The sequence below is a fragment of the Protobothrops mucrosquamatus genome, unplaced genomic scaffold, assembly GCF_001527695.2.
Source record: "Protobothrops mucrosquamatus isolate PMUCROS unplaced genomic scaffold, P.Mucros_1.0 scaffold492, whole genome shotgun sequence".
Lineage (NCBI taxonomy): Eukaryota > Metazoa > Chordata > Lepidosauria > Squamata > Viperidae > Protobothrops > Protobothrops mucrosquamatus.
In genome coordinates, this window is record NW_015386810.1 from 424544 (window position 1) to 568722 (window position 144179).

At 42.4% G+C, this 144179-nt stretch overlaps 2 protein-coding genes across 2 annotated transcripts; one reads left to right on the forward strand and one right to left on the reverse strand.

Moving 5' to 3' along the window:
- The first annotated feature begins 10650 nt into the window (after positions 1 to 10650).
- Positions 10651 to 90017, forward strand: ITGA5 (integrin subunit alpha 5). Its single transcript, XM_015816765.1, has 30 exons — positions 10651 to 10842; positions 33488 to 33621; positions 43410 to 43510; positions 49990 to 50113; positions 52245 to 52306; positions 52451 to 52496; positions 54722 to 54847; positions 56756 to 56800; positions 57582 to 57625; positions 60241 to 60297; positions 62517 to 62569; positions 62969 to 63177; positions 66716 to 66907; positions 68907 to 68952; positions 69544 to 69651; positions 71885 to 71940; positions 73691 to 73845; positions 74635 to 74772; positions 75466 to 75533; positions 77661 to 77811; positions 79077 to 79169; positions 79722 to 79801; positions 79964 to 80044; positions 83361 to 83466; positions 84354 to 84506; positions 85184 to 85261; positions 86281 to 86394; positions 86833 to 86934; positions 87875 to 87997; positions 89909 to 90017. The coding sequence occupies exons 1-30, from the start codon at positions 10697 to 10699 to the stop codon at positions 89990 to 89992; spliced, it is 3075 nt and encodes a 1024-aa protein (XP_015672251.1). The 5' UTR covers positions 10651 to 10696; the 3' UTR covers positions 89993 to 90017.
- A 3504-nt stretch (positions 90018 to 93521) lies between these two features.
- On the reverse strand, positions 93522 to 110183 carry KRT8 (keratin 8). Its single transcript, XM_015816766.1, has 9 exons — positions 109838 to 110183; positions 105057 to 105265; positions 102628 to 102688; positions 102437 to 102532; positions 101259 to 101423; positions 99289 to 99414; positions 97947 to 98167; positions 96999 to 97054; positions 93522 to 94599 (listed from the first exon to the last, which is right to left on the reverse strand). The coding sequence occupies exons 1-9, from the start codon at positions 110156 to 110158 to the stop codon at positions 94409 to 94411; spliced, it is 1446 nt and encodes a 481-aa protein (XP_015672252.1). The 5' UTR covers positions 110159 to 110183; the 3' UTR covers positions 93522 to 94408.
- Positions 110184 to 144179: the final 33996 nt, after the last annotated feature.

Sequence of the window (144179 nt, forward strand, 5' to 3'; positions counted from 1 at the left end):
TTCCTTTTGAATTCCTTCTCACCAAGTTTCTCATTTTTTTAAAGAAGATCCCTCTTTTGGTGTTAATTTCTATTTATATACCTGCCTGCATAACAATTGAATTTTGTATCATTATGGCAAAAAAATATTGTAGGTCAATGACATATGTGTCATACAAGATCTGGGACTTCACTGATGCTTAAGCTTTTGAGAGACCATCCCTTTTTTTGTTGTTGTTCATTGCTCAACTGGAACATACTTGTAAGGCCCAATTCTTAAGAAATTAAGAAACTTACAAATTTTCTCCCTTTGTTCTACATTATCCAATATGTAAAGTCATCCATTACTACAGCGCTTCCTCCATCAACGCCCTCTCTGGTCTATGTGGTTTCATTTCATTGCAAGGGAACCTGGTTTATTTTCTATGGGTCTGGTTTGTCCCTACCAACTCCAAATTCTTAATGCTGCCGTTTCATCCATACCTTCTAACACTTCAACTCTGTCACTTGTAAACTAGACAGGTGGTATTTCAGACCAAAATAGAATGATAAGAGCTGGAAGGGCTCATGATCTAGTCAATCCACCCCATTCAGTGCAGAATCCACTAAAACTTCTCTAATGGATGACATCTGGCTGCTGTTTGGAGACCTCCACCAAAAGAGATCTCACAACTTCATCTGACTGGCTGACAACATGTACAGTCAGGAAGTTCCTCCTGAGATCTACCCTGAGCCTCCTTCCTTATACTTTTAACCCATTAATGTTGATCCTGTCCTCTGGAGTGATGGAGAATAACTCCATCCTATCTTCTACACTGTTTGCTACATTTCTTCTGTGTGGTACTTGAAGTCTGTTATGATAGTTCCACTCAGTTGTCTCTTCTGTAAAGTAATAACCAGATCCTTAAACTGTTCTTATAGTGCTTGATTTCTAAACCCTTACTATTCTGATACCCCAGAATAGTATTGTTATAATTTATCAGTATCTTTTCTGAATTGTAGTGCCTGCGCCTGGGCATATATTTCAGAGTGGAGGGCTTATGTCCCATGATCTTGACTCTGTGTTTCAGTTAATGCACCCAGGATAGTATTTGCCTTTTTAGCAACTGTATCACATTGTTGGCCACATCAGCCATAAGCGGTCGTAAGCACTCCACTCTGAAATATAATTTGTGCAGGGGCATAAATTATGGTCAGATCCTATAAGTCTTGGATTTCAGCTTTCTATCCAGTAACGTGCATTTTTTCTTCCAGTACTACATATTCCCCATATAATTGGTGCCATTGCAGGCTAGGACCGCTGACTTCTGATATATCACAATAAAGTGCTGCCCTATTATTGAATCGGTCAGGCAAGTCATCATAGAATACAGTACAGATAATTGAACAAACTTTGTTGCATTACATTCTTCATTAAATTATCTTTCCATTGATATATAATTTTATGGTACTAAAAAAATGGTGTTATTAGCCATCAAACCTCAAAAATACACTTTTCCCAAAAGGTTTCCACAATTTTGGCCACTACTGTACAATTGAATATATCCAGACCCGGATTGTTGGGGCAATATGCAAATAGCAATAGCACTTAGACTTATATACCGCTTCACAGTGATGCTTATACTGCAAACTGCCCAGAGTGTGCTGTAAAGTGCTATGGGGCAGTACATAAGACTAAATGCTATTACTATATCAGGCCAATTTCAGTCAATGTGATTATCATATGATTCAGGGAATCACACAAAACTTGGAAAATAATTCAATTCAGTAAAGCACGGCTAAGTTATCCGTGGGTAAATATTCTGTGTAAAGACACTCCTTGCCCTTCTCAGCCCCTCCAGGTCAGTTGCCTTGGCTTCAAAAATATAAATCTGTTCTGGGGAAAGCAAGAATTGCATTGCACTGAGCACACACCCATGACATCAGTTCAGCAAGAAAAAAAAAAGCGGTCTGCACAATAATTTCGACAGCTCTCCCTGCCCCACACACTTACTGCCGTGCCTTGATTATATTTAGTCTCTAGCTGGGTCACAAAGGCATTTTGTATGATAACTTGAAGGGTTGGGGTAACGGGTGAGCACAACACAAATCAAGCTGTACACGTTGAAATTTCTCTTGCCTCAGACCCAAGGCATTTCGGTGACGTCAGTTCAGGCAGCTCATCTGTACCTCATCAGATGAAAAGGCAACCAAGCAACGTGTAAACGTGCACGAACAGTATTTATAAAAAGCTGATGGCTTTAAAATAATGTATTTGAGGCCCCTCCCTTATAAGAAAAAAGCCCATCTATATTTCTCCAAAGATCGAAATGCGGTATCGGATTCAAGCATCTGTTTGGAAGTGTTGCTGCATGCGGTTTATTTAACACTTTTGTTTGCAGGAGGCCCAAACAACAATGAAAATGAAGTTAAACAGCTCTGAGCCCCAAGTAGCCGGTGGGGTTCTTCTGCCTAAGCATCACTTTGCAGCAGCATTGTGCCATGCGACCCCTAGTGGTGAACAATGGAATGGCGACTACATTATAACTTTTTAGCCTGGAATGGAAGAGAGACTGGAGAAAAAGGAGGGACCGATATGAATCACACATGATAGCTGAATGGAATGAATGAAGGTCACCCAAAGGGAAAGCGATATCCAGAGCTGAATATTATTAAAAGATCCACCAAAGAATAGCATGAAAAATTAAGCCACGGGTGTGTAGCTGCAGAGGAGATGGTGTGCTCCTTTCTATTGTATGTCAGCACAAAGAAATCATGCCCTCATATGTGAATCTGTGCTGTGCGTAAGTGTGCAAGAAGGTAAATATGGCATGTTTAAATTTGCAAAACCTGACGAAGAGATGCTTTTGTATCAGGAGCATTCTAAAATTTATATATAAAGACATAACATGGGCAAAATGCTTCTTGGATAGAGTAAGGCAGCTTTATTTTCTGTAAGAGCACATACATCTTAGAAAGAAGCATAATTTTTTTTCCCATCATGGGGCATGGTGAATAAAGGAGAGGGCAAGATGGCACACAAACAGTTGCACCAATGTGTAACTCGGTGGGTACATACCAAACAATGCTCAGTCACTTGAAATATATAGGCATCAACCTTTTCACACTGTTTCCATGTCAAACATATATTAGTCATTGCATCTGTTTGGGACTGTCCCTCCATCCATCTCTACAAGATCTCAGCCCAGGTAATGTACATGTTCTTATGCCGAAATTAAGGGAAGTCAGCCATATCAAACCCATCTCTCTGATTTCAGTGGATCTCTCTATCAGACTAAGCCGCTTTTGGATTGAGGCCAGAAAAGTTGTAGTTGGAATTGCACTCTCTTGAATACATCTGGAAATGAGTTTTATTCAGCCACATGGCAAAATGTTCTAGCCCAGCGGTTCTCAACCTATGGGTCGCGACCCCATTTTGGGTCGATCAACCATTTCACGGGGGTCGCCAAGCAAGGCTGTCCGCCATTTTTTCCCCTTTTCCGGCGGGTGCCTTACCTCCCTTGAGCTGGGCCAGCTGGTGGTCGGCCTGCTCCATCTCTGCCGCTTGCCAGCTATGCCTCGGCCGGCGCAGGGGGCGGAACCACGCATGCGCGGCCCTCCCGTGCAGGGAAAGTCCTTGACTTACGACCGGTTGGGTAGTCCTCGACTTATGACAAGTTTAGTCCTCGACTTACGACCAGTTTAGTCCTCGACTTACGACCGGTTTAGTCCTCAACTTACGACCAGTTGGGGGTCGCAGCATTAAAAAGGTTGAGAACCACTGTTCTAGCCCAACTCAAATGGTTCCTTCTGCCTGGCCAACATGGTCTAGAGCCCATCAAACTCTAGATGGTCCTCATTTGGGTTCTTTGACAGGCAGAATTCTGACAGGGGGGGACCTTGATGGTCTTTAGGTTCTCAGGCAAGATCCTTTCTGCACAGCCCTAATGCCAAATGCATTCTGAGAAACACTTGCTGAAATTCTGATAAGAGGACCGTTTGAATTTGGAAACGAGAATAAGATCCTCTGTCAACTGGCAGAGGAAAGGATGCATGTTTCCAGTATTATAGCACAAATACTTTTGCAATCAAAAGCGGTTGTGAGAGGGTTTTTTCCCCTCACTACTTGACAAATCCCAAAGTACTTAAATACACTCCAGGGGTACATAAATCTAATCCAAATTAACAACGCCACCAAAACGGGAGTCAGAATAGGGCTTGTCCACCATGATGGTTGAGAGGGAAGCAGGACTTTTTTGTCTCCATCCAAATTCTCTTTCTCAAACTGGAGTCCTCCAACTGAACATGTCATTCCCTATTAGCAAACAGTTGGGGGAAGATGGAGCTTGTAGTCTTACGTATCTGAAAATCTCAGATGAGGAAATATGCTATGAAATAGTCTAATTTTGAAAGTAAATAATGAGTTTGAGAAACCAGGGAAGACTTTTAATATCCTTAGGTCTATTCCACATAGAGCAGGCTATTTTTAGTTCGACAGTCACAAATTATATTGTTGGATACTGATTTTTGCAAACATATAAAATACACAAGTCCTGTTATACAATCTCTCCAGAACAGATCTCTTTAGCAAAACAGTACCCTGCAGCAGGATGATCAGGAATCTGCTTATCAATTAAACATTCTCACATTTTGTCAAGTGCCAGGGACGTTGATAGCACAGCATCAATAAGTAATAATAAGTTAAGTGAAATAATTTCTTCTAAATGTCAACAACAAACTGGCTCACTCAAACGAGCTGCCAGAATGTTTTTCGGAGATGTAAGGGGAAGGAAGTATTCCAGCAGCAGAGATGGGGTACAGACTTGGAAGCAAAATTTCTGGAATGGAAATAGGAAGCATAATGACCATCTTCACAAAGCAATGTTTCTCAACCTGAGCGACTTTAAGATGTGCGGACTTCAACACCCAGAGTTCCCCAGCCAGCACATGCCACACATCGTAGAGTTACCCAGGTCAAGAAACATTGTTTTAAAGAAATGTGGGGTTCAGCTCCCTTGTCTTTAGCTTACCGTCTGGTTTGCTGTAATTTTTATTGTCTCTGCAGCCCAGATTAATCTGTGTCTTCATGTGGATGGAGAACAGACCAACATAATTTCTTTTAAGTTACACAGCAGCCAGAAATTCATCTGATAAAAAATCACCTCTCCACTTGAATTTCTGCCTATCATTCTACCACTGAGTCGCTGGAATCTTGAGAGGAAGAAGACAATTAAGCTGACAGCCCAATTTTTGAGGCTGGAGCCTGAAGAGGAACGTCTGGGACAGGTTTGTGAGGTGCCTGAAAGGAACTTCAAAATTTGGGGCCTACTCTCAGAAGAACGACTAAGCGGAGCTATGACATCCATGAGGCAAGGAACCAGACTTCTCTTACCTCAGCTTTTTAACCTGCAACACAAAGAGAGGAACTCTTGAACCCCTCGCAGGCGGTTTCTGTGATAACATTCTAGCAACACCGCCTGGATACTTGAAAGGAATTATTTCAGTATTATAATTCAGAAAGACTCTAGGGGGGAACTTGCATTCCTTCCTCTCTATTTTCATAAGCACCAGCCTATGAAAAAGCTGCACAAAGGAGGCTGCAGGGTTGTGCCCTGGCTTGAGGGAACTGATCATCATCCAAAGACAATCAACTTTTTCTCAGGAGGGTTTGCATCAGGCTCAGATCCAGGATGGGACATGACAGCTTTCTCTGGGCCCAGGAATTCATAAGCAGTGGAACTGGTCTGTCCCCAATTTAATTCTCACCTCCACAGGCCACCAGCTATTTATTATTAACACACAATGTTTTCCACAGCTAAACAAATGTTTTGCAACATCGGCTGAACCCGTTCCTTTCCATGAGCTCAGCTGAGTCAGAGAAGAAACTTGGTCTGCTTTCAGCCTAAGCACCCCACCCAGGGGCCCAATTAGAAAGGGTGGGCAAGCAAACAAAGCCACGACTGCCTGTGGGGAAGCTGAGCCCCAAATCCCACCCGCCTGCTATTAACAGCAACTGGATAGCTGGGGTTTTTTTTTTAATCCCAAGAAAGGGCTGTTCTTGACCTAAGGACTGACAGCTCTCAACACTCTCTTTTCCCTTCTGCTAACACTAACAACGGTTTGGAAAAAATTAAACCACCCAGAGTTGCTATGGTTCCTAAAAAAAATAAAAATAAAACAAAGAGCTGCACCAAATTGTTCCCTGTCTCCAGGGGGAGTCTATGATTTAGCTGCTTCTTCCCATTTTACAGATGGGGGAAGTGAGGCTCAGACAAAGGAGCCGTGATGGACATGAACGCAAGACTCTTTTAAACCTGATTTAAAAGGTCTACACCAAAGCACCAACAATAAACAGCCATTTCCCCCCTAGTTCTTAGATCTCCCTGCCTGTCACTTTGCAAATCTTTGACTCATGCGCATTAGAGGGTATCCCAATGATATGACTGCCTCTGTATGGAGAGCTGCACATGTCAAAATTCCCTCCCTGCACAAGTCCACACTGTAGGCAGTGGGTGGAGCATTATGATGCAGGTATGAGCATCATAATGGGCTGGAATTATTACAGCCTGGTCCCACTGCTCACCTGCTGTTTAAGCAACCATTTCAGATAATCTCCACTCTAAGGATGAGGAGCAGCAGAAGCAGAAGCAGAAGGGACAACACAAACTCCTAAGACAAGTTTATTTGATCCAGGATGGCTGAAGGTGCGTTCGGTGAAGAGTAATTCCACAGGTATGAATAAGCCATTAGAAGCCAGACAAAACACTCCTTTTGATTCCTCTTCACCATTTCAAGTACGTCTGCATCTCTCGCTGCAAGTCATCAGAACATGGGGGAGATGTGTAGGGTCATCAGCACATCTCATCACCCGAATCCTCTCGCATCCATCCTGAACTTTTGATCCGTGCCTGGTTTCTCCCAATCGGCCCATTTTCAAAGACAGTGTGAGTTTTCCAAACAGGATCTTGGGGCCCCTTCTAGCTTTCCCAGCCTACTCGCTGTCTTCAATCTTTTGCAGCAAACGTGGGGCTAAATTCTTGTGACACCTTAACCATGAACGATTTATTTCGGTATAAACTTTCATCGTGGGCCAGTGGCCCATTCTTTGTCAGGATGGAACATTATCCAGAATTGGCAAACACACACACACACACACACACACACACACACACACACACACACACACGAAGAAAACCAGTGTTAAACCATGGGGTCTGGGACAGCACTTAGCACAACTGACCTTCTTTTCTATTAACAGCTGCAGAATTAATAGAGAGGCTTTTGTTTATGCAGCAATGAAGTAGGTCTCTCTAGATTTCCCCAGTGCTGCTGCTTTCCATATGATCCCACCCACCCGCCCCCTTTAAACTAATCATTATTATAAATGCAGCCACACACATGGGCAATGTTCACAGTTGCATAAAACCCAGGCTGGAGCCAAATTTTGAAATCTGCAACAATGATCCCCGTTACAGAAAAAGTACTGTCAGCAAACATTACTTAATTAACGAATTGGAATGGATGAGCGGGAGAGAGGTTCACCTACTATTGTGTGAATTGCTTTTTATGTTGGTAAATAATGCCACGGCCTTCTCCATCCTGACTTTTCCAAATACGTTGGGCATACAATTCTCAGAATGCCATTGTCCTTGAAAAGGTCCAAATAGACAGTACGGTTCAGTGGGCGGAGACAAGCAGCAGATGCGCAGAACCTCAGTAGTGTTATCTAGAAAGAAGGGATGGTTTATGAAATTCACAACCTACAACAGCTCCACCCATAACCAAATCACTACTCTCACCCATAGCTTTCTAAAAAAAACAATTGCCACAAACCAGGATGGCCCTAAACTAACCCTCCCCCTCAAAAACCTCTAATCTTCAGCAGCCATGGTGATGTATGAGGTCTTATGACCATCTCAGAAGTACAGAGAAGGAATTAGATGGCAGGGGTGGGGCGGGGGGGGGAAGGCTTAATGAAATCCATAAGCCTCATCCTTGACTGATAGATCAAGTTGCACATCCTGTTGTAAGTAGCTAAGAGTATAATGTTAAATGTAAGATCCTTCCTTTCTGTTTTTTTTCTTCCTTTCTTCCTTTCTTTTTCTTCCTTTCTTTCTTTCTCTTTCTTTCCTTTTCCTTCCCTTCCTTCTTTTTCTCTCTTTCCTTCTTATTTTTTAATTAATTTTCTTTCTTTTTTTTCTATAAGCTTCCCATTGTGAGTTGAGCAGCTTTATAGGGTTTCTTAAATAAACGAAGCACTGCTCTGTCTCCATTTTTTTTCTTCCTCGTGATACCTTTTGCTGAAATAAAAATCCAGCTCCTCGTGGTAAGTAATAGCCCATGAGCCCTGTCATCACCCACCTGCCCTTTTCGGTACACCGAGATGCTCAGCTTGTGCCCTTCCAGATGTTGATCAAATGCAACTCCTACCATGTGTCACTATTGCTCTGTTGTCTACAGCTGTTGGAAGTCATAGTTCATCAACTTCTCAAGATTCCCTGCCCAACAAGGAGATTTGAAGGGGAGGTTGTACACAGGTGACCAGTTCAACCTTCTTAAATTTCATAGTGGTGTGAGGTTCTCCTACAACGGATAAGCAAAGTTGTTAAAGCAGAGGCGGGCAACCCATGGCCACCGGGCTGCATGTAGCTCATTGAGTAACTTTTCCGTACTCTTCGGTCCTAACTGGAGTGCAAAATTAGCGCAAATGCTAAAACTGGCTGAACTCTGCTTTTAGAAAGTTTTCCCCCCCCCCAACTCCAGGGAAATAAGAGAAAATCCTTGCTTTGTTCCTATGCAACCCCACCCTGCCATTTTGCATCATTACCCCACCCACTGTAGTCTTTGTTTTCACATCCACCCCTAAAGAAGTGAAGTATAGCCTCCAGCCATCAAAAGGTTAACTGAAGGACTAGCCAGGCATATTCACAAATCAGCTTGCTATTAATTGGACAAAACCATAGAATGGAAGCTACGGGGACCTTGAGAATGTGCAAGATGTTTTCTCCCTTTCACTTGTTTGGGATTGTCAGACTCCAGTATCTCAGGGATGTAGGTGTTATTTCTTACCAGCAAAAATTGCTGAGCAGGGGATTAGACTAGAAGACCTCCAAGGCCCCTTCCAACTCTGCTAGTCTGTTATTTGAGTCAGAAGAAGACAAATTGTAACCTCTAATACAGAGGTCCCCAACCCCTGGTCTGTGGACCAGTACTGGGCCACGGCATGCCAGCAACCGGTCTGCACAAACAAGCAAAGCCCCATCCATGGGATGCAGGCAGCACACAAACCCACCCACACACACTCCGGTCCGCAGAAAAACTTTTCTTCACGGAACTGGTCCCTGGTGCCCAAAAGGTTGGGGACCTCTGCTCTAAATATTATAGGTCTTGTTGGATCTGGGAGATCCAGGCTGACTACAGATTATCACCGGATAATCTTGGGCCAGTCACTTTCCCTGCTTAATCCACACAACAGGGTTATTATGGCAATAACTTGAGAAGAGGCCTCCAGCAGGCTGCTTTAAGCTTTTAAGAAAATGGAAACCATACAAACGTAATGAATTAACAAAGCTTCCATCAACATGGTCTGCAATTCAGAGTGATGATCGCTTATGCCTAAGCATTTTCAAGAACTCAATCTATTGTGCTTTTTTTTTTTACTTCTGAAATCATCTGAACATCATGATTGGAGGGTTGGCCATGCAATATCTTTGCAACTGACTCATATTTATGACGGTTGCAGTGTCGGGGTGTGTGTGTGTGTGTGTGTGTGTCACGTAATCCCCTTTTGCAACCTTCTGACAAGCAAAGCCATACTAACTTAACACCCGCAGCGATTCACTTAACAACTGTGGCGAGAAAAATCGTAAAATGGAACAAAACTCACAACCAATCTCTCACTTAGCAACAGAAATTTTGGGCTCCGTTGTGGTCATAAGTCGAGGACTACCTGTACGGGCAATTCCAGAACCTCACCCATGAACCCCACCCATTTGGATTTCTGGTCCCTGGATCCTTTTCAATAGTCCCCTTTGTGGTAGGGTGGAGGGAAGGAGGGAAGAGAGTCCCACACCCAACTGGGTACATTATTTTTTTTCCTCCTTCTTCGGCTGAGCATAATTTCGGTGTGTTTTTTTTTTTATATGGTAACGCGGGGCAACCAATCACAACCAACCCTTCGCCTTTGGCACCGCGCGCTCGATTCCCTTGCAGGAAGGAAAACCCCAACGTGACATCATCCGCAGCGTACAGCCCGAAGAACAAGAAGTTCAACGCAAGTCTCAGACAGAGCGGTTAACATTTTGGGAAAATTCGCCGCTTTGGCTTTCAACACCCCCTCCCCACAAACACACACACACACACACACACACACACAATCTCCTCCTCTCTTCCCCCTCCTCCCCCTCCCATCCATATCGAAATATTCATCACAGCTCTTCCTGGCTCTTCTCCAAAATTCCCAGCGCTGGCAGTTTAATGAGATCCATCCTGCCCCCCCCCTCCCGCTCCCCGCGCGCGTACCGTCGAGGGGGGAGGGCGAGAAACTCCTCCTTTTGTGAGTCACTCGCGGGGAAGAGGCGAGAAAGGCAGGGAGTCTCCGCGGCACTCACGTTCCGAGCGGCTTGGAGAAAAGATCGGAGCCAAAACGCTCTTGGCGACCCCGGCTAACTTGACGACGGTTTGGGACCCCGTGGCCTTGCGTGCATCCGGACCCCCGTCTCTTCCCCCCGGGCCTAGCCATGCTTTGTCGGGCTCTGCTCTTCCTTTCCAGCGGGCTCTGCGCTTGGGGTTTCAACCTGGACTCCAAGGCGCCGACGGTTTTGGTCGGCCCCCCGGGCAGCTTTTTTGGCTTCTCCGTGGACTTTTACCTCCCGGAAGAACAGAGGTGGGTCCGATTTTTAAGGCGGCGCGACCCGGAGCGCACCGGGGGGTGGAGGGGGGGGGGAGCATTGCGCCCTTCTGAGAGAAAAGGGGAGCCCAGCTGGGTCATATCAACCCCACCGCGTCAGCTTTCCTACACACACACACACAAAGACACACACACAGAGAGAGAGAGTAATTGGGGGATCCTGAGTGGAAAGTTTAGTGTGGTCGTACTTGGGGAGTGGGCGGGGGTTGCATTACGGCGGCAGGCACGGTGCAAGATGTTGGACCCTTCGGGAACACTTGGGACAATTTAGCCCGGGGAAATAGAATTGCCTTGGCTTGGCTTGAATTGGCTGCGAGAGCCGCGTTTCTCCCTTTCCAAATCACGCCCCCTTCTCCACTTGGCCTGGCCTGGCGCCCGCTCCCTCTCGCTAGCCCCACTAAGTGATTGCAGACCCACCGTCCGCGCCTGTTGAGCGCGCTTCCTCCAACTCGCTCCCGTTAGTGGGGTCTCCACCCCGCACGCTTCCCCCCCCCCACACACACACCCCTTGGCTTGAGCGGCGGCCGCTTTTTCCACGGGAGGGGGGACGCGCGCCGCGGTCCAACTTTCCCGCAGGGGGGAACCTGGCGGATTTTCCGTGCGCGTTTCCCCCCCCCTTTCCCTCTCTACTCGTCCTCGCCCCCAACAGGCTCGGAACCAAGCATTTCCTGTAATCGGAGCTCAGCCCCGCCGCTCTTGTTTCCAGGGGTGGGGTGGGGGGTGTGGAAGAGAAAGAAGGGGGATCGGGTTTGGGCGGGGAGAGCCGGACTGGGGGGAGAGAACCCGCCCCCCTTTGTGGGGGCCGGTCTATAAAAAAAAAGTTGCTATTTAGCCTCGAAGGGAGTGGTAAAAGAAAGGGGGGGGCTCTGACCTCAGCTCCACCAGGTGTGTGTTTGGTCAAAGGGTTTTGGCAAATAGCCAGCCGGAAGCTCCCCCCTCCTCACGTACAGCATCAGGGAGGGGGGGGAATCCGGCAAGGGAACTGCTGCAGATCAGATTTGGGGGGGGGGGGCAATCCTATTCCAGGTTCTCCTTCCTCTCCTTGGGATGTGTTGAACAAGAAGCCTCATCCTGAACGGAACAGCCAACTTGTCTCTTCTCTTTGTATAAGCCAACAAAGCTGAAGGGGTCTGGCAGAAATCCACGGGGGCCCTCCTTCCTCTTTAAGCTAAGATGCCAGTGGTAGGTTGAGGATTGGCTGTGGGCTCCCCATCTCCTTTTTTGGGGTGGCCTGCAAGAAAGAAAGGATGCTGGTGAAAGTCTACCAGGTCCTGAATGGCTAGTTCTGCCTTGGCACGTGGTTTTTACACACTTATGAAAGTCAGCTGGTATCTGCCAGCAAAGGGACAGTGTGTGTGTGTATTACACCCAGATCTCGCATTTCCAGATTGAAAAGCTGATACTGGGCAAATGGGTTGGGTGGTTGATAAGTGCGCTATACACACACACACACACACACACACACACACACACACACGATTATCACAGAGAAGAGATTAAGTAGATTTAATAGAACTTCTTCAGGATTAACTCTCCAAGAGACTTGTGCATAATTGCTAGCTGGTGAGTCTCTTAATTTATTAGGGCCTTATTATACACATAAAAGGGCTGAAAACTTCTGGAGGTGCAGGCTCAGCACTTATATTAATCAGCAGACTGGCAGCCTTGTTCCTCTGCTCTGCTGACAAAGAGACATATTGCAAAGTGTGGCTGAAAGATTTTTTTTAAAAAACGCTCTCAACATTCTAGAATGGTGTGGGGGGGGGGGGAAGAATGGGTTTTGTGAAGAAAAGAATTAAGTTTTGAGCATTGTTTTTAAAGCCGTAACTAATCTGCAGTGATGATCTTCAGGTCACACCCTACTAATACAATCATTATGCCTATAGTTTAAAATGAGCCAGCAAAATTTGGAAACCAGACAGTGAGGTTAAGATGAGCTGGGAAAACCAGTCACAAATCCTCACCTCAGACTTTACTGTACAGAATGAAGTGGCGGGAGGGAAAGCACAGATGTTCATCTACTGCAAAATGGGGTGTTAGCTGGGAATGATAACAATTGTGGTCCAGGAGATCTAGATCCAGGCTGATTCCTTCTGCTCATTATGGTTTGCCCAGTGCTGAGGGTTTCTCCACCTTGAGGGAGTCCCTGTCCTGAACAACCCCTTTTGGTCAGTGGGCAGACATTCCTACATGTAATAGTAGCATTGTCTCAAGCACAGTAGGTTGAATAGGTCTGATCTACCACTGTGCTCTGAATGATTCTAGGGGCTGTTGCTCAAGAAGAAAGATCAAGGGGGGAGGGGAAGCAGATTCCTACAGGATCTTGACATTGGTGCTGTATATATGCAGTCTCCTCCACCTCCTGATTTACTCTTTGGGGAGATGGGAGTGGCTGGTGTCTTTCTTCGTGTGTCCTGAGAAAGAAAGAAAGAAAGAAAGAAAGAAAGAAAGAAAGAAAGAAAGAAAGAAAGAAAGAAAGAAAGAAAGAAAGAAAGAAAGAAAGAAAGGGAAGAAGGAAGGAAGGAAGGAAGGAAAGAAAGAAAGAAAGAAAGAAAGAAAGAAAGAAAGAAAGAAAGAAAGAAAGAAAGAAAGAAAGAAAGAAAGAAAGAAAGAAAGAAAGAGAAAGAAACCTATATCGGGGGGGGGGAATCCATCTGTGTTCATCACTTCCTTGGCTAACTCCAGTCGTCTCAAAGATGTTGCTATGAATGGCAGCAACGCATCCCTGCCAGATTCTTGTATGTGCCTAAGGGACAGATGTCCAATTTTGTCTGAAATATTTCTTTTGTGCCTTTCCCAAGGCTCCTTTTTGCCACAAGAAAAGTTCCCATTGAGTCATGTTTGCAACGAGCTTCAAAGAAGCCAACGGCTTCCTTGCTGGCTGCACTCCCTTCTCTCCTTGGCTGATCAGAAAGAACCTGGTCATCCTGGGCAAGCGGTCCTTTTTTGGTATTATGTTCTGGACCTGGTCCAGTCCTTGATGCCATCCCCCAGGCCTTATCCTTTCTCCCAAGAGCTCAAGCTACAGTTCCTTTCCCAGGCTGGGCCAGGTTGTGTAGTTAGTTCCTCAGAGCTTCTCGCTAGAGTCCTCTGGTTGAAAGAAGTCAGTTGCAGTATGTGATGCTCCAACCAGCACTAAGCCTGTAACTCTACGGCCTGTTGCAGGCACTTCCAGAGCATTAGCAAGATATTTTGAGGTCAATGCCCTGAGGTCTGATGGGAAGATTTTTCTATGGGAGCTTTGCCAGCAAAACTGGCCCAGATGCAATACAACTTCCTAGCTGGAAACATTTGCACAGGACGCAGACCAAGACATGGATCATCACCAATGTTTGGCGCCTGTGTGTGTGTGCACTCACACACTGCAGAGTCACACCCATGCATGGGTGTGTAGCAAATGATCTGGGCAGAGAAACATACTCCAACGAGTCTCTGTGGATAGCGTATTTTCCACATACAAGGGATTTGGCTAGGATTATTTGTTGCTTTGAAGCCAATTGTGGTGCTGGTATTTCCACCCCTCAGCTGAAGTTATTGTCAATTGTTGTATAAGTGATTTGTTCTGATCAGACCGGTAAACAAGAGAGTGAAGTGTTAATTGTTCCTCCACTGTTGGATGCATCTGCCCAGCCAACACTGCATTTTTTTCCCTGTGGAGAAACAGTCTTTCCAAAGCTGAAGTTCTCCTGAAGGACAATTATTGAAGGACAATTCTTATGAATTCCCAACCAGATTAGAATATTGACAGAGAAGACTGCAAATATGTACAGTCAATATCTGCCTCTCGGTTTGAACTGCAGAACAGTTGTGTGATGGTTGATCAGGATAAGATGAAGTTCTCTGTAATTTAATAGACCTGCTTACCCCACCCTCCCCAGACTCCTGAAGTTCTCTACTTTGATATTGGGTCAACTTTTTCTTACTTCAAGCTTGTCTTTTGACTTCTCCAACAGCTCCATATAATTGTCTAGAAGTGGTTTGCCATTCTTTTCTTCCGAAATGTTTCTTTAGTCCGAATTGTAGCATGGGATTCCCTGTAGTCCTCCTTCAAATAAAAACCAGGTCTGAATCTGCTTAGCTTCCAAACCCAAGCAAGATTTGCCAGCTACTCCCAACACTTGAACCTTCCGGGCTTTTCTTATGATGCTGATTTTGGAATCTCTGCCCTCTGCGCTTAGCCAAGCCTTTTTGCTGCCTCTTTTTCATTAATCAGAGATTCAGAAGGGTTTTGTTGATCTGATGGCATGCGTCTCCCTTACCCCACCCGTTCAGCGTGCAGGAGCCCAAGTTGTCTGCCTTGCTCAGTTCAGCCTTCTCCGATTGACAATTACTCATTCAGATCAAAAGCCGTGGTCTTTATTTCTCCCAACCTGAGATTCAAAAGACTGAACTTGGGTTTTTTTAAGGGAAGGGCCCCGTCTGTGAGCCTCCCTTCAACAATGGTTATTATGCCGAACAACTTATCTGTGCCAAATACGTATGTCCTTGTCCCCCCAAGCAGGCCCATCATTGCAAAATGTAACAGGCAGTAGCTCTTGCAAATGTGACATTTTTATGGGTTGCAGAGGAAAGCTTCTTCCAGGCCAGGAAGCAACATTATTTGCCTTTTTATTGCAGGAAGGGCCAGGAGGTGGGTTTGCTATAAGCTGCCCTGGCGGGAACTTCCTGCCAAGCTCCTGAGACTAGATTCTTAGGCATTAAGTGTCTGTTTTATGGTTCCTATGCCTGGTGAACCACACTGCCTCTTTTTTTGGTCTCTAGAGAAGGCAATGCAAATGCATTTTTTAAAAAATAACCACAAGTATTGCAATTCCTCAAACTCTTTTTCTCATTCTTAAGCGCCTGTGTGTGTGTGTGTGTGTGTGTGTGTGTGTGTGTGTGTGTGTGTGTGTGTACATACGTGCATACGGGTGTACGTGTGCATCTTGATGGACAGGCATGTAAATATGCATCTATGGACAGGCAGATCCAATTTATTGCTTCCTTTCCTTTCCATCTCTGGCCTATTTGAACAGTTAAACGTAGCTGAATGTGGTAGCTATTTTAGCACTAAGTACAATCAGATTCATTGTAAAATTGGAATGGTCTCTTAAGCCTTCTTGGAGGGGGAGAGGAAAGGGGAGAAATTGTATGAGGCAAAAAGAAAAGAAAAAAAAGAATGTCTTCCACAATCAAACTGCAAACTGCAGCCAAATGAACAGAAGCGGTGGTTAGGTCTACTAGCGTAGTGGACTGGAACTAGCAACACCACTGCTGTGGGTTGTGAAGGGAACCCTAGAGCAGGGGGGTCTTCAAACTTGGCCCTTTTATGACTTGTGGACTTCAACTCCCAGAATTCCTCAGCCAGCGTGGCTGAGGAATAAAAAGGCCAAGTTTGAAGACCCCTGCCCTAGAGGGTTTCAAACAAGAAGGGTAGGAAGTTAGCCTTCCTCCATGCCTACCACCTTGTTTTGCTTATGGAAAAGAGACACCTACAGTCCAATCTTATTTTGTCTGTGCCCCTGGCTGAAGATTGCTGGTGTCCCACTGCAAATAGCCAGTCATTTTGAGGAGGAATGAGGTAGGAGAGGAGCGAATGCTCCCTCAGTCCAAGCTTGACATAGCTGCCCTGTCCTCGGCTCAGTATTGCTAATTTTTTTGCTGTTATTATTAGTGAAATAGCAGTGATCTATTCTCAGCAGCCCAGCTGATCACCCCTAGCCCAGACAATAGGAAGCTGCATGAACTGGTAACCTTCCAGGAATAGCAAGAGGAATGCCTGAGCAGCATATTCCAGAATATAGACATGTCCCCCTTTAGTATTAGAGGGTGTGTTGGTACTTCCAATCTACTCCTACCATGTCTGGATTGTAGAAATCCAAGAGATCCCTGGTTGATCTGTCTCTTTGCTGGCACTTAATGGATCCTGGGTTTTTGTAATACCTATTTTAACTCTGCTACAAATCCTTTTCTTGCCCAGTAAGCAGTTTGCCATTACTCTAAAATGTCAGATCCTGTATTTAATTCTATTGTTGTTCTGGTCCTTTGACCATGGTCCGTATCTTTTTCCTAGGATTGCAAGAGAGTGACTGGCCCAAGGTCACTGTGCTGATTTTGTGCCTAGAACTCAGGCGGGACTAGAACTCGGGTTTCCCCACCCCAATTCCAGTGCCTTTAACCATTCCACCAAACTGGCTTCTACAACTGCTACTCCTTCATGCTTGTTGAATACTAGTGGTTTGTTTCCTATTAAGTGACATATTTCTATCTCGGAGAGCTTACCCAAAAAATGAACAAGATGATGGTGTAGAGAGAATCATGTGGATATTTACTGGAAGTGCATTTCTGTTGCCCAGCTTATCCTCCTTGGCACATATTCCTGATGTTGGAATTAGCCTTGTTAGATGCACTGGCATGTCTGTATGAATAAATCCTGCATTGTGAATGTTTAGAATGGAAATTTGGGGGGGGGGGGTTCACATCTTCTGTAAAACTGCTGAAGATCTGGCAGGCTTGCTCTTAAAGCTCAGGTCATTGGGTGGTGGGTAATTATGAGAGAGACCCAAATAAAACTCTCCCTGTTTAATAGAGGTATACCTCGAGAACGAGATGTTAGAACAAACGAAGGTGATCATGCTTGTAAGAGTCCAAAGGCATCTGGTTAACCAGCATTTAAAAGAACAAAACAATGGGCCAATTGGAACTTCGATCAACTTCGATCTGACCCAGTGGAGTTGTTTTGAAGATGTAATCAGCGTGTAATTAAGTACTCCAAAAATACTCTGAATGTAGTTAAGCCTCCTTTTCTTTGCTCAGAGACACGTTGCGTGAGATAACAGTATAATAGTGATAAGGCTAGGACTGCTTCAAGAACGATGGCTCTTGCATACAGCTGTTTTCTATTCCCTGATCATCATTGTGTTTTGCTTTTCTGTGGATTGCCTTTGCAAAGGTAAAAACGCCTCTGTTTCCCTCCCCGGTTACATATAATTGCTAGCTCTGAGATGGGATGGTGGTAATGATTAGGTTTGTATGGGAAGGATGGAATGGATGGGTTCAAATTATAGGAACTACCTCGTAGATGGAATCAAGAGCTGTTAATTAACTCATTGTACAGAAGAGGAGATGATAGCCAGGAGAGAAAGCAGTGTATCACATAGGGACATGTATTGGCAAGTACCCTATCATGGCATGGCATGTTATATGTTTTACTATAAACTCAGAAGTTACACTTGGTTTAAGCATTCTAAATCCGATTTAAAACTCTTGAATTGTTTTGAAGGTAATAACTAGTTGACTGGTTTAAGGGAAATGAGAAACTAGGGTGAAATATCTATGACCTAGGCGGATTGCGTGGGTCACTGATAGGAAGAGTAAAGGAGTAATTTGAATTCTGTCTTAATTATATGATAGTTTGAACCAGGCCACAGAGTCAATATCTGTGTTCAGAATTGGGTGTATAAGCCATCTACATTCATTGTGAATTAGGAATTGATGCATGTGTGTCTGATTGCCATTGCACATATATATTCATAAAGGCATATCAGTTCCTGGTTCTTAACTGGATAGTACTCTGGCTTCCAGTTCTGGCCAGTGGGACTCTTTGGATGTGTGGTTTGCTGCTTGAGTTCTCTCAAACCCATTCCCCATCCTACTCATGGGGGTTGAGTGGGAGGTAGAAACCAGATACAGAATGTGAGTAGAGAGGTTCAAGGTGACTATAGAGATTGGCAGGGTGAGAGGGGAGAACTAAACAAAGGATTAAAAGGAAAGCTCTTATGTTGGTTTAGAGCGGCATCCATCCCTGCCATGGAAAGCGTGAATGATGTGGTAGGGCAAGTCCTTACATTGATTCCAGGGTAGAATTGGAAGGAGGACAGGGACCATCTGCTGCTGGTTTTGTCTTTGCTGATCCACTGGGGTGTGTTCCTCCTATGCTCCACTGGCATGACCCCAAATGGTATCAGGCCAGAGTTGGCTTTGTGCCCTCTTTCCCTCTACCCCCCTCCTCTGTGTGGTTTTATCAAAGACAGGCTGAAGAGCATAGACCCATCCCAGCATAGAAATCCTATCTGTGGAAGGACAAGACCAAGAAGCATATAAACTGAGGAGAATAAGCTAGCTATATAGGACCTCATTGGCCCTAAATACTTTCCATTTGCATTTGCTACTTTAAAAAAAAAACCATCATTAACTTTTGCTAAGAGCAACCTCATTTGAGAGTGCTTTGACTCATTTTCCTTTCATATTAAGTGGCCACTTCAAAGCAAAGAAGGAGAGGGATGCCACCGGAGAAATGGCAGCATTTGGGGCATGCACTTTTCCTGGAATGACGTATGCTGGGCCTTTATCTAGCCTGTCCTGCGAGATAACTCTCATCAACAGGGCCAATGGCAATTCTGGCTGGGGATGGTGGGCGTTGTGGTTGTTCACATCTTCAAGGAAGTGGCTGAGAAGCAAGCAGGCTGGGAAAACTAGAGCAATGGGTACAGAGGGAATGGGCTTCTCACATCTCCCAAGAGACCTCTTAGCTGTGACTGATCTGTCTATGTAGGAGGTCAGGAAAGGACTTCTCCCTGACCTCTGCTCCTCTACTGGCCTCTCCTGACTTCAGCCTCTGACCTCTATCACCTTTCTTGCCTTCTTCATGTCAGATGTCTGAATAGGCTGGCTTCATCCTTAAGAGGCAGCTATGCCCAAACTAACCCAAACAGATTCCATTGGACATGGTTGCGCCCTCTGGGCTTGCTTGCTCTCTTGAGCTCTTTGCCTTTCCTCCATGCCCAAACAGAGGCTTTGTCTAGCAAGCTCAGTTTCAGTTGTTCAATATCACCACAACTTGGCTTCCCAAAGATCCCTCCCCCAAGCATGGGAGTATGGACTTGGAGTACCACAAAGCTGCCAACATCTCTCAGTGAAAAATGTCAGTATAAGGCCACACCATCAGTAGTCTACAACGTTTTGCGGCGTAGTCCTTGTTCCCTAGGTATCCATTCTCTCCTAAAATATAGCTTCCCTTTTGCCTCCTCACATAGCCTGCCCTGTGTCCATCTAACCTCCTCTGGAGTGCACCTCCCCTGATATTTCAAGTTGGGTTTGGGTGAGCACAGGGGGAAGAAATGTCCCCTTTGTCTACCAGTAGGCTTTATCTGCTATTGGGAGAACAGCCCTGGATATCGTGTCTGCAACTTGCATTCTAAACACATCCAATCACAGAGTTAAATTGGGTTTAGTTATTACTTCCTTTTCAAGATCCAGGACATGATGGACACAGTTGCACACTGTGTCAAACTATGATCCCTAATAACTTCTGTGGGAAAACAAGATTTAAAAAATGGCAAAAATAATAATAATATAGTTTGGGGACTAGCGCTGCTGCACATTATGAAAGGGTAGCTGAGGGACTGACCTGGAAACAGGACGCTCATGGACAGCCCTGGGTCTCCTGTAACACATGCTGCTTTCCGGTCTACCCAGCTGCTTTGTCTTTTTAATTCCTTTTTTTAGGCTGAGGGAGCTGAATTTCTTTTTAGCAGCTGGGAAAAGCAGATGCTTATTGAATTTATTTCTTATAGTTCAGTTCAATGCTACCTTTTTTTTCTCTGTCAGGGAAATCAAGTAGAATATATGTAGGTTTAAAAATCAGAATAATCCCCAAATATTGGGAGGTTTAAAAAAAAAAAAAAAAAGTACCCAGGAAAACTAAATGCAGGAAAATATTTTTTTTTTCCCTCTCAATACTCCCTGCTCAACTATACGTATAGTTGTTATGAATCGGGGTCTGCCTTTTACCTCAATAGAAAAAGCTTTGAAAGCGAAGATTGTACACCAAGTGTGTTTGCCATTTTCAAAAGACTGCTCTGTTCTGCTAGAATGAAAAGATACCTAGCCTTTCCTCCTCCAGGAGGAACATGTCTCTGTATGGGTGTGCAATCTGGAATGGGTGAGTAAGCTGGGAATGATGGGTGTTGAAGTCTTCACTATATCTGGAGACACAGGATTGGGAAAAGATGTAGTAGCTTCGCAGCTGTCTCCCTCCCTCTTTTGAAAACCGGTGGTGACCAGCGGGTGGTAACAAGGGCTGAGAAAATGGAGAAGAAAACTGATAGCATCTAAATGACTCTGGCCTGGTTTGTTGAGAATTAGCTGTGGTAGGAAGCCGATATTCAAATATTTTCCCTACTAAAGCTATTCCCAACGTCTGAGTGCTAAAGGTTATGTTAAAATAAGAGGCCAGGCTATATGCATATTTAGGGAAGCTCATTTGGCCATTTCACTAAGAATAATCAGTCAATTTATGATGTATATTTATACATTAGTAATTGCTCCCAATGAACTTATTGTGTCTCATGTTTTTGGAGGCAACTTGCATCTTCCTATTCATGAAGTGCATTCAGAGAGCAGCAGCTAGAATGAATTTCCTTTATATTGGATCAGACCACTGGTGCATCTTAATGTATGGAACCTACCTGAGAGTAAACAACTTGGTAGCCTCTGGAAGTTTTGCATTTCGTGGACACCACGTGGAAGTGCTAGATATTGACCCTGGGGCTTCTGTAGACTAGTGCAGGGGTAGGCAACCTTGGCTCTTTTATGACTCGTGGACTTCAACTCCCAGAATTCCTGAACCAGCCATGCTAGTGGTTAAGGCACCAGGCTAGAAACCAGGAGATTGTGATTTCTAATCCCACCTTAGCCACGCAAGCCAGCTGGGTGATCTTGGCCTGTCACTCTCTCTCCACCCAACTTCCTTGTAGTAATTGTTTTGTGGGGAAAATAGGAGAAAGAAGGAATACAGGTAGTTCTTGACTAGTGACCACAGATGAGCCCAAAATTGCTGTCACTAAATGTGACAGTTTTCTTGCCACAGTTGTTAAGTGAATCACTGCAGTTGTGAAGTTAGCAGCACAGTTTTAAAGTAAACCTGGCTTTCCATTGACTTTACTTGCCAGAAGGGGATCGCATGACCCAAGGACACTTGCAACCGTCATAAATATGAGTCAGTTGCCAAGCGTCCAGATTTTGATCACAAGATCCTGGGGATGCTGCAACAGTCCTAAGTGTGAAAAACGGTCACTTTTTTCAGTACCACTGTAACTTTGGTTATTAAATGAAAGGCGAGGACTACCTGTATTAGATGTGTTCATATGCCTTGAGCTGTTTATAAAAAAATAATAAAGGCGGGATGATAAAAAAAATTTAAAAGCAGCCCCTCTTGTCACTGAGCTGCAGCCTTCCGTATTCCTTTATAGCTCTGAAAACAAGCTGTGTTCCCTTTCCCAGGAAAACATTTAGCTCTCTTTACATGCCATTATTATCTTCAAAGGCCTTGCAGGAGACCGGTGGCCTTTCCAACAGGTTGCAGATTAACCAGTGCTGCTTAGTTCGAGCTATTGATTCACCCACCTGAGAACAGCAGTCCTCTTCAAGAGAATGGCCATGGCCCCAGGGCCTGCACAACCCCACTGTCAGATTTATTTGGCCTCCTGGCATGTGACCAAGGGGGGCCCAGATTGTGGCAGGCCGTGATGAGGAGGAAGCCTTTGGCCGTCTAAGTAGAAGCCAGTCTGCTTATCAGCTTGTTTTCCTGGTTGGCGAGCCCCTCTTACATCTGAAGGAATTGGACCCAGAATTTATAGGGAACTAGCAGACCCAATAAAGGAGAATATTTGTAGCTCAGGGTTAAAATGACAGGTCCTTGGTGCTCTCTGAGCTTGCTTGTTTTCTTGCAGACATTTCATTACCCTAACTAGGTAACATCAACCCCTTACTAGGTAACATCAACCTCTAACTCCCCTAACTAGGTAACATCAGCACTGATGATGTTACCTAGTTAGGGTAATGAAACGTCTGCAAGAAAACAAGCAAGCTCAGAGAGCACCAAGGACCCCCTGCCAGGCTGCCTTTAAAATGGAAACTTGTTATAAACAAAGCATTTAACGAAGTGTTTTGCCTCCCAACGTACGTGGAGATAGCTAGACCTGTTGCTGATGGGAATGAAAAGTCAGTGGGATACTTTTTTTGATGACTGGGTTGGAAGGAAGTATCTGGGGCTGAGCAAACCCACCTGTACAAAGCAACACCTGTCCTTTGAGACGGCAGCTCCCGACTGGGCAGTTCATCTGAGCATAAGTCCTTCATGACTCACTCACCTGTGATCAGTGGTGCATCTCAGTCTTGCATGCCACACTTAATGACTTTACTCCCCCTTGTTTTTGGATGGCTGTGAGTATCTTTCCCCATTCCTTGCTCCCCCATCCTCAGACGGCCTTTGCAGAGTTAGCTGCTGCTGCTGCTGCATTCCTGATAGGTGAGAACAAAGGTGTTTCTTTTTAAGTCCTAGCTGGTTTTTTGCAGTACATTCACCGTGGCACATTTTTAAATTCCTGTATATCACAGCACCATTGTGTCCACAGGGGAAAAAATGGGAGTTCTTATTTTTTTTAATATTTGAAATATTTGTAGCCTGGCCATTAGGCTAAAGGATCTTGTTGGGGGTTGGGGGGTGTCACAACAATCACAATTGGGTTACAAAGCAAAGTAGAACACCAGGCAAAATGTGTAATAATTTAAAGGTAAATCAGGGCTTTTTGACAGAGAAGTGCTTTTGAAGGAGAAGGGAGGGTTTGAGCATTGCATGGGCATTGACCCTAGGTGCTCCAGCAGATGAAATGTATCTTTCTCTAGGTCTGGGTTGCAGCTGCAAACATAATCCAGAAAAAGACAGCTGCTTTACACACACTCTTTGAAGTATCCTATTAATCCAAAGCATTGTCCAGCCTTAATAATAATTGTAATGACCCTGATTGAGAAACTTTAGGAAACAGAAAATTGTCCCTATGGGTGGAAGTATCCTAAAATTAATCCTCCCCCCCTAAATCTCATCTGTGGAGCCCTAAGTGAGAATAAATTCCATAATGAAATCAGCAAGGAGTCCCTGCAGATTTTACTCTGCTAGTTGGTGCCGACTTTAGCGGCCAGTGCTCATCTCCATTTCAAGGCCATAGAGCAAGTGCTATCCAAAGACATTTCCACGGTCATGTGGCCAGCATGATGTCACGGAGCACTGTTACCTTCCCACCAAAGTGGTACCTATTTATCTACTTTCATTAGCGTGCTTTCAAATTTCTAGGTTGGCAACAGCTGGGGCAAGGACAGGAGCTCACCCTGTTGCATGGTGCTTGGGTCTCAAACCTGGGCTGCTGGCTATCCAGCTGACAAGCCCACCACACTGCCCAATGAAATCAGTGGCGGGTCAAAAGTGCCCCTGATACCTCCAAGAGAAGTTAGATACAAAGAGTGAGAATGAAGACACTTCCCCCACACCTGACAAGACCTAGATCAGGGGTAGGCAACCTTGGCTCTTTTATGACTTGTGGACTTCAACTCCCAGAATTCCTGAGCCAGCCAGGACCTAGATAAACAGAAAACATTTCCCCAAATCCTTTGCAAAATAAAGGTATATGTTGCTGAAAGTGTAATAGCAACCACTTTGGGGTTGCTTGTCAGAAATCATACAATAGTGAAGAACAGTTGCTCCTTGCTGATGCCCCATGGGCACATGCTGGCTTTTCTCTTGAATATGGTTTCCATCCACTCGTACCCACCCATTGTGGCCATGTGGTTTCCATTCATGTCTTAACAAGGATGGAAGTCTTTAACAAGAATTGATTTAACTAGTCTATTAAACATAAGTTAACCTATCACAAATCATGTACCGTATATTCGCCTTGGTTGGAAGCAGTGCCCTGTGTATGGATGATACCAGTAAACAAGAGAAATGAATATAACAGGGTGTAAAGTTGTTACCTCTTGCTATACACAGGCAAATGTAATGAGCAAAAGTAGAAAGATGGGTATCCTGTGTTTTTATGAGACCACTATAATATGGGAATGGGTTTATGGATGTGGAATGAACTTCTTGAAAGTAGAAAGCTGAAACCCCAAAGCTTGGGTTTGATTTGGCATCGCTATCCCAGAAAATAAATTCATTGCTTTCCCACATCTTTCAAAAGTCCGGATAGGATACAGCATGTAAGATGATTGTGTGTCGGTTTCTGGAAGCAATTTTTCACAGTGAGTTAGATCATGAGATGATGGCTTATTCACTCAGAACACTGGCTCTGAAAGTATTGGAGTTTGGTTTTATTACCGCTTTCTTTGGTCTCCTAATTACTGTGCATCGCTCACATGTTCCCATTTGAGACCAGGACACAGCCACTGTTTTTGTACCATTTCCTCCTAAATAAGATTCCTTTTACTGAGCTAGAACTGAATTGAGTGGCTTCCTCAGGAAGCAGGATTCTCAGCTAACCTCTCCAAAACATCGCCAGCATTGTAGTCCCAAAATTTCATGGAGATGCCAGTTTGGAGAAGGTTGATCATGTGAGCATAGCTTTGGGCCAAAAGAGGTCCCAAGAAAAGTGGAAGATTATATAGCAAGTATATATAGCTAGATGGTCACTTCTGGATGACTAGCAACCACAATTAGCTGCTTTGGGAAGACTGAGAAGTGGGGGGGGGGGGCAAAGGGATGGTGGTGAGCACAAGGGAGTGTGCAGGATCAAGTTGATTAAAGAAGATAAAGAGTGGATTAAAGAAAGAGGATTCTGTAGTTTGGTGGGGGAAACAGTGGCAAATGCTTCCATATTGTTACTAAGATAACTATATAGATGTGTCATGTGAAATCCCAAAGGGTCAAGCTTGATTTAAGTAGATATTACTTTTCTAGTGTCATTTTTGGGCTCTTCAATACAATTCCAGTACCTTTCTTCCCTCAGAATGGAAACGGCAGTATTAATTCTTTGCCATTGTGATTTTCAACAGTCACTTGGGTAAGCTCCAGAGGGAGCAGAGCTCATTCTTCCTAGAGTCATATGAAGTGGTGCACTTTTATTTGCCTCATACATTTCTGTTGTGCCTCAGTGCCAAAGAATACAGGGGGGTGGATAGAATTCCTCTTCACTCTTCTTTGTCCTCCGCAACACCTCTATATGATTAGTTATTGTTTCCTATTTTGCTTTGTCAATATTCTTCCCCCCCCTCATATCTTAATAATAAGAAATCAGCTTAAGACAGAAGCCTTTGTTGTACAACAGATATTTTGCTGTGATTTGCAGCTGTTACTTAATGTTCAACTTTGGCTGTAAAAGCAAAATAATCTTATGTTTAACATCAACATTTTAAATCATAGTTAATGCTGATATAATACCTCTTTAAATCTTTAATGGTATAAGTCATGTAAAGATTAAAGTGGCATATAATCGCTAGTCAACACTTTTAAATACCAGTGTATCAAAGAAATGTAACGTATTATGTAGGTCTTATAACAATATAATAATAATACTTTTTTTAAGAGTAACTGAACATAGAGATGATGATGATTGTTCAAATACCAGCCAGACGTTTTATTGGCTAAATGGGAACCTGAACCAGGATTCCTCTATTTCAAACGGGGCTCTCTAACCACTAGCCCACACTGGCATGAACTTTTATACTGAAATGCTGAGCCTGACAGTCTTTTGTTTTGAAGGCAAAAGCAGAAGGAGACAGCAGAGGATGAGATGGTTAGATAGTGTCATTGATGCAGTGGGGAGGAAGGGGGTGCTGGCATGCTATGGTCCTTGAGGTTGTGAAGGGTTGGACATGACTTAGCAACTGAACTATAACTCAGGATTATACAGGACTAGGCACCTTAGCTAAAAATGTTGCTACTGCCTATTTCTTCAACAAAATATAGCTTGGCTGGTTACATTCAGGATTCTGAGAAATGTGTCCACAGAGTTAATTTTGTTTTATGCGTTGAACATTTCCCCAGTTCATCTGACAGTTTTTCTGATCACAGAAGCCTTTCCTCTTTGAAAGTAGAAGCAGAGTACATCTCTCCCAGGGGCAGGTCAAAGGGCTGAGTCTTGTGTGGGCAGTGGACGGGATTAAGTTTTTCTCTATTTGAACTCCAAAGAGCTCAAAGGGAGGCCACATGTCTGAAGTGCCCCAAAGTAATAAAATGAATCTATAAACCAAGTATTATCTATGTTATGATAAAATATAAATCGCATAGAAGTTCATTGGCGTACCAACCTAATCCTTCTCTTTGAAACCCATCCTAGGCTAATATCTTCTGTTATTTCTAGAATATTGTATGTTCATATTTTTTGCAGTAGAATTCAACAGTGAAAGTACTGTATAGCCAAAGAATGCCTCTCCATACGATATAGGAAGCAGGGGACAAATTATTGGACCCCAGTACGAAACAAACATAAAAGCAACATGGATCATATTTGTGGGAACGTTCTCTGTTCTTGCCAACTTGAGATTATATTCTACATAATCATCATGGTTTTGCATATAGTCTCATGTTTTGCCTGGGATGTAAAGGATCAGCAAACCAATCCTCTTAAGGCAGCCTTAAGGTTGTGTACAGCTTGTACATCTTCCTGTTATGATCAGGAAGGCAACTTTTCTGTTGACAAGATACATAGGAAACAGCGGTCTTTTTGCAATAGAGGAACTGAACCTTCAGAAACCTTCTGAATCTTTCTCTTTTTAAAAAAAAAAGTCTTTCATAGTGTCTGGAAAAAGAGAGAGCCAGCCCACACAGAGGCTGCTATGTTGTGTTAACTTATATGTTACTATGCAGCAGCAGTAGGCAACCTGGGCCACCTGCCCCACAACCCATTGATCATGTGATGGGCAAGCTGCACCGGGATGAAGGAGTATGACCTAAGACCAAAATCATCTGTGGCTGGGGGAGGTATCAAAGGGATGAAAGGATCACCGTGCCAACATGATGCAATATCCTCTGCCTTTTTCATGCACCATTGGCCATGCACCGCAGGAAAGGGGTAGAGTTTGTGCCATAGCACTGCTTTTAGCATTTTAACGAAACCTGGGGTCTCTTATCAATGCCACTGTGTAAAGTTTCCTTTTTCCTCTCAGAAAATAATCCTGTATCATTACATTCTTGTGGAGCGAGGGAATGAAAATGCTGCCATTTTGTCCTGTTTTGCTTGGAGGTAAAAAGAGGTCCTGCTTAGATCTGTGCAAGTGTTTCACGACCCCAAACAAAGATGCTTAGCATCTGGGCCACTCAAGTAGTATTTGTCTGTTCTTTCTTCCACAAAATCAGTGTTTTCCGGAACACTGCAATCCTGGGAAAAGTTGCAGTTGATTGCAAGTAGGGGCTGTGCAAGCCTCCTTGGGTGTCCTAAAGCAGGGGTCCCCAACCTCTGGTCCATGGACCAGTACCGGGCTGCAGCCTGCCAGCAACTGGTCCACACAAACAAGGAAAGCCCCATCCACAAGATGCAGACAGCACAGAAAACCACGCCCCCTTCGGTCCACGGAAAAACCTCTCTCCACATAACCGGTCCCTGGTGTCCAAAAGGTTGGGGACCTCTGTCCTAAAGGACTTTATGGTCTTCAAAGTATTGCAGAGCTCTTGTAGACAGCTCCTCCTGGACTACTCCCTGATCTCTATTTTATAAGCTCTTCTTGTGTGGAAGATTGTTCGTGTCTGCAGTTGCTGGCAAGGGTCTCAGTTGCCAATGCTGCCCCCAGAAGTGACTGTCAGGAGCATGGAGCTACAGACCTTCCCCCTTAGTTCAGATTATGCAGGACAGGCAACCTGGTGCTTTCCCTAGAGGTAGCCATGTTTGGTTGAAATTCCTGCTCATTTGCCATTCTGTTTCTCCTATCTAAGGAGTTGTAGTTTGAAAGACCTGCAAGTAGCCACTTTGTTTCAAAAGCGCTTAGTTACTGATTTTCACCAAACTTGAGTCTTATAATGGGGACATTGGGAATTGCAGTGTATGCAACATCTGGAGACCAGACTGAGAAAAATGGTAGATATTTCCTGATGCTCTTTAAGACCCCGGCTAGATTATAGCAGAAGCCTATCCTTTAATTGAGTGTCCTGCTTTCCCACAGCTTCTAAGCAGATGTCTGTGGGAAGCCTTCAGGTGCTGCCCTTTTCAGCTATTATTAACCTTAGCCCAGAAATAGGTACTGAGAGGCATGGTTTCTAGCCATCCTTTTGCAACAAGCTGTTCACAAAATAAAAGTGAGCTATTAATGCTACAGGTGAGCAAGAAATCCAATTCCCAAAGGGGAAGAGCAATCAGTATGATCTCTCCACTCCATCAAAGGTGATATGAAAAGTAATAACCATCTCCAGCTTGCTGCCCTCCAGCTGTGTTGGGATTAGAAGTCTTGAAAAGTAAGAGTGCTAGTTGGGAATCCAGAATATCGTTCCTCTGTCTTAAGGGCCATCCCGCTGGGGAAGAGCGGTGTAAATGTTATAATCCAGAAGAGTAAAATCTCCTGGAATCCAGCTGCTGCAGGAACTTACCTATATTTGGTTCTCATGTGATAATATCAATAACCTCTTCCCTTGCATCAAGCTTACTGAGATGCATGGCTGACTTTCTGTTGTGTGCATACAGTTTTCTCTGCTCTACTGTGTGGTGGATGTTTACCTTCTGTCGCACCAGAGTAGTTTATATGAAGGAAGACCTTTGTTCCTCAGTGCTGGTGTTACCTCTTGACCCTCAGCTGTTCTGTGTAGTGTGCACCTGCATGCCCAAAGAGGGGAGAGTGGATGAATTCTGATGTCTCTACTGCCTGTCTTGGTGCCAAGAAGATTAGCTGGGGCAGGAGGGGCTCAGCAAACAGAGAGTAGATAAAGACCTCAGACATGACAGGTTGTAATGTTTACTTACAGGAAGGTTAATAGAGAATCTGGTTGATGCATTGGATAAGGGGGGGTGGAATCAAGCCTGCCTTTGGATCCCATTCTCAATGCTCTGAAGTATAACCAAACTCCTAAATGCTGAATTAGGAGTAGACATTGAATTTAAATCTTAACTCCTACTTTGATAATCTGCAAGAGCTCAGACTAGTGATATCTTATCTAGAAGAGCATGCTTCATTATCTCACTTCCCCTCCCGGATCTTGTACTTTAATTATTAATATAGATTGCAAGTCCAAACATGATCTTCCATATTACTGTAATCCTTTATTAAGAAAGGTTTTTTTAAAAGTGATTTACAGTAGCGCACAGCCTTTAGCGGCATTCTAATTCATTATTCATTAATAACAAATAAAAAGTAATTTTGCATTCTGTGGGAAAGAATTCCTTTGTTGTTGTCTTACCCTTAGCACTGTTGGGAGAGGTGGCACTCCTGCTACACTCCGGATTGTGATAAATGAGAGATTCTCCACCCAGGCTCAATCCAGATCAGAGATACTGATTGTGCTATTCAATGGCAGAAGGTCTTGGCTCCTGAGATCTGGTTCAGTCTGGTGGTTCTGCCTAAGAGTCAAACTCCATAGCACTTCTCCAGGTGTTAATGTTTGCAATGCCAATTACAGAAGACATCAAACTCCATTTAGGAATCCTGCAGAACGTTTGCATCCAAGTCCCTTTGTTCACATTTTGTGTATCCTGCTACATTGATTTTGAGCTGGAGAGAGTGTACTACAGGGAGATACATGGCAATGGTTGGAAACTAATCAGGGAGAGAAGCAACCTAGAACTAAGGAGAATTTTCCTGACAGTGAGAACAAGGAATCAGTCAAACGACTTCCCTCCAGAACTTGTGAATGCTCCAATACTGGAAGTTTTTAAGAAGAGGTTGGGCAGCCATTCGTCTGAAATGCTCTAGGGCTTCCTGCCTGAGCAGGGGGTTGGACTAGAAGACCTCCAAGGTCCCTTCCAACTCTGTTACTCTGAGGTTTGACTTGCCCTGTAGGTAAAGCTATGCTTGATATCATTGATACATGTTGCTCTAGGCTGCGAAACTAATTTTGTAGAGGGGAATTTGCTCCTCTTTTTCGGTTTCCGCTTTTCATCCCAGTTTCTCTTCATCCTAGATTTATAATTCTTCAGGTTCTCAGAGGTATGAGGTTTTCTGTCAAAGTTTGAAGACAGGCTGGGAATCTTTGCACATTTCTCCCAATTACGCCTGCCTTGGCTAGTATTCGGCCGCCGGCTCCCCCGCAGAGATTGAAATGGGAGACGGTTTGGAGCTCCCATAGATCCGCTTTAGCATCAAATGCATCTGGCAGGTTTACAGGAAGGAGCCTGCCGAGGCAGAGATTCTCCTTACTATTCTGCCTGTCCTCTCTGCTTTCCTACTGTGGGACTTCCTCGGCCACTATGCAGTATTTTAAGCTCTTTCCCAGGCCTTGTGGGCCCCAAGAGGGGTGGATTCGCTGCTTGCTTGCAGCTGCTGAACCATACACCTGACTGCCTGCACAAGGATCCTTTGTCCTGCACCAGGGAATTTTACGGAGGGGGAGGATGTGAGTAGGGGGTGGAGAGGGTAGTTTGAAGGGAAATAGGGAGGTAGTCAAGAATTGGGGAGCCAAGAAGGAGGAGAAGCCTGGAGTAAATGTGCCTCCATTTTACACAACCTGTTCCTCACATACAATCCAAAGATACTAACCAATCTGCAGGTATTCTAAAAGAAAGGGACCTATCTGTCAGTTCTCACCTAGGGGAAGGTGCATTGCAAGAGGTAAGAGGGAGGGCAAAGAGTCTCCCTGGGGAGGTCTAAGCTGATAACACTGCATGGATTTAATAGTCACGAGGCCTCTTGAGGCGTCTTGTTTGCAAACCAGAGCAGAGATCATAACACCATCACACAAAAACAATTCCTTGGCAGAAGGTCTGGTGCTTAGAATGGCTTCAGTTCAATTTAGATGCACCTAGGAGCAGTGCTTTTTTTTTGTAAAAAAAAAAAAAAAAGGTGCCGGAACTCACACATGTTATACAACCCGCCTTGCCTACCCTATAAGGTTCCATCCAAAAAAGGTGCTGGAACTCCCGTTCTGGGCGTTCTATGACAAAAAAAGCCCTGCTTAGGAGTTACAATTAAACTGGAAGGTAAGTCACTTTAGCCCATAATCCAGTCTGCTTCCCCCCCGCCCCGTCCCTATTTGAAAGGGATTGGGGTTAGGAGTCAGTAAAGTATTGAGAGAAAGGACTCCATCTGGTCTGCCTTGAATTGCCCCTTGAAGAATGTGATCTATGCCACTGGTTCCCAGTTTGTTGCCTCATTAGATGATGTCCAGAATTCCTATCTTGACTTCCTCAAGGATGACCCATTAAGCGCTATCTTTCTTTTTGCTTATTCCTCAGATTTTTTTATCCCTTATTGGGAAAAAAGGGGGGGAGATCATTAAATGAGGGATATTGGTCAGATCATACAAGGGGGAGACTGGCTATCAAATTGCCAAGGGATGGGAAATGCAGTGCTGCTTGTGTCATGGTTCCGACAGATGAAACTCTTCAAAGAACTTCGAGGCATTGCTTACCTTAAAGAATCTTTATTCAAGTTGCATGGCATCGGCTAGTATGAAGCCAAAATCTGAATTCCCCTCCCCTGAGCACATAGTATCAAAGCACAATTCCCTCCTCCAATTAACAGTCATAAATCACATTCTCCAATTAGTTTGAATTGCAGGCTTTCCCTCCTGATTTCTAACCCGCCAATTCTTATCATCTCTTATTTCAAGCTCTGAATTCACACACTAGTACAATATTGTTATGTCTAACTAACTCCCACCACATTCCGCCTCCTCCCACAGCATCATCTAATTCTAAGAGTAAAGCATAAGAAAGAAAAAAAGCTGCATCTTCATATGTTGTTAAAGCAAGAACATCCAATGTTAGCAGCATTGACAGCTTGCTTTCATTCCTCTGCATTGTTCAGCAGATGCTCAGGCCAGATCCTGACCAAGCTGTTGTAGGCGGCAACTTGTCCTAATCTAATTTTCTGTTCCAAGGCTCAAGCTTCTGTAAAAAAAACCCGTTCATTCCAGTTCAAAATTACTATACATTCTTAATTCAAAGTGAACTTGACCCATTTTTGTTCCTAGCTGCTTCTGATTTTGCAAAGCTTTGGAAAAATGTTACGCATTAATCAGAGTACTAAACCAGGCATTACTTTTCTACCTTTAAACTCAGATTTGTTATCAGGTGGATTAGAAACATTTTCTGCATATTTAAGTGAAAACCATAATAAGGCCTAAACAAAAGTTTGTTATACTGGGGTAGTGAGGAATAGCTCTCTGAAAGACAAGGGTCCTGATCACAGACTAAATTTCTTTTCTCAGTTTCTATTGTCTTTTGTGGCCAACCAAATCCTACGGTTTTAAAAATATCACTCTCAAAGATGCATATTTATTTTTATTTACTTATTTCAGTTATTGTCACTTTTTCGCTAATAATGACTTTGGGGGGAGGGAGGGAGGAAATGCAGCCAAAAGAAAGCTATTGAGACACAAAAGGATATGACATTTTTAGCCTCTCACCTTTTACTTTAAATAGGAAGGGATTTAAAGGGATATAGGTGAGTTGTCTGAAAACACTGTTTTATTCTCCAGGAGAGGTGTGCACCAAAAGACAGCTTCTATTATTCTCTCCATGTTGCTCAGCATCTACAGTCTACAGCTACCAGTTCCCCCCGGTACTCTGCACTGGCATGTATAGAAGACTTAACATTGTCGGTTTCAGATGAGTTTGTTGGTAACAAGCTTGTAAGAAAAAGCAGCTGGAGAAGAGTTTTGCTTTGCTTTTACTATAGTGAATTTCTGGATTGGTCTCCTGTACTCACTCCTGTCTCTTTTTTCTTTCAGTGGCAGCATCCTTGTTGGGGCACCCAAGGCTGAAACAGGCCAGCCAGAAATTACGCAAGGAGGTGCGGTTTTCTATTGTCCCTGGCATCTTGGCAACAACAGCTGCACAACCATTGAATTTGATAGCAGCAAAGGTAAGCTGGGTCGATCTCGGGGGGAAGGCTAGCTACCTGCCTGTTCTTCCTTCTAAGTTTGCAGCTGAATATCCTAGACCCTGATGTAATTCACACTCCACCCAGACTCATTTTCTTCCTTTTGCTGTCTTAGATCTTATTTATCTGTGTGGTTTTCCTACATCAACAGATTTTGCTGAACTATAAATTCAGGCATCCTGAGCCAATAGTGAGGGATGCCAGGAATTGTAGTTTAGCAAGCCCCTGTCTTATCTTCAGAGCACTTTTGTGTATTTCTAGGGGGAATAGCCTTGTAAAGCTTGGCCATATTGGTTGGTTGAGAAAACCAAGCAAATGTTTGGAAATCTGTCATTTCTAGCCAGCTTTTACTGCTACTCTCTCTAATCTGGAGTGAAGCCCCTAGCAGGTCTGCCAGCAACGTAGACTTACAATATAATTGGATACCGATGTTGACTGCCAAGCCTATTAATGCTGGCACTCGGCATTCATTGTCATTTATAAGCTGTAGGCCCTATTTCTCTATCACTGATTATCTGAGTAAAGTTTTTGTTCCGTTTGATATTGCAAGCATTAATTGTTCTAACATTGGCCTAGGACTCCCCCTCCTAGGCATTTCTGGCTGGGGGAAAGTGTGCAAGGAGTTTGGTCCAGTGAAATTTTGGGTGTTCAGCTATAATTGATTGCCACATCAGAGTCTGCCAGATTTGCTAAGTAAGTATTAGATGAAAATCCACAAAGGTGTCAGCCTGTCCCAACCTGATGCCCCTTCTGAATAGAATAGAACAGAACAGAATAGAATAACAGAGTTGGAAGGGACCTTAGAGGTCTTCTAGTCCAATCCCCTGCTCAGGCAGGAAACTTATACCATTTCAGACAAATGGTTGTCCAATCTCTTTTTTAAAACTTCCAGTGTCAGAGCACCCACAACTTCTGGAGGCAAGTTGTTCCACTGGTTAATTGTTCTGTCAGGAAATTTCTTCGTAGCTCTAGCTTGCTTCTCTCCTTGTTTAGTTTCCATCCGTTGCTTCTCCAAAGCCCTCAGGTACTTTGGAGAATAGCTTGACTCCCTCTTCTTTGTGGCAGCCCCTGAGATATTGGAACACTGCTATCATGTCCCCCCTCGTCCTTCTCTTCGTTAAACTAGACATACCCAATTCCAGCAGCCTTTCCTTAAATGTTTTAGCCTCCAGTCCCCTAATCATTTTTGTTGCTCTTCTCTGTACTCTTTCTAGAGTCTCGACATCTTTTTTACATCGTGGTGACCAAAACTGGATGCAGTATTCCAAGTGTGGCCTTACCAAGGCATTGTAAAGTGGTATTAACACTTGCCGTGATCTTGATTCTATCCCTCTGTTAATGCAGCCTAGGACTGTGTTGGCTTTTTTAACAGCTGCAACACACTGCTGGCTCATTTGAATGCAACTCCCAGCACATCCCCAGCTACAATTCTAGCGCAGTACATTTGGAAGGCAACAAGCCGGTGGTGGCTGCTCTCAATTCTTTTTTCTGTCTCAACTGATTGAACTATCACTTGCAAACAGGAAGTTCAGAGTGCTACAACTCTTCTTGCCTATCTGTGGTTGCTTAGCAGCAAAGGACTGCCCTTTTCCTTCCTAGGGAGCTTAATGTAATAAAGCAACAATAGCTACTAATTGGTCCTACTAAGTTCAGAAGGAAATGAGTATTATTGAGTATTATTGAATGTCAGGATCCTGATTTTTTGCCCTAACTGACTTTACTAAGCAGGAGATAAATGGGGTAGAACTGTCAAGGAGGGGGATCAGATTCATATTTTTACATAAGGATTCCGCCTTATTGTTCAAAACCAAGAAGTAAGAAGAGAGAGTTTTATGCTCCTTGTTTGTGCTGATGCTAAAAACATAAGAAGATACAAATAGTCCTCGACTTATGACTGTTAGTTTAACAATGATTCAAAGTTATGACTGTCACATACCCCCTTATAATCATGTGATTGCAATTTAGGCATTGGCAACTGGCTCCCATTTACAACCGTTGCAACATCTTGTGGTCATGTGTTTGCGATTTGTAACTTTTCTTACCAGCTTCTGACAACCAAAGTCAATTGGGGAAGCTGGATTCACTTAACAACCATGTGATTCGTTTAATGATCACAGCAATTCACTTAACAGCAATAATAAAAATGGTTGTAAAATCTGCTCCAATCATGCGATGACTCACTTTATGGCCATATTGAGTTACAATGGAAACTCTGAGCCCAAATGTGGTCATAAGTTGAGGATTATCTGTATTACCCTACCATTTGGCCCAGATGCTGTCATCCTTCAAAGATTTCTTTGGGATGGGAAGAAATTATTTTAGGGGCCTGAAATTTGAATATTTCTGTTATAAGGGACTGACCTAAATCTGATTTATAGGCTTAGGTTTATAGATGCGTAGATTGGTCGATAGAATAATTTTATAAATTTATAGATGTATAGACTGGTTTATAGACTTAATCTATAAACCTATAGATTTATAGTCTGAAATCTATAAATCAATAGATTAATATCCTGCCTTTCCTTCAGGAGTTCAAGGTGGCATGCCTTATCATTTCTCCTCACACGTTCCTCACAATAAGAACTCTCTGAGGTAGGTTGGGCTGAGAGAATGACTGGTCCAAAGCCCAGGAAGCTTCTGTGGCTCAGGATAGACCTGAACCTGGGCCTTCCTAATGCTGGCCCAATACCTTGATCTCGACACCATTTTGCCTCTCAAATGCAGCATTTCTCAACCTCAGCCACTTTTAACACGCACGAACTTCAACTCCCAGAATTCATGCTGGATTCTGCAGAATTCTTTCGGGTTAAAGTCTACGCCTCTTAAAGTTGTTGAGATTGAGAAAACCTTTTCTAACGGATGTCAGGTCAATTTTAGGACCAAGGATAGCACACACCTACAATCTCTGGAAAGGCAGATTAGTGCAGTGTAATATTGAGCCTGAAAAGGCTGATATTCGTAAAAGTTCTTCTTGTCTGCCAATAGAATAGAATAGAGCTGGAAGGGACCTTGGAGGTCTTCTAGTCCAGCCCCCCATTTAAGCAGGAGAACCTATACCGTCTCAGACAGGTGATTGTTCAGCCTCTTCTTAAAAATCTCCAGTGATGGGGCACCCATGATTTCTGGGGGTAAGCTGTTCCACTGGTTGATTGTCCTCACTGTCAGGAAGTTTCTCCTTAAATCCAGGTTGCTTCTCTTCTTGATTAGTTTCCAACCATTGTTTCTCATCCTTCCCTCTGGTGCTTTGGTGAACAACCTGGCCCCCTCTGCCTTGTGGCAGCCCCTCAGATACTGAAACACTGCTATCATGTCTCCCCTATTTCTTCTTTTCTTTAGGCTAGCCAAACCCAAGTCCCGCAGCCGTTCTTCGTATGTTTTAGCCTCCAGGCCTTTGATCATCTTAGTTGCTCTTCTCTGAATTTTTTCTAAACCCTCAACATCTTTTTTGTGATATGGTGACCAAATTTGGCTGCAGTATTCCAGGTGTGGTCTTACTAGGGCTTTGTAAAGCGGTACTAGTACTTCGTGCGATCTTGATTCTGTGCCTCTGTTTATACAACCCAGGATTGTATTAGCTTTTTTGGTTGCTGCTGCACACTGCTGGCTCATAGTCAAGTGATTGTCCACTAGGACTCCAAGGTCCCTCTCACAGTTACTGTTTTTAAGCTGGGTCACGCCCAATCTGTATTTGAGCCTTTTGTTTTTCCTGCCTAAGTGTAGGACTTTGCTTTTCTCCACATTGAAACTCATTTTGTTGGATAGGGCCCATTGTTCGAGTTTGTCGAGATCTTTTTGGATCCTGAGTTTGACTTCTGGGGTATTGGCTATTCCTGTCAGTTTGGTGTCATCTGCAAATTTGATGAGTTCCCCTTCAATTCCCTCATCTAAGTCATTTATGAAGATGTTGAAGAATACTGGGCCTAAGATGGAATCTTGTGGTACCCCACTGCTTACTTCTCTCCGTGTAGTGCTGTTGAGGACTACTCGTTGAGTGAGGTTTGTCAGCCAGCTACAGATCCATCTGGTGGTGATGTTGTCTATTCCACCTTTTTCTAGCTTGTCAATTAGTAGGTTGTAGTCTACTTTGTCAAATGTCAAATAGGTGAGGCTGCTTTATTTGCGCCAAATCCCATTTTGCTTGTTGTTGCCGACTGGCATAGACTTCAAGATGTTATAGCTCTGTCTCAGGAAGCCAAAGACCGAACTGGGAGTCCAAATAGTTGCCCTGCAGAATCACGGCCCCTTCCCATAGTTGAGATAATTAGGCTCATCCTTTTCTTTCAGGCCCACCTTAAAGGGGTGTTGTAAGGATGAAATGGGAAAGGGGAGGATCAGTGTGCCACTCTGAACTCAGGTTAAACATAGAACATACATAAGTTACAGGGCTGGGCAGTGCTTTGGATTTGAAGGCACAACATTTGGTGCAGATGTGAGCTGCTGGCGACTCCTTAAAATAACAGTGTCTTCACCAAATCCCACTGCAGCTGTGGAAAGCAGCCACCTGATCCCTGGAAAAGATGCAGCTGCTTTGCAGAGTTGTGGAGGGATGCTAGCTGAGCGCTCCAGCGCACTCCAAACAATCATTTTCTTTTTGAATCCCAAATGCTGCATAGCGCTAGGAATAAAATAAGTGCTGAGATCGTGCTCTGCCAGTGGCCTGTTTTTAATTTACACATGCTGAGACTTGCATATTGTAGCCACTGATGTATTCTGTGTAGCAGAAGAATTCTAGATGCCTCAAGCATGCACATGTGCGTGTGCGCTCACACACAGAGACACACACACACTTGTGCACACTTGAAAGGTCTGGACCTTTGGCTGCCTGAACTGGCCCTGGATTTCTCTGCCTTGGCATTGTAGCCTTAATGTGGACAGTCCCTGATGGAAATGGGCCAGAAATAGAGAGATCAGATTTCAGCCAGACAGCAGAACCAGATCGCTGCCTTGGGAAGCAAATGTAATCTGATCTTGGGGAACTGGGCTGCTGGTAATATCTAGGCACCCCTCTATGTTGGAAGCAATCCTCCATTTTTATTATATCAACTACTGTTCACAGTGTTGGAAGCAGGCCTTTTATTTATGTAGACTGATGTAACTGTGGCAGAATCACCAAGTGTGAGGGAAGAAAAAAAAATAGAAGCTGAATAATTGGATTCTGGAATGGGTAGATATCAGTACAATAAGGCTGGCTTAAAAAAACGAAGTTTAAGGAATTTCCCGCCATGGTGTTTGCCCTCTTGAAGAGCATTTCCTTGAAACTGGGAAGATTCTGACTTCATTAGCCTTATGGAAAGCCTTAAAAAAACTTTCCTTTTCCTCCATCTGCCATGGGCAGGATGTTAGGTGAGCAGGACCTGCATGGTTTGAATAATAAACATTATCTTTAGTGGGCTCTGGCACATTGTATACTGTATATTTGTTTGCTGGTTTCTTTGCAGACTGTAAAGTACTGTTAACTGGCCATATTGATTGTTTAAATAAATAAAATCTTGAGAATGAATGAGCATTCTAAACCACCTCTATCAATTGAGCCTTCCATAACTAATTAATAATAGAAAACCTGACCTGATCGTATAAACATACACATTTATTAAACAAACCAACCAAATAGGCTGCAAGGAAAGCTGGAAAATTTGTTAGGTGGAGGAAAAAGGTCTAATTAGTGTTGAATTTAATATTTGCTGGATCTTTTTTGGTGTCCCCACAGAGCAAACATGTGATGTCAGCCGAGCCTGGCTTGACAAATTACACAAAAACTCCCAACAGTCCAATAAGGCCATGGAATAATGGCCTAACATAAATGCTCTTAGCATAGAGGTTTTGATCTCATTTTTCATGATGACAGTTTTTGCATTTTTCTCCTCCTTTCTGCTGCAAAAGTTTGGTAGGATACATGCTAATTTTCTATTCTGTCAACTCTAAATAAGTCTGGTGAACTGACTTGATTGCGAGAGATCCTGAAGGGGATTGTATATAAATAGCAAATCAAGAAACAAGCTGCATCAGATTGGCCCAGAACAGATAATCCTCAACTTCAATTTATGACCCCAGTTGGACCAGAATTTACATTGCTAACCAAGGCATTGTTTAAACTGAATCATGCCCAATTTAGACTTTTTTGCCATGGTTGTTAAACAAATCAGTGCATTTGTTAAGTGAATCCAGCTTCCCCCGTTAACTTTGCTTGTTGGAAATTATCTGGGAAGATGTGAAAAGACGATCACATGACCACAGGATGCTGTAACCACCGTAGACGTGAGCCAGTTGTCAAACATCTGAATTTTGATCACATGGCCGTGGAGATGCTGCAATGGCCCAAAGAAGAGAACAAGTCATAAATAACTTTTTTCAGTGCCATTGTCATATCAACTGTCACTACCTCTAAGCATTTTGAGAAAGCAGGAATTGTAAACCTCTTCCAACACCTTGCTCACTCTCTCTCTTTTATGGATTCTTCAGAGATTTTTTACTTTTAGGGAATTCATTCCCTGTTGAATGTGCACAAGACGTGTTTGTCGTGCTTGGGCTGTAGAATTCCAGCTGACCACTAAAGATCAGTAAAGAATAGTTTTCTATGACTCTTTACTATCATCTAACAGCCACCCAGATTTTTGCAGGCCAGAAATGAGCTTGACTGTCAGATAACCCTCATATATGTATGTCACAAGCAGCTACAATACATGCTAGAACATGGGCAGGTTTTGTGCATCTGTGGGTCACACAACTTTGCTTTTATTGTTGCTTTTTTATCACTGAGGATCACAGGGGGACAGGTCCAGTAGTTCCATGATTCCTCAAGGGTGGGAATGGATAATTTGATCCTTTGGAGATATGTTTTAAGTGGTGAAATGACTGCCTTAATAGAAATTTAAGAGACGTATTTTGTCCCTTAGAACTATATAAAAAAGTAGCTTGCAGAGACTAAGCTCTCTGCAAAAGTGAAATTCTCCCCCAAGCTTTCAAAAAGGGCCACAAATCTTAGGTGTTTTGGATCAAGATGCTCTAGAGCAAGGATATCTAATCTTTTGGCTTGACTGGGCCATGTTGATTGAAGTCTTGGGTGTTTGGGGCTGCACATAAAATATATAGTTAATGTATATAAATCACACAATAATATTAAACATTTATGATCTTGTGAGTCCATGGGCCGCATGTTGGACACGACTGCGGTAAAGAGTACTACAGGTAGTCCTTGATTTACAACAGTTCATTTAGTGACTGTTCAAAGTTATAACGGCACTGAAAAAAGTGCCTTATGACCGTTTTTTTCACACTTACGACCGTTGCAGCATCCCCATGGTCATGTGATTCAGGTGCTTGGTAAATAACTCAGGTTTATGACAGTTGCAGTGTCCCTGTGTCACGTGATCACCTTTTACAACCTCCTGACAAGCAAAGTCAATGGGGAAGCCAATTTCCCTTTACAATCATGTTACTAACTTAACAACCTCAGTGATTCACTTCACAGCTGTGGCAAGAAAGGTCGTAAAATGGGACAAAATTCACTTAACAACTGAGTCACTTATCAACAGAAATTTTGAGCTCAATTGTGATCATAAGTCGAGGACTACCTGTATAAATAAGCTTGCTACCGTAGGAAGGCCACATGTCCTTGCAAGACACAGATTAACCACCTCTGTGGAAAGACAGGCCTTAAATCGCATCGGGCAGGGGTAGGCAACCTTGGCTCTTTTATGACTCGTGGACTTCAACTCCCAGAATTCCTGAGCCAGGAATTCTGGGAGTTGAAGTCCACGAGTCATAAAAGAGCCAAGGTTGCCTATCCCTGCCATAGGGCATTGGTCTGGTTGCCTATTGTTGCCTCTCGTGGATCCTGGCAAAGCTTCGGTTTAGATACGTGAAGGTCCAGAGCAAAGTAACCAGTTTCATTCTCCGCTGATGGGTCTCTTCCTTTTTACCTATCCATAACCCCAAGCCGCTTTGATTTCCATTGACTATAATGCTGCCAATTTTATATCAATCAAGAACATTGTGGAAAACTAAAATGGCAGCTGCTGGCTTTTTAAAGGGGGGGGCACTGGGCAAGTGTTGGGGTGGGGTCCTGGCAGCTGTCCAGAGATGCAGGATGTGAATGCTAGATTAGATCATAGCGCACCCTCCACTCTCCTGTACAGTGTAGGGAAAGAATTAATCTTTTCATGCAGGACTCTTGAAAAGGTTTCAAGGGGCCTTGGGGTGCTTTGGATCACAAGTTGGAGAATTACAGCAATGGTAGTGTAGTTTCATCTGTCAGAACCATGACATGTAGATTGTTCAAGATGTTCAGAAAGATTGTGGTGGTGGGCTTCAGGGCGGGCATGCCGAGGGCTGTCTGCATTTTTAAGGAGCAAGAACTTCCTCTGCCATTCTTTGCCCTCTTTTGAGTCCTCCCTTCTGTGCCAAAAGGGAAACAATGGGAAATTTGGGTGGGGGGACGGGAGAGATGCAAAACAATATTGTATTATGACATTTCTCTCTCTCTCTCTCTGTCTCTCTCTCTCTCTCTCTCTCTCTCTCTCTGAATAAACAGTGAAGGAATTTCTGGAGTCCTGTTCTGAGCAGCTTGTGGGATTTTTGAAATCATAAACAATGAAAGAGTTTTGCTTGGTTTTCTTTTCCTTTTTTTTTTTTAACTTTTCAGGCCCTGGTGTCAATGGAATAAAGCAGGAGGGTGGAAGTGGAGAGAATTATATAGAATCAAGCACAATTTTTGGCAGGGGAGGAAGAGAAGTGGAAAGGCCTTTCCAGACCAGAAATAACTGCTAACCCTTTCGATTGCTTGCACCTGGCCTGCAGCAATTCACTGAGTTCACTCCCTAATGGGATTTTGGGGGGGGGGGGGGAGAGGAAAAAGACAACATGGTGTCTTATTCCAAGACCCCAGAATGCATTGCTCTATTCTTCTGGATTGTTGCCTTGGTACTGAGCAGTGGGAATACTAGTGAACCTCTTTGATTCAGAGCCGGAGGGATGCCTTTTCAGATCTGGATTGAAACCAACGACACCAATTATCAGGAAAATTGAGGTCATTGCTTAAAATCTCTAGGCCAAGGTTTTTGGGATTTCTGACAACTGGGGTACCTCTTTGACACCCCCCCACCCCCCACCCCCCGCCATTCTAAATTAAAAATGGATGAGTTCATTCAGAAAAAATGTACTTTTAGAAAGTGCTTATTAATACCGTAGAACTCCTGCTTGAGTTGCTGATCAGGACATATAATATTTAGTCTTTGGAAGAATCATTAAATTATGCAGGGAGACAACAGGAAACCTCTGGGTATTTTTGCACTGTTCAGCACAGAACGGTTTAGTGTACCCAGATGTGGCAGAGTTTCTCAAAAGCTAAGGAAGCAAAGCCAAATCTGTAACTCAGGCAGAAGTCTATCATAAGGAGACTAGGGTGGAGGCTGGTTGCTTTGGTAAGGATTATTTTATTGATTCTTTTTGAAGCCAGCAATTTTCTTGGGATGGAAGGTGCTAGATTGCAATATCTGTACAATCTCAGGCCTGAGATATCATATATTGAACAAAAGCTACAGCAGAAACTGCAGCTCAAATGTTTTCCAACTCTGTGCTGTGGGAACTTAGCTAATTTGGTTTATTTATTAACCTTCGCCAAGGAAAACATAGTGCGGCATTTAAACCCTAACAACTTTTTCTTGTCTTGGGACTAAAGCCTGTTGATTCACCACGGATTAAAAATTGTGCCCCAAATGCTAAAATAGTTAAAAGTCCATATATTTAGGCCACGTTTGTCTTTTGTGTTACAGGATCCCGTTTGGATGAACTCAATGGGACGCTGGAGCAGATGGAATTTAAATCTCTTCAATGGTTTGGAGCCACGGTGCGATCACACGGCAAATCCATCTTGGTAAGTATTGGCTGTCATAATGGATAATTGAGCAGGAGGTGCCGTGCAAATGACTGGAGCTCAGTCACAGGCATTTTGCTTGCTTCCTTCGGTGATGGTGATGCTTTGGATGGTAGATGTGGGAGCACAAGAATCTCTGATCCCAGGAGAGATGCTTCAGGATGGTTGAAGTTGCCACAACCACATTGTTGGCTGTTGTGCAATCAGCTGAAATCTGGGAGTGATGAAATCCCAAAAATAAAGTATTTTCTTCCTGTGTCTTGAGAAACAAAAACCACAGTACCACTGCACTGATTCTGGAGACATTTGCCCTTCTCACCCACTGTGTGGAAATAGTAGTCCTTTCATCCACAGACTCATAGCAATTGTACATGCCCTTATCTTAGAGTAAGGCTCCTCGACCAAAGCTGGACTTAACTTCTTAGTAAACAAACACAAGACACTGCTAACTCCACTGTCTCTCCTGATCACCTTACCGTTTAATTCATGTTCACATTAGAAGGCCAGGCGTCTTACTTTCAGTCATTGTTATTTATGCTACAATTGCAACCCAAGGTCTCTGGTCACATCATATTACCAAAATTTTGTGAAAGACATTTTTAAGGATGACTGCAGAGCAGCTTTTTCCTATCTGTTGTCCTCGTTGTACCAGAAGTGCAGCTCCCATAAATCCAGCCAGTTCTGCTGTTCCAGCTGGGTGATGGGAGCTGTTGCCAAACGTTGATGGGTAGGCACCAAATTAGGCAGTCAGTACAGATTATTCTTATGCTGGGTTGCAAACAACTTTTTTTAAAGGCATGATAGCAATAGCACTTAGACTTCTATACTGCTTCATAGTGCTTTGCAGCCCTCTCTAAGCGATTTACAGACTCAGCCTATTGCCCCCAACAATCTGGGTCCTCCTTCTACTGACCTCGGAAGGATGGAAGGTTGAGTCAACCTTGACCCGGTCAGGATCGAACTCCTGGCAGTGGGCAGTGAGTTAGTCTGCAGTATTGCATTCTAACCATTGCACCACCACAGCTCTTATGATAGCAATAGCACTTAGACTCATATACTTCTTTGTAGTACTTTACAGCCCTCCCTAAGCGGTTTACAGAGTCGGCCTATTGCCCCCAACAATCTGGGTCCTCATTTTACCGACCTCAGAAGGATGGAAGGCTGAGTCAAGCTTGATCAGTAAAGGAAAATTGAAACTCTGGCTTAGCCAACTCCTAGGCTAGTTTTTCTATTGATAAGCATGCTACAGATAGTCCTCAACTTACAGCAGTTGTTTTAGTGACTGTCTGACGTTCCAATGGCATCGGAAAAAAGTGACCTATTATTGTTTTTCACACTCACAACCATTGCAGCATTCCCCCCATGGTCACGTGATCAAAATTCAGACGCTTGGCAACTGACTCATATTTATGACCGTTGCAGTGCCCCAGGTGGGGTCACGTGATCACCTTCTGCGACCTTCTGACAAGCAAAGTCAATGGGGGGAAGCCAGATTCACTTAATAACTGGGTTACTGACTCAGCAACTGCAGTGATTCACTTAACAACTGTGGCAAGAAAGGCCGTAAAAGGGGTCAAAATTCACTTAACAACCATCTCGCTTAGCCACAGAAATGTTGGGCTCAATTGTGGGTCGTCGGTCAAGGGCTCCCTGTACTTATTTCCCAGTTGCTAAGATTCTTTTGCCACGTTCTTCTTCAAAATCTGTTTTACGGCTTCTGGACTTTCAGATAAAGGAAACAAGGAGTTCAGGATTGGATGTCTTCAGAATGTGGTTTTTTTTAAAAAAAAAATGTAAGTGGTGTGTGTGTGTGTGTGTGTGTGTGTAAAGGTAAAGGTTTTCCTGTCCAGTCATGTCCAACTCTAGGGCATGGCGCTCATCTCTGTTTCTTGGCCAAAGGAGCCCAGCACTGTCTGAAGACATTTTCTGTGGTCATGTGGCCAGCATGGCTATATGCCTTAAAGGTGCACGTAACACTGCTACCTTCCCACTGAAGTGGTATCTATTACAGGTAGTCCTCCAGTTACGAGCACAATTGAGCCCAACATATAAGTTGCTAAGTGAAACATTTGGTGAGTTTGCCCCATTTTACCGCTTTTCTTGCCATGTTGATAAATGAATCATTGCATTGGTTAAGTTAGTCACACGGTTGTTAAGTAAATCTCTCTTTCCCTCCCTCCCCCCACTAACTTTGCTTGTCAGAAGGTCGAAAAAGGAGGAATCACATGATCCCGGGACACTGCAACCTTCGTAAATATGAACCACTTGCCAAGCGTCTGAATTTCAATAAATGTGACCGTGGGGGAGGTGGCAACGGTTGTGAGTGTGAAAAACGGTCCAAAGTGACTTTTTTCAGTGCCGTTGTAACTTTGAATGGTCACTAAATGGACTGTTGTAAGTCGAGGACCACATGTAATCTATTTGTATTTGAATGCTGTTAGGTGGGCAAGAGCTGGGGCAAGGAAGGGGAGCGCTCACCCCGTTGCGAGAGCAGGCTTTTAAAGCAATAATATCCTGCTTTTAACAGTGCAGATTAAATTATGTCAGTGAAATATACATTTGCAAATCCCGTTGATCTGGCAGGTTTTTAAAATTGATCTTATCTAGGTGCAGCATTTTGGTAACCTTAGCTGGGAATCTTATGTCCGGTATGTGCTGATTTCATTTAACCACATGTACTGATGAGAGGAGCCTGTACAGGCTGAGTTATCCCTGATAGTTTAGACTGCAAAGATAGGAAAAATACACGGTACGAAGACCAGCCCTGCCATTAGCCTACCTCTTGCCTTGTGATTTTAGGGTAGAAACAGATTACCCCTCACTGCATGTTCTCTCTTTTAAAATGTCCCCTGTGATTTTTCTCTGAGCACTTCAGGAACTGGATCATGGTCTGCAAGTTTAGGGAACAACAGGAACGTGCAAGGCTGAACCTCATGGCAAGATCGGTCCTTCTTTGTGGCCTGAACTAGCTTCCATCAGCTGCAGCTACTGAGGGATGATCTGTTTCTGAACTCTAAATGACAGGAGCCAGTGTGGTGTCGGGGTTAAAGCTATTGGAGTAGGACTAGAGCAGGGGTAGACAACCTTGGCTCTTTTATGACTCGTGGACTTCAACTCCCAGAATTCCTGAGCCATGCTGGCTCAGGAATTCTGGGAGTTGAAGTCCACGAGTCATAAAAGAGCCAAGGTTGCCTATCCCGGACTAGAGAGATGCAGGTTTATGCCCACTCTGAGCCATGGAAATTCCTTTTTTTTTTTTTTTTGGATGCCTTCTGGAAATGCACTCCTTACCTACCTCAAAGGGTTGTTGTTTGAAGAAAAAAATTGAAAAGGGTGTGCTTCTGTATGTCATGTTGAGCCTCCTGAAGGAAAGACGGAGGGGCGAGGAAGGGGCAGGGATAACAAGCAAAAAAATAAAATCAGGCAGTTGCGGATGTCCCTGTTTGTTGTTTCAGAACAGGCTGGTATTCCAGTTTGCAACCTGAATTTGAAAGCTGCATACAAGTACCCAAAACTGCAAGTGGTTTTGCAGCCTGCAAAAGCCAATTGTGACTCTCTGATCTCCCAATCAATCAATCTTTTATTACGGTCACAGATCAGACTCTGCTCTCCCCAGATTGCATTGGTTTCCAGACTGGCATGGTCCCAAATGCTCAGAAGTCTCAGCTGGCTGGGGAATTCTGGGAATTGAAGTCCACCCATCTGGAGATCACTAATGTTAAGAAAAGCTTCTGTTGTACAGTTAGTTCAATATTCAAGATGGCCTAGGCAGCTTCTTGATTGCCCCTTTCTATTTTGATTTAGTTGGGAAATATTTGTTCTTCCACCCTTAATGCTATCGTTGAGTCAGCCTTCCTGCCATTTTCGAGAAACTGGCTTCTTGTCCAGTGGTTTGTGATAACAGAAGAGAGTTATCTTACGTCCTCTTTGAAGCAGCTGAGTATTTAAAGATAGCTATCGAGACCTACTTGTTACATTACACTCAGCCTGTCTCCTTTGTGGCAGGGCTTTTCAACAAAAAGAGGCTGCCCCATGTTTTAGGCTGCCAGCCTTCAAACCAACAATATATGGAAGGATCTTGTTGCAAATTCCTGTGTGTATAAAATGGCTTTATAATGCCCATTGTTTATTCTCTCTGCTTGTTGTGTTTTCTTAAAAGAGAAAAGAACGCCGCAAAGTGTATACATTTCATTCATTGTTCTGCTTGTGCTATTCAACGGGAGGGGCAGGTCTGTACAGGGCGATGAAATCTAAACTCTGACATTTTGGACTTCGGAGAATCCTGCTCAGATTTTCCCCTCCCCTTTCCCCTCCTCTACACACATTTGTCTTCTAAATCTATGGATCTCAACATCTTGAACAAAATCTTTCTACCCACGAAGGCTAGAAATGTTGCAGATTAATCCTGTCACCACTAGCAGTGAGCAGAGAGGCTGTTTCATCCAAATCCCAAAAGGGAAGAAGAGATAAAGGCATGGCCTTTGGGCTTGTCATCAATCTGGTACCACTTTCTAGGTTTTTTGTTTAAAAAAACCCCCACAAATTTGTCCTATAACGTTTAACGGGAGAAAAATTAATCAACATTATCTCGAGGGTTGGTGTTAATATACTACTGGTCTGAAGACTGTAGATCAGTGGTTCTCAACCTGTGGGTCGGGACCCCATTTGGGGTCGATCGACCATTTCACGGGGGTCGCCAAGAAAGGCTGTCCGCCATTTTTTTTGTCCGCCATTTTTTTTGTCCGCCATTTTATCCCCTTTTCCGGCGGGTGCCTTACCTCCCTTGGGCTGGGCCAGCTGGTGGTCGGCCTGCTCCGTCTCTGCCGCTTGCCTCGGCCGGCGCAGGGGGCGGAACCGCGCATGTGCAGCGCTCCCGGGCAGGGAAAGTCCTCGACTTACGACCGGTTGGGTAGTCCTCGACTTACGACCGGTTGGGTAGTCCTCGACTTATGACCGGTTTAGTCCTCGACTTACGACCAGTTTAGTCCTCGACTTACGACCGGTTGGGGTCGCGGCATTAAAAAGGTTGAGAACCACTGCTGTAGATCCTGCCAATTCATTGCTTCTTCCAAGAAGCCTCTAAACAGACATTTGGAATGAAGAATGTTTCCTTGGCCACTTCAAGGGGAAGTTTGAATTTTCTATTTAATAAATTCTTGGTTACTATACCTCTAAAAAAAAAAAAACCTTAGAAAATTTTTTTGTTATCAACATCTGCATTTAGTTTTACCTGACACTAATTACAAGGGTTCGTGGGTCAAGAATCCTATTACAGCTGTTGCTTCTTCCCTACTTCAATCGTTACTTGGCTATACTGCAATTGCTGCTTCAACTCTCCAACGCCCTGAATTCAAGAGAAAGAGGGGTGTAGCTAAAAAGGCAATTTCGGAAATGGGGAAGAGAAGACCCTCCAGCTCTTTAAGCATGCGGGTTTGGGGTTTGGAACCATTGTATAGGGAAATAACTCTTTTCTCTTCTGGAGTCGTTGCGTTCTTCCCCCAAATTATATTAGAGACACGTTTTATTTTATTATCTGTTTGCTTAAACTATAAAGGTAGATAGAAAGAAGGGTAGATAAATTATTTTTCCTCAAATTTGATTTCAGGGTGCTTTGCAAAATCAAATACTCAAAGTCTGAACTATAGATTGCTCCTATAAGAAACAAGGGAGAGTGAAAAGTAGAAACAGTTCCAGGAAGAAGCAGAAGCTGGGATTTTAAGCAACTTCTAAAACTTGTCAGCTTTAGCAGAGGCTGCACTGGGAAGTCTCCAAGCAGTATTTATACATTTTAAGAACTGATATCCAAAACAGGAACTCATATTGATTAACAAATCGGAAGACACTTTTGCAGAGTTTTAGACGCACTGTCAAACTCATCCTGCCTTAAACAAATTGCTGCCAGTGATGAGGCTAGAGGGATGAGCATGGTTTTATTTTTCTACTGAATCAAGGTATTTGGCTGCTTCAGATGAAGAAGCGGTTATCAGCCATCTTCTTATTCCATGGAAATGACCTTACTTTTGTCAACATCAGCAACAGAGCAAGATTTTCCATTGCAACTTAAGACAGAAAGATAGCAAGGCTGCGTATATGTATAAGTGTGTGGGCCACATGGCCTCCAACATCTGTCTATTACCTCCTGGCTCAGGAATTCTGGGAGTTGGTCCACGAGTCATAAAAGAGCCAAGGTTGCCTACCCCGTCCTAACATCTGTTGCTTGAGTCGGCTGCCTGAGAGGAACTGATGTCCAGAATGGGATAAGAACTCATTTGCTTGTGAATGAAGGTGCTGGGAAGGAAGTTAGTTGTGGGAGAAGCTTTGGAATAGTTACTCTGTGAAGGTGGAGTTTCCCTCTGGTAGGGCCTGGCCTGGTTGATCTAATAACAACAGTGGAAAGGTTGACTGCAGGTTAGATGCCACTCGTTGACCCTTGATCTCTCTGTCTTTGCTTACTAGGCTGATTTTTTTCCCCCTACTAGGCCTGTGCCCCCTTGTACAGCTGGCGGACAACTAAGGATGAACCTCAACAAGAAGTTGTGGGCACATGTTACCTGTCAATCAACAACTTTACTAAATTTGTGGAATATGCTCCTTGCCGCTCAGGTAACCTGTGGTCCATGAGGGAAGGGGTTGTTAATGAAAATATTATTGAATAACTTCATCCTCTAAAGTAATGAATCGTCAATGGGGAGGGGAGCCTCAATACATCTGGCTAGGGTCTCCAACCTTTGAAGTCTATTGGACAATTTGAAACATAGAGAGCATGCCGTGGACCCTCTTAGAAAATGGCTGCAGTAAGAGAGCTTACTCATTTACAGAATGGCAGTTGTGGTCCATATCTCTACCCCCTTTAGCCTCTCTTCGCAGAAAACAATCATATTTATCCCTGGTCATTTATGACCTTTCTCTGAATAGATGATCCAGAACTGAAAGCATGCTTTAGAGATGTAAAACGTCAAGTGGAGCAGGGACATGTAAATATCACAGGAGGTGTCTATGGCACACTGGCAATGCTAGATTCCCAGACTGGAGGCCTTTATGGCATATTTTGGAGTATGGCACAGTGTGGAATAGTAGTTAAAGTGCTGGCCTAGAAACCAGGAGACTATGAATTCTAGTCCTGCCTTAGGCATGAAAGCCAATTGGGCGACCATGGGCCAGTCACTCACTCTCAGCTCAACCCACCTCACAGGATTGGTTTGTGGAGAAAAGAGGGAGTATTACGTATATTGGCCACCTTAAGTTATTTATAAAAATAATAAATCAGATAGATAGATAGATAGATAGACAGACAGACAGACAGACAGACAGACAGACAGACAGACAGACAGACAGACAGACAGACAGACAGACAGACAGACAGACAGATAGATAGATAGATAGATAGAGTTGTTGTAGTCTTCTCAGTGATCCTTTCCAAATATTTGTTGTGTGCTTCTCAGAGTTCTCTTTGGTGACATGGGTGGCTCTATAAATTTGATTAATAAATAAAAAATGTGAATTCTAAGCCATAATCCCAAAACACATATGTAAGGGAGTGTTGTTCCATGTCTGGGCTTTTTGGAAGGCAAGGCACAGTTAGTGCCTCTTTCCAGATGGCATTAAATTAAAATATTGTTTTACCTGCTTCCTGGCAGAAATCTCTTTCTGTCTTGACTAGGGTTGTGGGAAACTACTTGGGGAATGAAACATTCCTTTGAACTAAAGAACATTCTATTCCCCTCTGGACTATGCCACTCTGGGGCAACATAATTGTTTCTGGATTGGAAACAGTTTGAGGTATCCTAGGCATGGCATTCTGGATGAAACAGGCCTATTTCGTGCCCAGACCACACCCAGGATGCCTCAAACTGCTTCCAGTTTAGATGATTTACTTCTGAAAACCGCCAGACCACCCCCGGAATGGCATAGTCCAAAGGAGATTGGCTATTCCAGAGGAGAAGCAGAATGTTCCATTCCCAAATAGAAAAACTTGGCATATCTCCACTTGTAACACATCTTTCCACTTTTATCATTCAGGAAGTATTAATGAATGTTTAAAGAAATACATCCCGCTGTTTTATTAAAATAAGCAATTCATGTATGGGGTTTTGGGTTTTTGTTTTGGATAAGAAAAGAAAAGATAATAACCTTTATTGTCATTTTTTACTGTGGGTACAATGACACACATCAAAAATGAAGTTTAGTTGCCCGCTCTCAAAGTGAACACATACATGACACACACCTAAACATACTATATGCAACATATACATACCATATACAACATACGTATAACATATGTTTTGTTTTGTTTTTTTGAGCTCTGCTGCAGGATGGAAAACCTGTGGCCCTCCTGATTGTTAATGGACAGCACATGTTGCCCATGCCTGATGCTCAGTCATTATGATTATGAAGCTTTGCTCAGTTTGTATCAGATTAAATGAGGGGTTTAATTTGAGAGATAGAGAAGCGAGGGAAGTAGAAGAGATAATCTTGGATTCCTACTTCCTGATGCCTTTAAGTGGGAGTTTTGTCCTGATCCTCCTCCAATACATTTGCACATCCATGTGCAGAAAACACAATCGAAAGACATTGCATTGAAAAATTCAAGCTGCAATATCAATGGTTTCTTACGTTACCCACATCAACTGTTGTTGCACCATGATTTCATGTCACTCATTACTTGTTCAGCTTCTCTGAATTTCTCAACTCTCTTCTTCCCTCTCTCTCTCTCTCTCTCTCTCTGTCCTGCCAGATCTGAACTCCCCTGCTGGACAAGGCTATTGTCAAAGTGGTTTCAGTGCTGAATTCACAAAGGTCAGTTTCCTTCCTTCTTGAGTGTGGGGCAAGGTATGGACAATGCAGGTTAGGACATTTAAGGGGGAAATCTCAAATACATTAAGGTAGAGGGGGTTAAATAAAGAGTTTTGTGGATTTTAAACATTGTCTTTCTTTCTGCAGGCAGGAAGGGTTCTTCTCGGTGGCCCTGGAAGCTACTTCTGGCAAGGTGAGTTGGCAGCTGCACACCCTAGGGCTAAGTCTGCCCACAATTGCACGATATAGGTTAGGCAGACCTTCCACAGCATAGCCTGGTTTCATCTCTTTGCCTTCAACTCAAGTAGCAGTGGGAAACAGTACTGTGAAGAATTTTAATTTGGCATGAAGGAAGAGAAGAGAAAAGGCAGCAGAAGCAAACACTAGGGAGATTTGTATATTTTTAAAAAAATGCTGGGAATTTGAGATAAATGAGATTTTGTATGCCTGGAGAGAAGTAGATGTTGCCATATTTTTCAAAGTGGCTGTTCAGGCCATAGGGGAATCTGTTTTTGCAAACCTTGCAAAGCTGATCTAATGGAAATACACGTTGTCCTCAACTTACAACCACAACTGAGCCCAAAATTTATGTGGCTAAGCAAGACAGTCGTTAAGTTAGTGTTACCTCATTTTACGACTTTTCTTGCCACAGTTGTTAAGTGAATCACAACAGTTGTTAAAGTTAGTGACATGGTTGCTAAGGGAACCTGGCTTCCCCATTGACAACGCTTGTCAGAAGGTTGCGAAAGATGATCACATGACCCTAGGACAGGGGTAGGCAACCTTGGCTCTTTTATGACTCATGGACTTCAACTCCCAGAATTCCTGAGACAACATGGCTGGCTCAAGAATTCTGGGAGTTGAAGTCCATGAGTCATAAAAGAGCCAAGGTTGCCTACTCCTGTCCTAGGACAGTGGTGGCGAACCTATGGCACGTGTGCCAGAGGCAGCACTTGGAGTCCTCTCTGTGGGCACATGTGCCATTGCCCCAGCCTCGCCTCCCCCCACGACCCCCTCCTCACCAGCAGCCCCCCTGGAGGAGAGTCGCCCCCCCAAGCGTGGCCCACTCAGAGCAGCGCAGGCAAGGACATAGCAGCTAGGCAGCGTAGATAAGACTCGGCCCTCATGCCCCATCCCGCACAGTTGATGCTGTGGGGTGCGGGCAGAGGGCGTGGCCGCCATGGTGCTGCTGAGCTGCCTGGGCGATCTGCGGCAGGCCCTGGAGGCGGTGAGTGGCCCTGCGGGCAGGCAGGGTGGGGGACAGGGTGGGGGCGGGGCAGAGGACGGAGCGGGGGCAGGGGCGGGGCCAGTTTTTGGGCACTTGGTCTCTAAAAGGTTCACCATCACTGCCCTAGGACATTGCAATTGTCATAAATATGAATCATTTGCCAATTTTCATCACATGACCATACGGATGCTGCAACAGTCATAAGCAGTGCTTTTTTTCTAAAAAAAAAAAAAAAGGTGCCGGAACTCACACACGTCATACAACCCGCCTTGCCTACCCTACAAGGTTCCATCCAAAAAAGGTGCCGGAACTCCGTTCTGGGCGTTCTATGAGAAAAAAAGCCCTGGTCATAATTGTGAAAAACGGTGAGGAGTCACTTTTTCCAGTGCCATTGTAACTTCGAACAATCACTAAATGAACTGTTGTTCAATCCAGGACTAACTATATACTTTCTTTTGCTTCCATGTGTCCTTTTCCTCCCTCCCCACAACCTCCAAATGGTGTCCCAGGACATGTACTGGCTGACCTAATGGGCTCTCAACAGAAAATGAGTGATTTTCATTCAAGCTCTTATATCAATTTGATATAGAGAAAAGGAGGCCTCCATGGGATCCAGTAGAATCCCTTTTAGAGGGCTAGGGAGGGACTGGACTCTTTCCAACACGTATTTCCCTCTGTTTTTGTTACTTGAAATACATTGTGTTTTATGTATTCATTATCTGACAATGTTTATTTGCCTGATCAGATAAATCTTATTATTCTTTGTCCTATTTTTGAGTGCAGCTTCTCATCCATGGGGGTTGGAATTACTTTCTTTAGTTTGGGCAGGAAAGTAGCAGCTAAGATTCACAATCAGCATTATTGTAATATATTTTGTTTACAAGTTCCGTGTGACTGTTGATAACCATAAGCACCAGCTGCCTCACATTTCTGAACATTGTCTCCTGCAATCTTTCTCTGGCATCTTTCAAATGCAGCATTATGTTATTTCTTGCCTTTCTCCCCTCCCCTCCACCCAAAAAAACCTTCTCTCACATATCTCCATAGCAATTCTGTGAAATAACTTGAGTTGCAAGTCATTAATAATTTTCCTTACCTTAAGAATCTTCCAGCCTAAGTGGGGATTTGAACCTGGGTCTCTCTGATCTTAGTCCAACACACTTAGTTGTTGCAATCTGCTTGCTCTTTAGGCCAAGTGATCTCAGCAACTCAAGAGGCCATTGAAGAATCCTATGACCCTGAGTATTTAATCGTTGTGGTTAAAGGAGAGCTCAAAACACAACAGACTCACCTCAAAGCGGATGACAGTTACCTAGGTGAGTTCGACAGAGAAGACAGATGATAAAGAAGCAGCCTTGACTTTGACAGATTTTTTTTTTTTTGTCCTGGCAGCCATCTGCTTCGGTTAATTTTGTGGAGCATGGATAGGAATCCTAAATTATAGGATTGATTTTTCTCAGATGTTGACTCATTTATGTATTTATTTTTATCCTGACATCATCGTTGTTGTTGCTGCTGTTGTTGTTATTGCTGTTGATTTGATCTCCGAGCTTAGCAATTTGGCTGCAAACGTTTCATCTCCATTCAGGAGGGGGACATCTTCAGTGTGCTTTGAATTGAATTTCAATTCAAACCACACTGAAGATGCACCCCCCCCCCCCGAATGGAGACGAAACACTTGGAGTCAAATCGCCAAACTCGGAGATCAAGCCAATAGTCCAACTATCAACCCAAGCTACTAATATTCAAAATAACAACAACATTATTATTATTATTATTATTATTATTATTATTATTATTATTATTATTATTATTATTATTATTATTATTATTATTATTATTATTATTATTATTATTATTATTATTATATAACTCAAGGTGGTTTACTTACCTAATATTCCTTCCTTCTCCTATTTTCTCCACAATAACCCTGGGAGGTGAGTTGGGCTGACAAAGAGGGACTTCATGCCTAAAGTGGAACTAGAACTCCCCACCTCCTGATTTCTAGCCTGGTGCCTTACCTACTAGGCCAAACTGGCTCTCATCCTCAGATCTGTTTATAGCAGGAGGACTGCTGGACTCCCAAAAGTCAGATCCTTAAAGCGTCCTGCCTTGCTCCTGATTCCAAGGAATTCAACACACACATACAGTTCAACTCTCTTCCCCAAATTGAAAATTCCAGCTCTCTCCCCAATAGAAAACTCAGGCAGGAGCCTCATGGATCCCTTCTGAACTGCAGCACTTCCCTCAACAGGCCTTTTGGTTGGTTCTTCGTTCCTGTAGGCAGCTAAGAACATAAGTGGATCCAGTGTTGAGTCCCTGAGGTGCTCTTTACACAAAGGCCAGGCTGCATGAAAGCAATGACTACGATTCATACCTGGCAGTGAGGGTGAAAGAGTTCCTGGCTTGTCTGATTCTCCTAGCCTAGGGGTCAGCCACTTTACCCGTTCTCAGTTCAGAATAAGGCTAGTTAATGAGTTGCAAATCAAACCCACACACTTGTAAGGTGAATCAGAGGTCACAGTAAACCGCAACCAAACAATATGCTCTGTCTGACCCCTGGTTCTTCATTTCTGGGAGGAAGTGCTGCCTCTGATGTGTGTCATTCCCTAATAGTAAGGTTCGTAAATAACTCAGCAGAGTTGTCCTAGAACAGTCTTTTTCAATCTTGGCCACTTGAAGATGTGTGGATTTCAACTCACAAAATTCCCTAGCGAACAAGGAAAGCATGGCTGGCTGGGGAATTTTAGGAGTTGTAAACCACACATCTTCAAGGTGTCAAGGTTGAAAAAGAGACTGTTCTAGAATACTGTAAATACTGTGGACTTCCTTTGTTTCTGATTGGCTGTCTTTTCAGGGTAACAAACCAAGGTGGATTCACTCTGGAATTGAAATGAGCTCTGTTCTATGGGTTGATCTTTCTTTGGTGCCAAACCGCGAGCATTTTTCACTTTGTGATTGTTGGGTTTTTTTCCCCTCTACAAATGATGATCTATGCTGATCTTTAGGGAAACCACAAGGATTAGCTATTCTAAACCCAACTGAGATGAGGCTGCTTAGGTTATATTTATAGGTTGCCTTCCTGGCTAAACCATAAGCATTATTTTGTGATTTAGGATACTCTGTTGTTCTGCAATGATAAGGGGACTCTCAAATGGTCTTGGTAGCTACTAGAGACAAAGTGTTTGTCACCCATTGCATTATTCCTTGTTTTTTGTTCCTAGGCTATTCTGTGACTGTAGGTGAATTCAGCGGAGATGCCACTGAAGGTACTAAGAGGCTTGAGGGAGAACTATCACATTCATTGCTGTGGGAGATATTCCTTTTCCCCTTTGGGGGGGGAGAAATAAGAAGCTGGGATTGTATATGCACCAACAATTTATATTGCCTTCTAAATGAAATGCCAACTAAATTTGTCAATGAAATCTTTTTTAAAAATATTTTCAGATTGTCTATATAATTCAATTGTTGTTTGTTGGCTACCTCATTCTGATCACCAAAAATGGAGGCTGCCTGTACTTAGGAGAGTTGTTACAATGAATAACCTAGATTTCCTTTTCCTCCATGAGGAGTAGAAACTTATTTCGCTTCAACCTGTGACCATAATTGAGCCTGGCAATTATGGTTGTAAGTTGCGATGGTTGTAAAGCAGGTCATCATGTGACTACGCCTGATTTTACAACCTTTTTAAGATGATTGTTAAGGGAATATGGCAATTGTAAAGCGAATGCTGTGGGTCGTTAAGTGAAGGATGCGGTTGTTTAATGAACTCATTGTTCGCTATGAGCCATTTTTGGTTTCTGACAAAAACATAAATTGCGGTCACGTGGCTGTGGGATACCACGTGCCACTATAAATGTGGGCTGATTCCTGAGTGCCGAAAATCCTGTCACTTGACTATAGGGAGCGGCGGCAGCCATTGAAACTTCAGAACTCAGTCATAAATAGATTTTGGGGGGGGGTCTGTCGTAACTTCAAATAATTGCTAAGTACAAGAATCCATGCTGTAATGCCATATTACATATCTTGTAATCACTTTGCTTCTTACAGATTTTGTGGCTGGTGTGCCCAAAGGAAATCTCACCTATGGATATGTAAGAGCCATATCCGTGTCATTTCTATTTTTTATTGTTCTCAAACAGTCTGTGACACCACCTTCCCCCCCCCTTACTAGAGATACTAGCTTGGGTCATATAATTCCATTGAAAGCTACTTGTAGGGAGCCATAGGCTGGTGCAGAATTTTGACTGCTCACATAATTGCTGAGAATGCATGCAACTTACAGTTTCCTCCAGGTGTAATTTAATGCCAACCTTCTCCCAAATCACTATGTCTTGAAGTCACTGTGTGTCTTAAGTCTTGAAAACCACTTCCTATCTTCAGTTCTGTTAAGTTAAAGCATTCATTTAACATCCCCTGCTATCGAAAGTATCCAACAAAGGGAGCATAATAAGGTCTTTATGCCTGATCCATAAACTGGGAATTCCCTCTTTCCCAAAAAATTTGCCCGAGGCCAGATTGAAGCAGCATTCCTTTCTCTCAAGAAGTACAATATCTCCATACTGCTTGGAAGCAGAGTTTTTAAAGTTGCAAATGCCTCGTTCAAACCTTAATATGTCCCCTTTTTGGAGCTTTCTGTACAGCATTCTCTTCTTCAAAAATATAACCGCCTGATCTTCTGAGATTTGGTAGCATTACTAAAAATAAAAATAAAAATAAGGCAAGCTATTCACTTCTCTAATACTAGCATTATTTTAACAGGGATTCTAAGGCTTGGGAAAAGGGTGATGCATTTTGCAAGGTGAAAGTCTCATAGGTGTTATATGAGTCAAACTATTCTCCAAAGCACCTGAAGGCAGGACAAGAAGCAACAGACGGAAACTAATCAAGGAGAGAAGCAACCTAGAACTGGGGAGAAACTTCCTGACAGTTAGAACAATTAACCAGTGGAACAACCTGCCTCCAGAAGCAGTGAATGCTCCAACACTGGAAGTTTTTAAAAAGAGACTGGACAACCATTTGTCTGAAATGGTATAGGGTTTCCTGCCTGAGCAGGGGGTTGGACTAGATAACATCCAAGGTCCCTTCCAACTTTTGATGATGATGAGGATGATGAGGATGATGATGAAGATGATGAGGATGATGTCTGAAGGCATCCAGCTAGCCAAGATGCAACCGCACAGCATCCTCAAGTTGTGCTTTTGGTGCCATGGCATTAGCTGGTGTGTTGCTGGAGTAGGTCAATGTTTCCCCTCCTGCTATGCATGATGGGCTTGCTTGGTAAAAGCTACAACAAGGGCAGATTTTGTTATAAACCTCAGCCCTTTCCATGACCCCTAGTCATTAGTTGTACTGTGTCCAGATATGATAAAAGATAAGTGAATTAACCTGGTCACCCGTTTTGTGTACGAGAGACAAGACATTGCCTTGTGGCTATGTGGGATTGCTTCCTCCTTCCCATCTTCATTTCATGGAACTGCTTGCTTGTTGTGGATCCCCGTGGCTGCTATAGCAACAGATGTATTTCTAAGGAGGAGGGGAATGTAGAGGCCCCAAAATAAAGAAATCTAATTTTCCTAAGGCGCTTTGATTATGGATGAACACAGAGTCATGATGTGGACATCATGTTGCGTTCTTCTTTTTACTGCTTTCAGCTTGTGACCTGGCTTCCCAACCTCCTTCTCTATTGAATGCTCCCTTCTCCCAAAAAAACTTCACTGTTAGTTTGTTCAAACAGGACATTTGACAGGAACCTCAGCTACCAAATCCCAGATGGCAGAGCGCTTGTACTAACAGCTGCTGCTTCTCAAGGTTTTCACAACCCAGATGTGCTAACTCAGTGGCTTTGTGGCTTAGTCGTGAAATTTATTGTTATTATTTTAAAAAATTCAGAATAGATCTCTAAATTCAAACAAAGAATGTTTACTCCAAGGTTAACATCTCCCAATTTACTCTACTAATAGTTGGGGGAAGAGCAAAAAAGATGGGCAAAGAAATGTTAATGTGAAAAGAGGGATACCTTATGGTCATTTGAATGAAAAACAGGTAGTCCTCAACTTATGACCCCAATTGAGCCCAAAGTTTATGTTGCTAAGTGAGACAGTTGTTAAGTGAATTTTGCCCCGTTTTACAACTTTTCTTGCCACAGTTGTTAAGTGAAAGACTGCAGTTGTTAAGTAAATCTGGCTTCCCCATCAACTTTGCTTGTCAGAAGGTTGAAAAATGTGATCAGATGATCCTGGGACACGGCGACCGTCATAAATATGAGTCGGTTGCCAAGCGTCTGAATTTTGATCACATGACCATGGGGGGATGCTGCAATGGTCATGAGTGTGAAAAACAGTCATAAGTCACTTTTTCAGTGCTGCTGTAACTTCAAATCGTCACTAAACAAACTTGCAAATTGAGGACTACCTGTGTGTATCTTTTTAAAAGCTACAACTATAGCTTGGTGTCTGGATGTGCTTCTAGATAAGGTTACTCTCAGCTGTACCAACCCAGATGAAAAATACTGTGACTGTTTCACCTCCTTAATTCACTTTTGCAGGGGGGAAAAAAGAAGCTAGAAAAAGCAATGAGAAAACAGCATTTGGGTCAAGAGGAACCATTTAGCTTCCTCTTCAAAAAGCTAAAAGCATTTGATGAATTTCTGTGGAGAGATGATGTTTGATGTTACATCTATTTTTGCTCTCTTTTTTTGCCCCACCAGGTAACAATTTTAAATGGAAGTGACATTCGACCATTATACAACTTTTCTGGAGAACAGGTGAAGAGATTCATTTGTTACACTGAAGTGATTTGGGTCCAACTACTGAAAAAGCCCCTTAAATCAGAATAATTTGCTCTCCCTTATAAGATGATATGGTCTGCCCCTAGCAGACCATGGTGAACTGCTAACTGAGGCTTACAGTTAGTCCTTGACTTACGGTGGCAATTGGGATCAAAATTATTGTCTCTAAGTGATGCGGTTGAAAAATGCAACTGCATTGTTTAGCAACAACAATCTCTGCAGTCCCAGTTGTTGTTGTTCACAACATAGTCGTTAGGCAAGGCACCTTCCTGCCAGCTCCCCATGACAAAAGTCACTGGGGGATCCTGACAGGATGTTGCAAGTCCTAAGCCTGCAGGCAGATAAGTGGCTGCTGCCGGATAAGGGAGGGAACATGGCTGTGGGAGATGTATGGGGGAGAGTCTGGAGGGTGTTGGAGAGGTGCCGTAGGGGTAGGGAAGGGTGTGTGGGATGCACATGAGGTGCCATGTAAGTTAGGGGGATGCACAGGGATGTGTGGATCAAGAAGGGTATGTGGGATGGGGTATATGTAGAGAGGGTGTGTACAGGTGAGCAAATGGCTGGTATAATGGAAACACGGGCTGGGAAAGGGTGTACAGGTCAAGGAGACTTATCCCAGTGATTTGGAGTTCCTACTGGCTTTCCTTTGACTTTCTGGGGAAGCCAGCACGGAAGGCTGCAACTGGCATTCATATGATCATGGGGCACTTGGCTTTTGGTTGTCAGTGTGAATGGGTTGCCAAGCATCCCAGTTGTGATCATATGATGGTGGATATGCGGGACAGATGGGACTCCCAAGATTCAAAACCGCCATTCATTCAGTGCCATTGTAACCTTGAACGGTTGCTGAATGATTTGGTTAAGAGAGAAAGACACACAAATGAGGTGGAGCAGCCACATCTCTCCTTACCTTCTCCACTTCTTGAAGCTGATAGCAAAACTACCAAAAAAGTGCGTTTGGATGATGAATTCTGTTTTCTGAAAGTCTGAGCTTCCATTTCAATGTCACAAGTTTCTTGTTTCTTTATATTTATTAAGAATTGTACATGAAGTAAAAGACAAAACTAAAGAAAGGAAAAAAGAAAGGAAAAAGGTGCAAGAAAAGGAAAACAAAAAACAGAAGTTGTGGAATATAATGACTTCCAAGCTTCTCTTCAACAAATAATTACAATCTTATAGTCTTCCCTCCCTCTTAAATGTTATACGGATCCCTTCAGCCTTTCATTTAGTCCACAACTTTTTTTTAATCTTTAAACCTATAAATCATCATATCTTTTTTTCTTTTTTCAGTAAAAAGTCCATACAAGGTTTCTAGTCTTTCAGAAAAGTTTTTTTCTCTTCATTTCAGCAAATTCTGATATTTTCACAATCTGTTCCTCTGCTATGGGAATGTCATTGTTCTTCCATCATTGTCACAAGCTTTTAGCCCTTACGTCAGTGAAGATATATACTCAAAACACAGGGCCTGTTGTTATATCAGCAACTGGAATTGAGGCTGACCAACCTTTACAATAATTGGGAAATGCCTGTATAACCCCAACTTTTATGGTACAGTTCCAACTTTTATAGCATCTAGTATAAGATCATGAGAAATGAGCTTTTACACAAATTGTTTCATGATACAAATTTTGAAGTACTTTCTGCAGAGGATTTTAACCATTTTTTTGCCTTTATTTATTTATTTATTTTTATATTCCTGTTATTTATCGCTCAGATTTACTGTACCATCGGTTACTGATATTTCTTGACTATATTTCACTGTAAAACCTGAGGGGGCTACACTTCCCCAAGAGGGGGAAGGTACTTCCAGCTAAAATGAACTTGAATGTAATGCATATTAAGACAGCTGGTGAGTTTGAATAGTTGAAAGCTGAGTACAGCTGAGGAAACTTTGGCCTTCACAACTCCCATCATTGGTCGTTATTGGCCATATTGGCTGGAGCTGTTGGGAACTGCAGTCTGACATCACTTGGGAAGCCAGTGTCTTTATCTTTGTCCTATAAGGCCTGACAACCAGCCTCTTGGAGAATACTTTTTCCTGTTTTCCATTATGGAGGTGGGCAAATACTGCAGTAAGGACAGGTATGAGGAGGTTGTAGGAGTGTGTCAGGGAAACGGACATCTCCAATCTTCTGTGATCTCAAAATGTCTCTACTATGCTGACATTTCTTGATCCCTGTCACTTGTCTCAACAGATGGCTGCCTATTTTGGGTATGCTGTGGCTGTCATGGATATCAACAGTGATGGGTGAGTGTTGAGGAGGGGCTGCTTAGTCAACAGTAAGCTTGGGGTGGGGTGGAAGCAGCTCTTCCCAGCTCCTGAGGAAATTGGATATGATAATAGATTTAAGTTTGGGTGAGGTCTTGATGCACACCATACAGAAATTGTCTGGGAAGTGAAACGTCCATCTGCAGAGAAGATTGATGGAGGGGCATGATGGAGAAGAGGGTCTGGTGGCTGAGATGTTGGCTGAGAATTGTGGCAGAGCAACCATACTGAGAAAAGCTAATCTAGATCCCTTTTCCCTCCCTCTTTCGAGCAACTCTACAATGTTCTCTGGACTCCAGCCACCTGTGATTTATCTCCCAGAGCTTAAGAGTTGATTGTTTCATTTCTTTCCTTTCTCCCCTCTCTCCTGCCATGCAGACTGGATGACCTGTTGATCGGTGCCCCCTTGTTTATGGAAAAAACGGAAGATGGCCTTGTTCAGGAGGTGGGCAGGGTCTATATCTACCTGCAAAAGACATATGGCATGGAGCCCAGTGCATCAGCTGTACTGACCGGTCACCAAGAGTTTGGCCGCTTTGGCAGTGCTATAGCCTCATTGGGAGACCTCAACCAGGATGGCTACAATGGTATGAAAGTTGGATAGGAGGTGCATGGCATGGGGAAAGGAACAGAAGGTCTCCAGGTTTGAGTTTTGTCTCCTTGACTAAGATGAATTGTCAATGTATTATTTTCACACAGAGAAAAGGGAAGGGAATATCCAGCAGTTTATCTGCATTTCCATTACTAAAGTTCTGATTTGCTACTAAATGTTTTCCTTTCCTCGGGGGTTCATGGAACAGCTCATTAATTCTCACCTTTATCTTATTTTACAACCAAACAAGAAACGGATGCTAGAGCTATGTTCCAATTAAAGTGATATTTTCCAAAATTCTCATAACTGAGACGGAGGCATATTATTGGATATTTTCCAAACTCCTCATAATTGAGACTGAGGCACGTTATTTTGGTGTAGGATAGGAGATGGGAACGTAGGGATTTTCCATCATTCTTGACCATTGATCCTACTTCCAGTGGCTAATGGGCGTTGGAAACCCAACATTATCCAGAGAGTTACAGGTTCCTCTCTCCTGGTGTATGCCTTAAAAATGGAAGCACATTTCAGTCATATTCCCACTGAGCCAAAACGTATCTGCATGCTTTTGTTGTTCTGAATATGCCTTCCCCTTGGAAGGAGGCAGCTGAGAAACATTGTAGAGCTAATTTATCTGGAAACTTTGGTTTATTTGTCTGGAGGGTGACTAAATCCATTGCATTCAATGCAGAGACACAACAAAACTATCTAATCTCTGGCAGAGACATCTGGAGAAAGGCAGGCTTAGCTGCAAAGAGAGACAGCAAAGAACTTTCTCTGTGGACGTTTTCAAAAGGGACTGTCGCTTTATGTCTCACAGATAAAAATTCCCAGATGTTATTCTTTCCCTTTCCTGCCTAAAGGAATCTTAAATAGCAGGATATCCACCTGAAATTTTGCCAGTTGAAAGAGCCATTATGGGCTAGAGGGAGCAATGGTTTGACTTGGATGAAACCATCTATTTATGTTTTAGTGGGGAGGGAGCAGGGATAACACAGCGATAAGAGCACATGGTTTGCAGGTGAAAGGTCCTAAGTTAAATCCCTGGTATCTTGCTGGCCAAACTCTGAGTGTGTAGACTCAACGCCAGTCAGGAGATGTTGAGGGGGGGGGGGAAACTAGGCTTCTAGTTGGATTTTTTGGAAGCTTTAATTCCTTTCATTCATCTTAGTTAAACATTCTATTGCATCAGCAAAAAAAGGAAAAAATGTCAGCTTTCAAAGGAGGAACGTGGATAACCTTGATTGTTGGGTTGGTGAGAACATTTAGCAGAGTCCCTTTTCAAGCCAGCATCTTGTCAAATGGTACTTCCAGGAATTCTCTGTCCTTAGTTCCCCTGTTACAGGTATCTGAGTTCTAGGTGTGAAAAACTGGCACTTTGTAGAGCTCAGTCCTCCTCGGTTTCTTAATTTGGCCGCTTAATTTTTCCAAATCTCTGTTGAAAAATTCTGTTGAATCCATCTGAGGTACAATTGAGGATTGGACCGGACTTAGTCTTGGTGAGGTAAATTTAAAGGAGCACCGACAGGAATCATCTGAGTAGAAAGAGGGGACTGAAGACTAAGCGCCCTGCCCATAGTACAGATAGGTAGTCCTCAACTTACAACCGTTCGTTTAGCGACTGTTCGAAGTTACAACGGCACTGTTTTTCCACACTTAACAATCATTGTGGCATCCCCAGGGTCACATGACCAAAATCCAGATGCTTGGCAACTGACTCATATTCATGACGATTGCAGTGACCCTGGAGTCATGTGATCCCCTTCTGCGATCTTCTGACAAGCAAAGTCGGTGCCGAAGCCAGATTCTCTTAACAACCGTGCTACTAACTTAACTCTTAACTGTAGTGAGTTGCTTAACAAGTGTGGCAAGGAAAGTCGTAAAATAGGGCAAAACTCACTTAACAACTGTCTCGCTTAGCAACAGAATTTTTGGCTCAGTTGTGGTGGTCAGTCGAGGACTACCTGTATGCATAATCAAGATAACATGGATTCATTATCCTTTTAACAGCCCTGCTTCTCATAATGGCTGCCAGAGCATGGGGGGGGGGGGCTTTTCCTCCTCCTTCATGTTGGATGGGCAAAGCTGGAATCCTGATCCAGCTAAGCAGGCCTTTGGGGCAGCAGCTCTTTTTAATGAAATCCTCAGCCTGTCTCTGTGGCAGAAGAGGGAGTTGTGTGTGTTCCACTGCTGCCATCTACTGTTGGCTCTTTCTAATTCAGCTCCCATGGGATTTCTTTTTTTCTTTTCTAAACAAAAAAAAATCGAATGAAGGGGGGATCGATTAAGCAAAAGAAAATGCACAGTCTGCCTAGGCACTTTGGATGGCGGAACACCACAGTTGGCCAGATGGGGACAAGGGCCACCCATAGCCACTATGGGGTGTTCTTCAGAAGCCTTCTGCTTCTGTCACAGGAATGAAAGCAGCACAGCATGCATACAAAAGGGGAATGGGTTACATCCTGACAGTGTGGAGCTACTGTACTTTTCTGCCCTCCCCTCTTGTCTTCACCTTGTGGATGCTGCTGATTGCCACCCTGAGGCATGGCTGTCGGGAATTCTGGGAGTTGAAGTCCACAAATCATATAAGGGCCCCCTAGAGTGGCAATCAGCAGCATCCACAGGTTGAAGACAAAAGCCTTCTTGCAAAGTGGCCCTGATGGCTCCATGCCGGTCTCTCAGTTGGTGTGCTGCTCTGGCAGGCCACTCTACCGGCTCCCGTGCATTATTCTGAGAGAGTCCTTGGAGGGCTACAGTACACGATGGGGTAATTTTGGCATCAGCCTGTAGAGATAGTGGTATAGGGAGGCCCCAGGGCCAATTTGGACTGCATTGCTCTGCGGATTCTCTCAAAGTAGGTGGAGGGGTAAGAGGACTTCCCTTTTAAGACACACAAGAAAAAAAAAGTATATTGTTTCCTTCGGCTGCCTTAGCAGCAGATCCCCTTGGGCCTCTATCAATTAAACATGCAAATCTCCTCTCTGAGTCTGATGAAGCAATTAGTCTCATCTTGGCGCTCCTCTGACAAGATTCCCTGACACTTCTGGACCCAATCAGGGGAGAGGGTGGAAGTTGAGAAGTGTTTTATTTTGAGTAATTAATGAGGATCTGATCGCCTGAGTTCTGATCCTTCAGGCTACAGCCCAGTATCTATCTAAGGAAGATTAGTTCAAACGTAGGATGGAATGAACTCCTGTACCTGGCAATGCTCAATTGTGCCATTTTGGCCTCTTGAAAAATGTAAATAAGATTATGAAGTTCAGTTTTGCTCTGATTGGAATGTAAGCAGATGAGCAGTTCCAAATTGATTTGTCTACTGTCTACCTGTCAATCCAAGTCATGGTCTAGCTTCTAGACAGTCTTTCAAGAGATCATCTGGAAATCTCACTCCATGTCTACAACAGGATTTTATGTATATGTTGGCTAGCCTACCCTTCCATTTCCTTTTATCCAATATATTGCTCATCTTGTTTTTTTATTTCCTGCAATAACCCTACAAACAGTGCTGCTGACACAGGTGTTTGTTCCCACAGATGTGGCCATCGGAGTGCCATTTGGCAGACCGGGAAAACAAGGAATGGTCTATGTGTATAATGGCCAACAGAACGGGCTGGACTCCAAGCCGTCTCAAGTATTGCAAGGCTCCTGGTCACCTGGTCAAGTCCCAGACTTCTATGGATTTGCTTTGCGTGGGGCCAAAGACCTGGATGGAAACGGTTACCCAGGTGAGGATGACCTGTGAAAAAGTGACAGAAGCACATCTGAACTTGGCAGAATGCTTGTTTGGCAGGTCTGAGGGTGCAGATATGATGCTTATCATCTGGCAAACTCTTACAACATTCACTTCCAATGGAGCGCTAGATATATCTATCTGGGATAATTTAGCTGCTTTAATAAACCCATACTTCCATTGCAACTTGTAACAAAAAAAAGTGCAGTATGAAGTACTTCCATTCATTGTTTGGTAACCATATCTTCCTCTAACAAATTCCATTTCCCTTCTCATCTAGAGTTCTATTTTTTTCCCCCCTCCAGTTGTTGTATTGGTATGTTGGAATGAACAAGGGAGATGTTGGGGGGGGGGGGCTCCATAGGGAACAGTCATATAAGAGAGTCATAGATCATAGCAGCATAGGTTGGAGAAAGAGGATCAGGAGGGATAACCCCCTCCCCAAGTTCTCAGACTGTAAAAGAGATGGCAGGAGATTTCTATTTTCAGACTTTCAAGGTTGATGTCGGCCTTCCCAGGTATGCCAGACAGAAAATATCACCAAATGATTTAAATCTACTTTATTGTAAGGCTACATTAACAATTTTTTGCAAATCTGAAAAGTACAAATCTCCCGCCATCTCCTTTATAGTCTTTTTCTCCAACCATTATACAGCTGTGGGCTATGCCTTCTCTTATCTGGCCATTCCCCAGGCAGCATCTCTTCTCTCCCCCCCCCCCCCATTTCTCAAGGTCATTCCCACATATGGTTACAGTTGCTGAACATTTCGGAGTCATTGATCATGTTTAGTCCCTTTGGATTAATTTGGGAGGTGTTTTTTTTTCTGATGATTTCTTATACTTTTAAATATTTTCAGATGCCCTCACACCTACTGATGGGAAGTGCCCTTTCGGCAGTCATGCTGGAACATTGGAAATACATAATTGCATTCTTGTTAGGTCTTAAACGGATGGCTGATTGAATGCCCTGATTTAGTTTGCCACAGTTTAACTATTTAGCAGGAGTGAAGGCAGCATCTCTGTGATCTTTCAGAAGTTACAGAGAGGAAGAAGAAAGTCTTCAAAGGATGTTGTAAAATCCACTGCGCTTAACTCATTCCGTTCCAGATAGTCTCTTTCAAAGAACTTTTGTCAGCAATTTTCCAGAAGAAGTACTTGAAGCTAGCAATAAACAAAATGACTTAAGGCTTAAGCTGTCAAGAAATGATCACTCTTACACGTTCATGAGATCTTCTGATCTTAGATTCATACACCCATTTGCTACATAAAGGATGCAGAGAGGACTCAATTGGAATATTGGGGCAGCCCTATCTCCTGAAAGTTAGTTGTAATTGCTTTGAGGCCGTTTCCACAAATTTTGAACGTGTCTGCAGACGATATTCCCTCCAGACCAGTGGTTCTCAGACCTGTGGTCCACAGATCTCTGGGGGACCACAACGTCATCACAGGGACCTGAAGAAATGTTAGGATTTAAATCTTGGTCCGTGGCCATGCTCCATAGCCAGAAAAGATATTTAAAGGGGGTCTGTGGAGAAGAAAAGAATGAGAACCACTGCTCCAGACTGATGCAGTCATGCTCCAGTGATTGGGGAAGGGCCCTGAAGCAATTGCAGCAAGCTTTAAAAAAAAAAAATGCAAGTGCCTTGATGCTCCGAGCAATGCATTCCAATTCTCTGCAGGACCGTAATACAAAGGTCATTCTCTGTGCTAAGCATGCTGTTGTTTCAGCTTTATCTCAAAATAATCATCTAGCTAGCCCAGTAATGACATTTTGATGTGAAAGGCTACCAGGATTCCATTCAGCGTGCACTGTATGATTTTTTCCCCTCCCTAACCAACGAGAAATTACTAGGTTTCACGGTATGCTGTCTAGGCAAAGCAAAGTGTGCTTTTTCTCCTTTGCTTTAAAAATAGCTTCCTGAAATTGTGTCATGATTCGCAGTCACTATTTTCTGCCAAGTGCTCATCAGACCGTCTCTTTCTTTGTCCTGCAGATCTAATTGTGGGGGCCTTCGGAGTGGATAGAACCATGGTTTACAGGTAGGTAAAGTGTCTGGCGACAATGAAGACCAGTCTCCCCTAGCCCTGTGCTGTCTGAAGGATATAGGAGTTGAAATGCAATATATGTAATGCATAGTAAATTGAAGAAACTGATAAAGCAAATTTCCCCTGGAAAAAGTGATGAGATTATGACTCCATTGCAGGATCTCTGTCTCTCTCCCTCTCCCTCCCTCCCTCCCTCCCTCCCTGTCTCTGTCTCTCTCATTGCTTATTGTTTGTTTGAACACTCTGACATATCTTATTACTTGGCTGTAACCCCCATCTTCTGGAACTGCCAAGACAAGTCATGAATTAGGGTGACTCATAAATCACTGAAAACGTCCTCCTTCTCCATGTATACCAATCTTCTCTTGAACTCCGACCCTAACCAAGGGGTTACCGCCATCTTGGATAGCTGCCTCCAAGGCATTTGTCGACAGAGATTTCTGCTAACTTTCCTCAGCCAATGTGATTGCCTTGCCAAGCTTGATAATAACTTAAGTAAACTATCAATTTCCTAAGTCTTTCATTTCTCATTCCAAATAGAAAATTGCTTGCATTCTCTCCCTTTTCTTATGCTTCCTACCACAGAGGACGCCCCATTGTTCATGCCAGTGCCACTCTCAGCATCTTCCCTACTATGTTTAATCCTGAGGAACGGGCATGCACCCTGGAGGGAACTGGCACCCCTGTGGCATGGTGAGTGATCCTGGGAGTTACCTTTTCCCCTTGTCCCTTTGTGGCTCTCTGTTGTTAGAGCTCTTATATCAGTTCAGGAGCGTTTTCCCCTCAGTTCTCAGTAGTTAATGGAGGGCTTGTGTTTATAGAATATGTATGTGAACTGGTTCATTTTTATACCACGTTGAGCATATATAAGATGGTTTGGCTTATTTCAGTGATGGCGAACCTTTTAGAGACCAAGTGCTCAAACCGCAACCCAAAACCCACTTATGCATCGTCGGGTGCCGGGTGGGTGTGGCCCATTGGCTGGGTGTGGCCAATTGGGTGGGCGTGGCCCATTGGGCGGGCGTGGCTGCGGTGGTAACGGCAGACTGGATGGGACTAAAAAGTTCAATCAATCAATTCCAACTTTGCAAGATCTTTTTTTTCCCGCGAGAAGTTGAAATTGACTGATTGAACCTTTTTTTTTTTTTTTTGCACATGGTGGAGGCCTAAAGCGAACAGGTTTTATAAAACCCAGCTGAAGGCCTAGGACTGGGGCGATGGCGCGCGTGCCCACAGAGAGGGCTCTGAGTGCCGCCTCTGGCACCCGTGCCATAGATTCGCCACCACTGGCTTATTTGAACATATCTAAAAGAAAGCTATGTGCCCATTTTGACTACAGGTAATCCTCGACTTAACAATTCATTTAGTGACTGTTCAAAGTTACAACGGCACTGAAAAAAGTGACTTATGACCAGTTTTCACACTTATGACCGTTGTAGCATCCCCGTAGTCGTGTGATCAAAATTTAGACGCTTGGCAATTGACACATATTTATGACGGTTGCTGTGTCCTGAGGTCACGTGATCCCCTTTTGCAAACTCCTGACACGCAAAGTCAATGGGGAAGCCCGATTCGCTTAGCAACAGCTTGACTTACAGTGGTTCACTTAACCACCGAAGCAAGAAAAGTCGTAAAATGGGGCAAAACTCACTGAATAAAGGTTTCACTTAGCCACAGAGATTTTGGGCTCGGTTGTGGTCATAAGTCGAGGACTTACCTGCACACCGTGGGCTGATCTGTATGTTAGTGGATAAAATAGTGAGAACAGAAAGAGGTACAAATGGTTGTGACAGCTGTCGTTACCAACAGTTGCTATATTTACCTGTAGGCTCCTGACTATATAAGGTCTTATCTAGGCATTCTTGGCAGGAATTGATTCTGTAGTTTGGCCTTGCCACCCTGACCCTCTGCAGATGTTGGGGGAGACAATTTATAGAACCCAGAGCCTCAAATTCCAACTAAGAATTCTGGGAGTCCTGACTATCTCAGGGACATAACAATTAGGAACCCTGACTTAGTTACCTTGTCTATGTCCAGTCAGTCACTCTGTTCAAAGCTACCTAAAATCAGCAGCCATTTGGAATGAATCATCTTAAAGGTGGAGGGATGTATTCCAGAAGAGGCTAGACAGCTGTGTGCCTGGGATGTGTTAATTTGGATTCTTACACATAGTTGGGGGGGGTGATGGCTTTAGCATCCCCTTCCATGACTCCATGACTCTAAAAGAGGAGTAAGAAAGTGGTTGTTTAGTGTGATATTTTATGGCAAGAGTGGAATAAGTTACCGCAGGACACTTTCAATTTGTCACTTTCTGCTAAAATAACATGGAAACCACCCATGTGTCTTTTAGATTTGATCTAACTAAAGGATGCTAGTTTTCAGTCTGTGACAAGAGATAGTGAGGGGATTTATTTATAGACAAGAGTTTTTCCAAATGCTCAGCTCCATGGGGTCATCCTGACTGCTTGTTAAACATGTTCTTGAATTGGGCGATTGTCCAGTTCATGACCTGGCTGGGACCACATGGCTGGAAGGAGAGGCTGAGTCAGCCAGATAGGGTCCCACCCACCCCTGTTTATTCCAATCAGGTGTGATGACTTTATTTTTCTCCACTGTTACAACCAATAAAGGTCCCCTAGAATAACCCTTTTTCTATCCTTTCTTCTTGGGCGGAGTTGGGTTTCCATTTGGGTTGCAGTATTGGACCATCTACTCCTCCAGGCACATATCAACTTTACTTTTTGTTGTGACAAAATACTTTTCACTAAGGGATGTAGCCCCAACTATTCTTTTGAAATAGGCCCATATTTTCCAGCCTGAGCATTCCCACACATGCCTAGCTCTCTTGTCATCAGAGCGCATTGTCTCTCACAGATTTCTTATATTGGCTCATTGCTTCTTCTTTTTTTTTTCCATGTGTCAACAGCATCAACTTGAGTTTCTGTCTGAATGCATCTGGGAAGCATGTTCCTGATTCCATTGGTGAGTAACCGCAGGGCACAAAGGGGAAAGGATCTTGCTAGCTGTTGGGCCAATCTAGTTGTCTTCACATGTCCATATTATTGTCAATGCTGGAAGAAGACAGCTGTTTCAGAATCCATCAGAATGACTACTCATACTGTAGATCCAGGAGTTGGTTCAAGCTCCGTGGAGATCAAGATAAAGTCACTTTACTAGGTGTGCTTAGACTCTACAATCAGAAGCTGACAATGAGATCATGAAGTTGTTATGGAGATTAAAAAGACAGCCAAGGCGCTAGCAGTCTGGTAATCAGAAAATGATCAAATAGTAGACAGGTCTGGATAAAGCTAGAATAATCAAGGAAGAAACAAGGTGTTTTGCCTTTGCTGATGAGGAATGTTGTGAATTTTAGTTCAGCATTATAGCGAGAGCTAAAACCCCCCCCAACCTCTGAGGGTGATCTGGAAACATTTGCAACTGTTTTCAAGTCAGCTGGGGTGAGATGAAGATACTGGAAGGGGGGGGACTCCACTTCAGAATATTTTCATTCAGTAGAGAACTCTCCCTCCGATCCTAATTTATCATTGGAAAAGAATGAAAATAAAGGAATAGTCTCTGCCAAACCGGGATTGTGGAGTGCAGAACAGGAGCGACCAGAATGAAGAACAATTCTGTGATGCATCCCCAAACAAATTGGAAGGCTTTTACTGGAAGAATATTCAGCAATATCTGATGGGGTTTAGAGTTTTGTATGTTCTTGAAGAAATCTTAAAATCATCATGGGAAGAGATGGTTTCCTTTATTTTCTTTCCTCACGTCATCCAAATGATAGTGTGAGTATGAAGCTAATAATAAGGATTTTTAAACCTCAGTTTTTACAAGAATCCCTAAATATTGGGTTTTAGGTTGTATTTTAATAATGTGCAGTAATATTAGAACATGGAACATAGAACAAGAGAGTTGGAAGGGGCCTTGGAGATCTTCTAGTACAACTCCCTGCTCGAGGAAGAGATGATATATCATTTCAGACAAATGGCTGTCCAATCCCTTATTGAAAACTTTCAGTGATGGAGTACACACATTTGGAGGCAAGCCATTTCACTGATTAATTAATCTCACTGTCAGGAAATTTCTCCTTAATTCGAGATTAGCTCTCTCTTTAATAAACTTCAACCATTACTCCTTGTCGTGCCCTCAGACACGATAAAGACTGACTCCTTCTTCTCTGTAACAGCCCTTCAAGTATTGGAAGACTTCTATCATATCACCCCTAGTCCGTCTCTTCATTAGACATGCCTGCTTCCCGCAATCATTCATCGTATGGTTGAGCTTCCAAACCCCTTATCATTTTTGTTGCTCTTCTCTGTGCTCTATTCCAAGCGTGGTCTTACCTGCACGGTATAAAGCACACATTGTTTACATGTTTTCTTTTCAAGATGAAGGTTCTGCAGTTAAACACTGTGCACCACCTTGGATGCCTGCATGCTTAATGGCTCAACTGGTGCATGGGAAAGTTGCATTGTTTTTAAAGGAAGTTTTTGAGCTGATATCAGCTTGAGATGGTTCATAATCCAGAGGGACTTGCAGAAACAGACCCTTCTGCAATCCCTTTTGTATGATAGGCCACCAAACTTTTATGTCACAGGGTTGAGCAGACATCAGGCTTATGGGATTTGTTTTTTCTTTCTGATACACCCTTGAGCTTCATCGACTATAGTCAAGCACGGAAGACAATATCTCACTTGGTTCTGCTTTCTCTCTTATTGGGCAGGGTTCGCTGTGGAGCTGCATCTCGACCGCCTCAAACACAAAGGAGCAATAAAGCGGGCCCTCTTCCTGAGTTCCCAGCAATCCCACCTCATTCAGAGCCTCCAGGTCCGCAATGGAGCCAGTTCAGAGTGCCGTGAGATGAAGATTTACCTGAGGGTGAGTTGAGTCTACCTCTGTGGATCCTGCCTTTCCCTCGTCTTGTAAATTGTCTTCTCCAGAATGAGAAACATCCCGTGACCGCGCTGTTGATGCTCATTTTTGCCTTGCTGTCCCAAATAGAACTATGTGTTGTGATGGATGGGAAGCGTTTAGAAAATGACCCTTGCTTTGTGCCCCAGTGAGACAGTGGATTTGCTTCAGGAGGGGGCCTTCAACAGATCTTTCTACCTTGCCCACTAGTGGAGCTACTAGGAAAACACCCTGACTTATAGAGCTGTGCACCTAAGTCGTTGAATCTCTGTTAAAGACCCCAAACAGAATAATATATAGGGAAGAACATCAAATTAAGCCTGGGAAAGCTTGGGTTCCATCTCGGTCCCCAGCCACCTCATCCCGCCTCACCCAAACTACCTCCATTAGGATAAAATTTGAGGCCGCAAAAGGAAAATCTTGTAGAACAACCATGAGCAGCTTTCGAGAGAAACAGTGGAATAAAGATGTAACCAGTTCTGTTTATCACAGATATTCTGACATAATTTGTGGATATTTTAAAGAGAGACCACAAGAAGAGCCTCAAGGACTTGCAGTTCTCAACTACAGAACAACCATTGAGAGCTAGGAGGGTAGGAATATTGTAACTCTAATGCAGCCGGGATGTTGTCGGTTATAAATCTCTGGTTTGCAGAGGAGCCAAGAGAGAACAAACAAGCCCATGTTACAGCATGCGTTTCTTCTTCTTCATGGCTTATTCCCCACCTTGCTTAAGGTCTTCCTCTGTCTCTCCAGAATGAGTCAGAATTCCGGGACAAGCTCTCCCCCATCCACCTGTCACTGAACTTCTCGCTGGATCCGGAGGCGCCACCCGATGCACATGGCCTACAGCCCATCCTTAACTACCACACACGCCACCACATTGAACAGAAGGTATGACCCCACGTAGCCTTTGAAGGTCTCAAAGAAGGCTGTGCCTGGCAGAACAGTGGAATCTGTGAGTGTTGCTTGCAAATGAATGGGATACCAGTGACTTAGAAGGAACTTCCCTTGCTCCTGGTAAAACTTTAGTCATCAGCCAGGGGAAGAAAAGACTATGTGGAGGTCAATAGGTAAATGAAACAAATTCTGTGATTCCTTTTTTCCCCACCCAGCTTAACTTAAGATTGGACATTTTTCAATACCGAAAGGGCTTCGGTGGGGAGGGGGGGTGTCCTGTTTTCTCTAATGCTGGAGAGGCCATTGTATGTCCTGGAAGCTATGCAGCAATTTATGAAAAGGAAATAATATTTTATGATGGCTGGGCTTCATCTGGTTTTGCGCCTTCCCCATAATGTATGATTCAGTTGGCTTATTCTTGTAACCAGAGACCATAATCTGAGGACAAATGTTTCTGTGCAAGTGCTTGATGTATTCTAGGCATGATTTTGGAGGATGGAGCAGCTGCTTAAATGGACTAGAGATGAACAAGCCAGTTTTCAGTCCCTGTATATTTTTTCCCATGGTGCTACCACTCTGGGATTCTTAGAATAGTTCATGGAAACAAAGACATCATTCAGTATAGTACTTTTAACACATGTCAACATGTAGTGTTTCATCTGACTCATAGCTGGAATTCTTTCCCAGGCCCAAATTCAGCTGGACTGTGGAGAGGACAATGTCTGTGTCCCTGACCTGCAACTTGATGTCTTTGGGTAAGTCTTTGCCATGTCATGTCCTGCCGGGCCACAAACAAGGATGAAGGTGGACAACGGCATACTACTTGTATTTCCTTGATATCAAGAAATCCAAATAGACTCCTCTTTCCTAAATCTAATATATTTTGCATTTTGAGCACAGGTCTGACTTTGGAGGAGTCAAGCAATGGAAATGGTCCATGTCCCATTCAGTAATGCTGTTTTCCAATATCTGTTCATTTGCAATTCAGCTCTAGCTTTTTAGTAGGAGTGTATTTAACATCTTCCAGAATACCTCTGGAATGATCAGAGCAGTATTGGAAATCCCTTCTGGTAAGCCCAGAACAGCCCATCGTAAGCTTGAAATGCAACTTGCATGCACAACTTAATGTGCTTTTAGTACTGGGGACCTGTGGCTCAGTATTGTCCCTTTCTTAAACATTGACAATTTGGTATCCCTTCCTGCCATGATATGAAAATACAGGCGTGCAAGATTTCCATCTGGAAAATGTAGCCTTGCCATTCCTTCTGTGTGCAATCATTTTTACTCTTTTGTTATCAGCTGATCCATTCATGGGCTCTTTTAAACGTTTCTCATCTTTTGTGGCTCGTAACACAAACGGACATACACATCAACTTTTATACACATTGAGGGATCGAATCCCTTTTTTTACACTGTCACCTAGCATATTGTTACCAACACAAATAAATATGAAGTGAATGTGCTCTGTGAATCAATAGTATGAAAAAGAAAGACGTTAAATCTTTGCTCAGGGAAGGCTACGTGCCCAACAGACACTTTCTATCTGAATCTCTACACTAGTCAAAAGAGGAAATATGCAGTTGCAGAATACAGGCTCTGCGTGCCAAAAAGTCTCATTTTAATGCTTGGCTAAGAAAGAAATGTCAGAAAGCTTTTGCTGGTCAACGTGGACAAGAATGAGCTAAATCATAGCTGTGCTATCTGACCCCTTCTTGAGTGCAGCCCTAGAGTTATCTAAAAACAATTGTTGTGTTATAATTTTAGTATTAGCAAGAGTCAATGCATTAATTGTATTTAATTTTAATTAAATGTACTGGGAAAGGAAAGGAAATTGCTCTGCTTCTAGTCCAACCACAGCAGGCAGGGACCAGATTGTGAACATTCGTGTAGGGCAGACATGTCAAACACAAGGCCCGGGGGCCAGATGCGGCCCGCAAAGTGGTTTCATGTGGCCCGCGAAGCCATCCTGGAAATAGTGAGGGAACGGGAGCCAATGTACAATTTTGTGGTGGCCATCTTGGCACTTGCCCCAGTGGACCATGCCTTGGCACTTGCCCCGGTCCCACCCCCTTCTGCCAGAGACCCTCAGATCTGTCCCACTCCTGCCCAGGCCCCCACAGGCCCCCTTGACGCGAATGATGTAGAACTGGCCACGCCCACTCCATCCACGCCCACCCAGTAGGCTGCACCCACTCTGGCCACACCCACCCAGCCCCCCAAGGGCAACCGCAATGCTGATGCGGCCCTCAATGAAATTGAGTTTGACACTCCTGGTGTAGGGAGTTGACAAGAGAAATACAGTTTAGCACATTCTAAATGCCAGTGTAGCTCTGTTTGCAATATGCCAGTGCTCGTTGTGGTCTTTTCCCATCGGGTTTTATGCCGTGTAATAACTGTTAGCACAGAACAAAAGAGCAATCCTTTTTCTGTACTGCAGGATCTTTATCTGACATGGACAACAAGCACAGTGGTTTGATTAACGGGTGTAAAACCTAGGAAGGAGCCAAAGTTTTATGTGCTTGAGAAGAACTAACATTTTCATATGTTACACGGTGTGTGTGTGTGTGTGTGTGTGTGTGTGTGTGTGTGTGTGTGTGTGTGTAATACCTTAAACTCTCCAGGCTTCGTTGGCTCCTTGGTTATATAAAACAACTACCTACCAAGGTGGTGGAGAATGGTCTGAAGTTCAGACCGATTTAAATTGTATGCCTGGAAATTTAGAAGACTAAATGAAAGAGACATAAAAGGGCTGCTTTCTCTGAATTCTCTGGATGGTGCCTGAATAATTAGCTTTGCAGCCTTCGATCTGTGCTCTCGCGGTTTTGGGATTTCATTGTGTTTTGAGGCATGCTCTCATTCATTTTGGATTTCACCCTTTGCAGGGACCACACTGTTGCCTATCTGGGAGACAAGAATACAGTGAACCTTTCGTTCCGTGCGGCGAATCGTGGAGAAGGTGGTGCCTATGAAGCTGAACTCCATGTGACAATCCCACCCGAGGCAGACTATACAGGAGTTCAACGCAACTATGGGGTAGGTGCTCCGTAACAAACCTTCTCCCTCAAATGACGTCACATCCATTAATTGTAAAAACAGAGCACAAGTACAGTATGGGGACTGCTCTCCAAAGTCAGAAGCCCCGGGACGCATCTTCTCTTCTCTGAGCAAAGTGTAAAAGATTGTGAATTGCGGGGGTAGGTTGTGAATTCCAGCATGTCAATATTTCTGATTTCTAAAGGAGCAAAAATAAAACAGGTTTTTTTTTGACATTTCAAAAAAGAACACATTCAATTAATTCTTGGAAGCTTATGCCATAATAAATATGCTAGCCGAAAGTACCACGTGACTCATTATTTTAAAAAAACAATTAAGCCTTCATAAAGCGACACTATCTCAGTTGCCAATCAGTGCAGTCCTCAACTTTCAACCACAATTGAGACCAGAATTTCTGTTGCTAAGTGAGAGAGTTAAAGTGAATTTTGCCCCGTTTTACAACCTTTCTTGCCACGGTTGTTGGGACGCAGCGAACGGTCATAAATACGAACCGGTTGCCAAGCATCCGAATTTTGAACAAGTGACCAATGGTCATAAGTGTGAAAAACGATCATAAGTCACTTTTTTCAGGGATGTTGTAACTTCGAATAGTCACTAAATGATTGTTGTTGAGTCAAGGGCTTACCTGTATTGAGCAGATGTTCATGCTCCTCGCCCACCATCCCAGAAGATTCTGGGAATGACAAGAATGAAAAGGCTACGGCAGTTACCCTGCTCTTTATTCTATTTTTAAAAAATGCATTTTTGGCTGGCATTTTTGATCAAAGCCCCCCTTTTAAAAAAAAATCTTTTAAAATTGAAGAATCAACGAAACATATGGGTGGTAAACACCATCTTAGGAAATCCTTTTTAGGGATGAAGTTGTGCAAAAATGTAGAAACCTAATGGTTAAGTACATAAAAACATTCTCCTCTTTTATGTAGCAGAAAGGAATGCTTTCACTAAGCCGAGGGCTACTTGTTTCATATATACGTGATTCTAAATATTTCAACAGAACCGTTTTTACTCCCGGACAGACTATAGCAGATGAAATGGATTGATGCTCACATGAAAAGCTTGTTGAGGTTTCTATCTTAACAGTGGGAATTCTCACAAGTAGGACAAGAGAATGGCAGCAGCTCAGGCCTCTTTGCTCTCTAGCCATTGGTATCCCAAGCGTATTACCTTTAACTTGGATGACGACATGCGACTAGTATCCTCCATGGATTTGTCTAAATGCTCTTTTTTCTTTGTCTTTCCTTTAGAACATTTCCAGCCAGAGCTGCCACTATGATACCATGAATGACACAAATATGGTTATCTGTGACCTTGGCAATCCAATGAAAGCAGGTGTCAGCGTGAGTGTTGGTGCTGTGTACTAAGGCAGTGGTCCCCAAAACCTTTTTCGCACCAGGGACCAGTTTCGTGGAAGACAGTTTTCCCACAGACTGGCGAGGAGGAGGAGGAGCATATAACCTAGATCCCTCACATGAGCAGTTTATAGTAGGGTTCACCCTCCTATAAGAATCCAATGCCTGATGGTCTGAGACGGAGCTGAGATGGTGATGCTAGCATTGGGGAGTGGCTGCAAATACAGATGAACCTTCGTTCGCTTGCCCACCGCTCACCTCCAGCTGTGCGGCCCGGTTCCTAACATGCCATGGACCGGTAGCATTCCATGGCCCAGCGGTTGGGGACCCCTGTATTAAGGTATTGGCTTCGGTCAATCAACATGCAACTATTACAGCCAAAACAGCCCACTTTGTTACATAGCTGGGTAATGAAACGACTGCAAGGAAACAACCAAGATCGTAGTAAACCAAGAACCTAACCTGCACAATCCCTGATAGAAGAGATCTGAATAAAGAACTTGATTCTAATGCCTCCTTTTTTTTCCTTATCCTTTTTAGCTCTGGGGAGGCTTGCGTTTTACTGTGCCCCGTGTCACCGATGCTAAACCATCCATCCAGTTTGATTTCCAGATTCACAGGTAAAAACACCCTAGATAACCTGCCAGTGCCTCACCCACACACACACACACACACACACACTCCCTTCACCTTGAGCTCAGGTCCGGCTGTCCTCGATGTCCTGGGCTCTTTCTTTCCTGCACCCTTCACTAGTTCCACATCGCCATGTCTGTTTTTCGCAGCAAGAACGCCAACAATTCTCACAGCGAAGTGGAATCATTTGTCCTGCACGTCGAGGCTGCCTTTCACCTTTCATCCCATGGGTAAGTATCACACCAGGAGTAATTATTTTTAATTATTAAAAGAATGTCCGAGACCTGTTGTTGCCTGCAAGGCATGCAAATGCTGAAGGTTAATCATAAATGGGTGAGGGCAAATCACACCTTATTTAATAGCAAAGGAACGGTGCCATGCATTTTGGCAAACCATTTTAGCCCTGAAGGCTGCATCAGGTGCCAGGCCAGGAACCCACTTGCCACTTCATCCCCTCATTAGGTGATCCTCCTCTCTCCCGACAATTTTCAATAAGCATCTTCCTACTTCCCTCACGCCAAGAATATTCCTGTTTTCTTACTGTGCGCTCTGCCACATGCATCGGTAGGGGATGACCAGTTAAACAGTGGGGGGGAAAATAAAGAAAAAATATAGCCAAAATAGCACGAAAGAGAAAGAGAGACTCTACCAAAAAGTTGGGATTATTGATTCAATAATTAAAAGGAGTTTAATGAAGTTGGTCTAATTTTCTCCCAATCAATTTACAGTTTTCAATTCATTAGCAACAGCAATATTGCATGTATTGGTGTATACAGTATTAGAGAAGTTACATTGTTTTCTTAAAAAGTTCGCCTGACGAGAAATGGTGTCTTTTGGATCTTCACTACATTTGTCAAAGATCTTGTCCATTCTCCCTTAAATGAAGACCTGGTTTGCTTTTAGAAGATAACACTCTAACCACTCCCTGCTGAATTTATTGCTTAGATTCAAACATATGCATATTTGACTCTGCTTCGTGCAACCAAGTATTCCACATTTGTTTTGGATAGATCCGTGTTGGAAACAGTGTTGATATCCAACACAGGACATGAAGTTTAGTTGACTGTGGACAACTGGTAAATCAGAAGGAAAGACAAAGAACTTGCATTGTTTTAAAATGCTATAGAACCTTTCAACTAGACAGTCCTCTTAGCCATGGATGTGTGGCCCTCACATCAATTTTTTTGATCTGTGCTGATTGTATGAGTTCAGTCTAGAACAGGGGTGGTCAGCCATGGCTCTTTTATGACTCGTGGACTTCAACTGCCAGAATTCCTGAGCCAGCAAATAAAAGAGCCAAGGTTGACTACCCCTGGTCTAGAACTTGCGCCCACTTTCTTATTTGACACCAGTGGAATGCTTATTTGACACCAGCTGCCTTGATGTTTTCTTATGGAAACATAAGTATCTCTGGAAATGCTCTCCAATGTGGTAGCAGCTGATATTTACCCCGAGGGAGCTGTTTTTTCTTCTGAAACCTTTAATGTAGTCATCCAGGGTTATCTCCTTCAGGAAAAACAAACAAGTAATTGAACTAGACATTTTACCTAAAGCTCAGCTGGCTTATATTCAAAGAATATGCACCTGGAGAAACAATATAATTTTCCACGTGATTCTATGTCCCATTTTGGAGTGCATGAATCAGCTTTTAATTCAAGTACTTTGAGAAAAACGGTCCGTTTGATTGCCGTGATTAGCAAATGTTCTTGATTAGTTGGCATTCTCTTGAACAAAAACTGTAGGGTCTGTTGTTCAAGTCAAAACTTGAAACCATTGGTCAGAAGTTTAGAAAAGCTTTCTTTTTTCCAGTAGTCCTCGTGAATCCAATAGTACAACTTCTATATCCCCCAGTTGCCTAAGAAAATGCCTGTTTCTTAATTAGCAATTGCACCACCTCTAGGCAGGCTAGTAGCTTTTGCAGAAGTAGCTTAGAATAACATCTCCTCTAATTATAGCAATTTAAACGAATGCTGCTTAGTCATGGAAGACATGTGCAGGTTCATGTTTCAAGAAATGTATAAACCAGGAATGAGGAAACTATAGCCTATGGCCCTAAGGAATCTATTTCTCATTTATTTATTTATTTATGTTATTAGACCTGTTTCCCTCCATCTCGCCTAGAGGCAACGCTGGGATTTTAGGAAAATCCTGTCTCCTCCTTTCTAAATCCTGCCTCTGACAGTCAAGACTATTGCACGTGTCTTTCTACTCTTCTCACCAAAAAAGATTTTTCCCCCACAGGCTTCAGGTGGGGAGATCTTCTGGCATTTGATCTCCAAGACCTGCTGGTAAACTTCCCCAAGGGTTAAATTTTTGAGGTTCTTCATACAGAGCTTACATTATCTCCACAACTAATTGCTCGCCTTCCCTCTTGACCTAGGTTTCCCAGACATTTTCTGTTAAAATTATAAAGCTGTTTTGAGGGAATGCCTCCTAATTTACCAAGTGGTAGAACATTAATGAAAAAAATATCATTTCAGTGGGTTATAATCTGAGGTAGTTTGAGTGTATGCAAACTTATTCTATTCTTGATTGAAGGATGGTTGATTCCACAGAGAAGATGGAAGAGACCAAAATGTTGAGTAGAGCAGGTCATTTGAAGGCCATGGTCTTAAGACCTATATTTCAGCAATTACATCCAAGAGTAGAATAGAAGACATTAAGTAATCTAATATATACCATCTTGAGTTTTAACATGGGCTAAAGGAAGATCATAAATGCACATGTGTATAGTAAGTGTGTATGTGTGTGTCTATGAGGTTTTACATAACAGTTCATATTTCATTATATCTATGCCTATAAGCAATGTTCAGTCTTCAGTTCCCTCAGTAATTGAAGACATAAATTTGTCTTTTCAGTGTTAAAGAACTAGTCTCTTAGCAGTAAGAAGGAAGTAGAAAAACTATTTGCATAGTTCAGCTGTCAATTACCATGTAATATGTATGTGGTTCAAAGGAATATGAGCATCTAAAAATATTAAACTTCATTTCAAAGTCAATTTGTGTAATTTTTTTCCCAGATCATAACCTTAAGAAATAGCAAAAATATATTTTAGTGAATCATTTATTTTTGTTGCATTTTTATTGTTTTATTCCTTATCTCCTCATTCTGTTTTACTAGATAAATAAAACACACCTAAAAATAATAATTATCATTGCATTGCTTAATTGTGGATTAAATCCACAGCCTTGGGCCTATTCTAGAAAAATGGGATAAAAATATCAAATAATTCAGATCATACTGTTGCCAAACATTAGTTTTATAATTTGATTCTCAGTGGGGGAAAAAAATACATTAGCAGAAGTTCAGTTTTGAATTTTAGCCAGAGGGACACACACACATGTTCTGATTTTCATGCTTACACATCCCAGTAAAGGTCATTGGTACATTAGCAGACATCACAATGATTGTCATGTGACATTATGACTTGATTACTGTCATTTTGATTTTGCTTTAATTTTGCCTCACATCCTTATTTAAATTGCTCTAGTACCTAGTGATTAATTTGTGCATGTCTGAAATGCTTTTATTCTGCCTCTTCCACAGAGCATCCATGCCAGACACTGTATCTCTACCTGTGTCTGGTTGGGTCCCAGGTAGATCAATGCAGCGTGAACAAGATGTCGGTCCTGGGGTCTGCCACGTCTATGAGGTGGGTGTTTCTTGCTGAGCAGAAGAAGTTGATGGAATAACTGGAACTGGTCAATGGGCCAGATATCCTGGGGGAGCATATCTTTTCTGGATCCAATTCAGCTCCTGAAATGTCCTTCTGAACCAGTCTTTTCCAACATGGTAGCCTCCAAATGTTTTCAGCCTCAGCTCCCAAAATTCTTAAGGAACGTGACTGTAAGTGATAACTGGTTAGGAATAATGGGAGTTTCAAACCTATACATCTGAAAGAGACTAACAATAAGGAAGAAGATCTAGATTAACAAAAGCCCAATAAAAGCTCAACATTCTCAACAATATACCTTCACAGGTGGAGGAAACATCTGTATAAGTTAATTTTTCATATCAGGGATTGTTCCAGAAATAATGTTTGGCTAGCAATGGAAACATGGCTTATTTACTGACTATTGTTATGGCACTATCCTTTATTTGGTTGCTGATAAATATATCTTTATGAAATGGCTGCAGCTTGTCTCATGGGAGGTCTTGTAGCTTGTTCTGCATTATAGAAAGTCCCAACTTTACTCTGGTTTGCAAGGTCATTTAGCAAGTAATATGCTTCTCTGCATCTCAACCTTGAAGGACAAAGTAATAATAATAATAGTAATAATAATAATGATGATGATGATGATGATGTAGATGTTGGAAGGGACCTTGGAGGTCATCTAGTACAACCCCCTGCTCAGGCAGGAAACCCTATGCCATTTCAGACAAATGTCCAATCTTTTCTTAAAAACTTCCAGTGTTGGAGCTTCTGGAGGCAGGTTTTTCCACTGGTTAATTGTTCTAAATGGGCAGCCTTATCTAGGATGAAGCAGTTTCTTGATTCCTTGGACAATTTCCTCCATATTTTTATTTTCTTTTATGTAGTTTGTCAACGAGGGGCCCAGCGCCATCAGTGAAGGAGTGTTAGACATCAGCTGTCCTCTCCGAGTGCAAGGACGAGCTATACTGTATGTGACAAGCTACACAGTGCCGGCAAATTGTACCTCCAGCAGTCCCATTAATCCATCACATCTGCAGGTAAAAGGTGACCTCTGTGGCTGGGGAATACAAAGGAGGGAACTGAAGGAACATTTAGCCTGGCCGCTAGATTTTGAGACTGGAGTTCAGCCACTAAAACCTAATAGCTGCAGCTGAGATTGCTTAGAAACTCAAAATCAACATGAAGGGGGGAGTAATAAATTGCAGAAGACAGCTAATTTCCCAGTTTGGGCTATAAGTTCTTTGGTTGCTTTAATAACTTGCCCTTTTTTCTCAGCAATGGAAATGTGTGTGCGTTGTTCCGTCCCAAATCTTCCATCCCTTTGGTAAGCTGCTTAGGGGGTTTTTTTGCCTGCAGGTTATCTTCATAAACATTTCAACAAATAGCTTGTTTCCACAAGACATTTGCCTTTGCTCTGTGTAGAACATGAACAAGACTGAAACTGAGTTGTAACAATGCGGGAGGATTGTCTGCCATTGGGAAGCATGTGTCGCACAAGAGCACTGTTCCTTGGAGTCAGCCAGAGCAACATTGGCATTCAGAAGGAGGGACTTTTTTGACTGGCAGCTGTATATTAAGATACCTTGCAAAGCCATGGGGAAAACTGTATTAACCTAACCTCTCTCTCTCTCTCTCTCTCTCTCTCTCTCCCTCCCTCCCTCCCCCTCTCTCTCCCCCCCACTCTCTCCCTCTCTCAATCTCTCTGGGTGTTTAGCTGGAGCAACCTCCAACACCTTTTCCTGGACAGGAGCAGCACTATGTGCAGAAGCAAGATGGAGGCACTTTCCCTCTGGTAAGCCCTGCGCCACCATTTTAAGAAACATCTTAAAAACACAACAGGTGGGCTCCCTACTCTTGATTTCCTTAGGATATCTTAGGACCAGCCTAAGAGCTGCACTAATCATTTTGTCAAGGTTCAGATCCATAAGACCAAATAAATCAGACGTTCGAGGCAGGAAAGTCCCTCAAAGAACATGATTATTGAATACATAATATTGGCGCGTTCAAAAGTGAAACCAGATCTAAACTTCTCCCTCCAAGAATCAAAATAATACAGTGTAACAATTCCCACCGCTCTATTCATGCTGCCCAGTAGAACACCTTGGCGGGCTTTCTGACTTTGCGATCCTCCTCCTCCCCTCTGGCATGGGAATGACCTTGGTTCCCGCAAGAATTGCTCATATTTAGACTACCAGAAATACCATCTCCCCCCTCCCCCTTCTTGTGGCAACCTAGAACGAAAAAAGATGGCTTCAGCCAGGTTCGTTGTAGAGTTGACAGATTTCCTTACATCACAGTGTTGGCTCATTGTTTTTGTTACCATTGTGGGCCGCCCAGAGTCCATGGGAATTGGGTGGCCAATACATTTAAATAAACAAATAAATAAACAAACAAATGCATGAGGAAGATGGTTTTCAAAGAGCAGCACCAGTATTACATGCATTTCAATAGCTTATTTTCAAACCTAATTATCCTTCTTTGCCGTAGCTCTTCAAAATAAAGATGCATCCATAACACACAGGAACTTCGGTCTAATCTCCCAATTCACATTCCCTTGATTTTAATCACTGGAACAGCCTTCCCCCATTCTGTTGTCCTCAAGATCTTAGACTGTAGTTCTTATTTGTTGCATTGTCTGGGCATTCTGAGTTATAACCCAACCAGCAAGAGAATACTTAGGTCAAGTAAGGGCAGACATTCAGGTTCACAAAGATGTTTGGCCCAAATTCCTTCTTGGGGGGGGTAACTCAAGGCTGATGAGATATTTTCATCGGATGTCTCATTTGATCATTCAATGTTCTTGCACTGCAGAAGTGTGATGAAGATGAATGTTTCCAACTACACTGCCGCACGGGAGCGTTGCAACGGCAAGAAAGTGTCAGCTTACGCCTCTGTTTTCGTATCTGGTCCAAAAGCTTTCAACAGGTAAACTCATTATATTTTTGGTGTTCACCAGGCCCCAATTGTGTGTGTGTGTGTGTGTTTGTTTCTTTGATTGTTTGTATGTAACAAATTGTGTGTTACCAGTTTTTTTCCCCCATCTTCCTTATTCTGTTCTAGGTTGTAGCAGTAGCTGGCACAGAAAGGAATGAAAGTTGAGGGAATAGGATAAATCAGGCTAAAATTGCCCACCTCTGATCTATGTACATACAGTACATATAGAAAAAGGTGTAATAATTAATCCCAGCAGAAAAATAATGACCTACTCCTTCCCATTCATTTAGTATAGATGTTAGCTGAAGTATTAAGCCTTTGGGATGGGATGTTTGATTCCTCCATGTTAAGGTGGTTTCACCTCCAGTGAATCTGTTCAACCCAACATTTGTGTAGAGCCATTTCTCATTATTCTTTCCTCCCTTGCAGAAAGAGAACTATCCCCAGGCTATCCAGTGTGAAGCCGTCTATCATATGCAAAAGGTGCCCTACAAAATTCAGCCTCTAGAGCACTCCACCACTCATCTGAAGGTCAGTATTATCAGTTATAATAGGAATATTCTGCCCTTATGAATACCAGTTCTTCCAAGACGATTATTCCAATTACATTAGTAAAATTACAAGGCACTTTTCCACAACAGAGAGAAAGAGAGAGCGCGATTGGGATCAGCTCAACTCAGAGAAGTAGGTAGCGAATGGGTGGGGTCAGTCCAGCTTGGATATATTCTTGAAAAGTGGATAAATGAAAATTATGGTAAGAGGGCAAAAAGTGGAACAGAATAGGTTATTCTCCCTCTCAGAATTCTGGAATTCAGGTACTAGATTGCCTAATGAGGCTGAATGGTTTGAAACCTAGGAGAACTAAAAAAGGGGGCATCCTCTTTCCAGTGGCCTATTTTGAAATGGATGAAAATGACATACTTGGCAACCTGGTGGATTTAGGATGTTTATTCTTATTTATGTATTTATTAGAGCAACACGGTGGCCTAGAAGTGAAGGTGCTCACCTCCCATTTGGAAGGTTTAGAGTTCTAGGTAGTGGCAGATGTTTCTCTCCTAGAGCACAAAGAAAAAATATCTGCTGCGAACTCTACATGGCATCAGGAAGGGCATCTGGCCAGCTCCATCCAGTTGCCCCAACTCCACCCCAAGTAAGGGATTACAGAGTTGTGAACAGGAGTTTATTCTTATTTATTTGCAGTACATCCTATCTTTGCTACACAGCTCAAGGCAGTGTACATAGTGTTCACTTCTATTTTTTCCATAACACGTCACACTCTCAGATACTTATTTACTCATTTACTCATACTACATATGGTAAAATTATTCAACTTATATAGAGGTCCTCTAACATTTTGAAGAATGACTGTATAGTATATGTGCTGATCCAGCAGGACTTAGATGCTACCAATATAACACCTTCAATTACAACTTTTGGATGTCTCTTATTCATGCTTCCTTTCTGGTGACAGGTGTCAACATCACTCCATTGGGCTAAGGCAGAGACTAGCCAAGGTGTTCCTCTATGGATCATCATCTTAGCCATCCTGATTGGACTGCTGCTGTTGGCACTGCTCATCTATGTGTTGTACAAGGTGAGTTCACAGAACAATCTAATAATAGAGGAATTCAGGGTTGGAGAGAAAATTTTAAAGCTCCAAAGTACTGTACAGTAGTGGCCAAAATTGTGGAAACCTTTTGGGAAAAGTGTATAGCAAAAATGCCACCTTTGGTTAAGTTTCCACCAATTTTTCTTCTAATTTCTTTATAACTGTAGCCTTGTTCACTTAATAATACTATTTTACATCGTTTTCCGGGCAACCAGTCAACTCTTTGCACCATTACTTTAATTTTATTACGTTTTACAAGCTCACTAAATGAAAGAACACAAAAACAACCCAACTAACTTGATAGCGATCACATAACACACTGACAAATGTCCTCCTCTCAGCTTCAATACATGACATCAATAACTGAATCCTACTGTGATCTGATTGGCTCATTGCCAAAACAAGATGAGACCTGATTGGCTCTCTAAACACTCATGCTCATTGGCTACAATCAGATGAAGGAAAGCTACTTGATATCAACCTACGCCAGTTGTGCTTCCTTTTTTTTGGCTATTTGGCTATAACTTTTCATAGAATACAGTACAGATAATTGAACAAACTTTTGTTGCATTACATTCTTGATTACATTATCTTTCCATTGATATATAATTTTATGGTACTACTAAAAAAATGTGGTGTTATTAGCCTTCAAACCTCAAAAATACACTTTTCCGAAAAGGATTCCACAATTTTGGCCACTACTGTATGTTATTTGACTTGTAAGGACTGCAGATGTAAAAAAATACGAGCAGATAGGTAAATTCTGAAATCTCAGAAGCCAGTTAAAATCTGTGGTGTACAGAATGTTAAATGGTGTCTGTGGGGGAGTGGCTTCAGCACCCTGGACAGCACCTGACTCTTCTGCAATACCTGTGATTTTGTAGCCCTGCCCTGGTGAATTCACTCTGAGTCATTTCCCTGGGATTCCACAAGTGTACAGCTTGGCTTGCAACAGAGAATTGCAACTTAAAGCACATATAATTACATTTTTAGCATTCTGCTGCTGCATGAAGTAGCCTGTACACAGTCAGGAAAACAGCATGGATCAATGTTTAGTGTTTTTAAGGGAGACAGTTTCCAATATTCAGCTGAAACTCCGTGAGTGGGGCATGATGCACATGAATATTTATTTATTTATTTATTTATTTATTTAATTACATTTATATCCCGCCCTTCTCCTTGCGGACTCAGGGCGGCTAACAATTAGATAAAATACAAAAAACAATACACCTTTAAAATTAATTAAAAAGAAATATTTAAATCTAATTTGAATTAAAAGTAATTAAAACCCCTTTAAAATCCCTTAGGCCAGTCCCGCAAGCTGGAACAACCATGTCTTGTGATTGAGCCAAGAGTTTTTAATTATTATGGCTCCAGTCCTTATGAGTTTAGAGAACTATGAACTTAATTTTTCAGCATTAATCAATGGGTTGAGACAACCCCCCCCCCCCCAGTTTGGTATAGTGGTTTAAGGCATCAGGTTAGAAACTTGAAAATTCTGAATTCTAGTCCTGCCTTAGACAGAAAGCCAGCTGGGTGACCTTAAGTCAATCACCTATCTTAGCCCTAGCAAGAAGATAGTGATAAACTACCTCCAAAAATGTTGCTAAGAAAACTGCATCTTGTCCAGGTATCCTCTAGGAATCAAGAATGATTCAAAGATACTAAGAAATAACAACAATAATTTAATGTCAGGAGACACTCAAAGAGAAATGGAAAGAGAAAACTTATCTCTTCTTTTCAGATAAAAATCTAGAGGTATTTCTGTACTAATTTGATTACAGTGGTCTTAAGCAAGAAACATAAATGTGCCTCTATAAGACCACTCAACCGCAAAATTCTGTGGGTGATGTCCTGTATAGATGCTGTATAGATTTCTCTTTCTTTCTTTCTTAGCTGGGCTTTTTCAAACGCTCCCTTCCTTATGGCACAGCCATGGAGAAAGCTCAGCTGAAACCACAAGCAGCTTCAGAGGCCTAGCGGGTTCAGCGTTGCCTTCTATGTGTGTGTGTTGCTGCTGCTGCCGTCCTGCAAAGAGGCACTCGGATCGCCCATCAAGAGCACTGGGGAGGAGGAGGAGGAGGAGGAGGGATTCCAACCAACACCGGCAAGGCGTAGAAGGGCAGGGCCACAGACATTGGGCCCCTTGGATGACTGCAGGGATCAGCGCACCAAGTACCTCTGCTTCCCCTCCGTGAAAGAGGCTCCAACCTTGACACTAAGTGCCCTCCTTTCCCAGCCACCCTCATCCCCTGAGGCTTGGATCCTACAAACAACTTGTGTCATGAACTGAGGGCTGCAACAGGCATTCACTGCCAGCCCAAGGGAATACTTGAAGCCGCTGGAGCGGCAGGTGCTGGCCTGATTTCAGGCCTCTTAAGCCAAGCTGTCTGTTCCGTCCACCTGTGGGGAAGGGACTATCGTTGTGGACAGTTTTCAAGCTGCCGGTTTTCTTTAGATTAACACAGCTTGGCTGGGAAGAAAAAAAGCACAATCACCTCCTGAGTCCAGCTCTTTCTCCTCCGTGGACCAGAATGGAGGATCCTGGGCTCTCTCTCCTTTCCCGTCTTCCCCGGTTTGCTTCCTGTGGGGGACGACATGGGGCAGACACTGTAGCTGGGAAAGCTGGATGCTCCCACGATGCCAAAGATTTGCCACATTAGGAAGCCAAGCCATCACCCGGTGTCGGCCCGGACTCGCCGATGGTCTTCGCACTGATCTCCGGAAACCGCTAGAGATTTTTATTTTTCAGATGCCACTTTAATTAAAAGAAGAAGGAATGAGGAAGCGAGTGCCACCTCTTGGTAGCAGAGACAGGGGTTGCTGTTTTAATTTAAAATGTCCAATGTGCAATAAATGCTTCCCTATTTTCTACTTCGTCTACTTAGTAAATGTTAGCACCATGTGGTTGGGTAATAGCCTCTAGAACTGCTTGTTTCTTTTCAAGGGAGTTGGAATTTTGATGGTGTAAATAAGCATTTTAGATGAATGGAACAGAACAGAGTTGGAAGGGGACCTTATAGGTCATCTAGTCCAACCCCCTGCTTAACAAGAGACCCTATACCATTTCTGACAGATGACTGTCCAGTCTCTTCTTAAAAGCTTCCAGTGATGAAGCACCCCACAACATCTGAAGGCAAACTGTTGCATTGGTTGATTGTTTTCATTGTCAGAAGAGTTCTCCTTATTTCTAGGTTGAAGCTTTTCCTTGATCAATTTCCATCCGATGTTCCTTGTCTGGCCTTCAAGTGCTTTGGAAAATTGGTTGTCCCCTTCTTCTCTGCGACAGCCCCTCAAGTATTGGAACACTGCTATCATGTCACTCCTGGTCCTTCTCTTCACTAGACTAACCATGCCCTGTTCCTGCAACCGTTCTTCATATGTTTTAGCCTCCAGTAGTAGGGGGTAGTAATAAATAGTAGTGGTAAGCAGTAGTAGAGGGTCACGTAAAAGAAACAGCTAAGAAGAGAGCTTTGGTAGAAGCATTATTTGGGATGGTTGTGAAGAATGAAGAAACCTTTTCAAGATGCCCTAAGAAACATCTATCCCTTTGGGATTCTTGTTATGTGTCCCCCAATCAATACATAGCCTAATATGGAAGTGATACATGGTAGCTTTGCAAGGATTTATTTATTTAGCTTGGCTTTTCAAATATGTTTCTTAACTTTTCTGTTGAGGCAGGCTTTTTCGGGCAACATTTTTCAACATTATTTTGTGCTGTTCTGGCTCTTGGTGTTACGGGAGAGCAAGAGGCTAAATTTTTAGCCTGGAGGTTTTTTTGGGGGGGGGGCAGGGGGCCCCAGGAAGGTTAAAGACTGAAATGATATCTTTTTAAGTATTTAAAAATCAGCATAACCTGGGTCAGTCAGCTAGTTGGAATCAAACAGCCCAGGAAATAAGCTTTAATACAGTACTGTAATGCAGAGCTGGGTGATAAATAGGAGTAGAGCATGACAGAAAGCAACCTGAGCCATGAACGTGATTTAAAATACTGATCTTGGTTTTTCCGAATGAGAATATTGAGACCAGGTTTGGAATATTATTGGTCAGAGCTCTTGACCTGTGCAAACCTATTTTGCTTTCATTGCCATTTTTAGGCTTTTGTGGAAAAGCATGACAACGTAACATTTTGTGCCGGCCTCGGCCAATAGCAAAATAACAAAACTAGAGGGGAAAGGCCAATAAAAATGAGTCATGTGAGTGGCAATTCATTCTGTTGCATCAAATGTGTGAACTCCATCCAGTAGTTTGATGACATGTTTCCTGCAGAGCTTTAAACTGGGTATTTCAGAATGTGCCTGAGTAGCTTAAACGGCTTACACAACACTTGGAATGTCTGCTCTAAACTTTTATTCCTTTCATAGCCTTGGGGATGAATGGGCATTAATCCTGGTTACTGAAGTCGGCCCAATACACCAATCACAAATCTCCCTGTGGCAAAGCGAAAACTCTAGTCTAGAATCATTGGCTTGGATCATATGTAGTATATGAAGCCTTCATGACAATAGTTTGGCTTTGGTTTAGCACATTGAACCCAGTCAATGGGTTTTGTTCAAAAACTATATTAGTCTTATCCCAAATTAAGACCAGTACCGTGGTGCTCTAGTCTAGACAGCTAAAAATTATTCTGGGGGTAACGGGGGGGTTGTGCCACAACTTTCTATTGCGACAATCATTTCAGCTTGATAGGCCTTGCTTAGAATTTCTAGATGTGCGCAAGCAAGGTTTTATTCTAAAAAATGTTATCAACCCTAGGCTGTGCATGGAATGTTATGCTAACCCTTATCTTCTGAGCAGCCATGTCAGGAGAGGACCAGTTAAAAATGAAATGTCTGCAAGAAAACAAGCAAGCTCAGAGAGCACCAAGAACTCCTGTCAACCCTTCTCCTTTATTAGTATTTTCCTCTGCCAGCATGTGGGAGTTTTTTGTAGCCTTTAACCCAACTCAAGCCGCCTTTAATATGTTACCCTATTGGGGAGGCTTCCGGTAAAGCACCAATCAAGTGACTGGAAGAACGTGCCCAGATGAATGCTTCTAAGTCTCAGGAAAAAGTGGCACCACTGTGTTTGTTGTTTTTGAATGTGATCCCTTAAGAGACTAGCTTCACCCTATTACCACCGAATAAGATACTAGTTTCATAGTCCATGTGAAACGATGCTTTAAAAACACAAGCAGTACAGACATCCCTAAGGGAACATGACCTGTCCATATGCACCATTTTAAATTCTGTGTCACAGAGGGTTAATTTGCATTAGTTAACATCAGGAACAAATCTTAACTGCAATGTAGGAGCATTTGCACAGGAAGCAACCTCAGTGGCCAGTAACCTTTAATGTCAAGAGAACTTTTGGGGGGGTTGTCTACCCCTTCCAAATTCCTAAATGAGCCCTGTTACAAACAATCCATTCATGGTTTCAAAGCACTGAATGCTTTTTATCAGATGTGAAAGAGTGGATTTCTCTTGCTTTTCATAAGGAAAACAAACACACAGAGAAAAGTTAGGCCATTTACTATCAAAGATTGGAAGAAAACCTTTATTTCAAATAAAATGAAAACCATGTGAAGTTCTTAAAATCTCTACAGACTACCTTCCTTTGTGCTTCTGCCCAACTCAGCTTCTACTTTATCTCTTTCTATCATCCCAGACAGGGTGGACTGCAACTCCCATCATCTTTAGATTGCTAGTAATGATTCATTGATAGGAGTTGCTGTCTCCTGTAATGAGACTCGGATGAAATTTTCCCAAATTCCCGTCCTTCAAAATAAAATGTTTCCAAGCCTGGGTTTTGATTGAAAATTTGACCTAATGATGTGCAATAGCAAGAGGGGTGAATAATACAACAAGGCAGCTTTTAAACAATATGAAAACTACAAACAGCAATTCTGGAGTAGGTCATCTCTACATATAGTGGTCTAAAAGAGTTAAGACTTCTCGTTGACCCTAGCTTGGGAAAGCGACTTTTCTGCCTTTTTTCAACAGCTGCCCCCACTGATGGGATACTGTCAAAACCATGAGATCCCTTGGGCAAGCAGATTTCCCTTGACCTCAAGTTGTGCCCCTTGCTTTTTTCTCCCTGATCACATCTCATGCAAGTTCAGTAGCGACATTTTGTGATGTTCTAAAGCAGCTGTGGACTTCGCAGTTGCAGCTGGACTCCCAAGTTCCAACAGCCTCATCCAGCATAGCCAGAAAAGGGCTGATGGGAGCTGTAGTCCATGAGTATCTGACAAACATAAATTCTTCCTTCTAGAAAAAAAAAGTTCACTGAGAGAACAAAGGCATTTCTTCCCTCTCTTCTAACCTGTGGCTCATCATCTTAGCTAAATTAGGAAAGGCTCATTGGATTCAGGCACTTTAAAACCATCGCTGGTTCCAGGCTCAAGGCCCCATCGAGCTACTTTGACAGCACATCTGAGGACTCAGACACCAGCTTTCCATCCCGAGTCTCAATCTTCTTGATGACAATGGCCTTGGTCTTGCTGATGGCCGAGCTCTCCATGGGCAACATATTCATGGAATATCCACCACTTGAGTAGGAAGAGTTGTAACCACCCCCATAACCACTGAAGCCACTGCTTAGTCCACCTGGAAAAGAAATAGAAAATGGTTAAGGAGAGAAGAGCAGTTTCCAGCATTTGGTATCTTATTTTAGTTTTTATCTCCATATCTAGAAATGGGAAGAGTGTCACAATAAGCAGCGGTTACATGCACGATTTTTCCTTATTCCTTTTCCCAGATGGAGATGATCCCCCCTCTTGCTACCTTGTCCAGTTATAGTGGCACCTCCTGACACGCCAAATTCCCTAAGGCAGGGGTGTCAAACTGTCGGCCCGCGGGCCGGTTTCATCATACCGGAGCCGTGCCCACTCCATTGCCAGCAATGGCGAAAAAGCTCTGATACGTCGCGCGACGTCACATGATGTCGCGAATTTGACATGCCTGCCCTAAGGTGAGGGCTGGGAGATGAATACCTGAGACTAAAATAGACTTCAGATTGCCCCTATTGCTCTCATCTTAAACACTGTGACAACCTTATACAGGTAGTCCTCGACTTACAACAGTTCATTTAGTGAGCATTCGAAGTTACAACACTACTGAAAAAAGTGAGTTATGACCTTTGTTCAATCATTGCAGTATCCCCCATGGTCACATGATTAAAATTCAGACGCTTGGCAACCAATTCATATTTATGACAGCTCAGGTGTCCCAGGGTCAGGTGATCCACCTTTTGTGACCTTCCCACGAGCAAAGTCAATGGGGAAGCCAGACTCACTTAACAACCATGTTACTAACCTAGCAACTGCAGTGATTCACTTAACTATGACAAAAGAAGGGTCATAAAATGGGGGTAAAACTCACTTTAACAACTGTTTTGCTTAGCAAAAGAAATTTTGGACTCAATTGTGGCCGTAAGTTGAGGACTACCTGAAGTCACATAGGGACAAAGAAAGGATAAGTAGCAAGCCATTTCTTCAAGCTTAGAGGAATGGATACAGCCTCATATTTTGTTTCGATTCTCTACACACAGAAACACACCCTTTGTATACATATTTTTCTCATGGGGCACTGGGCAACTAAACAGAATTTCTGGAAATCAATGGCTTAAAAACTTGGACAATATGGTCTCAGAATTACAAATGGGGCGGGGGGGACAAAATTTGGCACAGAGTCCTCACTAAATGCTATCTCAAGTCTTTACAAACTTGCTGCTCTCCAAATGTATTGGAATGTAACTTTTATCAGTTTCTCATCCAGTTGGGGACAATCACAATCTAGTTCAACGCATTTGAAACACACCAGGTTGACAGTAGCTGTTCCAAAAACAACCTCCAATTAACAGACATCCACAGATGTTTGCAGGCTGCATGCTTTGTGCAAGAAATGGACAATCCCTACCTCCCAGCCTCTTTTTCTGCCAGGTTACAGCACAGCTCCCTCATTTACACCTGAACTTTTTCCCCATTTAAAAAAAAGTAACACACCAATTTTTAATTTTTGAAAAACCAACCTACTACCCATAAAAGTCTCAAAAATATGGCCCTGGCAATTGCTTGCAACATTATCATGGGTACATCCTTGCAACTGCTTTATGCCAAAGCCAGTTTTCATTTTTGATCTTTGAAGGACAAACAATTTCAGAGTGCCTATTTTTTTAATCACTATTTTTTCTGCAAAATAAAAGAGGACTTTTTTTTAAATGCAGAAAACTAATTTTTTCTCGACCCTTGCCCTCCAGATCTACTGGAACAGGGCTCAGAGATGGGAAAAGCTGCTGGAGGGGACAGATGCCAAAAGTGGCGAGATGGGTGGCAAACAAAAGTAATAAACAAATAATTTAAAAAAAATAAAGAAGAAATCATTTATTGCCCAGCCAAACATGCTTCAACTATGATGGTTTGTCCTCTGAAATGGCTGGCTTGTCTTCATACTAGCATGTATGTGTTCCTCTGCCAACTGATCTGCAGTTATTTCAACTGCCATTGGAAATAAGAAAACTGGGAAAAAAAGGCACTGTAATAAAACAGAACTTGGGTGGCATCACTTAAGCCATAAAAAAACCCAACCCTCAACTCAGGGAAGACATCCAAATTCATATGCTGAAATATTATTACAATTTTGATTGATTACATCAGTTTGTAAAATAGAGGAAGTTAAATTATTTTATTTCCTCTTAGAAAAAGAATTGGCAGAAGACAAGCTGTTCTTTGTTAAGATCAGGGCAGGTATCAAGTTAAACAGGTTCACAAATGAAAGCAAGGAAATAAACATCACTTAACAGTGTTGAAACACTTGAGATCTAACTCCGCAATCAAATATTTTTTATATAAGATGCACGCCACCCAGAATTACAATTATGTGAATTGGGCGGCTCTCTAAATCTTCTAAATAAAGATAGGATTCTCCCTGCTCTGGTTCATTTCTGACATTTGCATTGATATCTTGATCACCCTTCCCCTCTTCTTCAACATGCGACATTTGCTTACCTGAATAACCAGTTGTCTTAGTCTGAATGCTGAGATTCTGCATTCCAGACTCCAGTCTGTAAAAGAGGGAGAGTTGGGGAAGAGAAGTCCCCCCCCAAAAAATAAATCAGTCAAGAATGACATTAAGTCAGAAAAAATATAAGTCCCACAGAACAAGTTCTGCAGCCAAGTTGAACTTGAACAGAATTTGAACAGTTTCTTGATGCGCTAATGATCTCAACGGCTGTGTTAGGCTAAAACGCAGATCACTAGTATATATATATATATAGTAGTGGCCAAAATTGTGGAAACCTTTTGGGAAAAGTGTACAGTAGAAATGCCACCTTTGGTTAAATTTCCACCAATTTTTCTTCTAATTTCTTTATAACTGTAGCCTTGTTCACTTAATAATACTATTTTACATCGCCTTCTGGGCAGCCAGTCAACTGTTTGCACCATTACTTTAATTTTATTACGTTTTACAAGCTCACTAAATGAAAGAACACAAAAAAAACCAACCAACTTGATAGCGATCACATAACACACTGACAAATGTTCTCCTCTCAGCTTCAATACATGACATCAATAACTGAATCCTACTGTGATCTGATTGGCTCATTGCCAAAACAAGATGACACCTGATTGGCTCTCTAAACACTCATGCTCATTGGCTACAATCAGATGAAGGAAAGCTACCTGATATCAAACTAAGCCAGTTGTGCTTCCTTTTTTTGGTTATTTGGCTATAACTTTTCATAGAATACAGCACAGATAATTGAACAAACTTTGTTGCATTACATTCTTGATTACATTATCTTTCCATTGATATATAATTTTATGGTACTACTAAAAAAAATGTGGTGTTATTAGTCATCAAACCTCAAAAATACACTTTTCCCAAAAGGTTTCCACAATTTTGGCCACTACTGTATATATAGTACATAGTGCATATGTTGGGCCGATCCTTACCTGATCTCTTCTCCTTCCAGCAGCTTCCTGTAGGTGGCAATCTCTATATCCAGGGCCAGCTTGGTGTTCAGCAGCTCCTGGTATTCCCGCAGCTGACGTGCCATGTCTTGTTTGGCTCGCTGCATAGCACTCTCTAGTTCAGCCAGCTTGTTGTTGGCATCCTTCACGGCCAGCTCCCCACGCTCCTCTGCTTCAGTGATTGCCGCTTCCAAGCTTGCACGCTGTAGGAGTTCAAAAGGCAGCTCTAATCTCAAAAATCAGGAAAAAGGCAGGGGTGGAAAGAATGCCACATTTTACAGTACTCCCACCCTTTCATGAGATGGGGAATTAGATTCAGTGGACAGATTTGTCCCTGGAAAAATAGCCTAAAGGTAAGGAAAGAGAACCCTATATTGTCTCTTCCCAGATGAGGATAACCATGCCTGATCAAAGCACAATTCATTATAATTGGATTGAATGACTCCTATACTTTCATATCCCATTTATCCTCCAGGAAAGTGAAAGCCACAAGCAAGGATCTTTATCCAGTTCCCTTCCTTTTAATTCCTGCAAACATTTTTACAGATGAAGGTGAGAAGCTGTGCAGAGTCCCAGAATAATCATATTCCATCTATCGTAGGAGGAAATAGCATGAACTTGCATGAATAAAATGGAGAGAGCACAGACCATCTCCCCACTAGTCTCAGAAAGCAAGAATAGCTCAAAGTTCATCTTCTCTGTTTAACATGCTGCCTTTCACCTTCCATATCACCCACCCACATTCCCAGGCCTTCAACCATACCAGCAACCCACACCCCTAATCTGATAGATCAAATGGCAACACCCAAACATTAGCCATCCACTTCATATGGTCACAAAAGGAAAAATCAACTAATCTTCTTATCAGCTGAATGGCCTTCAAGGGGTCAAACAAAAGTCAGTCTCCCCCAGGCATTTACTCCCAAGTCATGCCTCTGCAGCATTCCTACAGCCCAAGACTTCAGGATTAGGAGGAGCTATAAGCCAGTAACAGCATAGAGGAGGCCACTGGTTCTCCAACCTAGTTGGAGATGAGACTGTACTAAGGACCTTTTACATACACAACTGTGGGTACTGCCATCAGGTTTTGGCTCATCCCCACTTTCTGCCCCAGAAAAGGCTGAGCTTCTTAATACAGACATTCCCAACCTAGCACTGTCAGACATATTGAACCATATCACCCATATCCATGTTGTGGTGACTGTAGGAGCTGTGGCTCAATAACTCTGGATGCTGGTAGAAGACCAATATATAAGTTCCTTGGGGCAAAGCAGAGAGCTAGCATGACCAACTTAAGGAGGCTTGCAGAAGACAGATTTCTGACCTGGCCTTTCAAACCATCGATTTCTGATTGTATGCGGTTTATCATTCTGCTCAGTTCATTGATTTCATTCTTGGTGCTGCGGAGGTCATCTCCATGCTTGCCTGCCACAGTCTGGAGCTCTTCATACTAAAGAGAGAAGATAAGAGGGGACAAAAGCTATGATGACAGGAAGGCCACAGGAACAGAGAACTGGAGAAAACCTAAATTTCATTCTGTCTAGATTACTTGAGGGCAGGCAGAAGACACTGGAGAACTCACTGACTGGGATCACACATATTCTAAACTCTGGTTTATTTTAAGAGTGGTCTGTTGAACAAACCAGTTTTGCATACCCTATTGAACCATAATCCATGCGTTATAAGCCACAATAGTTAAGTTCACATATCAAAATCAAGCCACATTATAGCTTTACCTAAAGATATAATGTTGCTTGTTTGATTTTGATATCCATTCTCCAATCCCAGCTGAGCCAAGAGTAAATGTAAAAGATAATCTGTGAGGAAAGTGCCTAGTTGTCTATCCTCCATTTCCTTTCAATCAGCTGGTCTACCAAAGTTGCCATGAGTGTCTGAGTAACCACCTAAAGTATATATCATAAACCGAGAAATGCATCATAAACCTCACATGAACCACAACTATTACTTGGATAACCTCAGGCAAGTAATTATCTCCTAGTCTCAATCCCCTTCTCTATTTGCAATGAAAATAACGTAAGGCTTCCATCGTTGGGATAATAGTGCTATTAATATACTGTCCAAGTTATAATTCTGGATACCAAACATTTTTTTCCCAACCCCAACTCAGATACTAAACCCCAACATTGGCCAGCATGCCATGAAAGGATACCAAGGCCACCAGGGGAAAATGGAGGCCACAACTGAATAGGAGTCGGTAAATGAAATGATCTGATAAATATTTTCCATTCATGCCAATTAAACACTTGCTAAAATGGAATTCCAAATTAATAGGGTTGAGGCTTATGTTCTTTTTTTTTCCCCTTCTGTTTAGCCACAGACTGTCTGGACAAGTGCCTGCTGTTTTTTTCTTGGAAAGTTTTTTCAGAAATGGCTTTGTGCCCAAGAAAGGACTGGAACTTCGTCCTGGACTAGGAGAGACAGGATACCCATGTTCCAGTATCTCAGGGGTTGCCACAAAGAAGAGGGAGTCAAGCTATTCTCCAAAGCACCTGAAGGCAGGACAAGAAGCAACGGATGGAAACTAATCAAGGAGAGAAGCAACCTAGAACTAAGGAGAAACTTCCTGACAGTTAGAACAATTAACCAGTGGAACAACCTGCCTCTAGAAGCAGTGAATGCTCCAACACTGGAAGTTTTTAAGAAGAGACTGGACAGCCATTTGTCTGAAATGGTATAGGTTTCCTTACCTGAGCCGGGGGTTGGACTATATGACCTCCAAGGTCCCGTCCAACTGTTATTCTGTTATTCTCTATTAGTCTCCTAGTTTCTAGCCTGATGCCTTAACCACCACACCAAAATGACTCTTTTTTTTTTACACTTTTTACTGTTAACTATCTCTAACCATCTCTCCTTCTTTTCGCTGGTTATTGTTTTCAATTGTTTTTAACACTAGCCAGAGTTATCACAGAATCAGGCACCTTTAGACATCTGACAAACCAATCCATCAATAAAATAAGAGTTATTGCAATATTGGGATTCTCCAGGCTTTCCCATAAAACAGCCAATATTTTCAATAATAAAACAGTGGGGACAAAGATTCCATTACTATGCAAAGAGAGGAGGGTGGAGTCGAGCAAACGGAAAGAGACTCTGGAAGGCAAATGTGGATGCTGCTGCTCTTTCATCGTTGCATGAAGCACGGATTCCTTCCTTCAGTGAAATGAGTTATCCCCCCACTCCTAAAACTTTGAGTGAAAGGACTGAAGCTCTTCATTGAGAATTAATTTTTCATCAGGTACAGTCAAGGAGAGCCAGAGTCAGCATGGAGCTCACCTTGATCTGGTACATCCTCTCTGCCTCAGCCCGGCTCCTGTTAGCAATTTCTTCATACTGGGCTTTGACATCAGTAATGATGCCATCCAGGTCCAGGCTGCGGTTGTTGTCCATGGACAGGATCACAGAGGTGTCGCTGATTTGAGACTGTAGGACACGCAGCTCCTGTATCAAAAGGTAATGTTTATATTTATCCCAAATCAAAGAGTAGGCAACCCCCTCAGGGAACCGTGAGGTGAGGATTCAAATCTTTCCTACTCATTCCTCTACTGGCAAGAAAGTTCTTATTCAACAGGTGAAGTCTCAGAACCAATGGCAGAACTACTTAAGTGATGGTTAAAGAGAGAACTTCTTACAGGCTGAGCTTCCTCGGCCTGAACTTCTGCAGACCAAGAAGGGGAACCTTGTCAAACCTGAATCACTGGGGAAGCCTTCAGTAAAAAATGTATTTGTTTCCTAGCAAACCAAACCAAATCAAATTGTACTTTGTGAGGGACATCCTCGTCAAAGCTGAATGTAATCTCCAATTTTTTGCAGCCTCAAAGCTATTTCTAACCATAGCTGCCACAACCTGACAGCACCTTTTCTGTCCGGTTTGCAGAGAAAGAAAAACCACATTTAATATAGGTCATAAAATAGGCTAAACATTTCTGTCTTTCCCCACCAGCCCCCAAAAATATCCTGGCTCTATTTTCTTTGCATTACCACCCCCTCTCTCTGCAGCCCTTTCCCCACACAAACATTAACTGGGGTCCCCAAGCCCCCCAAAGTTCTCCCTTGTAATAAAATAGCAAACAACATACTATAATTTACCATGATTCTCATATTTCATGCAGAAATGGAAACTAGATCCAAATGTCACCATGTAGAAAGGCAGACTATAAGGCTAAGAATATAGCCTTGTTTTAGACTTTTTAAAAGGCTTTGACACAACATCAGAGCTATCTTAGTGCAGCCTCTTATTAGCTTGCCAGCCCCGTTAACAAGCCAAAGGACTGATTCCCTTCATTGAAATTAGCTGCAGTGGCCAGTCTGGGCTGTTTCGGTATGTAGAAAGGGAACATAGATGCCCTTTCGTCATCTGATCCAGACACCACACTTCTTGGCCTGTCCATATCTTCAAAAAGGATATATTTTTTTAAAAAGCCGTTCTTCACTCAATTCAATCCACTGTCTACCTCATCATAAAACTGCCTCAGGAAGTTGATCTCGTCAGTCAGACATTCCATGCGGGATTCCAGCTCAACCTTGTTCATGTAAGCCTCATCCACATCCTGAGGGAAGAATGCACCATTATAGGTAACAACTCATAGACCAAATTCCAAAATTGTGATAACTAACGAAGAGACATGATCAGCCTGCCATTTACCTTCTTCAGAAGGACAAACTCATTCTCCTTCTCAGTTCGATGGTTGATTTCATCTTCATACCTGTAGGACAAAGGAAGTTAAGTGGTTATTATTATGTGCAATTTGGACCAAGGCTAAGGACTTTGTGCTAGGATCACTATTAGAAATATGCAAAGATAGCGATGCATCTGACCCTGTGCAAAGTGCTGCATCCCCTGACTAATCACTGCCAAAATTGTCTTGTCAAATTTTTAAAATTCTATTTACATTATTTTAATTTTAAAAATGTACATATGAAAAGCTGGCATTCTGCACAGCAACTTGTCAACCATTAGCATTACAGTAACTGTTTTTGCAGAAATGCTTTTGGAGCCCATAAGGAACCCTAGAATATAAAAATATAAAATGGCTGAAAGACAGTGCTTAAGAACTGGGCCTACCAGTTCCCCTACCCCCCAAAAAAACCAACCCCACAACAGACCCAGCTGTTAGACCCTCAGTATACATAGAGAGCGACTCAAAGGAGTTTAGGGATACCTTCATCGATTTGCTTTCTGGCCACAATACTTGAAGTGGGTGCACATTACAGGTTCAATGGCAATTGAGACCAGAAACTCCATTGCTAAGCAATGTAGTGGTGGAGCACAGTGACATGTGACCAGTGGTGGGATTCAGCCGGTTCGCACCACTTCAGCAGAACCGATAGCTAATTTTTTGTTGCCCATTCCCAGAATGGACTTCCAGAAGCGGCATCCACACAGAGAATCGGTTGTTCACATATTTGAATCCCACCACTGCATGTGACCATATTGTCAGATGACCGCATCGCTTAACAACAACAATCCCAGTTGCCATCTTTAAACAAGGACCCTGCAGGCATTAAGTGAAGACCTCACATGATTGTGACTTCCTGCTGGCTTTCCCATTGACTTTGGTTATGGAAAGCCAGGAGGGAACATTGGAAATTGAAATCATATGGCTGTGACTTGCTGCAACGGGCAGGAGGCTCTGAGGATGAGTTTTCCCCCACCCCATATAGCACCATAACTTTGAGTGGCCACTAACAAATGGTTATAATCTAAGGACCATCTGGCAGAGTCAAAATGCATTCAGCATCAGCTACCCTTTTGTCTGCTCAGGCACCCTTTAATCTACCTTTATAAAGAAGAGAGAGAGTGAAACTTGCAGATGGCAAGTTTAGCTATGTGGTTTCATGTGGAGCAGTTCTGGAACTGGGAAAGTTGGAGCAAGAATGTGGCATAGCCAGGGATAGCTGATTTGGGTACAAACTCAAGATACCACAGATTCTGCCTCCTTCTTAACACTCTCAAGAATGGATGTGAAATTTCAGGATGTGAAACCAAAAATATGTACAGGCAAGAGGCTATTTTCACCAGCCATTCTTCCCATGCTCAAACACCCACTTTCTCCAGTCCTAAGCTGTTGTTAGCTCTCTATTTCTACAAGGGATACAACCAAGAGAATACAAGTGTAACATTTTATTTTGAAAATGCCTAAGAAAGAAGAGCTGCACACGATGACTCTTTGGAAAAGATAAAGATCCCAAATTACTGCCATCAAACTCTTTCTCTTTATTTGAGTTTCCAGGCATCACATTCCTGTCCAGCTCCCAATGTCAGAAGTATTTGGAAAGCTGGAAATTCTTAAAACAATATCCCACTCCCTCCATTGTAAAACAGTCTCATCCAACTTTGCATTCCAGCCCAGAAGTATCCCTCTGTAAAGATATAAAGGCAATAGGGAAGAATGACATGCTAACAATGCAGGTCGTCCTCAATGTCCCTGCCTCCATTAAAAACAGACACTTGCAAAACAAGTTAGGTAATTCTCCCATTAGCGGTTTGTCTAACAACAATCTTGCTTGGTACAAAACAGACACCCAGGTGTGTGTTGACAGGTGTTGCTACCACATAGAGGAATAGGGCTGAACAATTCTACTGGCAGAGCCCTCCCATCCTCAAACACTTCAAAGAGATCTAGAGATCTTGGTTTTGGTTTACCACTTCCCTTTCTCTGGAAATAATCCTCGCCCAGCATTCTGGTACAATTCCTTTGTTTAGCATGGTTTGATAAATAAATCCTTAACATTATCCTTCCAGCTCTGATCAATGAGTTTTGTATTTTTTTATATTACACCAAATAAACGTATATAGGGCACCTGGTTGGCACAGGTCAAAATTAAGAGACGGGGGCTATAATAACAATGCAAAATCAAACACAAGGATAGCAAAACCCAAAACAAGACAACCCACCAGCAGCCGCTAACAATTTTGATGTGTGGCAGGGATTTTAAAAATAGTTTTGGTAAACCAAGCTACCATAGCAGTTTGAAGGATTGCTGTGGAATTTCCACAGTTCTAAGCATAAGATGGCTACTTTGTCCAGCCCCAGCATACCCAGAGCAATGGAACCAGAAGACCCCACTCACTTGTTCTTGAATTCTTCCACCAGGCCTTGCATGTTTCCCAACTCAGCATCCAGCCTTGCCCTCTCCTGACCCAAGTTTTCCAGCTGCCGACGTAAGTTGTTGATGTAGGCCTCAAACATACTGTCCATGTTGCTCCGTGTAGTCTTCTGATTCTGCAGGAGGCTCCATTTGGTTTCCAACATCTTGTTCTGCTGTTCTAGGAAGCGAACCTGAGAGGGAAGGGAGAACAGACTAGGAAGTAAATTCCTGATACTTCAGCAGCACCCATGAAGCTCTGCGTCTTTTTAGATATGGGCCACCCCCATTTATCCCTTTTATCAGAATTCAAACTGGTATTTTTCCTGGCCTAAGGTAGGCCATATACTACTGGCCTAAGATAGGCCATCACCCCACAGTCAGAAAAGGCTCAAAGCAACTTGCAAAGCTGTAGTTCCTGCTACAAGCAAATTGATTCAGCAGGCCTTCTCAAATTTAGCACACTATTAAGTACTATTCAATTACTAGAAATATCTGAGAACAAAAGATATACATACTAAGGAGTATGCCTCTGGGCTCATTGCATAATTTATTTGTGGTGTTTCCTGAATGGAATCTAAAGTGGTTGAGGAAGTGTAACTACTACAAGTTACTTTCTGGACTTCGTTTATGCCGGGTTTTATAGGTAGCCTTTAGTGTGATTGCCATCACCCCAGGATATTTCTGAAAGTTGGCACTAAACTTTACAGTTTAACATAAACAGAATATTAAATTCCCAATGAGAAATCATATTATTTATCTGATTTTAAGTTAAAATTAACTTAATTTTAGCTATCCCAGACTCTCCTACTTTCTGGGATGTGAGCCGCTGCCTCCGTTAAGAAATCAAGTATGGCCTGTAGCCCCAAATAAAAAGATCTGATTTATTTTAAACAACTTTAAATAATTGGAAAGCCAGAGCAAAAAAAGAAAAAGAGACAGCTAAAAATTGTAGCAGCTCTTGTTTAGTTTGGGCTAATGAAAACAACAAATAATATAAAAATAGCTCAGTAATTTCACTTTAAAATCAAATGTAACAGAAGAATCAGGAAAAACATTTTGCATCACATACTTCCCTGCTTATCCTGACAATAATAATAGTCTGTCTCAACATGAGATACTTCCATTGCGTTATTCCCATTACCCGAGGAAGATGGAAATCATAGTCCAATAGTTCTAGAGAATCCCAGGTTGGGAAAATCAGCAAAACTGGAATTTGAAAATGCTCCCTCCTATATAGCTATGAGTACTCGCAGGAGGAAATTTTATCATCTCGGTTTAGAGCAGGGCTCCTCAACCTTGGCAACTTTAAGACTAGTGGACTTCAACTCCCAGAATTCCTCAGCCAGAGGAATTCTGGGAGTTGAAGTCCACAAGTCTTAAAGTTGCCAAGGTTGAGGAGCCCTGGTTTAGAGTGTTTTGTTGTGCTGCCCTGCAAACTTGACAATTCCCAGTTTCTCTGTGGATTAAGCCTGCTCCGAGTAAAAGGACAACAAACAGATGTCTGTTTTTCCAGAAATGCAAGGTGAAGAAGTGCACAGCTTCTTTTGGGCTTAAGGTGCACTGATCTTTCAGCGGCCCAAGGCCAGGTGATGCACTTCAAAGTGTAGGAAAGGCAAGAGCAAAAGTTAAGTCTGATTTAATTTGAATTAGACCCAATCAATTTGATTACCTCTCTCAGGCCTACAATAACTTTTCTCCCCTCCGCTCATTACAAATTACAATTCAAAGGCACTCTGGGGGCCGCACCCAAAGCTTTGGGAGTGCACCTCTGGTCTGGAAACTTATTTAAGTGATTGCATACCTGAAAACCACTATTGCAGGAACAATATTTAATTAACTTTTCAAAATACAGCCCCAGCACGTCAAAGGTCAAGAACAGTTTGTGTGATGAGACTGCCAACAACCCTTGAGGCAGAAGGGTCTTAAAAGGTCCTTTGTCACCCTGCCTTGACTCAACATATCTGAGCCATTATAAAGGCAAGAGAGGAAGCATTGGTGACGGAAAGCCAGCATTTAATCTGAAGCATAGTTAGCCAAGACTTAAAACTCAGAACCTGTTTTTAATGGCAGAACACACTTAGCAATTCAGATGATTACTGAAGAAGCAAATGCTTTAATGATGGAGTAACTGCAGTTTGACAGTCTTGTGAGGAGTTCACACTCTTAATGAAAGACTGGGGCATATATTATAAAACATAAACACATCTTTGGATGAACCATTTTGCCTTAGGGAAGAGGAACAGTGGGACGTGAAGCAGTAAGAGAACCAGAAGAGGAACAGGCTGAGAATAGACATGGGGGGAAACTAGAGTTATCTTAGAAAACCTCACTTTCTGCTCATCCGGGTGGTCAACCAAATGCCACCATCACTGTTTTTGGTTTCTCCTTTCTTTCAGATGGTCTCCCTATAACTATTGTACCAGAAAGTTTTAAGGATGGTTTCTGAAGGGAAGGTTACAAGGCTGCTTTGACAAATTCAAGATGATATACAACATTAGGAGGAACTATTTGTGTATTAAAAAGAGCCCTTCTTAGAAACAATCAGCTGAAGCTCAGCTCTGTTGCTTTAGGGTGCATGGCAAGAATGCTAGGGGGTCACCCAGGAAAATCCAGAGAGAACACTTTTCTCCAAAGATTCCACATCTCTGTTGATGCAGCATTCTGGCAAGAACTCAAGAGCAGAAGGTATGAAAGCTCTCACCTCATCATATGCTGCCTAAGTGATAGAGGTTGTTCAGGAAACACCCAAAGCTGCAGCACTTGTCTGATTTATTATGAGCCAAACTAATTAGGGGAATTGTCGGATTTCACACATATAGTCAAATCAGTTAATGCAGCCAGTTTTCAAGTCTGAGAAAGTTCACCAAGAGGGGTTATATATTTGGAATTCTTTGGGTATTCAAGAAATGTCTTCAAAGTAGACAACACAAGCTTCGGAAAAACCTCACCTGTGAAAGCAGCTGGTAGTAACATGGAATGAACTCTGCAGAGAGCTACCCACCCAGCTGAGAACTTTCCCACTTGTACTCTAGACCTGAAATATAAATTTTGCACCCATGTTCCTTTCAAATTGGGACACTGATTTCCCATTGTACAGTGCACACATTCAGCTCTCATCTGCCAGCTATTAAGAAACAGAGTGCATTCTGACCCACCTTCCTGCAGCCACCCTTCCCAGGCATTGTTCCTCCACTCAATCTCCTCCAATGGCCTTGACTGTGGCTTAAACTACTGGATACTACTCCACTCAATCTCCTCCAATGGCCTTGACTGTGGCTTAAATTACTGGATACTATTTAGTATCCATCCTGATACTGGCTGAATACTAAATAGAAACCCTGTTCAAATAATTTATCTCTGGAGTTTAAAAGGTTCTTCTCGCCAGTACCACAAAAAAATCACAAAAAGGTTCTTCTCGCCAGTCAATAATTTATCTCTGGAGTTTAAAAGGTTCTTCTCGCCAGTACCACAAAAAAGTACCACAAAAAAGTTCTTCTCGCCAGTCACAAAAAAGGCTGATTTTTGTACACATTAATAGTTCAAAATCCTTAACAAGGATACTGTAAGTACAGCAGCACTGCAGTTTCACTTATCTAGAGCTAATATACCCAGATTGCAAAAATCTAAATGGCCATTAGATGGCAATAAAGAGGTACAGAAAGATAATCTTCAATGCTGGCTAGAAACCATCTGGATTTTTGCAGGCCAGATACCATAGCCCTGAGGAGGAAGGCAGTCCATAGGATTAGCTACCTCTGTGAAAGTACAGTACCTTTCCATGTGTATACACATTGTTCCTTTTCACAATACATATTGTCCTCAATAACTATATGCATTGCAAGTTTAGAAAGACAAGTGGAAACAGATAGGAAGAAACAGATTGACCAGAGTTCTTGTTCTTTGTTTCATTAGGATAATACTAGAAAAGTGTATCCCCCCCCCCAAATAATCCAGAGAACAGCTATCCTCACCCCAAAAAAATGGATATCTGAACTGGATCCACTGTCCTTTTCAGTTCATTTCTGCAAGTCAACCTAACAAGGGGTAGTTTTCAAGATGTGATTCCATAGAAAGAATCACAATTTAGCAACATTCTCCCTCTCCATTGCTTTGGTAGGCTTAGAAATAACGCAACACTCTTAAGCCAGAATAAAGCCAAGTTGCAAGTTTAGTGCAATGCCATGAACTTTTGCCTCAAGTCAAGTGGATCATAAACTTCGTGTATCATCCCAGACATTCAGTAGGCTCTGCCAATAATATAAAAGTAGAGGAGAATGCCATATGCTCTCCTCTCTTTTAAAACAGGAAAATTAGAGACTCCTCTTTACGTTTCTCTTTAACCTTCGCACCTGTAGGAGGAGCCTTGTCCACACCACTCAACAAGTTTGATTCCCTCTACAGAAGTAGTCAGGAATTATCTCTGGCCTCCAGTCTCTAATCCCGTTGCCAGCACCCCCCCATCCCCCCCACTGCAGAGAAGAATCCTTGTTCACAGAAAAGCCCCCCCCCCAAATTCCTCTGCTTTCTTCACTGAGTACATGCACCTGAGGTCTCACTCTTCCCTTCCTGCCTCAGTTTCCCCCAAAGCTTAACCTACCAAGTTTCTTAAGAGCAGAGAGGCCCATTCGGGCAAAACCGGCAGAAACGTTGATCAAGGAACAAGCCCCCCCCCCTTTTAATCCCCCTTTTCAAAACCGCTTCTGTATAAAGACACACACACACACACACACACACACACACACGAAAAACCCCGGGCAACGCACCTTATCAATCAAGTTGGCAAACTTGTTGTTGAGGGTCTTAATCTCTTCCTTCTCCTTGATTCTCACTTGCTGGATGGCGGGGTCAATTTCCAAGTTGAGCGGGGCCAGCAGGCTCTTGTTGACGCTGACCGCCGTAATGCCACCCAGGCTCCCCGCGGAGGTTCCGCGGAAGCTGGCCCCACCGCCATACCGGCTGCCCCCGAAACCGGAGCCGGCGGAAGAGTAAGAGGTGCTGATTCGCGAGCTAGCGACCGGCCCGGAGGAGCGGCTGCTAAAACTGCGGACGGTGCTCGACGTGTTCCGGTAGTTCTTCCTCATCATCGTTGCAAGGGAGCGCGGGGAAAAAAAGATCAGCTTGGAAGACCCGGGCAGCTGGGAAAACAGCAGAACGCCGACGGCGGAGGAAGCTGGGCTTATATGCGGCGCTTTGGGGGTGGGAAAGGGCGGGGCCGAGGAGAGGACGGCAGCACCTGAGTGGCTTTTCCAGCAACGAGGGGGCGGAGCTCCGAGGCTCGGATACCTGCTTTGCCAGGCAGGGAAGCGGCGCTTTTTAACTCTTTCCTGTCGGGGGAAAAAAAAGGGCCCTAACGCAGGGAGCGGCACGTCCGCACCTCTTCAGGGAAAATCTCTCTTCTTCTTCCCTCCCTCCCTCCGCCGCCCGTTTCTTCACTCCGGCTTGTCACTTTTCAAGATTTCGAGTAGTAAACCAAACCCAAAGAGGGCAGCAGTTGCCCAAATTTGCTGCGAGCCGAATGCAGAAGAATGGCGGAGTTGGAAAGGGACCTTGGAGGTCATCTAGTCCAACCCCCTGCTCAAAAGCAGGAGACCCTCCCTACACCATTTCAGACAAGTGGCTGTCCAGTCTCTTCTGGAAAGCCTCCAGTGATGGGGCACCCACAACTTCTGAAGGCGACACCTGTTCCACTGGTTAAATGTTCTCACTTGTTAGAAAATTTCTCTTTATTTCTAGGTTGAAGTTCTCCTTGACCAGTTTCCGTCCATTGTTCCTTGTCTGGCTTTCGGGTGCTTTGGAAAACAAGATTGTCCCCCTTCTCTCCGTGACAGCTGGACCCTCCCTGCCCTCCTACGGGACGACTGAGATTCCCACCCCCCTCGCCCGGCAGAGTCAAAGGCATATTTGAGCCTTCATCCACAGCCGCTTTGCTCTGGCAGGTAAACCAAGCGAGAGGGCGCCTTTGTTTTTTCAATCTTTTAGGGCCCGAGGCGAGGAACTCCCTCAAAGCAAGAACAGGCGAGGAAGCGGCTCTACGGAAGCGGACAAGCGGGGTTCCTTAAGACTCAGGGATGCGTTTGAGGGGTCTAGGACCCGTAATCGCAGTACTGGCGGGTCTGAATTGAGAAAAATCTGGATGGCCACAAGATGGTGCCAAATACAGGGGGTCCTCGACTTACAACCGTTCGTTTAGTGACCGGAGTTACAAGGTCACTGAAAAAAAGTGACTTGTGACCGTTTTTCACACTGACGACCATTGTGGTGTCCTCACGGTCACATGATTAAATTCAGCCGCTTGGCCACTGGTTCATATTTATGACGGTTGCAACATTGGGGGGCGGAGAGTCATATGATTCCCCTTTGTGCGACCTTCTGACAGGCAAAGTCAACAGATTCACTTAACAACCAGGTTACTAATTTAACAACTGCAGTGATTCCCTTAACGAGTGCAGCAACCAAAGCCGTAAGATCAGGCAACATTCCCTTCACAAATGTCTCACTTAGCCACATAAATTGTGGGCTCACTTGTGGTCGTAAGTCGAGGACTACCTGCAGTTAAGGTTTTTGCTGCTTACTCATAGCCAGCGGGATTTTTTTTTTACAGCTTCGAACTGGTGAACCTTAATTAATGGAAGGCGGGAGAAGGGAGGGGAGAAGGGGAAGATGTGCCAGCTGGATTGAATGGCCCTGATTCAGCGGCTCAGTTGCTTAAACCGGGACCAACTGTGGTGATTACTGTACATGATTCAGCGTAGGTAGCCACCCTTTGCTTGCTGGACTCAATTTAAAGTTTAATCTTTAAATTCCCTCCGGGATTTAGGGCTGTCTGGAGAGGGACTGTTCCTATTGACTCCAAGCGGAATGCTGCCCGCTTCAGCCTCCATTCTCATGGGGCAGCAAAATAAACTATTTCCCGTTAGCCTTGGGGCACTTTTTAAGCTGGGATTTTAATATGCTGTGTCTGTTTTTAACTGTTGTTTGTGGACTGCGCCTGTTTAAATGACAGCATTTGCATAACTATAAAGGTAAATGTAACTTTTGTTTTCTTAAGAGTTTAGAATGTAGATCTTGACTTTAAGGTAGCTTAGCATTTCAGATGTTCAAAGGCAGGTTAGAAATTCAAGAAGACACAATAAATCCACAATTGCTTAATTAAAGGGCAAACCAGGAATCCAAAACAGGGCAATGAAAACTCTCCATTTGGATCATTTTCTGCTATTAAAAAAATAACAAAGCACTATATGTTCATGTTCATATCTTTTCATTTTTGTAAGCCACCCAGAGTCATTGAGAGTCAGCGGGAAGCCATATAAATTCTCTTAAATAGGTTCGTGCATTCAGTTGCTAAGCCTGCTGCTGGCCATATTATTCTACTTGTACTAATCATGGTTTTTTAAGTAGAATCATAGATTTCCTGTGTAATTCAAATACAGAACATCACCATTTGGGGTTTATACAAACTGGCAATTGAAACTATGTCAAGATAGTTTCCCTTCAGACACCCAGTTTTTGTAAATCCAAGATAATGACTGCTTTGTATTCAAACAGGTTTTAATAAAAGCCTTGTAGGGCAGGAGGTTAGCAAACTTGTGCTCATTAACTGGACCTTTTTGAGGTAGCCTATGCAAACACAACCATTATCTGGAAAAGCCACTGTTGTGTAATTCGATTGATCATGAAGAAACCCTCCAAGAGGCTGATAGAAATACAAAAGGGACCTGAAGATATACTGTAACAGACATGTAACTTGATTGATGCAGGTTTTCTCATACATAAATACTGTTGAGTTCAACTGGACTTATTCTCAATTAAGTATGCCTTGGGATTGAAATGCTAAATGGATGAGTGGGTGTCTCTCTCTCATATCTTCAAGAATTCCTGAAGCTAAAATCTGCAGGCTTACTCAAAAGGAAACTGAAATTTGGTGGAACGTGCAAGAACTATTGTTCCCCGATTGAACATCTCTAGCAATGAATGCACAGCACAAAACTAGCCATTCTGACTAGGATGGGCAGTCCTTGATACTATTTAAATAGGTTTTAAACCTGTTTAGATGAGTAGTCATTGTAGAATTATTTAATCACCATGCCTAGTTACTGACTATATAGATCAAATGCCTTAAAAGAGAAACCAAGTCATCCTCCCTTTTTTTTAGACCTCTTTTGATGGCTCTATCTATTTTTCCACAAGTCTTGTGACTGTCTTGTTATCCCCATGGTTTTCTTTGGTCTTATTTGTGCATTCCAGATGAGCAGCAAAACAGAATCCTCCCTTTAGTCATGGCACAACTGGCGTTATTGCTCTGGGGAAAATTAGTCTCTTACTTAACTGAGGACATTCTCTTAGTTGCAAAAGGCTATCTATGAGATTCAGAGGGATAATTGAGACTGAAGGAATAATTACATTCTTAGCCTATCAGCTTACTTACTCTTGAATCCTTGAGAGGCTGATGCAGCAATGCTGTGGCTGAATCATACAATGGGCTAGACTAGGTTAGAGTAGAGTTGGGTCACTTGTATTTCAACATGATGGAGGAAAACTATTGTCTTAGCATGTTGCATGAACCATCATATTAAGCCATAATACGATTTATTTGGGTGTGGCAGACTATATGAACACAGTATATTTTGTTAACCCAGGTTTGGTGTGTTGTATGAATCCACCGTTTGTATGGTAAGTGAAAACAAGAGGTATAAAACTGCTTCAACTTAGTAGTGCTGGTAGAATGCAATCTATCTTAAAACACTTGGCTAAAAAACTGAACTAAGACCAAGTACTGTAAGCTTGTGATCAAAGTTTTGGACTGTAAAAAAATATTAATACATGCTACAGTACTTAAAGTTATGTTCAAATTTGTCTCTTCTGTGCTGCACTAATTCCAAGTTACTAGACACAGAGCAAGCCAACTTAAAGTCAGAAAGAGAGAATATGATGCTTACAAGTGTCTGCTGGAGGCAAAGGCATCAGGCACATCATTGTATGACACAGATAATACAAACCTCATTCCTGTTATGATGATGCCATGATGCGCATGACACCATGGTGATTTCCACTGGACGTCTAAGTTTATAAGGACAGTAGACCAGGTGAAATGGAAGAGGAGCATTCAATGGATGGAGAGAAATATAAATCAATCCCTCTAACTGCAAGTTGAGATCCAGAGCACCAGCAATTTTGAAACCAAAATCAGCCATTGAAATCCACAACAAATGTTTGGAAGAGTCTTCTGGATTGCAGAAGATACAATAATTAATAAACAACCAAGTCTAATAATATTTAGCAACAGAGTGTTAATTGTTTGGGAGAAAATTAGAAAACAAGCTGATAATGGTGGAAAATGTTTCTTTGAAATGTAACACAAGTTGCCACTCCCTAGATTTATTTCAGTTTTGATACATGCAACATCTTTTCCCTACTTGGCACATCCTCCATGTTTTGAAGTTGCAATTCATTTGACCCCTTTTTGGAAATTCTGACAGCACCACTGGTAGATTGCAGATATGTGCTAACATTGGTTTACTTTAAAAATGTGAGCAATCATTAAGGGAAAACAAGATAAGCTGACCAAATCTTAAACTGAATTATGTATGCTCTGGAGTTTAGGAGTGAGGATACCAGGTCCATCACGTCGGATCTAATCCTTGGGTTTATTTTTGCATCACATTTGATTTTTTGCCCTGGGAAACACTTCCATCAGCAAATAACACTTTAATTGCATGTGTGTTTAGTTTGCTAATGAATGTGAGATCATCAGACTTGACAAACAGGGTTGAATGTTATTTCTTAGAGATTCTTCCTGGGTAAGGGAAATGAAATATAGAAAAGAGGAAATAACTTTTGTTTACGATCTCCTCCATCACCAGAATAATAAAAATCAGTAAAGTTATCAGTGCTTTATATCCAACATTTTCTGAAAATAGAATGATATGCAATGGAGTTTATATGAGCATTTTTGAGAGATTCTTGAACTATTACATCAAGAATAACTTTCTACATTGTAACTAGAATTGCACAACATGGGAACCTGCAGATTAGACATTTTAGAGCAGCATGCTATGTACATCCATCCTGGGTGGTTTATGAACCATAATGTATGTGCAAACACAGCTAGAGGTACTCCACCCAGTTAGCCATGCTGTCTGAACAATGAACTGGAGAAGGTTACCTTGTGGACAGAGATAACACCTGAGGTTTTTCTAGCAGGTCCTAGAGTAGGGGTGTCAAACTGCCGGCCCGAGGGCCGGTTTCATCATACCGGAGCCGCGCCCACCCCATTGCCGGCAATGGCAAAAAAGCTCCGATACGTTGCGCGACATCATGTGACGTCGCGAGTTTGACATGTCTGTCCTAGAGGATACAGAATGAATTCATATATATTCCCTCTCTGCAATAGTAGCAAACTTGGTACTTTGTTTTTTTCAACTGTTCTGGCCAAAAAATTCCAAGAGGTCAGTGCAGCTGCTGGCTTGGAAACAACTGATCAAATGCAACCAACAAAAATGAGATAAGGAACCAGGAGAAAGGATGTCTCATTCAGACACAGCATTTAAACCTGGCTTACAGTATCCCACTCTGTACAGAATCTGACTAGGTTGTAGTTCACTCTTACTGTCCCTTCAGCTGTTCTGCTGAACTAATCTCTGTAAAGAAGGCTCAGTCCTCCAGCAATCTTGGCCTGTTCTGTTGCTCAAGGCCTTGCTTGATTTCAAAGAATGTTTCAAAACCCCTGCAAATAAAAATGGCAGTTAGTTGCAGCCCTGTGCCTAGAATCACTATTTATTTGAAGCATATTTTCCACCCCTTTCTTGCATTTCAGAAATTGTTGCAGGGAGGATGAAAACTTCCTTGTCTCCAAAATCAGACAAGAATGCAAAAGTGAAAAGTTTGTAACTGTAACACACGTGTCAGAGTTTGGGTTTTGTTGTGTTTTTTTAAAAAAAGATTAAATTTAGGTAATTACTGTATTATCTAACTGAATGAGCATTTAAAAATAGTTGACAATTGCACTGTGTCAGCAGCAGGCAGAAGGTGAATCAAAATCTGTTGTTAGAGCTGTTGATATAACAGATTTCCAACTCTGAACAGTTTAATAACCGAATGTAAAGATTAATAAAATTTCCCTCCTCTTCTATTCTTTTGTGAATCATTTATAAGTCTGTGAAATATTTGCCTTTGATCAAATCTTTGTGCAGTTAACAAGTTATATTTATTTTTATGACTCTATAATGCATGTGTATCAAGATCTGTATACCTAGATTACCCTAATCTGTATCTCATAAATGGCATAGTAAGATAATAATGAATATAAGCAGTTTGCTGCTTGTCATGTTCATCATAGATTTCATCTTAAATATTGTTTCCAAACCAGGTAAAAAAAATTCCAGCATCTGGTATGAATTGGTGAGCTGCATCTGAATATGGATATTATGGCCATTAGTGGTCCTATCTTCCATGGCACGGCACTGCATTGTATTTATTTCATGCTTTGGGTTGTGGAAGATCATTTCAGTCTGAGAAATAAAGTTCTTGAAGATGCTGTGCCAAAACCTGCCTTGCAATTTCTCAAGTGTTTTTTTCTTTGTTTTTCTACCTTAATCCCAGATCACGTGAGAATTGGTTTCTGATTTCTTGCAGGCTTGTACTGGATATCACTGCTGGTATTACTTTTTGTTGAACATTTTTCCAACCTTCCAAAGCAGTCTCAAAAAGCCAACTGAATCCCCTTGTGAATTTTCCCTAAAGTTCACTTAAAGCATGGGAAGACCTATATTGCCACAGACCACTGGAGATATGATTGTAGATTACAGCAGCTTCACAGTTGACTCATGAGAATTTTACTAGAATTCTCTTCTTTGAATGAAGTTTCAGAAGCAAGTATTCTTTCATCGCAGTAAAAAGGAACTTATGGTGTAAGAACGCAGAGTGTTTCTCCCCATCGTTTTTGGGGATCCCTTCCTAAGTCACAGATAGAGAAGTAAATAAATGAAACATTATCTTCTTTGGAAGAGAGATTTATTTCTCCCCTATGTTCTGCGCCCCCCCTCCTCTTTCTACAGGAAAGTCTCAGCCCAGAAGACAGGAATGTGATAATCTCCTCTCATGACCAGGAAAAGCCTTTGCAAACAGACAGAAGGAATGTGTAACATCCAAGCCCTGTTTGAGTTCAGTGGGAAAAGCACGTAAAAAGAAAGCATGATTAGGAATGCCTTGCCTGGGCGTAAACACCAAGATGCCCACTTGATTAGTTTCAATGTCTGGTTGCAGCATCTGGAAACAAGGGGGCAGATGTTGCTATTTGGAGGGAGGGGTATTTTGATTATTGCACGGGGGAATACACTGAGAAGCTATATTGCACAGTATTGCCAGTATAGTTCTCATATTTTATTCCTCTTTGTGCAGGTGTCACCCAGTTTTTGACACAAAAGTGGAACTTTGTGCTTTGGGATTGGCCACTGGAGCTTGATCTTTAGACTTGGATTCAGACTTGGAATATCCCCATTCAAATAAGTGGGATGTATATTAATCCTGCAGCTAATTTATCCCATTTATTCCAACAACTGTGCTGTAAATTTGAGTAAGTTTGTCTCCAAATTATTATCCCTAGTCTTAGACTGAGAAAAGCTCCACTTCCCAAACCAATTATTATTTCTTGTGATTCACATCCCAGAGAACAAGGAAATGGGAGCTTCCAAATGCTATGCTTGTTGTGACATAGATTATAACTCTCTTTTTTATATATCTCTTTTTTATTTTACTATTTCCTTTTTAATTTCTCTCGTTTTAAACTTTTTCTTTCTCTGATTTTTTATTCTTTTTACTTTCTTTCTTTGACTTTAGTTTGTATTAGTTTTGATAAAACTATAAAAATAATGTTTACAAACAATCATAAACATAAAAACAAGCAAATGGAATAGATTTGCAAATAATATAAGAACCCATGACCCTTTGGATTAGCTGTTTAATCCTTCTCACTTTTAGTTGAAAGTACATTCTTCTAAACTCAGTGGTGTCAAAGAAAGTGTGAGTAATTTATACTTTCTTGTATCCATAACAATGGGAAACCTTCATTGTGTTTAATCTACCATGCATCAGTTTGTTGGTGGTTGGGGAGGACGACCAAAACCCACCAGACCTGTTAGTTCTTTGTGATTCTGCTGCCTAACTAGAGCCCAATTTTGTATTTTTGCTTTTATTTTTTCCACTTTTTCCACACAAACTACATTTCATTGGATGTTACTGAATTTCATCGTATCAGCTTCTACTCTGTCATGTCCAGTGTTTAGCAATTAAGTTGAAAGTTAATCCTAGTAATGAAAGGAGTTTTTCAATTCTTTCCTGTTCAATCTTCTAAGTACAACTTCTCATGGTGAGTTACCAATACAGATAGTCCTCGACTTATGGCCACAACTGAGCCCCAAATTTATATTGCTAAATGAGAAATTTGTTTTGCCCCATTTTATGACTTTTCTTGCCACATTTGTTAAGTGAATGACTGCAATTGCTAAGTTAGTAACATAGCTGTTTAGTGAATCTGGCTTCCCCATTGACGTTGCTTGTCAGAAGGTCACAAAAGATGATCACATGACCCCAGGACATTGCAACCATCATAGAAATAGCACTTAAATTTATATACCGCTTCACAGTGCTTTACAGCTCTCTCTGAGCGGTTTACAGAGTCAGCCTATTGCCCCCCCCAAAAAAATCTGGGTCCTCATTTTACCGACCTCGGAAGGATGGAAAGTTGAGTCAACCTTGAGCAGGTCAGAATCGAACTCCTGGCAGTGAGCAGTGAGTTAGCCTGCGCCACACGGCTCTCATAAATACGAACCAGTTGTCAAGCATCTGAATAACGTGACCATGAGGATGCTGCAACAGTCATAAGTGTGGAAAAAGTCGTAAGTCACCTTTTTTCAGTGCTGTTGTAACTTCGAGCAGTCACTAAATGACCTGTTGTAAGTCGAGGACTACCTGTACAGTAATGTAAGAACATGATCAAAATTAGGAATGTGTTGGCAGAAAGGAAGGATGGAATCCAAACATTTAAAGTAGTCAATCTGTGACACATTAGATGTGTTTCGGGCCTGACATATTTTCACAATCCCAGTTATCCCCCAAGATTGTCCTTCTGAAATTCAGCATCAAAGCACTGTATTATAGAAACCTGATTTTTCACTCCCTCAACCAAATGAAGCAGTAAAATAGATTCTTAAGCTTTTTAATAAACCAACGCTATTAACTGCACCACCCAGCCACAAAAAAAGATCACATTTTCCCTAGCTGGAATTATATCCCTTACCCAGGAAAGCAAACTGCTATGCAAATAAATAAAATTTACCCTCCAAAGTGCTAGAAGTTTATGGAAGAAATTGTTACAGTAACTTCTCCCTGATCGTTTTTTTTTTCTCTTTTCTGACTTTTTCTCCTCTAAAATGTCCCAAACAGTAATAAAATATGAAGCTGTACGATCGTTTTTTTTTTCTCTTTTCTGACTTTTTCTCCTCTAAAATGTCCCAAACAGTAATAAAATATGAAGCTGTACTGTGTCATTTTCATATGTGAACCAGAACAGTCCATCAACCACCCTGGAGCTTTGGCAGATGATATCATTACCTTGCTCAGAAAAAAATTGTCTCAATGCTATATTAACTTCCTTTATTCTTTTACGCCTTTGGGTATACTCTGGTTTATCTAGAGAATGCAATGGGAAAAGTGGGGGAATTGTAAGTTTCTAGTATTTACAGCTGTAGGGAAAAAACAAAGATTTGGAACGACATGAATAAATTCTTTGTAGCCTAATTGTAGCCTAATTGAAACTACAAATTGACACCGTTTTTGACAGATGAATTTAGTGCCAATGTATAAATGTATTTTTGAGACCTGGTGATCTAAGAGTTGGAAGGAGTGCAGAAAAAAATAATTGAAATGATCAAAGGATTGGAATGTCTTCTCCACCCAGCACTGCTAAATATTAAAAACAAACCAAAAGTGATTCAATGGTGCATGAAATTAAACATGGTAAGGTGAGAAAGAGAGAAATTGTTTTCCTTTGATCCTATTCAGACTTGGAGGGATTATCTGGCAAAAGTCATTAATAACCAAATGCATTATGACTTCAGAATGCAAAAGCCGTAATTTGCACACCTGTATCTGATGTTAGGATGCAAGAACAAAAAGAGCAGATTTACATAGACGTTTGTCATATTTTTTTGTCATATCCAGCAATAGATACTTATGGCAAAGTGGCAGGTCATCAAAAGTGCTTCTTGACATCGGGATGCAAAAGTTGCAACTTACCTGTGTCAAATGCTAAAGATGTAAGGAAGGGAATTACATCATGACATCACTATGAACACCTCATTTTGATGTCAGTTTGCTGAATACTTCATTTCCACGTTCCTTTAGCCTGCTTCTGATGCCCATGTTGACAAGATCCTGACAAGGTCAGCCAATATATCATGACATTTTATTGAAGGGCAAGCTCTCCTACTGATGTTGGAGTAGCTGTTGTCATCTTCACCCACTACTGCCCCTTGGCCATGCCTTCTGGAACCGAGGCATGTTATCTCCAAAGCCTCTGCCTGGAGAAACATGAATATGGCTTGTAACATAGATGATGGGTGGGTGGATTAGATAAATTTGGGAGGAAACACTAGATTAGATAAATCTGGGAGAAGTCTATCCCTGTTAGTTTGTTCAGCTATAGAGAATCTCCAGCATCAGCAGCAGTCTGATGCCAGCCGAAACCATTGCTGAAATCCAGCTGCTGGACCATTTGTTACCATGCCAAATTAATGGACTTCTGATCCAAGCCAGTGGATCACTTCAATTCTTAAATTTATAGCTGGCAATACAGAGACTGAGGTGTTTGACTTACAGATTTAACATTTGCAAGGCTGTACTGAAGATACACTGGGCCAATTCTTGATGGAAGGCAGCAAGTGTGATGAAGAACACATCCAAATCATTTTGCCAAGAAGTGGCAGCATCTGGATTCACAACCTAAACAAGATTATTCCTGAACTGACTATGACTTGATGGAGATTTCCAAAGAATGTCATAATTATAGCTCTGGTAATCAAAACAGAAAGGTCCAGAAAAGTTCTTCTACGTCACTCTCAAGAAAAATACATATCTATGGCCACAAAGTCACCAGGAGTCAAGCCCAACTTGAAGGAAACTTTATTTTATTTCTTGAGGTATTTTCCAAGCCCTTTTTTTGGGGGGGGGGGGAAATGACAGCTCACCTATTGTGAATGTATTTATTTGCTAGTGTAAGGGCGTAGTAGTGGTGGAGCTTAACCTCATTGGAGAAGAGAGAAAGCAACACACTGCAGTCATTTTGCACTCTTAAAAAAAAGCAGGATAAAAATCAAATAAATAAAGAGATTAAAAGAAGGAAACCCCCTTGAATTCATTGAAGAAATGGATATAGCATGGCAACCTTAAAAGGTTTTAAAAACCCAAGGAATGCAACAGTGAATCATATACCTGCAATAAAGAGGCATGTCCCTAGACTGATGTTATCTTAAGTTGCCCCGAGGCAGGTCCATACAAGAACTGTTCTGGTAGTTAAAACACAAAACTGGAATAGATTTTATCTATATTCCACCAAACATCCCAAAGACAAGTGGGGTCAACCTACTTCCTGTCTGATTCTGCATGTGAGCAGGGTGAAGCAGTGGAATTCCTGCAGAGACTGAAGGAAGGATGCAGCTGTGTTCACCCCAGGGATTTGTCTAGGTCCTAGGACCGTGGTGGCGAACCTATGGCATGCGTGCCACAGGTGGCACACAGAGCCCTCTCTGTGGGCACGCACGCTGTCGCCCCAGTCCTCGGCCTTTAGCTGGGTTTTATAAAACCTTTTCACTTTAGGCCTCCGCCACTGCGTGGAAAAAAACCCAGGTACAATCAATCAATCAATTTCAACTTCTCGGGGGGGGGAAAGATCTTGCAAAGTTGGAATTGATTGATTGAACTTTTTAGTCCCACCCAGTGTGCCGTTACCACCGCAGCCACGCCCACCCAATTGGCCAGACCCACTCAATGGACCACATCCACTCAATGGGCCATGCCCACTCGGCACCCGATGATACATAAGTGGGTTTGGGGTTGCAGTTTGGGCACTCGGTCTCTAAAAGGTTCACCATCACTGTCCTAGGATATGGGTGTAGAAAAATGGGTGCAATTCACATTTCAGACACAAGTGTACTATCAAACATCACTCTGGGGTTCAACTATGGCGAGCCTGCTTCCTACAAAGATTCACTCTGCTATGGTGGAATAAGCTGTCAGCGTTCCTTAATTTGGAGTCCTCCAGATATGCTAAATAGCGTCTTCCAAAATTCTTATCAGGCATGGCCACTGTTCGTACGGTGTAGAATTGTGGGAGGTACAGATTCAGTTGTAGATTAGGGAAAAATGATCTACATGATGCAAAGAGTAGGTATCATATAATCATCATCATCATCATCATCATCATCATCCACATCTGCCTATCCCAGGTCCTTGGTAAGGACTCGATAGGTAGATAAAATGCCAAATCCAGTCTGAACATCTGGCTGACTGCGATGATCCATAATAATAATAATAATAATAATAATAATAATAATAATAATAATAATAATAATAATAATAATAATAATAATAATAATAGAGTTGGAAGGGAGTAGGAATTTTAAAATGGCTTTGTGGGCAGCATCTGTGGAAGAATAATGAATTGATGCTTCTTGCCAGAACTTAAACAGAACTAGTACATTTTCAAAGAAAATTCAACCTCACCAAATTTCTATCTACCCCATCCTTGTGTTTAAAAGTGTAGCTACTTTAGAAAGGCCTACCTTCAGTTTACATTGGGCTGAACTTCCAATGTATTAAATGTTTACTCAATATAATAAATGCTCACCCAAGATAAGATTAAGGATAAAGAAGGAAGAGCAGGAACAGCCTTGGTCACTCATCATAAACAACTACCTGAATAGTCTAATGAAATAATAGGCACATGTGATTAATAATTAAATCTTTCCTGCTAAGATGAGCTCATTGTTGTTCTGCTTAAAATAATTACTTTTAAATGTGCATTTGTAAATGTTCACATATGAAGTCTGTATTTTGCCTATACACATGGATACCATCAAATTAATACACACTTGTACATTAATATAAAGACATGTAAAAGCAAAGACATGGCCTGGAGCTGATTGTGGAATTGGCTACAAACTAACCGTATACAAGTTCTAAAGAAGAAGAACAAAATTTCCGTTGTATGATATTGAGCATATTTTCAAGGAAATAATCAGAAATTGTATAATAGTCCTGAATCTTTTTTTTCTTTTTCTTTTTTAGATTTTTATCCTACTTTTATTTTTATATACAGGTAGTCCTTGACTTATGGCCACAACTGAGCCCAAGATTTCTGTTGTTAAGTGAGACATTGTTCTGAATTTTACCCCTTTCTGGGCCCGGTTGTTAAGTGAATTACCGCAGCTGTTAAGTTAGTGGCACAGTTGGTAAGGTAATCGGGCTTCCCCATTGACTTTGCTTGTCAGAAGGTCACAAAAGATTATCACATGACCCCAGGACGCTGAAACCATCAAAGATATCAACCAATTGCCAAGTGTCTGAATTTTGATCACATGATATCAGGAATGCTACAATGGTCGTGTGAAAAACGGTCATAAGTCACTATTTTCAATGCCGTTGTAAGTTTGAACTGTCACTAAATGAACTGTAATAAGTTGAGGACTACCTATACAATTCAAGGCAGCTAACATAACCAATGTTCCTTCCTCCTGTTTTACCCACAACAATCCTATGGGGTGAGCTGGACTGAAGAGAGATTGAGTGGCCCAAAGTCACCCAACCAGTTTTTCATGCCTAAGGTGGGACTAGAACTCACCGTCTCCTGGATTCTAGGCTAGCACCTTAACCGCTACACCAATCTATCAATCTTATTGATAGGGAACTGGAGGACAAATAAAACAGTTGTAAAGGATGTATGTGAAAAAAAATTGCTAATGAGCAAGAAACAGAAGAAACCAAACTGGGTGTCAAAATGAGTAGTGGAAATTGCTAAGAAAAGAAGACAAAACAAGAAAAACAGATTTTAGGAAGGAATTTAACAAAAAGAAATTAGAAAAAAATTACAATAATAGCTTTAAAATATCAAAAATGGAATCAGACATACAACAGTTGTTTCTTCTAAAATATCCCTGAAATCAGAATGAAGCTCCAATCTCAAACTGGTATGCTAAAAGACAGATAGCAACGAAGATCAAACAAAGAGAGAAGAAATATACTGAAATTCTGTGTAACAGAGATGTCAACATCCAAAATACCAGTAGATTAGAAAATATTCCTTACAAGAGTGCTAAAAGATGAGGTTAGATCAGCGCTTAGTCATTACCTCTATCCTTGTAAATAAAAAAAAAGCCTTTTTGGAAAAGCTAGATGTTTTTGATGAAATATCTGCAAAGAGAGGCAAAGAAAAATCACTTATTAATTTCTAATTGAACTATGCTTGCAAATGTGGAGAACGTCACATTAGCTATCAGATTGGAAGAGTTTGACCTACATGCCAGTACCAAAGAAAGGAGACGTGCAAACAATCACATAACATCCCTAAGGATATTTGCCAACAAAATAATTTTAGGATCATCCATTGCAGATTAGAGCCCTCCATGGAAAAGGGGACACCAGATGGCCAAGATGGCTTTAGAAAAGGCTGAGGAATATGAGACATTCTTGTTGATACATGCTGAATAATTGAGAAAGCCAAATAACACACATAAAAGTCGGTATGGGCTTCATTGGTTAAAGGAAAGCCTTTAATGTATTAGTCATGTCATGCTGTGGGATGTCTGTAGTAAGATGAGAATCTCAGAACATCATATTATTTTCATGCAAAACCCACAGCATATAAGAACAGGAAGCCACAGGAGAGATGAAACAGCCTGGCTCCAGTTTGACAAAGGAGCGAGACATGGTTGTGTACTCTCTCCTTATTTATTCAATTTATATGCCTAATATATATTGAAGGAAGCTAGATTGGAAGAAGATAAGTGTAGTTTTAAAATAGGTGGAAGAAACCACCACCTTTGCTATGCTGATGACACTAATCTGGTAGGTGAAAATACAAATGAGATGCAAGCTTTAGTTATGAAAGTAGGAAGCACAGTGAAAAAAATGGAACTAAAATTAAAGATCGAGTAGAACAAATTAATGACAAGTACAGCAACCAACTTTAGAATTGATAATAAAAATACAGAAGTGGTATACAGATCAATTATCAACAATAAACAATCAATATCAAGAAATATGCCACAGACTATCCTCCCACAGCTTGGGAGGATAAGCAATGAAAGTCTTGAAAAAGGTGTTAGGATCAGTAGTGGGATTCAAATATGTGAACAACCAGTTCTCTGTGTGGATGCCGCTTCCGAAGTCCATTCTGGGCCTGGGCAACAAAAAATTAGCAACTGGTTCTGCCGAAGTGGTGCGAACCAGCTGAATTCCACCATTAGTTAGGATACTCTAGAGCAGTGGTTCTCAACCTTTTTAATGCCGCGACCCCAACCGGTCGTAAGTCGAGGACTAAACCGGTCGTAAGTCGAGGACTAAACCGGTCGTAAGTCGAGGACTAAACTGGTCATAAGTCGAGGACTTTCCCTGCCCGGGAGCGCCGCACATGCGGGGTTCCGCCCCCTGCGCCGGCCGAGGCGTAGCTGGCAAGCGGCAGAGACGGAGCAGGCCGACCACCAGCTGGCCCAGCCCAAGGGAGGTAAGGCACCCGCCGGAAAAGGGGAAAAAAATGGCGGACAAAAAAATGGCGGACAAAAAAAATGGCGGACAGCCTTGCTTGGCGACCCCCATGAAATGGTCGATCGACCCCAAATGGGGTCCCGACCCACAGGTTGAGAANGCAAGCGGCAGAGACGGAGCAGGCCGACCACCAGCTGGCCCAGCCCAAGGGAGGTAAGGCACCCGCCGGAAAAGGGGAAAAAAATGGCGGACAAAAAAATGGCGGACAAAAAAAATGGCGGACAGCCTTGCTTGGCGACCCCCATGAAATGGTCGATCGACCCCAAATGGGGTCCCGACCCACAGGTTGAGAACCACTGCCCTAGAACAAATTTAGGTTATATGAGCAGAAAGAATTATGGGGAGAATAGCAAAACTAAATTTTGTGGAGAATGACATTGGAATAGCAGCAGAACTCATTGAATTCAACCCAATGTTCTAAGATTACGAGGCATATTCTTTTTTATTGACATCATCATGATGGGGTCTAATTGTTGATTGGGCTATCAGATTGGTTTAGCATCATCTAGAAGAGCAGGGGTAGGCAACCTTGGCTCATTTATGACTCGTGGACTTCAACTCCCAGAATTCCTGAGCCAGCATGGGTCAGCATGGAAACCTCTCCCTTTCCCCTCAGCATGGCTGGCTCAGGAATTCTGGGAGTTGAAGTCCACGAGTCATAAAAGAGCCAAAGTTGCCTACCCCTGATCTAGAGCAAGGTTTTTCACAGGACTTAATAAGGTCCCAGGGCAAACTAAGGGGGAAGAAAAAATGCACTCCAACAGCCAGTTTTCTATCACTAGAATTTGACTTTTGGTCAAATTTTGGGCGGAAAATAAGTAACACTTTCTGTGGCCTGAAAAAGTTTGGAAAACCCTATGCCACAGATTTCTCCTTTTATGCCTTAGGCCAGTGGTTCTCAACCTTTTTAATGCCGCGACCCCAACCGGTCGTAAGTCGAGGACTAAACCAGTCGTAAGTCGAGGACTAAACTGGTCGTAAGTCGAGGACTTTCCCTGCCCAGGAGCACCGCGCATGCGTGGTTCTGCCCCCTGCGCCGGCCGAGGTGTAGCTGGCAAGCGGCAGAGACGGAGCAGGCCAACCACCAGCTGGCCCAGCCCAAGGGAGGTAAGGCACCCGCCGGAAAACGGGGAAAAAAATGGCGGACAAAAAAATGGCGGACAGCCTTGCTTGGCGACCCCCGTGAAATGGTCGATCGACCCCAAATGGGGTCCCGACCCACAGGTTGAGAACCACTGCTCTAGAGCAGGGGTTTTCAAACTTGGCCCTTTTATGTCTTGTGAACTTCAACTCCCAGAATTCCTCATCCAGGCATGCTGGCTGAGGAATTCTGGGAGTTGAAGTCCACAAGTCATAAAAGGGCCAAGTTTTGAAGACCCCTGCTCTAGAGTAATGGAGCATTGCTGACTTTTGCCAAGAATTACCAGGTAGTTCAGAACTCCTCAGTACTAGCAAGTCTTCAGGACAGACAGCCAATAGGAGGTGGGGGTGGACATTGTGACCAATCAGCATTGGGGGGGGGAGATTTTTGACAGAGATTTTTGTAAAAGAGAGACTTGCTCTTTCAGCCATTCTTTCTCTCCAGCTCTTTTTCCTGGGGGGGTACTATGCAAAATAAATCAATTGATGAGATTCCCAATGCACAAAGAAAATAGAATTAGATTAACCTTGTGCATGATTGGATCTGTTTTGGGCTAAATTTAATTCCTTGTGGGTTAGTTGATTGGATCAAAACCCGAGTCTTCTCACAACTCACTATCTTCCACCTTGCTTAAATGTATGAGCGGAACGAGGCCCTAGAGGCAGCTGATTGGAAATTGTTGGTCCTTCACTGATATTGTGGTAAAAGTGCAATTTGCTGTTTGAAGTATCTTTGCTACTTCTGGCCCAGTCTGACTGCTATTTATTACAGTAGTACTGCGGCTTAAAACAAAAGTATATAACCATTGGGATGGGTATTGTTTAAATGTTCTCTTTTGCTGCAGAGCAGGCCTGACTGCATGGTCTTGTGACATACTTAATTTAGCAGTAGCATCTGGGTGAACTCCAGGTTGGGCCTCCCAGTGGAAAACCATTCTGAAGCAATCCTGGGTTAGGTGGAGCAATTCTGTAACTTGGCAGGTTCCTATTATCCTAAGAAAATATACTATTTTAGGCACCGAAACTTACACAGTCACTATTATCACATGTTCCTAGCATCTGCAAAGTGCAAATGATAACACAGGAGTGCAGAAAGATTGTCCATTTGACTTCCATGCCAAACTCAACTAAGGGCCAATTTCACTTTTATGCCCGAGTCCTTGACTTACGACCACAATTGAGCCCAACATTTCTGATGCTAAGCGAAACATTTTTTGAGTGAATATTGCCCCATTTTACGACCTTTCTTGCCACAGTGGTTCAGTGAATCACTGCAGTGGTTAAGTTAGTAATAAAGTGGTTAAGAGAATCTGACTTCCCCATTGACTTTGCTTAAAAGGTCACAAAAGAGGATCACATGGCCCCGAGATACTGCAACCATCATAAATATGAGTCAGTTGCCAGGTGTCTGAATTTTGATCACGTGACCCTGGGGGGTGCTGCAATGGTCATTAACTGTGAAAAATGGTTATAACTCATTTTTTTCCAGTGCTATTGTAACTTTGAATGGTCACTAAACGAACAGTTGTAAGTCAAGGACTATCTATAGTAAGTTAATAATATGGATTCAGAGGCTGATCATTTTTCAGTTGGAAAGTAAGGAAACAGGATCTGTCCATTCCTGTTTCTCTACCGGAATTCAGATATCCAATCTTAGCTTTTTTCCTTCAGCACCAGTGGCTGACAATTTTTAATGCGAGGATTCAATACCACATGAAAAAGGCCATACTTTACTATCCTGCTTTTCTCCTAGATATTGCTTTCCCAGAATACCTTTTTAGGTAAAGTGGCTCAGTCTGTGATTAAGCAGAGAGTCACTCCCACCAGGTTGCTCAGATGATTAAGGTCTTAAATCTCGACCTCCTCAGCCTTAAATAGTCATCACAGCAAGTGTTCTTCAGTAATGTCCTCATATAATGTTGTCCTTCCTGGCCCAAAGGTGGGACAATCTTCACCTATTGTACTTTTCCTCTTCTGCTGATACAAATTCCAGTTGCGGGTAGGGTCTAGCACACATCATTGTGATGCAGTTAATGATGCAGTCAGGGATTGGGATCCGCCCAGCTCCTATTGGCCACTTAGGCAGGTTGCTTCCTTTCCTCTTGTTAGGGCAGGGATAGGCAACCTTGGCTATTTTATGACTCGTGGACTTCAACTCCCAGAATTCCTGAGCCTCTCCATGGACATTTTGGCGGGAAAGGCCAGGCCCTTGATTTCCACAAAGGCAGTTGCATACTAAGGGAGATACAAACAAACAAACAAACAAACAAAATAATGCCTGGTCAAGATTTTCTGGCATTTGTCAGCTCTTTCATAATCTCCTTATATACATGGGTTTAGCACTCATTTGAAAAACTATTAGACCTTTTTTTAAAAGAAAGAAAGAAAGAAAGAAAGAAAGAAAGGAAGGAAGGAAGGAAGGAAGGAAGGAAGGAAGGAAGGAAGGAAGGAAGGAAGAAAGAAAGAAAGAAAGAAAGAAAGAAAGAAAGAAAGAAAGAAAGAAAGAAAGAAAGAAAACATTTGTGCTGCAAAGGTTAATTAACACTGGTAAACAGCTGGATTCTGCCAGTTGTACTTTAGTGGTTCTGTTTTGAAAGAAGGAGGTAGTAGGGTCTTTCTAAGGATGTCTTCCTAAGTAAAGGAGAGCTGTTTGGAGTCATTTCCACACCAACAAATGCTCTCCTGGAAATCCTCCCCACTCCATGCACATACCAGGCTGCAATATATTCCCGTATTGTAGTCCAAGAGAAAACGCATCGGCAAGAGAGACCCTCTGCAGCAGCACCCATAGGTTCTCAACCTATGGGTCGCGACCCCATTTGGGGTCGATCGACCATTTCACGGGGGTCGCCAAGCAAGGCTGTCCGCCATTTTTTTCCCCTTTTCCGGCGGGTGCCTTACGTCCCTTGGGCTGGGCCAGCTGGTGGTCGGCCTGCTCCGTCTCTGCTGCTTGCCAGCTACGCCTCGGCCGGCGCAGGGGGTGGAACCACGCATGCGCGGCACTCCCGGGCAGGGAAAGTCCTCAACGTACGACCGGCTGGTAGTCCTCGACTTACGACCGGTTTAGTCCTCAACTTATGACCGGTTTAGTCCTCGACTTACGACCAGTTGGGGGTCGCGGCATTAAAAAGGTTGAGAACACTGCTCTGCAGGATTTGTAGGGAAACTTAGAAACTCCAGAATATTTCTCTGCTCTGCATTTGTCCTGCAAGGGAAATTTCAGATAGATAAGGTGATGCATCCCTTCTAAAGCATAGATCACATTCTGAGAAAGGTGGTATTTTGTCTAGAATACTTCTCTAGAAGCTAGAGAAGACTGGATATAGTCCCAGTGAGCTTCTGCAGAAAGACAGACGCATCCTGGGTGGTAAAATGGGATATGCCTTTTAAGTTTGCATAACCTGTTTGTTCTGCACTTCAGATTCCTTTGGGCCTTAATGGTTCTCAGGAGGCTGGAGTAGCAAAAGAAATCAAGCAGAGCTTTGAAAGGCAAAGAATATTGAAATCTGTCTATTTTCAAAGTATGGGTCTGTGCACGCATGACAGGTTTCCAAGGGCTGAGTGAAAAAAATCTCCCCTTTAACCTCTACATTCCTAGATTGTGAAGCAACAGGATTCCTCTATCTAGATGATTTTTTCACACCCCACATCAGAACACCAAAACTTCAGATCCAACTCTCCTATTTCCAATCCACCACGTGCGATTTGTCATTCCTCTTTCAAAACTAATCACTCTATTTAGCTCCTAAACACAAAGCATGGATTAGCAGGAAAGCTCTCAAATCCCATCTTTTACCTGGAAAGTAACAGTCCAAAACTAAGTCCTGTCATGGTTAAAGAGTTTATCAGTACTGCAAAATGTATATATACAAAGTTGTTACTGCAGTTAATTCTTTCCTATGTTCAACTTCACAATTCAAATCCCTTTGAGTAAACAGTACCATATTTTGCCAAGACTGTGCCACAATCAAATCACACAAAATAAAAATTCTAAATGCTAAATTCATCTGCAGGCTTAGGCAAGCATCCCGATTGATAGATAATATTTCAGTTTCTGGGCACTAAAAAGCCATAGAGCATGTACTTATGTGTGCAAAATTATACACAAAACCTACCAATACTACCAGATAAAGAGCCCAGTTTTAACCAATAAAAATAAGCATTGGTTCTAGTGGGCTCCACAGTATATGGTTTAAAAAAATCATAAAAATCATGTGTCCTGTCAAGATTGAACTCCTGGCTGTGGGTAGAGTTGGCCTGCAATACTGCACTTTAATTACTGCGCCAACAGAGCTCCTCCGCCTTTTTTAAAAAACATGATTATCCTATTCAAATGTGTCAAAGTTATGCATAAAATCAAATTAACAGCTGATGGCATAGCTGCTCAGATATGGGAGCTACTTCTACAAAGCATAATACAAATCAACAGTTGTATGGAAATCATGCATCCTCCTGGATGAGNTATTATTTTCATGCAAAACCCACAGCATATAAGAACAGGAAGCCACAGGAGAGATGAAACAGCCTGGCTCCAGTTTGACAAAGGAGCGAGACATGGTTGTGTACTCTCTCCTTATTTATTCAATTTATATGCCTAATATATATTGAAGGAAGCTAGATTGGAAGAAGATAAGTGTAGTTTTAAAATAGGTGGAAGAAACAACCACCTTTGCTATGCTGATGACACTAATCTGGTAGGTGAAAATACAAATGAGATGCAAGCTTTAGTTATGAAAGTAGGAAGCACAGTGAAAAAAATGGAACTAAAATTAAAGATTGAGTAGAACAAATTAATGACAAGTACAGCAACCAACTTTAGAACTGATAATAAAAATACAGAAGTGGTATACAGATCAATTATCAACAATAAACAATCAATATCAAGAAATATGCCACAGACTATCCTCCCACAGCTTGGGAGGATAAGCAATGAAGGTCTTGAAAAAGGTGTTAGGATCAGTAGTGGGATTCAAATATGTGAACAACCGGTTCTCTGTGTGGATGCCGCTTCTGAAGTCCATTCTGGGCCTGGGCAACACAAAATTAGCTACCGGTTCTGCCGAAGTGGTGCGAACCAGCTGAATTCCACCATTAGTTAGGATACTCTAGAGCAGGGGTTTTCAAACTTGGTCCTTTTATGTCTTGTGAACTTCAACTCCCAGAATTCCTCAGCCAGGCATGCTGGCTGAGGAATTCTGGGAGTTGAAGTCCACAAGTCATAAAAGGGCCAAGTTTTGAAGGCCCCTGCTCTAGAGTAATGGAGCATTGCTGACTTTTGCCAAGAATTACCAGGTAGTTCAGAACTCCTCAGTACTAGCAAGTCTTCAGGCCAGATAGCCAATAGGAGGTGGGGGTGGACATTGTGACCAATCAGCATTGGGGGGGGGAGATTTTTGACAGAGATTTTTGTAAAAGAGAGACTTGCTCTTTCAGCCATTCTTTCTCTCCAGCTCTTTTTCCTGGGGGGGGGGGTACTATGCAAAATAGATCAATTGATGAGATTCCCAATGCACAAAGAAAATAGAATTAGATTAACCCTGTGCATGATTGGATCTGTTTTGGGCTAAATTTAATTCCTTGTGGGTTAGTTGATTGGATCAAAACCTGAGTCTTCTCACAACTCACTATCTTCCACCTTGCTTAAATGTATGAGGGGAATGAGGTCATAGAGGCAGTTGATTGGAAATTGTTGGCCCTTCACTGATATTGTAGTGAAAGTGCAATTTGCTGTTTGAAGTATCTTTGCTACTTCTGGCCCAGTCTGACTATTTATTACAGTAGTACTGCGGCTTAAAACAAAAGTATATAACCACTGGGATGGGTACTGTTTAAATGTTCTCTTTTGCTGCAGAGCAGGTCTGACTGCATGGTCTTGTGACATACTTAATTTACCAGTAGCATCTGGGTGAACTCCAGGTTGGGCCTCCCAGTGGAAAACCATTCTGAAGCAATCCTGGGTAACTTGGCAGGTTCCTATTATCCTAAGAAAATATACTATTTTAGGCACCAAAACTTACACAGTCACTATTATCACATGTTCCTAGCATCTGCAAAGTGCAAATGATAACACAGGAGTGCAGAAAGATTGTCCATTTGACTTCCATGCCAAACTCAACTAAGGGCCAATTTCACTTTTATGCCCGAGTCCTTGACTTACGACCACAATTGAGCCCAACATTTCTGATGCTAAGCGAAACATTTTTTGAGTGAATATTGCCCCATTTTACGACCTTTCTTGCCACAGTTGTTCAGTGAATCACTGCAGTGGTTAAGTTAGTAATAAAGTGGTTAAGAGAATCTGACTTCCCCATTGACTTTGCTTAAAAGGTCACAAAAGAGGATCACATGGCCCCGAGATACTGCAACCATCATAAATATGAGTCAGTTGCCAGGTGTCTGAATTTTGATCACGTGACCCTGGGGGTGCTGCAATGGTCATTAACTGTGAAAAATGGTTATAACTCATTTTTTTCCAGTGCTATTGTAACTTTGAATGGTCACTAAACGAACAGTTGTAAGTCAAGGACTATCTATAGTAAGTTAATAATATGGATTCAGAGGCTGATCATTTTTCAGTTGGAAAGTAAGGAAACAGGATCTGTCCATTCCTGTTTCTCTACCGGAATTCAGATATCCAATCTTAGCTTTTTTCCTTCAGCACCAGTGGTTGACAATTTTTAATGCGAGGATTCAATACCACATGAAAAAGGTCATACTTTACTATCCTGCTTTTCTCCTAGATATTGCTTTCCCAGAATACCTTTTTAGATAAAGTGGCTCAGTCTGTGATTAAGCAGAGAGTCACTCCCACCAGGTTGCTCAGATGATTAAGGTCTTAAATCTCGACCTCCTCAGCCTTAAATAGTCATCACAGCAAGTGTTCTTCAGTAATGTTCTCATATAATGTTGTCCTTCCTGGCCCAAAGGTGGGACAATCTTCACCTATTGTACTTTTCCTCTTCTGCTGATACAAATTCCGGTTGCGGGTTGGGTCTAGCACACATCATTGTGATGCAGTTAATGATGCAGTCAGGGATTGGGATCCGCCCAGCTCCTATTGGCCACTTAGGCAGGTTGCTTCCTTTCCTCTTGTTAGGGCAGGGGTAGGCAACCTTGGCTATTTTATGACTCGTGGACTTCAACTCCCAGAATTCCTGAGCCTCTCCATAGACATTTTGGCGGGAAAGGCCAGGCCCTTGGTTTCCACAAAGGCAGTTGCATACTAAGGGAGATACAAACAAACAAACAAACAAAATAATGCCTGGTCAAGATTTTCTGGCATTTGTCAGCTCTTTCATAATCTCCTTATATACATGGGTTTAGCACTCATTTGAAAAACTATTAGATCTTTTTTATAAAAGAAAGAAAGAAAGAAAGAAAGAAAGAAAGAAAGAAAGAAAGAAAGAAAGAAAGAAAGAAAGAAAGAAAGAAAGAAAGAAAGAAAGAAAGAAAACATTTGTGCTGCAAAGGTTAATTAACACTGGTGAACAGCTGGATTCTGCCAGTTGTACTTTAGTGGTTCTGTTTTGAAAGAAGGGGGTAGTAGAGTCTTTCTAGGGATGTCTTCCTAAGTAAAGGAGAGCCATTTGGAGTCATTTCCACACCAACAAATGCTCTCCTGGAAATCCTCCCCACTCCATGCACATACCAGGCTGCAATATATTCCCGTATTGTAGTCCAAGAGAAAACGCATTGGCAAGAGAAACCCTCTGCAGGATTTGTAGGGAAACTTAGAAACTCCAGAATATTTCTCTGCTCTGCATTTGTCCTGCAAGGGAAATTTGAGATAGAGAAGGTGGATGCATCCCTTCTAAAGCATAGGTCACATCCTGAGAAAGGTGGTATTTTGTCTAGAATAGATCAAGCTAGAGAAGACTGGATATAGTCCCATTGAGCTTCTGCAGAAAGACAGACGCATCCTGGGTGGTAAAATGGGATATGCCTTTTAAGTTTGCATAACCTGTTTGTTCTGCACTTCAGATTCCTTTGGGCCTTAATGGTTCTCAGGAGGCTGGAGTAGCAAAAGAAATCAAGCAGAGCTTTGAAAGGTAAAGAATATTGAAATCTGTCTATTTTCAAAGTATGGGTCTGTGTACGCATGACAGGTTTCCAAGGGCTGAGTGAAAAAAATCTCCCCTTTAACCTTTACATTCCTAGATTGTGAAGCAACAGGATTCCTCTATCTAGATGATTTTTTCACACCCCACATCAGAATACCAAAACTTCAGATCCAACTCTCCTATTTCCAATCCACCACGTGCGATTTGTCATTCCTCTTTCAAAACTAATCACTCTATTTAGCTCCTAAACACAAAGCATGGATTAGCAGGAAAGCTCTCAAATCCCATCTTTTACCTGGAAAGTAACAGTCCAAAACTAAGTCCTGTCATGGTTAAAGAGTTTATCAGTACTGCAAAATGTATATATACAAAGTTGTTACTGCAGTTAATTCTTTCCTATGTTCAACTTCACAATTCAAATCCCTTTGAGTAAACAGTACTATATTTTGCCAAGACTGTGCCACAATCAAATCACACAAAATAAAAATTCTAAATGCTAAATTCATCTGCAGGCTTAGGCAAGCATCCCAATTGATAGATAATATTTCAGTTTCTGGGCACTAAAAAGCCATAGAGCATGTACTTATGTGTGCAAAATTATACACAAAACCTACCAATACTACCAGATAAAGAGCCCGGTTTTAACCAATAAAAATAAGCATTGGTTCTAGTGGGGTCCACAGTATATGGTTAAAAAAATCATAAAAATCATGTGTCCTGTCAAGATTGAACTCCTGGCTGTGGGTAGAGTTGGCCTGCGATACTGCACTTTAATTACTGCGCCAACAGAGCTCCTCCGCCTTTTTTAAAAAACATGATTATCCTATTCAAATGTGTCAAAGTTATGCATAAAATCAAATTAACAGCTGATGGCATAGCTGCTCAGATATGGGAGCTACTTCTACAAAGCATAATACAAATCAACAGTTGTATGGAAATCATGCATCCTCCTGGATGAGGTCAATTGTGCAAATATTTATTACCATTATGAATGAACCTTTATTATCAAAGTATAACATGTATACAGTGAGATTGGCTGAGCCTCCCTCCGTGCCCCCCCCATAACTCACAGTGACTACAACCCCACCAACTTATTACACCCTGTAACTTATTACATTTTGGAATATAATATATAATATAATATAATATAATATAATAGAATAGAATAGAATAGAATAGAATAGAATAGAATAGAATAGAATAGAATAGGTCATCTAGTCCAACCCCCTGCTCAGGCAGGAAACCCTATACCACTTCGGACAAATGGCTGTCCAGTCTCTTCTTAAAAACTTCCAGTGCTGGAGCATTCACAACTTCTGGAGGCAAGCTGATTAATTATTCTAACTTTCAGGAAATTTCTCCTTAGTTTTAGCTTGCCTCTCTCCTTGATTAGTTTCCATCCGTTGCTTCTTGTCCTGCTTGACTCCCTCTTCTTTGTGGCAACCCCTACAATATTGGAACACTGCTATCATTTTGAATGAGAAGAACCAACTGCAAAGGAAAGACCACTGGCCAGGCCCATCTTCTCCAGTGTTTCATCAACATCCAGCCCCATGGAATCCCACTACTGGATGTAAAACTCCATTCTGATACTGATGATCTGTATTCAATTGAGTGGTTTTGACCTAGTGGTTCCACTATTTACTATGACTGTGTGAAGCGATAGCAGGGATGGAAATGCACTTCTGTAGCTGAACCAGTTCTAGCTTTGTGCCACAGCAAGAGTGACAACTTTGAAGATATCACAGGACATTTCATTGATACCGTTGCAACATGAATATCGCCCTGAGATTTCCAGTCTAAAAGAAAAAGCCTTTTAGCTAAAAGCAGTACCCCACAGCTTACATATCTGCCAATTTGTCTTGTAAAATTGAGCAACACAGAATGAGTGAGGCAACTCAGTTTCTTGCGCCATGAGCAATCTTCAGACAAAGGGTAAATGACTTGGCTAGATGATTCAAGCAGGAGCTCCCTTTGCTGGGGTGTCCTAAAAAAAAATGTGCTTCAGAAGGCTGGCTTACTCTGTTTTGCAAATACATGTTGGAGAATTGGCAAAAGAGAACAGAGAACCCCACATCGTGCCTTATTGTCAAGAGAACAAACACAACAGATCAGAATGATGATAAATAAATACCATATTATATTCTCTGTGAATGAAGGTGTTTCGTTTTTGGAATAACATAGATATATACAGAATTACCTATGTCTGAAATTGCCTTGGGAACTGGAGCAGTAGCCTCTGATTTCGTTCTAATACTGTCGGGTTCAGCCCAAGAAGGATACAGAACAATCTAGCTAGAGTTTAGTTCTACACACAATAGACAGAATTTTGCTAGACTAAACCCTTACTACTACCCTTAATTATCCACTAGCAAAAGTCTTGCAATGTGCATCATTCTCCTGTGTAAATATTTCTTCATTTGGCACACTCTTTATAATGTGCTTTTGTTAGCGCCATTCCCTGACAAGTGAATTGTGCCATTCCCTTCTAAGTGTCTACTATGCCTGTCTAAGTTTATGCTTGTTCCCTTGTAGCCTAAGCACTTCTTTGTTAAAATAATGATCATAGAGATCTTTATACTGTTTACTTCTAGACTTAACATTGTTCAAAGAGTGGCATAATGGAACAACATTATTTTTTGTTGATAATAGATCACAACCCTCTTTCAAATGCCTGTCTACAGTGGAATGTGGAAAGTGGGAGAGGCAGAACAGGTAACTTAGTTAACATCTCTGCTGAGCTGTCCTGATTCCTATCTAATTTTTTACCATTCCTGTGCTTTGCATCACTTTTTCTGCACACAAATTAATCACCATTTCTTTGTCAAAATGGAATGGGTCTTGATAACATTTATGTCACTGCTAACAAAACCAGACATGAAGAAAGAGCCTGGGGCTATTTTCTCACTAATGATTTATAGTTTTCCAGCATCATTCATTCATTCTGTGGCAACTCAAAGCATTGCTGATTTTCAGCACAAAGGTTGGCTGGTTAGAGGCCACTCTTAAAGATATTATAAATCATTAGTGTGGAAATGCCCTGTAATGGAAATTGAATGGGCTCTTACTATTATTCTTATGGGAGACTAACCATGGATTCCTAAATTCCCAAGACTCAAATCTGGAAGCCAAAAAACAAATGAAAGGCTGACCTTACAATCACAAAGCCTGAGCTGGCAATCCTGTAATTTGATATATATTCCCTCTATAGCTCAATTTTTCACCAAGGTAGAATACGTGCCACTTTGCCTTCAGAACAACCCTGGATAATAAGTTAGGGTCAAAGATCATGACAATAGATAGGTTCAGTGTAGTTCAGTTTTTTTAGGGTTTAAGCTAGTCACTGTAACTTATAAGCCATAGTTTATGGCTTAGCACACTCACATTTGTATTATATTCAACAAACAATGGTTCAAAAAATCGTGTTTTAGTGCAAAAACTTAAGTTATGCACAACATCACCTCGTGAACTTCCTGGGTGAAGAGAATTTGTCTTATAACCATTGCATTAAAGTAACCATTACATTACTGATTTTCACAGTTTGGAAATAAATTCTGTTGAACACAGGAGAGCTCATTTCCAATTAACAAGATAAATCTGGATGCTATTCAAGACTTGATTAAAGGTGGTTGGAAAATTAACTGATAGACAGTGAATTAACAATTCTTAGTTTAAACCACGGGTGTCAAACTCGCCACGTCATGTGACATGTCACGACGTATCGCGACTCTTTTTGCATTGCCGGCAATGGGGTAGGTGCGGCTTCGGTATGATGAAACCAGCCCGTGGGCCGGCAGTTTGACACCCCTGGTTTAAACTATTGATGGCCAAAGTTCATAAATGGTGTATGTTCTAAGACCTTTTAAAGTTACTTCAAGTTCTTACTTATTCTGACCCACAGATAATCCTCATCAATCATCAGAGAAAAGAGCTCCTAAAAGTGAGAAAAATAGTATAGCTCAATAGGTTAGTAACAAATAGCTCCAAATATCTGTGTATCTCCCATGCTTTTTGTCTATCGAGGATTCTTGATAGCTGAGGGTTCAATTTCTATCCAGGAATCCTCTGATCATTTCGGACAAATGGCTGTCCACTTTTTACTTGAAAATGTCCAATGATGGAGCACCCACATCTCCAGGAAGTAGGCGGTTCCACCGCTTAATAGTTCTCATGACCAGAAACTGCCTCCTTATTTCAAGTTTGGATGTCCTTTTTACTAATTCATTTTTGTTTTATCCCCAGGTACTGCAGAGAATAAATCCATGACCTCTTTCCTGTGATAGTCCTTGAAGGATTGGCAGGCTGCTATCCTGTCTCTCCACAGCCCTCTCTTTAGACTAAACATACCACATATTTCTATATGTTCCTCATACAATTTAGCTTTCAAGGCCCTCGCCATCTTTGTTGCTCTTTTCTGCACTCTTTCCAGTCCCCTAGCTTCCTTCTCGTATTATGACAACTAAAACTGGACAAAGGAGTCCAGGTTCAACCTGACCAGCGCAGCACAGAGCAGAACTATCATTTTCCAAATCTCAACATTGTTCCTTGTTGAGCGGCTTCAGATTTCATTGGCCCTTTGTTAGCTGTTGGCTTATGCTTAATCTGTGGTCTATCAGGACACCAGATCCTTCTGCACAGGTACTACTACTGAGCCATTATCGCCTATCTTGTACCTGTGGATCTGGTTATTCCAAACTAAGTGTAGAACCTAACATTTGTCACTACTGAACACCATTTTGTTGGATAGGGTCTAATGTTAACAATCCCTCCAAATGTTGTGTTACCTGCAAATTTGCTGAGCATCCCTTCTATCTCCTCATAAGTCATTTATAACAGTGTTGAAGAGCACTAGGTCCAGGATAGAACTCTAAAGTTCTGTATACTTAATTAAATGTAAGTCCGTTAAAGACATATGTTTGGCATGATTGTTCAACTATTTAGAAGTCTATCTAGTAGTGGCACCATCCATTCCACTCTGGAAAAATGACAGCCATGTCCTTCCACATGTTTCCAGTAGACTTGCATTCTGGGAAACACTAAGTCAAAATGAAACAGATCATATTGTGGCTTGTTTGATGACTGATGGCTTGAGGAGCGAAGACACCTCATCAGGGTATATGCATAATTCTGTATTTATTTATTTTTGTCATATTTATGTAGTGTATATTGGAGGTGGTGACCCTTTGAGAGCTGTATGCAACAAAATTTCATTTTGTTGCCGATTAGGGAAGATTCAAAGTGACAATAAAGATTCTATTCCATTCCAGGTGCTGATCAAGGATCCCAAAGAAAAAAATTTTCCTAGCCTTCTACAGAGATACCAGGGATTGAATCTAAAATCATAGAATAGACCTGCATGTCCACAGAAATGGGTCATGAAATGCAAGAGATGAATTGTGTATTGTGCTCTCACATGCTCATTGGCAGTGTGTGAAAGAGTGTGAAAGAGCAGAGCTTGCATTATGATATTATGATGTATCTTTTGCTATTTTGGACACCAGTGTCTGCATGCAAAATGTGTCCTAGGCATCAAACTAGGGTTCTTTCCCTGAAGAGTTGTGAAATGTACTTCATGGATACCATACAAAACAACCCAAACATTCCAGCAAGAAAAGCAAAGGGCAACGATAAACTCTTCAACCTTTTCTCCCCCACGTCCCACGCTGTCCTTCTTTATGTGTTATTCTGACCTTGAAAATAACTCCCTAAAGCAAGCCTGAAGAAGGTTGGGAAGAAACTGTAAAAGCAAAGAGGAAACGAGGAAGAAAGCTGATGTTTATCTAATATTTGGGTTTTGTCCTGGCAGCAGTCTTTAACAAACCATTCAAAAGGAGATTACCCTAGCCTTGAATCTTGAATGAGCTCAAAATCCAGCAAAAGCTGAAACAGCTTAAAAAAAAAAAAGACAACTGTGAATCTGCATTCATATGAAGACAGTAAAGATGGAATCTCTATTTTTTCATTTGTCTTATCCAGTAAATTTGAAGGAAATAAATTGGAATAAAGCCTATACCTTTCTGTCTATAATTATGAAACTGAGAACCAGATACAGGTGCTCCTCAACTAATGACTATTTGTTTAGTGACTGTTCAAAGTTATAACAGCACTGAAAAAGTGAGTTATGACCGGTCCTCATACTTACAACCATCACAGCATCATCCCTGTGATTCAACTGGCAAGTATTTATGATGGTTAGAGCATCCCAAGGTCATGTGATTGACAGCTGCCCACTTTCCCAGCTGCCTTCTGACAAACAAAGTCAATGGGAAACTGGTAGGAGGTCACAAGTCTCACTTAAGGGGTCAACTGATTTAGTCAACTAGCCCCATAGGCTTAAATTCATCCCAAACAGACCTAGTCTTGCACAGCACTTAACTAGCTCCATTCAGTCGGTTGTGTTGCATTGCGGGAAATGACTCCGTCCAGTCATTTGAGTGAGTTTCCACAGCTGATCTTCAAAGGTTAACAGCTGGAAAGAAAGGGTGGTGGCTTTTCATTGCAATGAATCAAAACTCTTCTTTATTGCTAATGGTAGGCAACCTGAAATATACCTCCCAAACACTGCCTGGCCATAGTGCCCAAGTCACACCTACTGTTACTAGCCTGAGAAAGGAGCCACAACCCTGCCAGTTCTCTCCTGATGTGACAGTGAATGAGATCCAGGCCAGTGGTTCTCAACCTTTTTAATGCCGCGACCCCAACCGGTCGTAAGTCGAGGACTAAACCGGTCGTAAGTCGAGGACTAAACCAGTCGTAAGTCGAGGACTAAACCGGTCATAAGTCGAGGACTACCCAACCGGTCGTAAGTCGAGGACTTTCCCTGCCCGGGAGCGCCGCGCATGCGTGGTTCCGCCCCCTGTGCCGGCCGAGGCGTAGCTGGCAAGCGGCAGAGACGGAGCAGGCCGACCACCAGCTGGCCCAGCCCAAGGGAGGTAAGGCACCCGCCTGAAAAGGGGAAAAAATGGCGGACAAAAAAAATGGCGGACAGCCTTGCTTGGCGACCCCCGTGAAATGGTCAATCGACCCCAAATGGGGTCCTGACCCACACGTTGAGAACCACTGATCTAGGCACTTCCTGAAGAAAGTGGACAGAGTAGGTATATACTGAATCTCTTTCCCTACCCAACTAATTCATTCTACTTTTTTCTAGCATCTGGATGGGAATATCACCACCTCCAAACCAACCTCAGATTAGTGAAGAAAGCATTATTGGATCCAGCTTGAACGATATGGATATTTTCAAAACAGGGATTAAAGCCTTTGGCAATGCAGCAATTTTTAAAACCGCTTTGTTGAAAAATGGGTTACGCCACGGAAGCACAGTGTTATGAACCTGTTTTGGGGGGGGGTGTTAATCTCACCAAGCAAGAATCTTTCACTTGAGATGATAATAATTGGCAACTGTGTTTGTAAAGCAGGAAAAGATCTGCCGTTCTGGGTTAACATCTTGCCAAATAGTTATTATAGCTCAGCAGGGCAGGAATACCACTAACAACAACCTATGGGGCTAAAATCAATGCACCTTGCATGATGAGCAAAATAACAGAAGGAATGCTGATCTCTATAATGCAGCGAGCATAGCCAGAGAAGTCAGCAAAAAAAAAAAAAGATGAGAAATAATTTGGAGCAGAAAGGTCAACATCACACCGTTAGTTTTCATTCCTTTAAGAGCAGCCTGACACGTTACAAGGAATTCAGTCAGCAAAGCTTTTTTTTTTTCACCCCTTTATCTGTGGGCCAGAAAATGCTTAGACAGCTAAATTCCTATGTGTTGTGCTTCTGAGAAAAGATACAGAAGTTGAGATAATTTTTTTTAAAAAGATAATTAATGGTGCACTGAAAGTAAGGTGACCACTTCCACCTAATATTTAACTTACATCTAATTAACTGAGGCACTGTTGGATTCAACAGCTTTTCCCCAGTTGCATCTAACTATGGCACAAACATGCTCTAGTAAAATCTTTTTTTCTGGAATATCCTCCCAATGTGACCCAAAAATCATTCTTAGTTATTCTGGCTTTAAAGTAGCATTTTCTCCTTTAAACCGGCAAAAAGCCACTGCAGTTTTACTATGAGTGCAACCAGACATATTTCATTTAAACATTCAATCCATACAATCAGCTTAGCACCTCTTGGCCACTTTAGGCTGGTGGGGGGGCATCATTTCTGCTCTTCCATCCCTGGGCCAAAGAGGTCCTCATCCGATTTAAAGAGAAAGAACCATAAAAAGATCAAGATAGTTTTGAAGACCTCATTTATTAAATTTATTTGCTACCCATCTTCCCGCAAGGCGAGTTAGCACCTGAAACTATTGATCATTTAGGCCCAGTTTTCTCCAAAAGGATGAAAAAATTGCAGGTCAAGTTACATTCTAGCCTTTGTTTTTATACTTGCATCTTTTGATATAAATCAGGATATGCACTTTTTTATGCAAATCTATGACCCATCTCTTCCCTTCCTTCTTTGATGCATACTTAGTCACCCAAACTTGGCCATTACTGAATATCAATTACTTTTGTTGTTGTGCTGTCCGGTACATCTTGACTCCTAGTGACCACATAGACAAGTCCATGTGTTTTCTTGGCTGCATTTTTCAGAAATGATTTGTTAATGTCTTCTTCCCAGGACTGAGAGAAAGTGGCTGGCCAAAACTCACCCCACTGGTTGAGATTAAGGCAGACTAGAACTCACAGTCCCCTGGTTTCTAGCTAGAGTCTTTGACCAAAATTGCTAACTGACCCAAAAAAAAAGTTTTAGTTAGCTTGCAATCATACTTACAATAACATCTGTAATCTACCACCTTGAAACAACATGCATAAATTCTAACTTTGATAAAACAATCTCTGCTGGTATGGCCATCTGTCTGCCCAAGGTCTTCCCCTCTTTAGAAAAGATTGCCACAATAAAGATTGCGGGTTTTTTGACTAGTGTTGAAATGCTTTCACATGTCATACTTGCCTTCAAGATACCTGGAAATTGTACTTCCAACAATCATCAAAGTGAGACCTCTCCCAAAGTTACAATGGTCCTCTAGGCTTAAAATGTTAATAGGTTGTTAGCCATGGGGAACAAAGATTTAACATAAACAAAG

Coding starts and splice junctions, on each gene's coding strand:
- KRT8 (XM_015816766.1), bottom strand. CDS start 110,158: ATGATGAGGAAGAACTACCGGAACACGTCGAGCACCGTCCGCAGTTTT. Junction 101,424..102,436: donor TGAGGCAGTTTTATGATGAG/GTAGACAGTGGA, acceptor CTTTTGATACAG/GAGCTGCGTGTCCTACAGTC. Junction 99,415..101,258: donor AGAGGATGTACCAGATCAAG/GTGAGCTCCATG, acceptor TTCTCTCTTTAG/TATGAAGAGCTCCAGACTGT.
- ITGA5 (XM_015816765.1), top strand. CDS start 10,697: ATGCTTTGTCGGGCTCTGCTCTTCCTTTCCAGCGGGCTCTGCGCTTGG. Junction 52,497..54,721: donor TGGAAGCTACTTCTGGCAAG/GTGAGTTGGCAG, acceptor CTTGCTCTTTAG/GCCAAGTGATCTCAGCAACT. Junction 86,395..86,832: donor GGTCCAAAAGCTTTCAACAG/GTAAACTCATTA, acceptor CCTCCCTTGCAG/AAAGAGAACTATCCCCAGGC.